Raw genomic sequence first — 141,656 nt, 5'->3', positions numbered from 1 at the left:
CAGAGAGGTCTCTTCAAGGCCAAGAAAAAACAGAGCGTTTCCTAACCTTTTTACAGTAAGGGGTTATACACCCCTTTGAAAATCTGATAAATGCTATTGATTGATACCCCTCGAAATTGCACTGAGAGCATCTTGCTGACCATTTGGGGTGTGACGGCACCAGACCCTTCCCCCCAACCACTGTGGCCTCCTAATTGTCCCAGATAACTCAGAAAAGACAAGACAGCGCTGCTTCTTGGCGACTTGGGATCTCCCTCTACCTCTGAGAAATCGGGGGGCTCTCCTGGGAGCTGGGTGCCATCTGAATGCAGCTCATCTCCAACAGACACTATAACCTGGATTTTTCCAGAACACAGACAGCCCTCATCGAGGGCAGCTTTGCCAGAGGCTCATCTTTGAGACATCTGTGGCCCAAGCTCCTCTGACCAGCCCAGCCTCTTTGGAGCCAAGATGTGCATCTTGTTCTGGAAGGTGCCAAGGTGCCCACACATCCGTAGGCAGCAGAGGGGAGTGGGGCTCTGTCCAGGCTTTGTGGGGAGTGCCCACAAAGGACACAGGGACGTCTTCAAGCAATCAGCCAGACCAACGGAGAGAGCAAAGGGAAGCCTTTGTGCTGAGATCCGGACTTTCTCAAATGACCAGAGGACAAGTGCTCGGTGCCCCCCATGGCTGACCTGGTTTCTTCTCCCTGAGTTGTAGATGGAAGGCTCTAAGCAGCACTGGCCAATAGACCTCTCTGGAAGGCTGGAAAGGTTCTGTCTCACCCTGTCCACTACAGGGGCCACCAACCATATGTGGCTATTTAAATTTAAATTAACTGAGATCAAAGGGAATTAACGACTCATTTCCTTAGCTGCATTAGCCACATTTCAAGTGCTCACCCGTCACACATGGCCAGTGGCTGGCCCATCAGACCACACAGAGCACGACCCCACCATCGCCGAGAGCGCCATGGGACAAGCCAGCTTGAGGGGCCTCAGGCAGGCTGGCGCCTGCTGGATCATACAAGCTGCCTCCAGGCTTTGTGCTAAACCTCCGGCCTTTATCAGTTTCCAACTACTGCTGCAACGAATTACCATAAACTCAGTGGCTTTATTTATTTTTTAAAAGATTTTATTTATTTATTTGCCAGAGAGAGGGGGGGGGGAGAGAACACAAGCGCGGGGCGGGGGGGCGGCAGGGAGAGGGCGAAGCAGAGTCTCTGCTGGTCAAGAAGCCCAGTGCGGCGGCGCCTAGGTGGCTCAGTGGGTTAAAGCCTCTGCCTTCGGCTCAGGTCATGATCCCAGGGCCCCGGAATCGAACCCCGCATCGGGCTCTCTGCTCAGCAGGGAGCCTGCTTCCCTTCCTCTCTCTCTGGCTGCCTCTCTGCCTGCCTGTGGTCTCTGTCTGTCAAAAAAAAAAAAAAATTTAAGAAGCCCAGTGTGGGCCTTGATGCCAGGACCCTGGGATCATGACCTGAGCCGAAGGCAGACGCCGCTCAGTGGTCACTGCTCAGTGGCTTTAAACAATACACATCTCTTATCATAATTCCGAAGGTCAGAAGTCCAACGTGGATCTTACTAGGCTAAAATGAAGCTGTTGGCATGACTGTGCGTCATCTGCCTTCTTGCCTCTTCTAGTGTCAAGGGGCCACCCACGGTCTGGCTCTGGCCCCATCTGGCTTCCCTCCCCAGCCTTTCACTCCCCCTTTCTTAAAAAAGGTTTATTCATTCGCGTTTGAGATCTCCCCCTCCACTCTCCCCACTTCTTTTTTTCTTCTTTTTTTTTTTTCTAGAAACTGTATCTTTTTGTTTGTTTGTTAAAGATTTTATTTATTTATTGGACAGACAGAGATCACAAGTAGGCAGAGAGGCAGGCAGAGAGAGAGGGAAGCAGGCTCCCCGCTGAGCGGATGAGATCCCACAGGACCCGAGTTGAAACCGAAAGTCCGACCCCAATGGGCTATGCCACCCAGGCGCCCCAGGGTCTTCCCTTTTAAAGACTTATGTGATTAGATTAAACGCACCCGCATAACCCAGGAGAATCTCCCCAGCCCTCAATGCCATCATATCTTCAAAGAACCCTTTTCCCCTTTTCCACAGTCGGTAACATATTCACAGGTTCCAGGAATGAGAGCATGGGCATGGTTGGGGACGGGGGACTGGGGCATCATTCTGTCTGTCTCAAGTCCCAAACTGTCATTTTTCAGGTGGGGACCCTGAGATCCAGAAAGGAGACTTTCTGAAGTGGAGCTGCAGATGTCGGTCCCTCTGCCTTCATGTGGGGCGTTTCTGTATCTTCAGACCCAGCCTCCTGCCCCGAGTGGATGCTCGTCCGAGTATTTGTTGACTGACTGACTGTGACCTCGGCCGGCCGGGTGACGTGTGTTCTGACACCCCTGGTTGCAGAGGAGGTGAGTGGGGGTGATAAGGGAGGGAGACCCAGGACACAGCCCCATCCGGAGATGCATTTCTCTAAGGAAAGTCATCCTAGCAGCTCCCCAAACTCCAACAGGCCAGGACTGGGCAGGAAGTGCCGACAGCTGCTTGGATTCGGAGTTAGACGAACGAATGGGAGCTGAGAGTCCCGCCTAATGAATGGCTCCTCTCCCGCACAGATGTCTCTGGTAATCAATTGACCCATCATTAGCCCACGGCAGCAACTGTCACAGCTCCAAATGCAATGCAAATGTCATTGGTTTCCTGAGGCCTAGTGGGGAGGGTCCCGGCAACCTCAGGCTCTCCTCCCGGGCGGTGGGCAGCACCCCTCTGCAGACGGCGGACCCTCAAGACGGAAGAACCAGCCGATGCACCGGGGGGCTGGAGTGGGGCTGGGGGAAAGGAACAGCCCACCCACACTCCGCCAGTGGTTGGGGCAGGGCCCTGACTCCAAGCTGGGAATCTGCAGGGAGGGGAGACCGTGAGGGCAGGAATCCCTATTTGCTGCTGGCAGGGGCAGAGGGGGGGCCTCTGGGTCCTCTGATGCCGAAGGAGCCCGTCCCCTGGCAGGGTCTCACGGAGACCCCAAGTGTCTCACAGAGAAGCCACATGAGACCACGGAGTCTGAGCTCATCTTCTGCCCCACCAGCGACCAGCTGCACCCCTCGGCCCCTCACTCTGTACCATGAAGAGGCACCACCCACCTTGCAGGAAGGCTGCCTGGGGTGCGGGTTGGAGCTGAACAAGGAGACAGGATGGTAACATTACGCATCTGTTAATTGCCCACATGTGCCGGGCCTTGTTCTGTTTTGTGTCTGTCATGTCCTTCCATCTTGACAACGGTACTGTTGTCCCCATTTTGCAGATGAGAAGGTTGAGAGTAATCCAAGGTGGCTTAGCTAGGGAAGGGCAGAGCCAGGATTCAAGCCCCGATGGTCTGTCTACACAGTCCATGCTTGTAATTCTCAGAAGGCTACACTGTCTCTGAACACACATCCTCCCTCTGGCCCTCCGAACTGTCCCTGCTTTCGCTCTTCCTCCCTGAGGACAGCTGGGCAGAAGCCGCCCCCTGAGCGCTCATATCTGGCCACCCACCCCAACCCTGGGAAACAGGTAGGAGCTTCCTGTTTCTGGAGTCTGGTCGGCTGGCCCGGTGCATGGCACAGCCAGAGTTCAGTCCTGGTCAGCTCTGTCTCTCTTCAGCTCTGTGACATTTGACCAGTCACCTAACCTCTCTGACCCCCATTATTTCCAGCTGTGAAATGTCAAACAGTAGCCCCTTCCTGGGAGATGTCCTGAGGGTTCACTGAGATTATGTGATGCAGAGAACCCCTCCCCCCACCCCACAACAGAGCCAGCCCAGGGTCTGCCCACCTGTGGGACTTCCTAAATGTTACTGCAGCCACAGCTCCTACTGTCACGGCTTCCTTGTCTCTTCCTCCTCTGGCGGGCGCCCCCCCTGGTTAACTGGACTTGTCACTGGAGGTGAATGATGTCATGTTTCCAAAATAGTAGCTGTGGGTTGATGGAATTCTCTCTCTGCCCTAAGCCCCTTCAGCTGAGTGCCTTGGTAGGGCAGGGCACAGTGTCAGCGTCTGGTGATTAATTCCAGAGGGTAAAGGTCAGAGCTCCCTGGAACCCCTGGCAATGGGGGTCCCTGATATGGGCTAGGTCCCCGGGGAGGAGGAAGGTGGCTCTGGCTGGCTAGGTAGGTGGTCAAACTGGACAAATCCAATCAAATCCATTTGCTTAGTTGTTTGCTAAGAAACACACACACACACACACACACACACACACACACACACACCCAGAACTGCAGGATCCTGGACCAAAGCCTTCCTGTCTTAAAGACTCACCAAGGGATTGCCTGCTACAGGAAGTCCTCCTTGACTGTCCAAGCTCCTCTCAGCTGTTTGGTTGGTTGGTCGGGTTTTCCCTGACCCGCGCCGCAGTCTGCTTGCCGCCCTGGAGTGGCGCTCCGTTGTGAGTACATTTAAGCAACGTGTCACTAATCATCACTGAAGGACCAACTCCTGTGAGTAATTTGCTTTTTTAAAAAAAGATCAAGCAGAGCGGACTTAATGTTCTCTGCCTAATAAGGTCACTGCCACTCATCCCGGGTGCTTCCTGGCAGGGAAGAAGGCAGGGGCATTCTATCTGGGGAACCGCTTGGCCCCCACGGCTCTCTCATCACCGCGCCCGCCTGCGGGTCAGAAACGGCCAGAGCAATTGCGAGCGATCGTGGGGTGTGGGCACTGTGATCTTACTGCTCCATCCACTGCCTTTTACGTGCTGGAATTTATTAAACTCTGGATGAGCTCGGGTGGGGGGAATTATCGGAGTGCTTCTAATGAGGATGCTTAGGAGCACTTGGCCCCATCCCAGATCCTACATTCAGACGTCCACGAGAACCATGATCTTCTTAATCCTCCCACACGAAGCAGGTGCCATCCATCTACACTGCAGAGAGGAAAACTTGGAGGCTCGGAGACGTTGAGAAACACCCTCAACTCTGCCCAGAAACTTACTCGAGGTCGCAGGGCTGCTGGGTGGCAGAGCAAGGACCCGGACTGAGGTTTTGTCTGAGCCAAAAACTTGCATTTTTAAAACTCTTGAAAACCCGGGGCGCCTGGGTGGCACAGTTTAAGCATTAGACTCTTGGTTTCGGCTCAGGTTGTGATCTTGGGGGCAGAATTTCGGGATTGTGGGATTGAGCCCCAGGTGGGGCTCTGTGCTCGGTGGGGAGTCTGCTTGGGATTCTCTCTCTCACCCTCTGCCTTTCCCGCTCACGCTCTCTCTTTCTCTAATGCTCGCCCCTCACTCTCTCCTACATCATCTAATTTGTCTCTCCACTGGGTCCTTCCCAACACTGTAAAGTATGGCCGTGTTTTTCCCCAGCTTATACTATGCTTTCCTCTTCCTGCCCCCAGCTTTCTCTCTCCCTTTACAGTCAAAGTCCTTGAAAGAGTTGTCTTGCTGTCTCTGATTACTTTCCTCTTTATTTTTTTTTTGAAAGATTTTATTTAGTTATTTGATAGAGATCACAAGTAGGCAGAGAGGCAGGCAGAGAGAGAGGGGGAAGCAGGCTCCCTGCTGAGCAGAGAGTCCGATGCGGGGTTCGATTCCGGGGCCCTGGGATCATGACCTGAGCCAAAGGCAGAGGCTTTAACCCACTGAGCCACCCAGGAGCCCCTGATTACTTTCCTCTTGAATCCACCCAGTAAGGGTCTCACCCCATTGCCCCATCAAAACTATTCTTTCCAAGGTCATCAATGACTTCCTCATTGCTAAACACGGTGGTTGGTTCTTGGTTCTCCTTGTACTTGTCCTGTGCGCTGCCTTGGATGCCGGTGGCTCTCTCCTCTTCCCCAAACCTGTGCTCTTGGCTTCTGGGACACCTCATCTCCTGGCTCTGCTCCTATATGTTCTGGGTGCTTCTTCGTCTCTGCCTCTTTCGCTGGTCTTCCTCATCAGCCTGACCTGCCCCAGAACTCAGTCTTCAGCTTTCTCTGCACATGTCCCTGAGATGTCCTCATCTGAGCCCCGAGCTCCCAGCACCATGCCGAAGCTGATGACCCTAAGTGTCTAGTTTCTGCACCGGGATGTCTGCTCAACTCCAGACTCATCTCCAGCTGTTCACACAATATCTTTGCTTGGAGGATGAAAAGATGTCTCAAAATCAAGTAGCCGATCTTCCCCAAACCCACTCCACCCACTTTTTCAGCACCCCGGGTGACATGAGCTGCATCCTTCCAGCTGCCCAGCCAGGCTGGAACGCCTGCCCTCCCCACGCCTTCCACACCCAGTCCATCATCACATCTTGTCGTCTCTACTTTCCAGAAGTATCCAGGGTCAGGTCGCGTCTTACTGCCTCATACTCCTCTGAGCATCCATCATCTTTCTCCTAGTTTACTATAATAGCTTCTCAACTGGTCTCCCTGCTTTTGCCCTTGACCCCTTGGCGAATTCTTTGCCCAATAGCCAGAAGGATCCTGTTAAAATATAAATCAAATCATGGGACTTTTAAAAACCCTCAAATGGCTTCCCGTCTCGCTCAGAATAAAAACCTAGGTTTTGTTATGACCTGTGAGGCTTCATAGGATCGGACCTCCCCTCTGCTCTCTAACCACATCTCTTTCCACTTGATTGTTGTTTGCCCCACCTCTGCCTCTTTGCTCTTCCTCAAAACCCCTAGGCATGTCCCTGCCCCAGAGCCTTTGCACGGACTGCTCCCACTCCCGATGACGGCCACTGTCTTTCTCCGAAGTCCACAGGGCTCCTTCCATCCCTCTTTTCACTATTTTTACTAAATGATCCTCTTCAGTGAAGCCTTCCCTGGCCTCCTTCTAAAACGTCAGCCTCCACCGCCATTCCCATCTCTCTTCCACGCTCTGTTTTCTTTCCTCAGCACTCACCACTAACACAACATATATGTTATTGACTTGTGAGGTGATTGTCTGTGTCTCCCGCTGGAATGTCCGCGCCACGTGAGCAAGGACTCTGGGGTTGTTTGCTTGTTTTTGACTGCCCTACGCCAAGTCCACGGCACAGAGCGTTTCATAAATATTTGTTTAACAAATGAGCGAGTGAATCCTCTCTCCTGTCCAGTGTGAATGGATCCAGTTATCCACAGCAACCCGTCAGCCCGGGGTGGATGGTGTGGGGGGGGGAGGGCTGAAGAGACCCCCAAGCCAGCAAATGGATTCCAAATACAAGTGGATTTTCCACACTCTCAACGAGAACACAAAAATAGTTTGTTGGGCCAACTTGAATTTATATTTTCCTATGCCACTGGAAAAAGTGGTTAAATATCTACTTATAATATTTAATTTATTAGTTTAATTACATGTGTCTATTTAAAAGCTTGTATCTGAAATCGGGTGTGCTAATTTAGGAAGCTGGATTCTCCACCCAGTGCGTTTCCTGAAATTATTTGACTCAAGCTCCTCTCCAGGGACTCCCCCCATCAAGGGGTGTCACCAGAGCCCCATTCCCAGGTGCCTTGAGAACACAGACATTGCTCCCATCTGGGGTGTCGAGATTTGGCACCTTTGAGTCTCTGGGTGTGGCTGTTCCTAGAAATTTCAGCCGAGCTACAGATACCTATTCTCTTCAGAATAAGAAAATTTCGTTTTTTATTCATCTGCAGGGTGTGCGTTCTACGCCTACCACAACACGGCCAGTGGTCCGTAAACAGGGTGACTGTCCTGGCTTGTCTGGGACTTTCAGTCCTGGGAAAACCAGCCCAAGTGGGTCCCCCCACCAATAAAGGGCTTGTTCACACCCATCTCCCTGGAGTTCCGAGGTCACCCACCTAGGAACAGGGAACACATTTGGGTCAGTTTACTTTCCTACCTTTTATAAAATCTGATTCGCCACCAGGAGAGTCTGTAAGGGTCCCAGGGTAGCTTTTTTTTTTCCCTAAATATTTATTTATTTATTTATTTGACAGAGAGAGCGAGTGAGCAAGCATGCGCTCAAGCACGGGGGGTAGCAGGCAGAGGGAGAAGCAGGCTCCCCAGTAATCAAAGATCCTGGCGTGGGGCTTCATCCCAGGGCCCTGTGACCGTGACCTGAGCTGAAGACAGACACTTAACCGACTGAGCCATCCAGGCAACCCCGTCCCCCTACTCCCAAGATAGCTTTGATTGGGGCCAATGTGTTTTACCCAAGCAGTATGTGTGATCCAAGATAAACAATGGAGAGGAATCCAAAAAGAGGTTTTGTTGGAACCCGGACACAACCCTAAAGCCAGGCCTTCTCAGAGTTGCTGTAAAGCTCCAATAATGGGAGTTCTCCTGTCCCCACCCACCCAATGGAGTCTGGAGTAAGTACATGGCTCACTGCCCCCAACAACCCACCCAAGGGGCCTGATGACAGCTCCTGTGTGCCAGGCTACGTATCTCTAGTCTATCTCTAGTCTATCTCTAGTGTATCTCTAGTGCTTACAATGACTCATCCCCATTTTAGAGTCAGGAAAACTGAGGCTTTGTGAGAGGGAGCCTTGCCTCTATCCCCCTCCCTGCCATGCACATCTGCTGTGGAAGTCCTGTTCAGAGACTGTCCCTAGCCCCTCCCCCCAACCCTTGGCCCTCATGCGGGGGATTTGAGGCTTGCCCAGACTTACCCTCCGGCTGGAACAAAGGATTATCCAGGCATTTGTCCCCCATTCCTGGTACCTGGGCCTGTGACCCAACCCCTCAGACCCTCTGCCTTTGGGACCCAGACCCCGAGCCTCAACTTCCAGAGGCCCACACTGGGGCCAGCATGGAGGAAATATCTCTTCCATACATTGGCCTCCAGGTTCCCTGGGCCCACGACACACAGCATCCATTCCGAGTATAACACAGAAGAGCAAGTTAAATTAGTCTCCATTATCTTAACTGCTTGTGAAGTCATAACTCTGCTCACCCTTCTGCGTCCATAGCTGATCGGCTCCCTTGTGCCCCAGAAGGATGGGGAGCCTCAGACCTGATCCTCTGTCCATGGTCTGCCTCCTGCTTTTCAAGTGCCCCCTCCTCAGGAAGCCCTCCCTGACTGGCTCGGCTTGCAACTCTCCTTTCTGGGGTCTCTACCACACGAGTGAGCAATGAGCCATACATAGATCAGCAACTTCTCCCTGAGGGTAGGGGCCGGGTCTCTTGTTCTCTTTATCCCCAGAATGTCCTCGGTAGAGGGAAAAAACTGAAGGTCAGAGAGGGACAGTAACTTGTCTGAGGTCACACAGCAGGTCAGCAGCAGAACCAGGACTCAAATGCTTGTCTCTAGGGTCCTTTCCCCTCATTTTCATCATATCCAACCTTGACAGAGTATCTTTTTACTGGTCTACGTCTGTACTAAACACCAAGACACATCAGCTCATCTGGCTTGTCAACAGCATTTCAAGAAAGGCATTAATATTACTGTCTCTCCCTCACCCCTTGCAAATGTGCTACGGGGGGGCCTGGAGAAGCTACAGAACTGGGCTAATGATTTTTCCTCATCAATAAATGACGGAGGCAACCTTCCAACATCCCAGCTCAGCCGATGGCCCTCAATTTATGCTTTCCACCACCGTGTCATGTCGCCGATTCCAGGTTCACTGGGGAGCCCAGATAGGCCGTGGGTGCATCCTTTAGGAGGAGAGAACCTAGAGCATTTTTTCCAGATTTCTCGAAAGGGTCTAACCTCCCCCCTGCAAACGAAGGCTCACTGTTTTACGTGACATTCACTAGATGGTTACTTATGAGGTTAGGGATGGATGCAAGCTTAGTGAAGTAAGGAGGTGTGGGGGGCTGGTGAAAGAGACACAGAGGAACGGACAGACAGACGGACACACACGCGCACAGGAGCGCACTGGAGTGGAGGCGCGTGGGCCAGGCTCCTACTCTCTCCACCTTCCTGTCCTGCCCTCCGAGGCTCCCTGCCGACACGCTCTTCCGTGAGAGCAGCCTGTGGATGTCACGGGGCCCGGCCAGGCACACGCGTGCGCTCCCACAAGCAGCAGGCTGGACTCAGCGCCCGCTGCCACGCCATGTTCCATTTCTCTCCTGCCCGTCAGTCGGGCCTCCCCAGGGCCCGATCTCCATGGTTGTTTTATGGAAGGCGTCAGCTCCCTGCTCCACTCTCTGGCCTGATGTAGTTATTAGAACAGCTACAAGAAGAGACAAAACACCAGGCGAGGAGGCGGGGGCGAGGGTCCCCGAGGCAGCTGCCGAGAACGAGAACGTGTAATCCCTCATTCCTCGTGTCACCCAGACAGACTCTCTGCTCCTGCCACATCACTTCCTATTTAGAACTGCATAATAATGAGGATGTGTATTTGGAAACAATTAAAAATAAGCTGCCAGCATGTGGCTAATTCTGCTCAGGCTGCGAGGAGAAAATCAGTGTAGATAAAGGTGGGGGTGCAGAGCCGATGGAAGTCATCAAGACCCAGGTGGCTCTTGGCTCTGCTGCTGGTTTTCCTCTGACGGTCGCTGGCCATGTTGGCCGGGGCCCGGGGCCTGTTGGAGGTGGAGATGGCTGGGGCCAGCAGCCAAGGCCCCCGGTGATCCGTGGGCAGGGCGGCTGCTTTGGAGGAGTCGGCTCTTCTGCTCAGGTCCACATGCCCAGTTCCCTCTTGCCACCCAAGGGCTGAGCCTCGTGTGCCTGGAGGAGATGCTTTCCACCCACCCTTGGCCAGCTCCCCCATGGCTCCTACGGGTCTGACAGGTTCTTGTTGTCACCGGACAGCATGCAGCTATCAACTGTGCTCTGTGAGCGTGGAGGTCTTGGGTTCGAGTCCTGGCCCTGCCTCTTACTGCTGGCACCATCTTGGTCCAACTCCTCGGCTTCCTTTCCTACCTCTCTCCCTCCACTGCTGCTCCAGACACAAGAGGACCTCAGCTTTGGCCCCCGACAGAGCTGGTTCAAATCCTAGCCCTGCCCCTCACCAGTTCTGTGATTTTGAGCAAGCCTCCATGTCTCCCCCTGTGATGCGGGGACGACAGTACCTACATCCTGCAGTTCTTAAGAGGCAGAAAAGAGATGATGCATGAAAAGTACTTAGCAGGAGCCTATCTCGTGGCAAGCGTTCCCGGAACGTGGACTTGATCACGACGCTGTTTGTATGTTCTTCCTTGTCATGGTGGTGTGGCCACTCGTGAGCTGCCCGTCCCCCCCAAACAAGCTACTTGTCTGTAGCTCCCTCTCTGAGCTGTGTCCCGGACAGTGAGCTCGGAGAGGGCGGGGACAGTCCTGGGGCATTTGGTGCCCCCCACAGAGACTGCCCCTGTGCCTTACCCTTGATACTCCAGGCAGACAGAACATGTGTCTGTCCCACGACTGCCTTCCCTCCCTCCCTCCCCTCCCCTCCCCTCCCCTCCCCTCCCCTCTGCACTCAGTAACACAGACTTCAGCCCACATGTCCCCCCTGCTCAGAAGCCTCCCTGGGGTCCTCTTTCCCAGGGAATGCCGGAGCCCTTACTGTGGCCTCCCTAGTAGGTTTTGGGGGCCCCAGTAACAAATTATCACAAATGTGGGGCCTTAGAATGACCACATTTATGCTCTCGTAGTTCTGGAGGCCAGATGTCCAGAATCAAGGTGTTGGCAGCATCCCACTCTCTCTGTAGGGGAGAGGCCTTGCTGCCTCCTCAGCTCCTGGGCTCACGGCCACATGTCTCCCCCTCCACACACACTGCTTCTCCTCTTCTGCCTCATGTAAGGACATTTGTCATTGGGCTTAGGGCCACCCAGATAATCCAGAATGATCTCCTCATATCAATTTATTTATTTAATCACTCACAAAATCCCCTATTCCAAATATGGTCACAGTCACAGGTCCCCGGGATGAGGATGTGGACGAAACTTCTTGGGGGGCCACGGCTGGTCCCACAAGGACATCATGGAGATTCCTCTTCTCTCCCCTCAGCCACACCAGCCTGCATGTTGTCCCTTGGCCTTTCCTGTCTGGGGCCGCCCTCGGCCTTCGCAAAGCTGTTCAGCCCGTGTCCCAGCCCTTCAGCAGGGATGGCCCCACTGCCCCGTTGAGGGTCTGTTGCAAGTCCTCCTGGTTGCCTGCTTTATTTTCCTTCGCAACACATAGTGCCTTTTTTTTTTTTTTGAATTACATTTTTCTTTATTTGATACTTAACAAATAATGTATTTTAAAAAAATTTTTTAAATTTATTTTCAGCGTAACAGTATTCATTGTTTTTGCACCACACCCAGTGCTCCATGCAATCGTGCCCTCCCTGATACCCACCACCTGGTACCCCAACCTCCCACCCCCCCCCCCCGCCCCTTCAAAACCCTCAGATTGTTTTTCAGAGTCCATAGTCTCTCATGGTTCACCTTCCCTTCCAATTTCCCCCAACTCCCTTCTCCTCTCTAACTCCCCATGTCCTCCTCGTAGTGCCTTTAATCCATATGGTTTCCCCAGTTTGGTTTCTGCTTCTTTCCCTCCCTCCCCCGCAAGGAGAACGGACCTTATAAGGGCAGGTGCTTCCTCTGTTCTGTTTGTCGTATATTCCCAACGTCTCAAACAATGCCTAGCGCACGGTTCGTGCTCAACAACCATTTGCGGACTAGGCAAGGTCCTGTGCTGCGCTGGGAATACAAGGCAGCAAGAGAGCCAAAGCCCCAGGCCCCAGGAGCTCGCCATCCGGGACGAGGGGCGGCCCGGGAGCTGGCCTACTTCTGCTCTCCCGCGGGCGAGCTTCGATAGACCACCCCGTGCACCGACCAAGGGCACAGAGGTGGGTTTTCATTGTCTTCAGCCAGGGTGCCGGGAGTCCCTCCTGTTGGCGGCCCTGGGACTGTGGCAGGGTCTTCAGAGGTAAATGAGGTGCCACCCAGGAGGGCAGCCCCCTGCTCTGTCCCACCCACCGCGGTGTCCCTCGTGCCCAGCATCTTGGAGGTCTCGGTGAAAATTTGGCAAATGAACGAACGGCTCGTCTCCGCCCTGAACCCGAGATGGCACAGCGGGGCTCCCCAAGAGGCGGGCTGAGTACTGGCCCATACGGAAGTCTCTGGTCTGGTAAAACCAGCATGTGCCAGTGGGGAAGGCCGGGGGGCTACGGCAAGGCGTCTGCCCTAGGCAGGATGGAGGCAGAAGGCGTGCAGGGGTCTCAGCAGCAAATGCCCCTGAGAGCCAGCCGGTGTCTCCACTGGGGGCAGGGCTGGCCACTGACCAGACCCTCAGGCTTCACAGACTCCTGGGCCGGTTGCCCAGGGCACCGGGGTGGTGGCCCTTCCTATTGCACTGGCCGGCCCACCAGTGTACCCACCCCTGCCAGGAGACCCACCATGGCCTTGGACCTAGTCTGTGCAGGGGATGATACTCCGAGAATGATTGCCAGGCTGTCGAGCCAGGAAAAGCAGACTGAAGGGCACAGCATCCATTAAGGGCCCAACATCTCACCCAGGAATGCACAAATCACCATGTCCTCTGTCACCCCCTCTGCCATCTGCAACTCGAACCTGGCCTGGCTGCACCCGCCCTCCCCAGGGGCCTTCTCCCGTAGCTCATGGAGGCCGATGCTAGGAGCCTGGCTTAGCTCCCTAGGGAGTAGGGAGCAGATGGCTGGGGCAGAGCCATGGTGCTCCCAGTGGCTGCCCACAGAGGGTACTTTCTCCTCCCCTCCCAGGCTCACATCCAACACTGATGCCCAAGGAAACTGAGGCACCCCATCCATCACCTGAAGCCCTGGGCCCAGAGGTCCAGAGCCAAACCACATGCCCACAGTGGGGGACCACAGGACAAGGGACCCTGTACCTCCTTCCTCCTAAGCACCCCCCGGGCTCAGAATCTGTCTCACAAAGTCCCAGATCCATCTGGCTTCTTAGCAGCTGATGGTCTTCCTCTTGGCTGGTGGGGCCTGGGCACTGGGCTTTCCCCCACCCTCGGCCATCCTCTGTCCTGCCTCTGGAAGGGGGCCCGACTCATTGTCTCCCACCGGCAGGATGTGAAGGACAAGCTGCCTTCCCGCCTGCTGCAGCCCGGCAAGCTTGTCAAAGGCAGTAATTGTCGGGAGAAATTTGCCAGCAGAGTGAAATAAAGGGCCTTGAAGGTATAAAAAGTCAGAGACGCCGATAAGAAGCTGTTTTATATAGACTTTCATTCCCCAGATCGGAATGAGAACACAGGGCTTTGGTTTTTTTTTTTTTTTTTAATATGTGAACCAAAGCCTTTTTGCCCCCAAGAAGTCCAGTTTGGGTATAAGAGAGATTAATGGTCGGGGGGGCAGACAGGGGCTGGAGGAGTCTGGCGGCACAAGGCCCCCGCGGTGGCCCAAGGGTTTCCCATCTTTCTGGGCTGCCTCTGGGGGCCCCCTTGGAGTGACCTTGTGGCTCAGCGCCCCCCAGCCGGCAGCAGCGGGCCTGGACCCCTCCCTCCCACTCAGCTCCGGAACCAGGGGGTGGGGGCCGGGGGTGCCCCCAGCAGGACCCGAGGAAGGATGAGTGGGATTCTCTGTTGGTGTCCTGCACTTCTCACTCCTTTTCATCTCCAGGCCCTCTCTCCTTTTATAGAAGTTGGTTTAAGTGACTCGTATCCATGGTAGAATATTGAGAAAAGAAATTGAACACAAAGAGAAACATTTAAATAGCCTGTGAATCTTTTGGCTATTAATCGTGTATTGTGGTTCGCCTGTCCTTTCTTCCTGGACATTTACAAACACGGGCTCTGACGGTACATGTTTCTTTGTACACAGCTTTTCTCCACTGCCTAACAGTATATAACGAGCACATTCCTTGAAGCCTCTTGATTTCAACGCGCAACTGGTCCTCGGGGTCCCACCTGATGTTCCCTGTGCCTTCACGCTCACTGACCGAGAACATTCTATGTGAAAACAAGGAACTATGAATCCAGCCAAGGCACAAATGCATCCTTTATGGACCACAGCAGCATCTCCCTGCCTGTGACAATGGTCTTACGTAGATGGCCAAGGCACATTATTCCTTTACTCTGCAGGCAGTCCGCGAATGTGCGTGTGGACCCCTTGGAACCAACCTGCAGCCCCTGGGGATCCATGGCTGGCTGAGGTCGGGAGGAGCCGGTGGGGGGAGGGCCAGGGAGTGTGTGCTGAGACCCTCTGTCCTGGCCGTTTCCCTCTGTCCAGGATGTTCTTCCCCCAAACTTCCCATGACCACTTTCTTCCCATGATCCAGATTTCTCCTCCAGGTCACCTCCAAGGAGCCTGCCCTGTCCCTCCAAGGCAGAGACCCCACCCATCCCTTTTTCCCATTACTGCCCTACCTTAATGGTATATGGATTCTCGCCCCCAAGGGAGGCGGCCCATTGCGTTTGGGGAAACCGCTGTTGGTCAGAATCAACTATAAATGGCTGGGGAATGCTTCATTTCAGGTACCAGGGCCAACTGCCAGGTAGCAGCTGCCGGGAGCACTGGGTTGAGAAAAGGTTTGAAGTCACGTTCGACCTCAGCAGGAGAGAGGGTCTTAATCAATCAGTGATAATACGCTACGGGCATAATGACAGGAATAGTGACATCTGTGCCATATGTCGGCCACACCTGGATTAGACTAGAAACCCCCTTAAAAGAGGGTAGGGCCTTGTGACTACAGCCCCCTAGCTCCTGGCACATTCTTGGTGCTTGGCCATGACTGCTGTTGCCTGGAATCGCTCAGCTTTGAGGCCCTGGCTCCTAAAGAGATAGGAGAAAACATCTAAGCCAAGGTTTAGGAAAAAAAGGTTTTCCTTTTTTTTTTTTTTTTAAACCTGCAGCGTTCTTTCTTCAAAAGAACATCTTACACGAATCCTGGGATATATTAGCAGACAAAAGCAAAGCTGCTCTGGCTGAATCTGGGTCTGAGGCCCGGGGCCCCCCACTGCCTGCACCTCCACCATCAGAGGCAGCCTGGAGACACCTTTCAAGGAACCCAATGGCTCCACAGAACCCAGTCTGAGAACCCTGGACAAGGAAACCAAGATCCAGAGAGAGCAAGTGACTTACCCAAGGTCACACAGCAACTTAGAACTGAAAACAGGCTACCAGCCAGCCAGGGGACTTGCAGTTCAGTGCTCTTCCTGCCACGTTTCCAGGCTGTCCCACAGGGCAGGTGCCCTCAGTTCTGGGCTGGGTCTTGAGGCCTGGAGAGGACATTTCCCATGTCGTTGGGCTGGATGGACACCTGAACAGCTCCGTCCAGACCCGATGTGGGAGCCTCCACCCTCCCAACACGGTGCCCGGACTGCGGCATCTGCTTTGTTTATCTTGCTCTTGGAGCCCCGGGGTGCAGTGTCGGAAAACAGCTCCCTCTCCCCGACTGTGCTTTATTAATTAAAGCATTTCCCCTCTTTGGTAGCAGCTGCTTCGAAAGAGCTCGGCGAATGTTTAATTCATCGTTTCAGAGCTGGTCCCCCAACTCCCCCCAACACCTCCTTCCTTCAAAGTGCTTTCCCGGGAAACCCTCCCGGCACGAGGGCTGTTTCCCTGCTTTTTTGCCGAGCCGCTGCCAGGCTGCCTCTCGCTGAGCTTCTCTGCGAGCGAAAGGTGATTTGTTATGCAGCAGCAGAAATCTATAAGCGGTGAGCAAGGCTGGGTGCAAGCCCAGGTTCTCCTCCTTGAGATGGTTTAAAAGGCCACGATCTGTCGAATTACATGAGTATTTAATGATCATCTTCCTTGGCTGTTTAGAGGCAAAAAAAAAAAAAAAAATGAGGGCATTGATTACCCAGTGATGCTGATTAGGGGCTGGGTTCCCCAAGGTATGTGTGCGGGGGATAGGCTGCTGGCACAAGACTGTCTCCAGGAGGGGACCTGAGGAAGCAGCACCTGTTGGGGGGGGGGCGTCCCCATCTCCTCACAGCTGTGATCAGTGGAATAGAAGGGTCCCATTGCTCAAGGGGGGCTCATCTCCAGTGATGGGGCTACATGGGGCCAGTGAAGGGCTGACTGTCTCAGGTGGGAGCTCCCAGTCCACGCGCTCTCCCCCTCGGCCCCCAGGACGGGCTGGTCTTCTCACCTGCACGTGCACTGGAGCCCCGCCCCGCCCCAATTTCCTGACCTCTGGAAAAATCCAATTTGAGCTTCGTGGTTGGATGGATGTATACGAGCCCTCTAAAGATGGGGACACATGAGCCCCTTTTTCTCCTGCCTGTAGGCTAGTAGGCTGGGAGAGATGCCTATGGCCCAGTTCAGCCCTTCTCCTCTGTCCCCTCCTGGGGCCCCCTGAGTCACTGTGGCTCCCATGCACGACCCCTTCCAGGAGTCTATCCCTTTGTGTCCATGTTCACTTTCCTTCCCACCCAGGGAAGTACAAGAGAATGTGGTGACATGCAATGGAATTTATAACAAGAAGCAGATGCTGTGCAAACTCAAGAAACTTAGGGTATCAGGAGCAGACCACCTGGTGCACACCTCCCCAGGGACAGAGACCCAAGAAGGGCCTCAAACCCAGGGCTGGGACCCAATGAATCAGCTAGCCCAGCCCATGGCCCTGTGTTCTGCACACAGGGAACTGCACACAGAACACTGGTTGGGCTCCCCAGCCAGTACTTTGGATCTTCCCACTGGCCGGGTCATCACCCCCTGTGGATAGCCCAGCAGGGTCACCCGGTCTTCCTTCCTAGAAACGCTGAGAAATACTTATTAGACATCCGGTGAGTGTTAAGAAGAGCAGCCAGCATTCCCTGAACGCCTGGCGTCTGTAGGCACTTCCTAGACTTGAAGCATTAGCTCACGGATTCCTCACTGAGCTTTGTGGAAATGGCAGGTGCCATTTCACGAATGAGTACACTGAGGCAGGTTGAGGGTCTGTAACTGTGTTATGTAGCAAGTCCAGGTTTGCCCCAGCTCTGTCCGACCCCACAGCCACACACAAATACACAACAGCCAGTTGCAGGATCTAATGGGGGGGGTCAGGTTGCACGGAGAAACTGAGCCTGGTGTGAGCAGATCAGACATCCAGGGAACGAGCGTCGGGGCCAGAGGGAACAGCCCGCTGGAAGTCAGAAGGAGCACGCCTGCTGTTCGAGGAAAAGCAAGGAGGTCGGGTGTGGCTGGGGCAGAGAGAGGGAAGGGCGCAGGAGACCAGGCAGATCAGGCGGGATCACAGGGTTCTCTGGGAGGATTCCGGCTTGACCCTGAGTGGAATGGGGACCGAGAAATCCCAGAGAATGGCCGATCCCAGTGCTAAGCACACACAGTGTCCACTGAATATTATTATTTGATATACCTATAAAATACTTACCGTTTTTTTTTAATGGGGTCAAGTTTGGGTCCCAGTGTGACCTTGGAGAGAAGCTCTCTCTTGTTCCTGGAAACAAACAGCCAAATTGGATGCTGGCACATTTCAAGGGGGGAGCGGGTGGGTTCTTCCCCTGTCCTTGCAATGGAAACCTGTGTCCTGCTTCCTACTGAGAATAAATGGACTTAGCAAAGGGAGGCTCCGGGCACCTCGGGCAGGAGGAGGGTAGCAAGGAGAAGGAGGAGGAATAGAGGAGGAGGGAGGCGGCGAGAGGAGGAGGAGGGAGAGGGAGAAGAGGGGAGAGGAGGAGGAAAAAGAAAGAGGAGGGGGGAGGAAGCCCCGGAGGGGGGAGGGGTCCAAAGGGGGAAGAGGGAGGAGGAGGGAGAGGAGCACCGTGGCAGGGTCAGAATGTCATTCAGCCCCAGCTCTGGGATCCCCACGTGGCTCCCTCCCAGTAGGGCTCTGCCAGAGTCTCAAAGAGGTGGTTATTTTGGGTGGCAGTGTGATTGGGAGCTTGGAAAGCAGGAAATTGAGTGGTGATTAAGGTTGTAATAAGTTGACAACATCAAATATCATTACCCTTAGAACATGCAAATGATCCCGTCTTTACCCAAGATTTGCCATGCAAATACCAATTAACAGAAAAAGTATTTGCCTTGATAAGGGGTGGCTGGTTCGCCTTCCAGTGCTCCCACCCGCACTGTCCCTGAAAGAGGGTAAACAAACAGGAGGGGCTGTGCTTGCATGTCACCAGCAGAAGAGAGTGAGAATCCACAGCAATGACAACTGATCTTGAGAAAAGCGGCCAGAAACCCTGGCCTAGACCTTCCCTGTCACAGGCTTTGCCTTTCACACTGGCCCAGAGACTCCTGGAAGCTTCTCAGAACAGCGGGTGGGGCAACTGGTCCCTGGGCTAGTTGTGTAGCCTTTGCTGTCCAGGCATACTACACGGTCACATTTTCTGTGGCTGGGAGCTCCCCAGCTAACAGTGCCTTGCATAGGAGGGATGTGCAGTGAGACACACAGGGCAGTTTAGAGGCTATGGCCCCAGAGCCATAGCACATAGTGTCTAGGGGATTGACTTCTGGAGGGTGCAGGGCAGATGGCTCAGAGTCCCTGGGTAGGAGCCCCTGGACTTTCCTTCTCTTGGCCAGATATTTACCCCCCACCCCAGATGTACTTGGCAATACCACTCATACTGAGGTACCACCACTCATCCTGAGATGAACGCAGCCCAGTGCCTGCCCTCAAAGAGCTTCTGGTCTCTTTTGGCAGGTAGAAGGAATGAAGGCCAGAGAGAACAGAAGATGAGATGGAAGGTGAGTGGTACCAACAGAGCATCCAGGCCTATTTGCAGAGATCAACTTGCTTTTTTGCCACGATGGCATAAGAAGAAGACACAGAATTTGGGCTGAGCCCTGAAAGAGGAGAAAGAGAAGGGGAGAAGGGGAGGGAAAGAGCTCTTGGTGGGAAGAATGGCAAAGCTGAGATTTGAAGGCTGGAAAACACACGCTGTGTTCTAGGGTCAGTGGATCCGCCATCCATCCTATCCAACTGCCCATTGCCCAGCCCTAAGCCAGCCATCCAACCCACCAAACCAACACCCAACCCACCACCGACCACCTTTCTACACACCATTCAACCAACCAAGTCAATATCCAACCCGTCACCCGCCATCTTCCCAGATGCCTCTCAGCCCTCCAAACCAACCCAGCAAACCTACACCCAACCCATCACCAACCACATTTCCACACACCATTCACATCCACACATCACTATCAAACCAGCCCACTCATTCAGGCCACCAACTTACCCAATCCCGAATCCATCAACTCATCACCCAACCTCCCAACCCATTGTTCAAACCATCAGTCTACCTCACTAACATGAATCAATTCACCCACCGGTCATCTGACACACCAGTCCGGATGAAGATCTAAAACTCCAGAGCCTATGGCCAGGGCTCTTTTAAATGAGGGTGATATGAGAAGTTATGAGAAATCGATGGCCCCTTGCACTAATGCATGTCAAAGTCTTGGTCTGATGTTTGGGATATAGTAAGACACACGGTGGCACTTGCTATTTGTGTTGATGCTAATTATCCCAAAGCCAAAAGGGTCTACTATGCAGGGGAATTCTGGGGCTGAGTTGAGCTGGAAAAAGGTTAACCCACAGAGAGATGTCAGTGGGATAAGAAGAGGCATACCTTGGAGCTGGGTGCCCAGTAGGCCATTTGTCCCGACGTGAAGCTGAATGGGAGGAGATGGATGCTTGGGGTTACTTCCACCACCCTCCATGCTGCCTCGGAGGAAGACCCGCTCAGGAAGCTGGTCACCCCAGAGTTGATCATCAGGGAATTTGTTCTCATTCTCATATCTCACGTCTGAACCCCAGCAAGCTGGCCCAGACGGGACATCAGGGAACAGGCTATAGATCTATAGATCTTGCTGTCCTCTGGAGCCCACCAGGCCCAGTCCCTCTCCTACCCTCCATCTCCAAGCAGGCCCCTGCAAGAGGGCCAGAAAGGCTCCCTGCAGCTCACATCCAGCCAATAGTTTCCAGCGACTTCCATATCTTGGAAGGCCGCCTCTCCAGAAATGCTTTTGATCATCTAAATCCAGGTTGTATTAATTCACCAAATCCCTTAAACCCAAAGGGATTTCTCTCTGATGTCCCTTCCCTGGCTCCTTGGAGCACCCTGTTGCCACTCCGGGCAGAAGAGAGGTGAGGGAACTGGAGAGAAGCTTTACTGGGCAGCTCTCCCTCCCCCGGCACTACTGCACCGTGCCTGGCCTGGCCGTGCGGGGGTTGGGATGCCCACCTCTCAGCTCCTGGGCCGGTCAAGGCTGCCCCAGTGGGTTATTAGCCCCTGGCCTCTGGCTGGCAGAGCTATTACAAGGCACAGTGCAATTTCATGCCCTGTTTCCTCCTTCCTTGGTCTGCAGTTTCTGCTCTATTTGTCCAAAATGAACAGAGATGGAGTGAAATGAATTACAGTCCGTCCTTCCCCCTCTCTGCCCCCTCCCCTCTTTCCCTCTCCTGCCTCCTCGGTATTCCCCAGCCGCACCCCTTCCCCCCGCCACTCCCCCGCACCGGCCATCTCCTCTGCCAGGGTTTTCTCTTCTGCTTCTGCTGTCTTAGGCTTCGCCTCCCCACGCTGTGCCTCATCTGCTTGTTTGGTTCAAATGGGCGACTCTACCCCACCTAGCTATTCATTCATGCAACCATTCAGCAAACGCTCACGGAACACCAGCTGCATACCCGAGAACGTGCCCCATGCCATTTGCCCGGCTCCGGCCCTCCCTTCCTCTGTGCTGTCCTGCCTGGCAGGGAGGTGCCTGGGCTCAAATCAGGCAGTGAGGGTGCTAGATGTCTCCAGGAGCCCCCCAGGAGCCCCATCTACTGCCCTGGAGCAAAGGGGGAAGACCCCACCTCTGATCTGAGCACCACCGCCCTATTTCAGCTCAGGGGTTTACGGCAGGACAGCTGGCCCTATCGTACCCCTTACATGTCAGTATCAACGCCAGCCAAATGTCAAGGTCACTCTCAGTGCTAACAACCCACTGGGGGCTAACTCCAACCTCCAGCCACAGCCTCCCAAGGCCTTGGAGAAAATGCATTTTCAGATGGGTCCAGACCAGCCCTCTTCTCTGAGAAGTACATTGTCTTCTGAACACTAAGCCCTGTGCCCTGTTCCCCCTAGCCACGTGGGTGGACTGGTCCAGGGACTTGGGAGCCAGACAAGGCTGGGCCCCAAGCATCCTCTGTGCAGAGATCTGGAGTGGGGCACCCAGTGATTCTGACGTGTTCAGGGGCAGACACTTGAACCGGATGCGGTGGGAAGTTGGTCTGCATGGAAAAAGGGACAGCTGTGTGCTGGTGGAAAAACCAAGTGGGCATATTGAGAGACACTCAGAGAGAGACAGAAACACACACAGAGATATGGACACAGTGGTCTTGGGAGAAGCAGGGAAGCAGGGAGACACAGAGAAAAAGAAAGGGACAGAGACATAGAAGCAGAAAGAGAGAGCAACGGAGAAGAGTGAAAGGGACACCGAGAAGGGTTGATACCCAGAGAAAGACCCAGAAGCAGCCCCTGAAATCAACCATTTTGCCATCCAGCTCTGCCCCCACTCCTCCTGCCCTTGGGGGCCACAGGGTACCTTTAAGACTGGATAACAAACCCCCTTTTTTGCCCAGGCCAGCAGAGTAGGTGTCTTGATGTGACCTTGGTCCCCTTGGGCCTATATGGGGAACATAGCACAGCCCCCGCTCCCACAGCCCCTCTGGCACTGTCGTCCTGTCCTGCTGCTCCCCCACAGTCCCTCCGTCCACTCCCACCCACACCCCGACTCCCCAGACATCCCCAGCCCTCTCCCCCTTACCCCGGGGCATTCGAGTTCTCACAACACCTTGATTCTGCTAAGTTCGTTTCCTTAGATCCTGTCCAGTGTTTACCGAGCACCTGTACCAAGCGGACTGCTGAGCCTGGGGCTTAATTTATTCCTCCCAACACCCTTGTGAAGTTGGCACCATTTCTCTCCTTCGCCGAATAGGAAAGTGAAGTTGGCACCATTTCTCTCCGTTACCGAGTAGCAAAGCCGGTGCAGGAAGGTTGAGTAACTCGCTGGGCTCACGCAGCGGGTAAGAGGCGGCGCAGGGGGGTTGCCTCGTTTCCAGCCTGGGGTCCAGACCCTTTCTCTACTGCAGTCAGGCACCGTGCACCATGGGCTGGCAGGATGTCTTGCTTAGGAGAGCACGGAATGAGCCCTCCCTGCCCCCCTGCACCCAAGCTTGAGCCTCCTGTTAGCCGCTGCCTCCACCCGGAGGGAAGTGGGGGAAAAAGAGTCAAATAGGCGCGTTTGTCCAGACGGGGAGAAGCCCAACAGGATGCAGGACCCGTCCAAAGACACCCAGCAGCCGCTGCATCCAGGGACCACGGTGCCTGGCTCTCACTCTGGGCTGGAGGTGAGGAGGGTTCAGAGATGTTGGCCGTGGTGGAAAGGCAGGAACCAAACTGCCTGTGAAAACATCCAGCAAGATCCAAGACTCTGGCCTCTGGTGGCAGTCCTAGTGAGGAGGCTTGCCTGCTAGAACAAGATGGGGCTTCCTCCCCCCAACCCCAAGGAGGTCCCTGTGCTGGCAGGACCAAAGAGGGGAGGAGCTACCCCTTCCCCCCCGCACGCCCCTTCTCCTCGATCAACAGCCAGCCCCCACCCCCGCCCCGGGCTCCTGGCTCCTAGTTCTTCGCTCCAACTCTCTTCATTTCTCAACTTTCCAAAATTCTAAACCAGGAGCTGCACATTCAAGTTCCAGCTGGACCCCCACGGGTGAAGCAAACAGGCCAGTGGGCTGGGCTTGGTGGGCGAGACAATGCCCGTCTCCAAGGGACGGGGCCGCCACTCCATCAGCCCGCTGTCCGCATGGGGGATTGTGGTCCAGCACAGCCAAGTTTCTCCATCGCCAAAGAGAAATTCGAGATCTGGGGTTATTTTTATGTTTAAACATCGTGCGGACCAACGTTCAAAAACAGGTTTCCAAGGGCTCCTGGGTGATTTCGTTGGTTAAGAGTCTGACTCTTGACTTCGGCTCATGATCTCAAGGTCATGAGATGGAGCCCCATGTCGGGCTCCGTACTGAGCAGGCAGTCTGCTGCAGAGTCCCTCTCTCCCTCTGTCTCTCTCCAGCCCCGTCCCAAATAAATAAATAAATCTTTAAAAATTAAATAAATAAAAAAATAACAACAGGTATGCAGGCCAGATTTGGCCCTCAGGCTGTCGATTTATATCCACTCTTCTAAATGCCCTGGGTTCTAAATGCTCCAGAATTCTCCAGAATGCCAGACTGTCCCCTATGCACATTGCCATCCAGGATGGATGGGTCCCATTTGCTGGGCTGCAACTGTTTCCAAACTGCTGCCTTCGACAGAAGGGGTAGTAATTACACTCTGACATTAATATTTAAACCACAAACAGTGTTAGCGTGCTAATACCGTCCCCAAAGGCTTCGGACTTGTTTAAGTTTTATCCTTGTGAGACCTAATTATTGTCAGCAATGAATCCTGTAAGACTGCAGGATTAGGGCGGGGGAAGAGGAGCTAGACAGATCCCTGGGGCCTGGGACTTACGAGGCTAAGAGGTATGGGGTAGACTGAGGGCTGGGCTGTGTGCCCACTGGTCACGGTGGCCATCCCAGATGCCTGTGAGGGGACAGATGTCTCCACGGTGTCGTCCTAGCCGTCATGATTAGGGAGCTTGCTCCTAATACTTCCCCCATGAGGACAGGGACATCTGTGCCTCACATTCTGGGAAGTTCACAATAGTCTTTGGCCTTTGACTCCTTGGCCCAACCTTGTGGGAGACCCTCAGCCCACTTAGGAGAGATCTCAGTGGGCAAATTGGAATTATGTGTTTTCTGTGCTTGCCTGGAGAGAAGAAAACGGATCCGTGTAGGGTTGTTAGTTGGGGGCCAAAGGCTGGGGGAGGTGTGAGGTAGGGAGAGGAGGCCAGAGCTGACTTTCCAGAGACTGGTTTCCAGAAGCTTCCACTGCTGGACCAGTAGATCACATTGGACAGGAGAGGTATCTATATTGTTCACTGCCTTGGCACGGGTGAGCTAATGGCCAAGTGGCCATGCCAGCCAGGAGACCCGTGAAGGAACTGTCCAGAAATTTCCCCATCCCTGTCTGAAACCAGCGGGTCCTGGTGGGAAGGAGGGGACGAACGTGCAACCCTACACAGGTAGGACCCGGGTCTCTGCCAGGAAAGCCAGGGTCCTCTCCCGCTGGAGGGTAGGTGCTGAGAGGTCAGCTGTTGAGACAGCGAGGCCCGAGTTAGGATCCTGCCCTGCCCCCACACCAGCTAGTTGACCATGGCGAGTCACTCAGTTTCCCCTGTGGAAAGGGGGATCATTTCTGGGGTTTAGGGTTTTCGGGAGAGTTGAGTGAGAAAAGGCAAACATAAGGCTGGCATGCAGGGGGGGCTTGGGGAGTGGCAGCCGCTAATCTTTTGTTGCTTGAGGGTCTCTCCCTAGGGGCCCATATTCTCTGCTGAGAACCCTCTGCTGGGAGCAGAACAAGTGCATTGGGGCCCTTCCCCTGCTGGTCCCTGTGCCCCATCACAGCACAAGAACCCTCCAACCCAGGTCTCTCCACAGGCTGGTGTCTCGGTGCCTCCCCGCTCCCCAGGCCCTCCCTCCTGGCCCATAACACCTTCCCAACCCAGCTTGCCTGGAGAATGAATGACAGGCTGGGAATTCTCTCATTTTATCTCGGGGAAAGAAAGGCCCGATCTAAAATCCCTTGGACGAATGCCCTACAAGGATGGAGAGGGCTGTGACTCCAGCCAGGCCTCTGTGACAGGGGTGGCAGAGGCTGAGACCCCCCCAGGGCAAACTGGAAAAGGGGCTGTCTCCCTGACATCGTCGTCTGACTCGTGGACAAGAGTCAGCTTCCAGGAGCATTCATGTCTTCAAGGAGGACAGTGGATGGCGAGTCACCACTTGCTCCCCTCGAAGCCCAGGAGAAGCCACTGGAGACCCAGAAGCAAGTTGAGGTCGATCCCTTAGCGTGTTCTCCCACCTAGGAGATGGCACTTCCAGCCCTCAAAGCCGCGTCTGTCCTGGGCGGAGCCATCTCTGGTAAGAGCGATGAGAGGCATCTCTCGGGATTTAAAAATGCACCAGCGCTTGGATCCAGCATCTTCACTCCAAGGAATGCACCTACGGAGACATTCAGCGTGTGTGCCCAGAGCTGCCGGGGGCGGGGTCACTGGGGCCCAGGGAGGGAAGCCACCCATCCCGAGTGGCCCTGCTCTGTAGCCACAACGTTGAACAGGCTCCACGGCCCCCTTCCCCAGACCAGAATGGCTTTTCCTCCACCAGGACAAGGCCCTGCTGAGCAGCGACTGGCTGGGGAGCCGCTGCATGTCGGGCTGAGAAGCGGAAAGCGGATCTTCACCCAGAGGGAGAAGAGGGGCAGGAGCTGGACGTGGCCAGAGGAGTCCCTGGGCTCTGGAGCCCTGCTGGGCTTCATAGTCACTGCCCCTCTCTGAGCCTCCATTTCCCGCCCCTCCCCCCGAAACTGGCACTGAACTGACCCCTACCACTTAGTGTTGGCTGAGACGAAGGTGCAAAGCGGCTGGGGGCGCACCTGCTCACCCCGGGGCTGCTCAGGAGTGGGGGCGGGACGCTACCTGGGACGGGGGGGGGGGGTGGTCTCAGCCAGAAGACCCGGAAGCCTGGGTTTTGAAGGCACATCTGGAGAAAAAGAGAGAACCGAAGGGAAGAGCTAGGTTGGGGTTGGAATGGGACAAGGGCAATGGCAGGCTAGGACGGGCTGGGGGCTGGGCTGGGGAATCTGACTCTGGCCTCAGGAGCAGCCTCTGAGACATGGGCACAAGCCCGTTCTCCTCCTCAGGCGCCTTCCACTGGTCTTCCCACCCACACCTCCGGGCTTCCTGCCCTGCCTTCGGCACACTCCAGTTTGCCTCCTTTCTGGCCTCCATCCACGTGCAGGGCTCCTGCTTAATAGTCCCCAGGAAGGATTTAAATTGGAGCAAGAATTAATTATGAGAGAGAGAGAGAGGCTGCCCCATGGGCTGCAGTTAGGAACCAGAGCCTGAACTAGCAGACAGGCTGACAGCTAAGTGGGGACATTGGGGAGCTTCCTGGGTGCCTGGCTGCCTTTTGTCTCACCTCAGCTACAAGAGAGAGAAAACAGCCCTCCAGAGACCCAAGAACCAGCTCAAGGTGGAGAGGCGGAACCACGGTCCGCCTGAGCCCCGAGCAAAGCCCCTGCAGCACTGGGTGAAGGAAGGAAGAGCGAGCTCTGGGCCGGGGCATCAGACCCATCACCACAAGCCCCTCTCTCACAGACCTCGGTCGCTGGGGACACTGTGTTCGGGGGTTACAGACCCAATTCCTCCTAAAAAAGGGAAGGGCTGGTCTGTGAACTGTTGGTTTCCCCAACATCTCGAACTCTGTTCATGAACTTAAGAAGTGAAGTGAACCTCAGAAAGTTACTGGGGACGGTGTGTCATCCCAGATTTGTACCCGACTCACCCTTGCTGAGCGCGCTCTGTGTGCCTGACCCACGCAGGTGCTCGACGAGGACAATCCTCCCCAGACGTCGGCATCGCAGGCTTGGGTGAGCCCCGGGCACACCTGAGATCAAACAGCAGCTCTGGCACATTCCCTGGACAGGTCGCTTCTCAAGGAGCTGGTGTCTTCATCATCACCACTTTATAGATGGGTAAACTGAGGCTCCGAGAAGCCGAAGGCTGGTCTGAGGATCCGTGGTCGGTGGGGAAGCTTGGACTTGAATCACGGCTGATTGGACTCCAGAACCTCGTCCCTTTGCCTGGTCACATGGGCTGAAGGAAGCTGGTGATATTTTTGTAAGAGCCCAGAAGGGGGGGGGGTCCCTGGTTCCCATTTCTCAACTCCTGCTCTTGAGTCCAGAGCCAATGTCATCGCTGTCCTTAACCACTGTCACCCCTGCCCTGTCCCAGCCCCTAGCCAGTCTTTCTTTCTGTACTTCTCCTGATGTGGAACGAACTTTGATATGGGCAGCAGGCAGGCATCTTGTACTCCAATCCAGGCCGAGACCTTGACCTTGGGTAAGCTGCTTGCTTTTTCCGGCCCCATTTGTGAAGTGGGGATCTGCCCTTGATTCAACCAGTTTGATAAAATTGAGTACTGTGAGAAGGGAGGTGACCCAAAGATACCTACCCCATCACAAGGAGCTGGGCCTCAGGCAGAGACTGTGGGAAGCGGGAGGGGACCCCCACTGGAGCTCCATGGCCTGACAGGTGGCTCTTACCCCACACCCGGGAAGGGGAGCTGCCTTGTGGACCATCCCTGGAGAGCCATTTGGGCTGGGTCCTTTGGTCTGAGCCTCAGGACACATTCTGCCATCACCGTTAACACCTGAGCACCGAAAAGGAGCAGGCTGGGGAGGTCAGCGCGTGCCCATACGGTGTGCTGGGGAGTGGGCCTTAGCAGGCTGGGCGGAAGGGATGGGGACCGGCTCCAGCGTGGCCACACATTCCCTCGACAAGTCCCTTCCGTCTCCACTGTTCTGGGCCTCTGCCAAGGGCTCCCCCTGCTCTTTCCAGCCTGGACACATACCCAGGCATACGGCAGGTAACACACCTGCCTAGCTCTCTGCTGCACCCCTGTACCTGACTCTTGGTGGGGTCTCAGCCTACCTTTGCCTGCTGTGTTCTGCCTCTCCTCACCCCCCTCCGCATCCTATCCCTTGCCGTCCCGTGCTTCCCACCTGACCCACGGCCCGTCCGCATCCCTGTGTGGTCCCAGCAGAGGCCGAGGCACCTGCCTTTTCCAGGACCCCATTCCCTGGCTGGCTGTGCAGGACCGCCGGGTGGTTGGAGCCGCAGGGTGGGGTGAGTGGGGCGGCTGGACAGCGACAGCGGGAGGACTAGACGACCTTACCCAGAGCATCCCAAGCCGCGGAGTTTTAATTTATTTAATCAATTCCGGCCCCCAGGCTGGGGAAGGAAAACGGCAGGATATTAAATCTGTCGCTCTCACCAATCTGTCACAGGGATGTCAGCACACATGGATTCTTCTCCTCCCGCCTTTATTAACTACCTCCTCCAGGGGCCGCTGGCTCTGCCAGTTCGTCCGGACCCTGCCCGGGAGCAGGCAGCAGATTGCAGGTGGAGAGGAGGAGTGCGGGGCCCGCGGGGGGGTGGGGAGGAGAGGGCGGGGGGCGGGCACAGGAACCTTTCAGGGGACAATTATTATAAGAAAATGTTTAGAATTGGGAAGCAAGACTTGGCAATCCAAATCTCTGCTGGAGAGCAGAGGGGTGCTGTTCCAAGCAGGGCGGCCAGTTAGGGGCAAGACGAGAACCGGAATGCAGGACTCCTGACACCCAGGCCAGGGTTCTTTTTGTTCATTGAATCAACATATTTTTCTTGCGTGATGACTAAGCAGTGATAGCATTGATCACTCATTAAGGACTGCGTCTGGTCCCTGGGACTGCTGTAACCACATTCCCAGAGACACAGTGGTTTGAAACAACACAGATGTATTCCCTACAGTCCTGGAGGTCAGATGCCCAAGATGGGTCCCCCGGGGCTAACACCAAGGTGTGGGCCAGGCTGTGTTCCATCCTTCCACGTTCAAAGCCAGCGATGGCTGGTCAAGGCTTTCTCACGCGGGGTCACTTTGACATTGACTTCCTGCTTCCCTCTTGGACGTCAAAGGACTCTTGTGATTACACTGGACCCACGTGGGTAGTCCAGGTTCACGTCCCCATCTCAAGGTCAACTGATCTGTAACCTTAACCTGCCCCCCACCTTGGCCCACAGAGCGACGTGAAAGATCCGTGCTTTAAAAGGGGGCGGGGGGCAGGGACAGGCCCCTCAGCCTTTAGGAGGCACTTTTTGCTCTAAATAATTGAGCATCCTCCCCCCCTTCACTTCCCAGCCCACTCTCCCATCATATGATTTATTTGCTCATAAAATTGAAGGCCTTCTTCTCTGGCACCATTTTCTACTCGGCTTAGACAAATATTTAGCAGCCAGACCTGACCTTAATTTCCTTAAATATCAGGGGCCCTGGAAGACAGAAAGCCTGCCCAGTGGATGAGGATGCGGTGAGTCCGAGGTGGGGAAACTGCTGGCATGTTTCCCCTGGTGAGGACTGCATCTGCCCAACCAAGCAGGTGCACAGCCCCTCCCTCTCCCCCCACTGTCAGGTGTCCCCACTGCTGAGCCTGCAAGAAGAGGCAAGAAGCAGATGACAGGGCTGAAGGGACTCCTGTGCCCGCTGGAGCTGGCATTCTGGGCCAGGGTCTCTCTGCTGGGGGTGATGGGCAGATCTCCCCTGCGGGGTGTGGGCTGGGCTGTACAAAGCGGAAAGAGGAGGCAGGAGTGGCTACAGAGAGTGGAGGTGCTGAGACTGGTGACTCTCTCATTTATTACTTTCCCACACATTGACTCAGTGACTCATTTCACTCATTGATTTATAGAGAAGTATTTCCCATGTTAGGCCCCGGGATCCGAAGTCAAAGCCCAGGGCTGTATACCTGGAGGTTGGCCAGTGAAAGGCTGTGCAGGGAGTTTTGGAGGCATGGGGATGGCGGGGAGGGAGGAAGGCCAGGACTGTCCTCACGGAAGAGGAGCTGGCCGACCTGAGTCCTGGAGAATGAGCCGAACAGGTTTCCTGCAGCGGGCTGGATGCGTGAAGGAGCTCGTCGGGTGTGCAGGAAGCAGGACCTGGGCTGCGGCCAGGAAGACAAATGGTTTGTGCCATCGGCAGCCGATGACCCTTGGGTCCTATCTTCAGATTCTGCCTCTGAAGTCACTCCAAATTCCTTGTTGTCCTGCCTGCCCCTTGCCCCGAGGCTGTCCCTGCCTTCTGTACTCCCGTTTGTGGAAGCGGGGCCACCAGCATCCTCCCAGCTGTCCAAGTGGGACCCACCGCCGCCTCTGATGCATAGTGACAGTACCCGCCACTGCGCTGAACGCTCACGGGCTCACAGCCCTCTCGCAGCCGCCCTGGGAATTCGGTGCTCCTATTTCTGTCTTGTAGAAACGGAGGTCTGTAGAGGTTAGCCCCTGTCCAAGGCCACCCACCAGCATGACGTAAAGTTGGGACTTTGCCAATGGGACCTGGCTGGGGAGAAGGCACCCAGGCGCCGAGGGGAGAGCGTGCAGCCCCTTCGGAGGACAGCAGGTGGCTCTGGCAGTGGGAGAAGCAGGGTGTGCCACAGGGAGGACAGGGAAGTGGCGGACAGGGAAGTGTCCTTAGAGTCAGATCTTGCGTGTCTTAGAGTTAAGTGGTGACAGTTCCCGAAGGCCTTTCCCTTCTAAACCACCTTCACTTCTGTCCTCTTTTGATCTGGCCCAGTTACTGTTGAACTAAGTGGCCCAGAGAGGGGAGGGAGGAGCGCACGTGTATTCAGCGGCTAAGAAGCAGAGCCGGTCCCCAGCCCGGTCACCCTTCCCTGCCCCTCCGCCGGGGCTTCCCTGCCCCTTCTGGGGAACTGGAGTCAGGCTGAGTTCCCATTTCCCAGCAAGAGGGAGGCAGGAGGGGCAGTGGGAGCCAGGGTCTCTGGCCTCTTCTTTTGTGGGGTCTCTCTCCAGGGCACAGAGGCTGGAGCCTGTCACCCCCAGCCCTTAATGCCTTGTGACCTCAGGCCTGTCCTTCCCTCCTCTGGGGCCCAGTCTCCCTGTCTGTAAAATAACACTCTCCAGATCTCTGCTCCTGGGTCACTTCCTCCAGGAAGCCGCCTTGTATCTGTATGTCCATCTGTATCCTATGCCCCAACTGAATGTGCTCAGAGCTCCAGGTACACCTTCCCCCTCACCCCACTGTCACTGCTGTGATGTTCCAACTATGGGGTGACTCTGTGCAACACGTTCCTGGGCCTGGGTCAGGATGGGGGGCCTGCCCCATTTCAGCTACGTGTCTCTGAGCCTCAATTTCCCCCCTCAATAGTCTGGTTTCAAAAGTGGGCCTAGTAATGGGACCGACCTCTTACTTCTGGTGGGAGGACCCAATCAGACAGCTCATGACTGAGTGCCGGGTATCAGATAAGCTGTCGGCAAACGTGAGCTTCCTTGTGGGTTAAACTGTGCCCCTCCCCTCCCCACCAGGAGGTATGTTGAAGTCCTAAGTCCCCGGGACCTGCAAATGGGAACTTATTTAGAAAGAGGATCTTTGCAGGTGCCATTAGGTTGAAATGAAGTCATAGTGGCTGAGGGGGCACCTGACCTGGTGACAGGTGTCCTCATAAGGAGAGGGAAATCTGGCCGTGTGAACACAGAGGGGGAGGTTGAAACAAAGCATCGATGAACACAGGGACACCAAGGTCGGCTCACTGTCTGCAGTTAGGGGAGAGGCAGGGCACAGACGCTCCTTCAGAGCCTCCAGAAGGCACCACTTTTGGCAACACCTTGATTTTGGACTTCCAGCCTCTAGAATGACAAGAGAATACACTTCTGTTGTCCTTGGCCTTCCTCACCCCAACTGCATTCATCCGCTGGGAATCTAAGCCAGCGTTAGGGTACAGCAGCAATCCCCCACACAGGTCTGGGTACCCAGCAGTGCTCACTAGGGTCCGGCCGCCTTTGACCTCCTCCGGGCCACCCTCTGCCTCCACCCTGCCCTCCTCCCCCTCCCGGTGCCTGCGCCCTCCCTCCTCTCGGGCCAGGCCAGTCTGGGCCTGGGTGGTGACCGGGGGCCCCGGGGTTGGTGGCCAGAGCAGGTCCTGGCCCTGCGCCCGGAAGCACAGCCCCTCATTACCAGGCAGAATGTAACGTAATTTCACCCATGGACGGCGCTGAAAGCTGGGCCTTTGCTGGGGTAACGGATGGGCCGGCAGCTGTGCTTGGCGCCTCCCGCCACCCCCCAGCCCTTCGAGAGCCCCGCAAATCTCTGTTGCACTCGCGAAGCTGGCACGCAGTGCGCCGCACAGCTGACGCGCACAGATAACCCTCAGCAGCGCGCCGGGCTCTTGGCCACCCACCCCCCCACACGCCCCCTCCCCGGCCTGTCCTGGAGCAAACGCCAGGAGATGAATGGGTCTCTCTGTGGGCAGCGCCTCTCGGCTGGCCCCTGCTGCCGGCTGGGTGCCTCCCCTCTGTCTGCCCAGCTCCCCTGTCCAGGGCTTTGTTCCCTTCTTCCCTTTGTTTCCTGTTTGCAATAAACATGATTCATGCCAGGGCGGCCGGGCCCCCTCACCCCGCCCGAGGCTGGCTGTATATCTTGGCCAAGAGCTGCTGTGGCCGTGGCCATCGGATGGCAGTGGGCACAGGTGGAGTGAGTCAGACAGGAAGCGGCCCTGTGGGGGCAGGCAGAGGTGAGGTGGGCGCCACCAGGCAGGGAGCAGAAGGCCTGGCCTCTGGGAGGTGTCCCTGTGGACCAGGCGGGGGTGGGGGGGGTGCACGCCTTTGGGATTAACCCTTTCTACCCTGACACATCTGTTAGTGGCTCAGCTCCCGGCTTTGTTCCAGGGGCTGCCGTCACTAGGTATCACAGGCCGGGGGGCGTAAGAAGCTGGGAATGTATGCTCTCACGGTTCTGGAAGCCGGAATCCCAATATTCGGGTGTCAGCTGCGCCATGCTCCATCTGAAGGCTGGAGGGACTGGTCCTACCCTGCCCCCTCCAGCTTCTGCCGGTGGCTGGCTCTCGGGGGCGCTCCACGCCGGCCCCGGCTTCACTCGGCCTTCTTCCCTCACGTGTCTGTCTTTGCCTGGCATTCTCCTCCCGTGTCTCTCTCCTCTTCTTGCAAAGACACCAGTCATGTTAGAGGAAGGGCCCACCCCACTCCAGTGTGACCTCATCTGAACTAACCACATCTGTGATGATCCCGTTCCCAAGTAAAGTCACATTCACAGGTCCTGGGGGTTAAGACTTCAGCACAACTTTTGGAAGATACAACTTTTGGAGCACAACTTTTGGAGGTTCGAGCCATAAGAGCTCCCAAGGCTTCCCGGGGTTCCGGCCTCTCCCTCTTCCTCATCGCTCATCGCTGCTCGGCACACACCCGAGAGCTGGCCGTCCTGGGCTACTTGCCATTCCCTAGACGTGCCGCGTTTTCCCTTTCCTCTGGGCCTCTGTGTGCGCTGTTCCTTCTGCCAGGATGCCTGACTTGTGTCTAATTGTCCACCTGTCCCCCATGATTGTCAGTCTTGGTGAATAACTCTTCTCCCATCAAAATTAAGCTTAGCTACAATGTTTCCTGGGAGCCTTCACTGACTCTATATCTGGGCTCCCTTAGTACCCCGTGGTCGCCTGCACGGCAGCTCACAACCCACGGAGGGGGCCAGAGGGGGTCCTTCTTCTGTCTGCCACTCCTCCTCAGCCTCTTAGCTCGGACGCTTCAAGTGGGCAGGGTCTCTGTCTCAGCTCTGCATCCCCAGGGCAGAGGGGCTGAGTAAATAAATTATTAAATGAAGAATCAACCTGTATTTATTGAGCACTTACTGGGTCCTAAAACCACTCACTGTCCTAAGCCCTTGACTTGAATGAGTTCATTTCATCCCCACAATAATACTATAAGAGAGCTGTATTACCCCCATTTTTCAGATGAACAAACTGAGCTCAGAATGGTTAAGCAACTTGTCCAAGATCTAGTGATTGACAAATTACAGAGGTGGCCATGCGAATCCAGCAGTCTGAACGAGGACCCTAGCCCTGCCTCGAAGGGCCGCGCAGCTGAGCCTCAGGGAGACGATCACATACTTCGGGGTCCGAGGAGAGGCCCTTGGACTAAGGATGAGACACTGTTCTTGCACCTAACCGTGCAAGGGTCCTTCATCCTCTCCCGAGACTGCAGACTCCTTGGGCGCGGGCGAGGTCTGTGGTCTCCCTTGCAGCTCCCCTCCCAGATCCGACAGAGCCCACAGCAGGCAGAGTCTGGCGTCTCCAGGCCTGGGGCTGAACCGGTGGGGTTTCTGGGTCCTCTGTCCCAGCAGAGCAGCCGTCCAGCGAGTGTCAGAGAGAAGCAGCTGAAAAATGCGCCAACTTGCCACCGGAAACGGGAAAGCTCGGTTTTGGGGTTAGACCTATTGGTGCCTCTGTGCCAGTGCTGTGTGACCCCTGCCCAGTCATTTGAGCTCTCTGGGCCCTCCTTTCCTCATGTGTACGCTGTGACAGTCAAGAAGGGAGCATAGCAGGCAGCTGCTGGTAATCACCATGCCTCCCTGCTTCTCCTCCATGGTGCTCCCCACCATCCTCCTTGGGGTGATGGACACAGCCTCCGTTTTCCCGGTATTCAACTCACATCCTTAAATTCTCACCATTTTTTCTTTTAAGAAATGAGGCAAAACACAGATCAACAGCCATTTAGAATCATGCCTCCATAACCCAGGAATTCCCCTTCCGGTGCAATCTGTTCAGCAGTTATTCTGTGCAGTGAAGGGAGAGCATCATGGGTAACCGTAGCACGCCGGTTCCCAGGGGGCAGGTGAGAGCCCGGCTTCTCCAGATTGGTCTTTTCTCACCGGAAATGTTAGCATGTCCCCAGTTTGGAAATCCAATGCCCTGTCCTGGTAAGCTCCAGAGGAGGCGGGTCTCTGCCTGTCAAGGCAGCAGCTAGCAGGGAGTGGGGTGTGGGGCAGCCAAGTCAGGACCAACACTTCTGTTTACTGCCGTGAAAATGGCCAGTGGACATCCTCTGGGCGCTGCTATGCCCACGGACCCACCAACTCGGAGGGGAGACTCGGGGGGAGCCACAGCCTTTGTCCGTGCCCAGCGAGTTCACCCAATGGCCGTGGAAATGCCCAGGCTCATGGTGAAGCTCTGGCTCCATCACTTGCTGGCTGTGTGGCTTTGGGCAGGTCCTTTAGCCTCCCTGCAGCTCAGTTTCCTAGGCTGTAAAATGGGTAGCAGGAGCACTTAACCTGTAGCTGGGTGGCAAGGACTGAGAGGGAGCCTGGTGGTGCCCACGAGGAGGTTTGCCCGTGTGGCTGTCTGGCTGTCCATCATCCCAGCCAGATGAAATGAGGACTGCCTTGACGTGCTGCTGATGGACAGCAGAGAAAAGAGCCCAGAGTTCTACCTAAGAGACCAGGAAACACTTCCCCTAGGAGATGGCCTTTGAGCTGAACCTTGGAAGAGGAGGAGCTGGATTCCTGTAGAGGCGGGAGACCCCAGCACGAAAGCCCATTCCCTGAACTGGCGTAAGGTTTCATTGTGAATGAGGCTCTGCACACAGAGCTTGGCACGTGGTGGGGGCTCCCTCCACGTTCCCCTCTCTCAGGACCCCAGGCCTGGCACCCGGTATGGGCTGAGTACAGAGTCCCTTCACGAGGCTGACACAGAGTGGCTGTTCTATACACACTCCTCTCCCTCAAAGACTGGCAAGGCGCTCAGTGCACGTCGCCCTACACAAGACGCAGCCTCCGGCTGTGTTCATCCTATGCCAGGATCTTTCCCCTCCTTGTCCCCCTTTAAAAGCAGGGACTGTGCCTTCTCCTTGCTGCCCCACTGCGTCTCACCCATCGCTGAACACACAGTAGGCGCTCATAAATGTAGACTGAATGGGCCCTCCTCACTCCTTTTCCCTCCGAGTAGGGTTGAGCGCAGCAGATGGAGCCACACAGGCAAGCTGAGGGAGGGAGCGTCTCCAGGTCCCTGGAACTCGGCTGGGTGTGTGAGCGTGCTTATAGTCCCGGTGCTGCTTTCCCTGCCTCTCTGGGGTCAATGATCTGACTGCAGTCACCGCCCCACTAAGCTGCCCCTTGGTTCCTGGCTGGAGACTGCGGGTTCGACATTGCCGCCTGTCCGCCTGCTTCTCTTCCTCCCTCCCACGTTGTTGGGAGGGTGTCAGGCCAGACAGGCTGTGCAGGACAGCCTGGCAGCTCAGGGTTCTGCACCTCTCAGCCCTGCACCTGGGCAGCAGGAGACTCTGAGTGCCGGAGGATTGGCAAGTGGGAATTTGGCCGATATGCTGGTGGAGGGAGGTGTAAAAGGTACCATTAGCAGGAACGTACCGGGGCCCCTGAGGACAACTTGCCCCTGATACTGGGAATCTGGGTGCCTCGTTCAATCACGTTTGTCTCAAGCATTTATCCCTAGCAAGCCCAGGGCTTAGTGTTAGGGATCCGAATGGGTCCCCGATCTCCAGGAGCCACAGCCCACCAGTGGGGGAGGCAGACTATATTGGAGATGCATGATGGAGATGTAGGCATCTCCCTTCCCTGGTCAAGTCCAGCTGTCCCCACCTGGAGGCACAGGGGACTTCATGGAGAAGGTGTCGTTTGAGTTGGGTCTCCGTGGTACAATAGGATTAAGCCAGAGGAGACATCAGGGCCTGGAGGCGTCTTGTACAAAGTGTGGGGGTGTGGAAGGGTACGAACGTGGGGACAGGTCGCCTGCCCCCTTGACACGTCTTTCTGGCCCATGCGGAAGCACCAGCTTCTCCATCTCTCAGAGTCTGAGGAGAAGGAGAGAAAAAGCACTGGGTGCCAGGGTCCAGGCTCGCACCTGCCACGAACACCGAGGAGGAGCCTCAGAGATCAGCCAGCACCTGGCATGGTAAAGAGACTTAAATTTCAGGGCCAACCCCAGCCACCCCAGAGGACCACACTGCCTGCGGGCATGGGAGGAGTGCTGAGAGAAGTCCGGGGTCTGTCCAGGCGCACTGGGGAGCAGTGCTGTGACAGATGGGCAGTGTGCCAGGGGACTCTATGGAGGATGGCAGCCCCGCTCTGCTGCACCCCTCCCTCATCTACACATGTGGAAACTAAAGCCCAAAGCAGGAGGGTCCCCCCCAAGGACACATAGAGCCAGGAACAGATGCCAGAGCTCCTCTCCTAACCCTGAGCCTGCCCTAGAATCACCGGAAAGACTGCTAAAACATAGATTCCGGGCCCCATCGCCAGTCTCTGATTCAGATGTTTGCATTCCTAATAAGCTCCAGGGTGATGCTGTTGGTCTGGGAACTTGGCTTTGAGAACCACTATTCTACACCAACCTGCTAGGCTGGAAAATTTGGGTAATGCTGGTTCTGAAAGATAGGGACAAGCAGGCCTTCCTGAGCTACCAGGCTTGTAGCGAAGGGCCTATGAGGTCAAGTTTCAGGATGTACTCTGTAAAGTTAAAACCATGGTCCCAGCCTCAGCTGCACATTAGGACCACCCCCTGGACACAAAAAAGTCCTGTTTGAAAAGGGATGATAACTATGTGATGCAATGGAAGTGTTCGCGAATGCTATGGTGGCGTCTGTTTTGCAACGTTAAAGTGTATCAAGTCATCACATTCACACCTTAAACATATACAATGTTACGTGTCAGTTATATCTCAATGGACTCCTGCAGCCCAGGCCACAGCCCAGTCCAATTAAATCAGACTCTCTGGAATAGATCCACGCATTAGGGTTTTCCAAACCTCCCAGGGTGATGCTAATATGCGGCCAGCCTTGGGAAACTGGAGAACCTTTTGGCATTGCAGATTCACATTCAGAAGGTGGGGAAATGGACAGAGTCTGCATTTTTAACAAAAGCCTAAATATTGCATTTGTATAATGCAATAAATGCATCTGCATTTGCGTAACGCAAAAATGCATCTGCATTTTTAACAAATTCCCAGGTATTGCCAATGCTGTTGGTCCGTGGACCACACTTTGACCAGCAAGGTCCAGAGGAGAAAGAGAGCCTGGTGCAGTCACCTCTGAGCCTGGTCCATCCTAGGGGTTCATTCTCATATTTGCAAACCCTCCCTTACCAGAGTTACCAGCAGGGCATCCTGGTTGCATTGGTTCCATCCTCTCTGCAGCCCTGACTGCGGGGATGTGGGGACCATTCCAGAGCCCTGCAGGCCCCCAGCTGCTTTGTCAGGCGGGTGCCAAGCACACCATCCACCATTGCTTGTTTCTTTCAACTCCATTCTAGTCTTTAGCAAACAGCCTCAGATATGATAGATTTTTTGTTTGCAAACCTAGCCTCCAGGCTGGAAATTGATATCTCCTTTCTCCGGATGTATCCTTTACATCCTGCTGTCTTTTTGCCAGTGATTGCTCCTTATCAGTTGCCCATAAGGCAGTTTAGCCAATTCATGCATTGATTGACTACCTACTGTGTGCAGAGGAGAGTACAATTTGCTCTATGCCCTTCCGCAAGTGTGTTACCCACCCCAACTGAGCAGTATGTGGGTCAGGACCTTGTTTTGGTCCCCTTAATGTCCTGAGAAATTAATACAGTGCCTGGCAAGTAGACTGTCCGCAGCTAGTATTTGTTAAATGAGTCTGCTGAATGAATGGCATCAAGGACCCTCTGAGCCTTGGCTTCTTTGCCTGTAGAATGGGAATCCAGGGGCCCCTTTCATAGAAGTGCAGTGAGGTTTATCACTATTGGGGAAGTCTTCGGTTTTCAAGTGGACAAACTGACACCAATATATACAAGTAACAAGTCACCGGAGAAAGTGGAACTGCAACCCAAATTATTATACTCAGGAACCTCCATGCAGGGCAAGAGAGCCATTTGCCTTCTGAGGAAGCGTGGCCAGGCCAGAAGTGAAGCTGGATCCAGGAGCTGTGGCCAGGTGGGAGGCCCTGTGAGCTGGAGGGGAACACGGCCAATGGCAGCCCAGGTCCTGGCAGAGAGACGGGGGCCAGCAGCCAGTGCAGCCATTGGCACCTTTGAAGATTGTCTCAGCAGGTGGGGAAGCCAGAGCGAGGTGTGAGCTTCCATTCCCTTTCCTGAAATATCTGCTCAGAAAGGTCAGCCAGAAAGTGTAGGCACTGATGCCAAGATGGAGGTTGGCACACTGGGCCAGGCACCCTGCCTCAGAGCAGTCCGTTCTGGGGCAGGCTTCTCTGCTCTCCCTCTGAGGCCACCTCTCCCTCTGAGCAATACCGCTGTTTGCAGTAGCCTCTCGCAGCCATACGGCTTGCACTCTCCCAGGCCGGCTCCGACCCCATCTCTTCCCTGGATGAAAGGAGAAGAGGCTGCTATGTAGAAACACAATCACGAAGGGCCGTTGCCAAGACGAGGAAGCTGGGATCATGCATCTCATGGCATGCGGCTCACCCAGGCCAATCTATAGTCTAGTGCTTAGAACTGCAGGAGCTCCTGGTATGGGACAGATGCGCTGGCACCAGTGGGGGGCCATAAAGGCAACTTGGGTCCTCCCTTACTCCACACCCGCAGCTTGGAGGCCCTCCCCCTGTTTCTTTCAGTCCGGCTTAGTCTCTAAGGACTTCATCTCTGAGATTCAACACATTTATTATTCTTTTTTTCAAAGCTTTATTTATCTATTTTAGGGAAAGAGAGTGAGAGAGAGCACGAGCGGGGGGGACAAAGGAAGAGTGAGCGAGAACTCCAAGCAGACTCCACGCTGAGCACAGAGCCTGACACGGGGCTCAATCTCATGACACTGACACCACGACCTGAGCTGAAGCCAAGAATCAGAGGCCCAACCAACTGCCCCACCCAGGCAGCCTCCATATTGATTATCTTAAGCATCCTTGGCATTAGCTTCCCTAAATTCCATGATTATAAAATTCCATGATTATTTAATCAGGACTCCTTCAGTGACAGAAGACCTGTTTTACCTGATCTAATAGCTGTAAAGTCTTGAGGTAGGATTTCAGGCATAGCTTGATCCAGGAGTTTAAGTCAGGTCTCTCTTTGTTCTTCACTTCATGGTGAGGTTGGCACCCTTTATTCTTGGAATCAATCTGGTGCCATGACGGCTATTAATAACACAGAATCTATAGCTTCTCTCCCACAGGAAAACCAGAATCCCTTCCTGGCTTCTTCTCACTCCTCATGTCATGCCCAGAGAGCTGACAAAAGTCCAATTCTGAATTCTCATTGACCTGAATTTGCCAGGGGTCTATTCCTGAATCAGTCGCTGTAGCCAAGGAGACGATGGGATGCTCCGATTGGCTCAGGCCTGGGTCACATGTGCATGCCTCTCATCAAATCTCATGGTCTAAATGAGAAATGGTGGTTTTCCGCTGGCAATTGATGGGTGTGGGTGTGGGCTGCGATAAAAAAAAATGGTGAACTGATGAAAATAGATAAAAATTGCTAAAACGTGTCCCCACACCAAGGTTCTGAAGTTGTGCAGATGTGTGGTCCTATGAGAACTTGACTCAAAGGTCCCTAAATCTCACCTTTCAGATTTGGGACTCTGGGTAGTGCTGGAAGATGGGGGTGAAGACAGATCTCCTCTCTCCGTCCTCCCAAAGTTAAACATACTAAGTGCCGCCTTCCCCTTCCTTTACCTTCAACTCTTGGTGCCCGAGTATTCTCTTCACATTTCTTTTCCATCACTGTTTTGCAATCATCATGGGTATGTTTCAGATGGGGAAGGTGGAGCATCAGCTGAAAGTTCTGTGGGTAGTAGCTGCAGGGAAGGAAGCTGAAGAGACCTGTCTAGTGGCTTGGGGGGCAGTCAGCGACCAATTTGAATCTGTAGGAGGGAAGATGGAGGCATAAACTGAATTATTGGTCTTAATTCTCCAGCCTCCCAGACAGGTATTTTATATTTAAAGCCTTGCCATTGCTACAACGTGAACCGAGTCTCCTTTGTCACCAGCTAACTTTGAGCTCGGCCAGGGAACTTGCTCTTGTCATTGGATGGCAGCAAATACAATGAGAGAAGAGCCTTGAGATGTGTTTAGTCAGTTGTGCTTGCGTTCTACCACAGCCACAAGAGGAGCCTAATCAGGGTAGCTGCAGCCCTTTATGGGACACATGGAGTGGACATGAGCTGGATCACAGCCTGAAGCAGAGTTCTCCAGTCAGGTTCTAGACCTGTGAGCAAAATGCAGGTATTAGTGTTAAATGCTGCTGAGACTTTGAAGTGGTTTGTTACACAGCATCATTATGGCAATAGCTGACTAATAAAAGTAGCAGGGAGGTTTAGAGGGTCTGGGTGACAGACAGAGGGAGTGTGCATCAGCCCAGCTGTACAATGGAGACTTTGGGGGGCCCCACAGGATCAGAAGTCAGGGGCCCACCTTCTATAGCTCCCTAGTGAGGTGCCATGTGATCATGGGGAAGTAACGCCTGACCTCAACTTCTGGAGCAGGTGGTCCTGGAACTCTAGGCTCAGTTGCTGCTTAGGGTCTGCCCTGCATGCCCCCAGCCCTTGCCTGGAAAGTGACCTCCTCTGCAGAGTCTTCATGTCCCCTCACACCTTGTGTGACCTCATGCAATAGAATCTATATAGAAAACAAATCAGACTGTGGCACATGCAGAAATAGATGTGTGAAATTGTTCCAGGAGCAAAGAAGAAGAGAGCTGAGGACTCTGGGGGAAGAGTGGGTGTAGGGCTGGGGGGTGGCTCCATCATGGAAGGGATGAGTTGGGCCTTCAGGATGAGTAATGTTTCAACTGGTAGAAAAGAAAAAGAGCCTTTCAGACAGATGGAGTGATGTGAGAAAGGCTGAGAGGCATGTCTGAGCCATCACGGGTTCTTGGGGGTAGGAGTGCAGTTGAGGCTCCTGAGGTCGGGGAAGGGCTCCAATGACAGGACTGGAGAGAGGCCTCTGAGGAGGAAAGGGCCTTGGGTGCCGTATTGTGTCCTGTGGACAGTGGGGAGGGCAGAGCCATGGAGCACTTGGATCCGCAGACCCTCTATCAGGAGCAGAAGGAGTCTTGGGGGCTTCCTGGATGCCTGGAAGCTCTCCCGGTCTCCCACAGCTCATGCCAGCCCTGGGGTAGAGCAAGGCTGGATTCAGGGTCTCTGCAGGTTCCCATGGCCTGGGAGCCCCTCAGAGTAAACAGGTAGCCAGGGAATCTGTCGGAGTTAAACAGGAGTCTCTTTGAAGCAAATGACTGAATGGGAACGACAAAAGGAAGCAAGAGGGTGGCAGGGGAGCTCATCTGGGTCACAGCATTGGGGGAGCTGGCTGAGCCTCGAAGCCCATTCTGCCCTTCCCTCCCAGACACAGAGCTGCAGTGTGAAACCCGGAAGCCTGGGAATCAGTCAGAACTGGGTTCAAATCCCGACTCTGCCATTTACTAGTTATATGACCTTGGACCAGTGACTTAACCTGTACTGGTTGCTTCTTTTGTAAAACAAAAATGGTAACATCCACTTTCTGAAATTGGTGTACAGATTAAATAATAGTGGGTGACATTTATACCAAGCACTTATCAAGGCTCAGCCCTGATCTCAGGATTTTCCATGTTCCCCTAACTCCTCATCGCAGCTTTAGGAAGTAGGTGCTGCTATAAGCTCCTTTGACAGGACAGTGAGGCAGAGAAAGGTTAAGTGGCTTCCCCAAAGTCACATAGCCAGTATGTGGCAGAGCCAGAATTTGAACACAGGCTCTCTGGCTCTAGAACGTGGGCTCAGTACCAGCACTATTTACATGAGATGATATGACCAATTCACATATCACACATGGGACACATACAAAAATGCTGGCTATGACCACGTTACCTAAAGCCACACACTCCCCCAAAATAGGTGGAAGAGCAGTATCTAGGGAATGAGTATCAGCGGGACCACCTTGGGCTAGAGGACGTATGTTTCTCTAATGCTCTTGACCCAGAATGAGATGGAGAAGGCCATGGCCTGCGGACTGGGTACCAGACACACTACATACACTACCTTATTGATCTTCACACCCCCTCCTCGATGTGAGTGTTGTCTCTGTTCTACAGGCAGCGTGACCACTACCATCTGACCAGTGGCATAGCTATAAATGGACTCAAGACCCTGACTCCAGACCCCATGCCTCTAGCCACCTGCACCGCAGGCCTTCGTTATCCATGGACTGAAACGACCACAGTCAAGGGGCGCCTGGGTGGCTCAGTCAGTGTAGAAACCAACTCTTGATCTCAGCTCAGGTCATGTTCTCGAAGTCGTGGGATCAAGCTCCACGTTGGGCTCACATGCTGGGCCTGGAACCTGCTTGGGATTCTCTCTCCTTCTCCTTTTGTCTGCCCCCTCTTAAAAAAAAAATTTTTTTTTAAAAAGCTTTGAAATGACCATAATCGAAAAGTCCCCAGGGGATGAGGGGAGTCCTCCCTTGCACATTTTCCTGACTTAGCGAGCATGTTGAACAGCTGACTCTGGGCTGGCCATACACACTGTGGGAAGGGAAGGCTCAGAAGGTGCAGAGAACACAGCAATCCAGTGTGCAGGGATGGAATCAGCTTAGAGCTTTAAAGGAAAATCAAAAGACAAAAAGCACATTTACCAGGGGCGCCTGGGTGGCTCAGTGGGTTAAAGCCTCTGCCTTCGGCTCAGGTCATGATCTCAGGGTCCTGGGATCGAGCCCCGCATCAGGCTCTCTGTTCAGCAGGGAGCCTGCTTCCCCTCCCCCCCCCCCCGCCTCTCTCTCTGTCTGCCTCTCTGCCTACTTGTGATCTCTGTCTGTCAAATAAATAAGTACAATCTTAAGAAAAAAAAAACACACACACACACCTACCAAACAATCCATCCAAGACCAAAGAGAATGGATCACACCACCTCCGACCTTTTCCTCCGACCTTCTTGTCCCATATGGGCTTATCTGTAAAAGAGAGATGATTATTCTCCAAGGGCCCGTTGTGAAGATCGAAGAGGATAGTGCAGGAAAAATGCGTGGTACAGAGCCTGTCACACAGTAAGTGCTCAGCAAACATGGACTGCGGCCATTATCAAGGGAAGGAATAAGTGTAAAGGAGGGAAGACGAGGAGTCTGGAGGAGCTTGGGGTATGGGGGCAAAGAGAGGAAGGAAAACAAGGGGGAGGGGGAGGAGCAGTGGAAGGGCAGGGAGAGAGGAGGACAGGGAGGACGAGGAGGAGGAGGAGGGTAAGGGGACATGTCACCAGCCTGGCTCCCCAGGCACAACCAGCACGCAAGCCTGGCCCAGGCTGCTCCACGACGTGGTCATTAAGACTGTTCACATATTCCTCCTGCATCCTGCTGCCACATCTGCCGGATGTGGTCCTGGGTGCCAGTGAGAACAGCTGTCTCCAGATGTACCCAGCTGCAAAATGAGGGCTCAGAGGTGTTGGGAAAGACACAGAAGCCTTGGAGGAATGGTCAAGGGAACAGGGCTGTCAGGAAGCAACCACATCACTGTAGTCACCTGCCCTGGGCCTTCATCTTCTCATAAACGAGAAGTTAGGAGTTGGCCTGGCATTTTGTGTCAGGTGATGGCTATCATGTAATGCATCTACAGCTAGTAGCCCTGGCTCCTGCACCTTGTCCTGGAAGGGAAGAGTATGACCCTTCCCTTCCGGGTCCTGAGAACTATCTTACTATTTTGCAGGATGGCCCTAGTCTCTATGGGAGAATGTTCTCAGACAAAGCAATTCTCAACTTGGAATGTGAGCTCTACCTTAGCACGTTGCCCTTGGTAGACTGGGGCTCAGGGAGAGGCAGTGACTTCCCTAAGGAAGTACAGGGAAATTAGCTTTGTTGTGTTTTAGACCTAGGAAGGGGACTCTGCGAGTGAGCACACAACAGGGACCTAGTTCACTGGGGAGCAGTAGAGTGAACAGATAAATATGGTATCTCCAACATCAGGCAAATCTTGGTTCAAATCCTCTCCATCACTGACTCTTCTGTGACCTTAACCAATTCCCTCACCTCTCTGACTCTCGGTTTCTCCATCTGCAAAAATGGGAATAATAACGTGGTAAAGAATCTGGGCTATAGAATCAAACTGCCTAGAGCTGAGTCTTTACCTGCCGTGTGACCTGAAGCAACTTACTCTCTGAGCCTTAATCTTCTCACCTGGAAATGAGGACAATAAAGGGCTCACCTCCTGGGATGGTTGTGAGTTTAGATGAAGTAACGCGTATATGGGACCCGGCCCTCAACAAACGGTAGCCATTAATTATTAATGACGCTGATGTTGTCAGAAGCACTCCTTCCTGCCTAAAAGGTAATTTAATTGCCTGGGCACTGATGGTCTCTCTACCAGCCCTTCATTCCAGCTCAGGGGCCCTGGCCACAGAGTTCTCTGGCACAGAAGATTCCCCACCCTGCTCACACTGGATGTGCTGGAATAAGAGCTAGCACTGGGGCAGCCCATCAGAGCTGTGCAGATCTCTGACTGGGAAAATGCCAGAAAAGCTCTTTCTTGCAGTCACTGCTGGGGCCCAGATGGGGCCTGGTGGTCAGGGTTAAAGCTGGCTTGGCTTCTGGCGCCAGTGGGCCAGCCAGGCTGAAGCAAAGGGAGGCACTGCCAACTTGTGCCAGGAAACCGAGGCCAGAGGGACAAAGGATCAGGGTAGGGCGGCGTGGGAGTGGGGAGAGATGGGGCTGGAATTCCATGCTGAGTCATGAAAGAGCTCACACACAGGCAGGTGCACCAGGAGCCTTAGATATTCCTGGGGAGGGGCTGGGAGACGGGCCCATACATGACCCTGCTCTGTAACACTTAGGCAATCCCGCTGGGCACTCGGAGACCCCCACCATGGGTAACTGAGTTATTATTAAACATCAGCATCATTACAGCATCTCTGAGGATCCAAATGAATGGCTAAGCCCATGTCTCTCATCCTTTTGCCCTCACCTCAATGGTGGCCCAGAGGTTTGGAGGCTGGCATTTGCCGCTGTTCATGGTCCTGAAACACTCCACCAGTGAGAACTGTGCTGAGGACTTCTACCCAGGCTCTCCCAAATAGTTCTGAACCAGGTGATGATCTTTTTTCCCTGCCTTGATAAAAGGTAATTGGTTTCTTTTACTGATGCAGAACCAACGGATTTGTGACTCTAGGCTTAACTATTTATGTAACTGGTTTCATGTTCTCTTGGCCGTTCTATTACTTTTACTGCTACTGCCATTCACCCCTGAAAAATTGGGGATTCTACACTCCCCATGGCCTCCTACCCATTCTAAACTCATTCCTTCTGCTCACACTCTTCTAAAAAAACTCAGTTAGAGGGGCTCTAGAGCTCACTAGCTTTGTGCCTTCCTTTGTCAGGTCGGAACAAGAGGCCAGACTGGAAAGGACACCAGGACCACAGTGGAAGTTATAGCAAACCTGGGTTCAGCAACCAGACCTCTTAACTCCCTATCTACCTCCTTCCCCATTGCCTCTCACTTCTACTCCCCTGCCAAGGGACAGGGGACCCACAGGTAGCATGGAGCCTCCTGCCAGGGCTCTATCCATATAGAACAAAACACCATTATTTCCAGCTCGCCCCATGCCACCCACTGTATTTCTATGTGCTTCTGCACAGCATTTCTCTGAATATCCCTCCATGAAGAGGTGTGACCACCATCCCCAGTTTACAGATAAGGAAATGAGCTCAGCATCATGAAGGGATTTTCCCAAAGCCACAAAGCTAGTATGTGATTGAACTGATTCGAACCAGAACTTTGGGTGCGTTTCTGATCTCTCCCTTGCCAGGACTAACAATAAGAGCCTCAGGAATCTATTTAAACCTTCAACCTGGAGGTTGTACTCTCTCCTACACAATGGGATAGACTTTGGCTAGTGCCACACAGTGGGCTAGATCTTTGGCAGGAGCTTGTTCCTTCCTGCCAGTGCTTTGACCCTGCTATGTGTAAGGTCTAACCCTTGAGTGACTTCCACTTTTAAAGTCCTCAGAAAAACTTGGTCTTCTCCAGATACTGGGGTCAGAGCAAAGGCCCCTAGGAACATGGATAGGGAGCAGGGTGGTGTTGGGGGAGGATTATGCAGCAGAGTGAATATTGAAAAAGCTGTAATTGGTGGGTTTTTTTTTTTCCAGAGCCTTGGTGTCTGCAGGCCCAGGCACTGGGGCTAATTGTTGGAGGCAATTAATAACTTGGATTGTATTCACTCTGGCGCAGGCTGCCTGCTTCCTTGGAGGAGGCAGGCAAGGCTGGGAAAGGAGTGCTAGGTCTGGCTGCTTGCAGAATTCTGGAGGCAGAAGAGTGCTGCCATCTGTCCAGCCTCCCCCAGGCCCTGTGTTTTAGTGCTCCTATCCCAGTCTGGCCCTATCACCTTTCTCCAGAACTTTCTCTCTTTTCTTGAATATTGACCCCTCTATCCTGTGCTCCCCTTAAACTCACACTCGCCTCCTGAACAGAGCTCCAGGGAGAAGGAGGAAAGATGGTGTCTTGGTAGAAGCTCAAAACTGAACCCAGGGAGGCCTGGGTCCAACCCAACTCTTCCACTAACTTCCTATATCACCTTGAGTCAGAAATTGATTCACCATGAACTTGGGCAAGTTTCCTGAGCTCTTTTGCATCCATTATATCAAAGGAAGTGCAGTCAACCCTGAAAGTCATGGAAAGAGGGATTGATCATTCCACCTATCTCTACATATAACTATAACCACATATAACTATATATATAACTAATTACCAGATAGTTGCCTATAAATCTGTGTTCTGCCTCAGCTGAGAAGATAATTGCAGGAATACTATAGGCACAGATTGTTTTACTCCCATTTTGCCGCTGGGGAAACTGAGTCTCAGAGAAATGAAGTGATTTATCAAAGGTCATAGAGTTAGTAAAAGTCTTCTATATCCAGAACTCTATCCAGAACTCTTTCCAGCACACCCAAGTCCACTTGCCTCTACTCAGTGGTTTCCTGGAGAGGTGAGACGAGTTGCGGCCAAGAGCTCCAAGGTCAGTGTGTTAGCAGACTGAAGAGGGAATTACTTTTAAATGTAATTATTCTATTCCTAGTTGCTGGAATAATGGAACAACTGTCTTACTCTTCCATAGTTTTCAGGATAGACAATTCCTATCCTACCCATATACTCTTCCCTTGAGCTGCTCAACCATCTCGTGAGAGACTTGGTTTGTACACAGCTCATCTCATCGGGGGTGGGTGAAGAAATGAGAAAGGTTATGGTCACCTCCAGCAACACATCTCCAGACCATCTCTTGCTTAGCAAGCCATCCTCCTCCTCCTCCTTGTCACCATCACCACCTAAACATTTACTTAGAGCTTGGTTTATGCCATGCACTGTGCTAACTGCTATTGTACACTGAGATTCATTCATTTAATAAACTCTTCATAACCACTACTATGAGATAAGTACTTCTCCCACCCCCATTTTATAGACAAAATAACTGAGCTCAGCAAGGTGAAATGACTTTCCCAAGGTCACACAGCTGGTAAGGGGTGGAGCAGAAATATGGCTTTACTGGGAGTGGTGGACTCAGAGGTTGGGCTCAGAAGCCCTGCTTCAGACATAGCTGGAGAGAAAATGAAAACAGAAATAAAGGGATGGGAATGAAGGACAAAGCAGCCCTTTATAGCTCAAACCCGTTACAAAAGAAGCTTTTAAATTAGTCGTGAAGACAGAGTATAAGGGAAGCTGCTTATCGGCACCAAGAGGCATTTAAATCAGACCCAGGAAGTACTTCCAGCAGACAGCACTGGAGCAGGGCACGGGCGGGGGGGGGGGGGGTGTTGAGAGCTGGGGGGCGGGGGTGTAGGGAGGTAAGGGGGGAGTATGGACTGTGGGAGATGGAGAATCTCAGTCTCTGCCTCCTTTCTGCAGGACAGATAACTGAGGTAAAGGAGGCTTCAGGGAGGTGCCCTGAGGTTGGGCAGGGATCTCTGAGTCCAACATCCCCAGTTCCCCATAAACACACGTCCTACGGTGCAGAGTGGGGAGTGGAGGGAAGGAAGCCTGAGGATGAGGCCCCGTGAGGAGGCTTCTCATGACTTTCCACACCCGCGCCAGCTCCTGCTGCCACCACCAGTTCCACTTTATGGCAGGCATATTTCAAAGGCCCAGTTCCATTTGCATTTTTAAAACTCTGCTGATGGCCTGGGAAAATTGCATCTTTTCAGTGTTCTTGGGCACCACACTTCCTACCTCCTCCCCCACTCTGTGGGCCTCTGCCTCTGCATCCTCAGTACCCAGAAATCCCCGGACAAGGGCAGAGCAAGCCCATCCCCTACTGGAGACCATCTGGAGACCCCCAGAGGCAGGGAGGGCTTGGAGGAGGGTGTGGTTAAGGTGGCTACAGCTGTGGCTAGCTAAGTGGCATGAAGCTAGGACCCCCGTCCCGCTAAAAGTAGTTCCCAGGGGAGCGGGGGCTGTGTCCCCAGGTGTGGGCTGGGGGTGGCACCGTACTTTGGGGGCTCCCCAGTGGCATTCTCTGTGGATCTGTCAGACTGAGAGCTACAGTCCTGGAGGCTTGGAGAACTTTAAGAAGACTTCTGGAAGCAGCAACTCCAGGAACCAACTGGGAAGAGTAAGCCATTCACCCAGCAAAGAAAACCCTTTGCTCTCAGCTGGGCTTGGGAACACATTTTGTATCTCCCCTATTGCTCCCTTAAAAACCAATCTTTCCCCTGTTCTCCTTCCTCCCACCCTCTCCCATGGCTCCACATTTTCTGGCTTCCCTCTGGGATGTGGCAAGAGAGACTCAAAGTGTGCACGGTGGTGCTAGGTCTGTTCCTTTGTACTCCTATGTCAGCTATGGCCACTGATCTGGGGGGGAAGCAACACACATACTCCCCACTTCTCAGGAGAGACCTCCTGTGTCTGTCCCCCGCCCCTCAAGCTCAGGGTGACACCCTTTGAGTCAGGAGCTGCTTCCAACCCTAAATGTTTTCAAGGCCAGATGAAGCCACTGGGAGTTTCCTAACAGGCTTGGCCAGTCTGGCAATGGCTCCCCTGAGGATCCTGAGCACATGGGGAGTGAGTGCTGGGGCAGGGACACTGGCTCGGGCCATTTGCTTCTGCATAGAGGAGCTCTCAAGGCATCCAGGGTCATAAATACCAATGTGTCTAGTTGGCAGCGAGCCAGCGGGTACAGCTCCCAGGAACTGGACACCACAGAGCAGGAATGACAGGTGAGCCACAGGGCAGGAGCTCCACTCAGCACCCTGGAGTTAGAGGTCCCCTCAACTCAGCTTTCCTCTTTTAAAGAGAAGGGCTGGAGAAACCAGCGGGGTGGGAGCATGGGTTGAGTACCTGTGTGTGAGTGTGGGGCTTAGTGTTTCATTTTAGAATTCTCTCCTGTTCTCATCCTTCCCAGAAGCTGGGAACTTGCTGTAGCCTGAGTGTGTTTCCCCCATCTCTGTACTCCCTGCTCCTCTCTGCACACACGCTGAGGATGTATGATAATCCGGCTCACCCCTCACACAACCGTGGTGGTGGCCTCCCTTCTTCCTGGCTTCCATAAGGAAAACCTCTGCATTCTGCAGCTGGCGCCCTATGGCTACCCCACTTTTGAGGCGACCCCTTCAGCTCTCCCCAGGTGACACCGATGTTTATGCCTTCTGAGTCCTGATGGACAGAAATGGGCCAGGCACTGGCCTTTGCTGCCCAGTCCTTTCTCCTTGTGGCCTTCTGGACGGGGGTGTCAGGCAGACCACGTGCTAACGCTGGAGGGATGCCCGGTCCCAGGAGTTGGCATGGTTCTGGGCTCTGGTGCCAGGAAGGTGAATAAAGGAGGGAAGAGGGGATGGCGCCAGGAGCCCGGGTTTGGCAGCTCCCTCCGGAGAAGACCCGGGATGCCCTCGAGTGTCCGGGCGGTTGGTGATCTGCCAAGGCTGTGCGGAAGGGGAGTCAGGAGCGCAGGCCAGAGAGAGACCTGGGGACCTAGGAAACTTGGGGGCGGGGCAGGAGTCACGGCCTGGGCCGTTTGCAGAGGCGTGCATCGACCCCCAGGGGTCGCTACGCCTCTCGCAGCCCCGCCCGCCGGCACTGGGAGCCCGATTGTACCACCGCGCGGCTCCCGCAGGGGGAGAGGCGGCCACCGCGGCGCCTGGCGGCGGACTCCAGAGACAGCAGTAAGCGGCGGACCGCAGGCCCTCACCGGCCACTGACGCAAGGCCAGGCGGCGCGAAGGCCGGAGGCGCCCGTGGTCTGGGGGCAGTGCAGCGCCAGAGCCTGCCCCGGACACCCCCACACCCCGTGGTAGCAGCCGGGACCCAAACAAAGGCGGGCGGCGAATAAAAGGCGGCGGCGGCGCTGAGTGCTTGGGTTGCGCGCTGGGGACCAGGATCAGCACCAGGCTGTGCGCGGTCTGTGCTCTCTGGAGTGGAGCGGGGAACCCCGGCCTCCTGCAGCCCCGAAGAGCTTCTCACTGAGACTTCCGCGAGGGGACAAGTCCTCCCGGCGGGGTGGCCGCAGCCCCCAGCCCCTCCCGTGCACCTTCTTCCAGCGCCCGCGGCTCAGCCAGCTCAGCTTGGCCAGCCGAGGTGAGTGCGACGGCCGCTGGGCGCCTTCCGGGTCAGGGCTGGGGGATGCATTGCTCGGAGAAAGGTGCAAGCCCTTCGCGCGGCCCCACCCCGGCCTGCACGGGGCTGTGTGTGAAGTTCTCTAGCTCTCCAGCCAGCCCCGGGTGCAGGCCTTGGCGTCCCCAGGAAAGCCAGCTGGCGGTGGGCAGAGCCCGAAGCTTGCCCCCCGCGGCCGGGCCCCAGCTGCGCACCAACTCGTCCCGGGGCTGGAGCAGCTTCGGTCTGCGCGGGTCAGTTTGACATCCACAGTTGGCGAGATTTCCGGTCTCCGGGGAGGCTTTCGACCTCCAGCCCCCTGCTCGTCCTCGCGGGTGGATGACTGGTTCCGTAAAAGTTGAGTGTCAGTCTGGAAGCCGCCTGGGATCCGGATCTCAGCCAGGCTAGAGCAGAGGGAGGAAAAGGTTAATGACCTCCTCTTCATCCACTCCGCACCTTAGCGCACTCGTGCTTTCGACCGGACCTTTCCCGAGTCCTGGAAAGCAATTAACCTGGTTGCAGGTCCTGTCGGGCGCGCGGGAGCTCTGAAGCAGACTGGGCGGGCGGATGAAGCCGAATGCGATAGGGTCCCCGGGCCCTGCGGAGAGGCGAGTGAGGGTGGAGGTGGGCTGAGCAGCGGGGCAGTGGTGGTGCTGAGGCTTGGGGTAAGATTCCTCTTGCGAGTAGCGCGGAGTTCTGTGAGCCAACCTTGCCGCTGGGAGAGAACTTTTCCCAACTCCCCGGGGAGATCTGCAACTGGGACTGAAAAGGCGCCTCCAAGGAAGACTTGGAGACTTCCTTTCCGAGGCCCCTGTCCGGCAGCCCCCCTGAGGCTGGACGCAGGTGCCATTCCCGTCCACGCCCCAGCTCAGCACCGCGGACAGCGCCAGGAGCCTGCCTTGGAGACGCACAACCCCCGCGCACACGCCCACGGACCCAGGGTCCTCGCGCACACTCACACCGACCTACAGACCACCTGCAAACAGTCCCCACACAGATTCACAGTCCACACATGCAAATATATATCCATTCACAGTCCACACACAGAGGGGCGATCCATCCACTCATACGTGGGCAGACTCAGGTCTTCCCACAAACACTACCATCTGTGCGGCCTCTTCTTCCAGGTCCTGCTGTCTCTGGACATCTTACTAAGCCTGACTCCAGAGCTCCTTTCTGGGTGCTCACAGAGATAACCATTGATTCACAGAGCTACTTGGGCTCCCCACACAACACACACACACACACACACACCACACCACACACACACACACACACACACACACACACACACACTTTCTTGCTGAGGGAAAGCAATCCCCCCCCACCCCCAACCCCCAATGCAGACCTAAGCAGGAATCCAGGCATCTGCCAAACAGAAGGAGAAGGCTGTGGCCCACTGGAAGCTATGGGCAGAAACCTGGCCTTACAGAATCTGAATTTTAGGCTCAGAGTCCATTTTGCTCAGCTCACCACTCTCAGACCTGCTCCCCTTCCTCAGACCCTACTCCAGACAAATGTGTACCAGGGTACACGCCACTCTTTCTGCATCATTTTTTGCTTGCACTTTCTCTTTGTTTCCCTGTTCTCTGCTCCTCTCCTGTGTACCTCTCTGTTCCCCCCGACCCCACTGTCTTTCTCGGTTCATGCTCCACCAACTTTCCTTAGCCTGGGTCTGACCCCGTCAGTCAGTCTTTGCTCCAGTATGGACACAGCTGACCTTAGAGGGAGCTGACTCCATTCTCCAGGCAGATCCCCCCCCCCCCACTCCCCTCTCTGTGAAAGTCTGACACCACCTCCCTCCCTGCCCATGGCCTCAGCAGCTTCCGGCCCCTCCCTGGGAACATGTCTAGGGACGGATGTCCCAGAGCCCCAACAGTCTCTCCAAAGGGCCAGGATTCCTCTGTTCTGGAGGGCCCCCATCCCATGGGGATCTTGAAGGCTCTGGTACCCATGTTCTGGCTTGCCCTTTGATACCTCTTCTGCTATTGCCCTTAATATCCAAAACTGTTGGAAAGGGAAGAGTCCCAGTGTGATGTGGTAGAAAGAGCACTGGAGTGGGAGTAAGGAGACCTGCATTTTGTCTCAGTTTGGCCACAGTCTCCCAGTGTGTCTTTGGTCAAGTTACTTCCCTTTGCTGAGCCTCAGGCTTCCCATCTGTGCAAGAACAGGGCTGGCTGAAGTGAACCTCAAGGGTCCCTATTTAATCCTAATAATAATGGGGAACATTAACTCACTCTTGAGTGTGGGTGGGATTGAAAATCAGGGTTCTAACCTCAGAGGCTATAGTACCTTACCTCCCTGCTCAAGGCACACCCCACTGGTGAATTCATCCTGTCCCCTGAATGAGGGATGTTCAGATGACTTCCTTTATAGGAACAGAGATGTCAAGTAATTTTCCTGAGGTCACATTGCCGAAGCACATTCTCTGTTGAGGCAGACATTGATTCTGCAAGAACCCCTGGTTCTGCTGGTGGATGCTTGGTGAATGAATGAATGAATGAATGAATGAATAGTAGAGTAGGAACTTCAGCTGGGATCTCCTGCCCCTCAGAGCCTTAGAATTATGGTTTAAGCCCTTTTCTCTAACAGTTTAAGCACACTTATCTTGTCTCTTCCTCTCCCCTTCACTCCTCTGGTCATCCAAAGGCAGACGGAGTTGTCTGAGTTAAGGTCAACTCCGGGCTGGTTGTAAATGACCACAGAGAAGACACTAGCTGAGAACACCATTAGAGGCCTGCCTGGTGCGTAGGGTCTTGGTAATCAGCCCTAAGACCTGGACCAAGTCAGCGGATCATGGGCAGCTGGCCAAGATCGGAGGCCAGGAGGGAAGACAGTCACTGATGCCGTTTGACTGAGTGGCCACTTCTTACAGCCCCGTGAGCTGAGTTCTGCAAAATCGCCTTTACAGATGAGCACAGTGAGATGCTGATAGACGAGGTGGTTTCCCTAAGGGCAGTCTTCCAGGCCACTGTCAGTCATAAAAACAGGCACCCAAAAGTGGTGGTGGTCGTGGTGACAGCCGTGGTTGATAATAACATTATTGGTATTGATCATGATTAGCCTCTTTGGTTTTTTCCTCCCCACTCTTTGAAATTGTTTCCCCACCTGAACCTCTTCTACTCCTCCCCCCACCCACATATGGAGATCCCGAGGGCTGGACCAGTGAGGCAGGGGTGTCTGATTGTTGGTGGGTCCTAGCTGAGAGAAAGCTTGTCATTTTAAATCCTCTTCCCCCTGCCCACCCACCCCCACCAGAGCATGTCTCCTGCCAGAGGAGCCAGGAGCAGTGTCAAAGTCTGTCAAAAACGCCCCTCTGAGCTGGGTTCCAAAGGCAAAGCCCAGGGAAAATAAATAAATAAAGAGGGCAGTGTCAGCCCGAAATAGAAACATGCACCAACTCCCAAATATGCATGTTTTCTGAAAGTCGCATTTCATGGGCAGACGGTGTGCCTCACACTCCAGCTGCTTGACAAAGGCCAGAGGCGTGGATGCTGCCAGGACAGCCCAGGGAAGGTGGCAGAGCCTCCCCAGCGAGCCAGCTCGCTGCCCGGCCACGGGGAGACCAGACGGCCACTCCTTGCCCCTCACCAGCTGGAAGGCACATGGGTGGGAGGGCTGCGATTCTGTGTGGGCATCAAAGCTCTCTGGAAATGGGCACCGTTCAAGGGTAATGGCCTCAGGTCCTCTGGCTTCCAGGGGGAGAAGCAGGCCGGTAGTAACAGTGCGGATCATGGTGCTGCCATTTGTTGGGTACGTACTAAGCATCTACATCTACTGTTCCATCAACCTTATAACCACCTCGTGGAGTAGGGATCATTATTGCCATTTAATATATAGGAAAACCAAGGTTTGAGAAGTGAAGAGGCTTGCCCAAGGCCATACACTGAGGAGAGGCCAAATGGGGGATTTTTATCAAATAAACCGAAAGTCCCCGTTTTGCCCAGTACTCCGCATTGTTTTCGGCATCCATCCATCCATCCATTCATTCATTGAATGAACAGTTTTGTTGAGAAACCATTTACGTAATGATTTTCAAAAGAATGTGAATTCCTCTGCTGGCCCCACCAAGGGTGATGGGTGAAGGGCAGGGCTGTGTCCCGAGTTCAGCTCTGGCCATCTCTCAGGGACCAGAGATGGGTACCTGTGCTTTCTGGGCTAGCGCTGGGAGTGGGGACTTTGCCTCAGTGTCTTGGACTCTGTCCCCAACCACGGGAGCCCAAACCTGTCTGCCTGTGGATGGGCTCAGGTGGGAGACTCCTTTAAAGCTTGAATTGGGAAAAATGATTTAACTCTGTGAGATGTCAGGGCTTTAAGAGGCCTCTGCAGATGGGGAAGTGACTTCAGAGAGGGTGAGCTGCCCAGCATCATGCAGCAACACATTGGTAGCAGAACCTGAATGCCAGGGAGCCAGGCTGGTGTGTGTGTGTGGGAAGCATCCAGGGGACCCCAGGGAAGGAGCTGAGCCAATGCAGGCGGTCACTGTAATACTTCCTTTCCAAGCACAGGGGTGAAGCGCGGCTGGCTTTCACTGCATGTCACACCAAGTCCTCTCCTCTGCACAGGGCACCCCCAACTCGAGCCTGACCCTGCTCACACACCCAGGTCCCCAACCGTGCATGATCATAACAATACAGAATATTTGTCATGTGCCAGACACTGTGCTAAATGCTTTACACGCATTAATTGATGGAATCCCCACAACAACCCAGAGGCAGGTATTTTTACTCCACTTCACAGCTGAAGGGACGGAGGCTAGAGAGGTTGACTCACTCGCCCAAGGTCACACGGCTAACCAGGAGGTAGGTGGAGCCCACAGAGCCCCCCACTGGCAAGTTTTTTCTGTGGGTAGGAAGGGGGAGAATCTGGAACCAAAGCCAAAGGGAAGGAGGAGCTGATGGGCAGCAGCAAGCTATTTATACTATACCTCTAGGTCTTGTCACGCTTGCTGGCATTTGTGCCAGGAAGAACTGTGTCTCTGCCAAAACCTGGAAGGAAGAAGCCTGGCTCAGGGTCCTGGGACCATTCCCTGGGGGACTTTACTGAAGTGTCAGGTCTGGGTATGTTTTCCCTGAACTCAGAGGGAAACCCACTGGGCAGGCGGAACCCCTACAGCGTGCCCTTGCTTCTAGCATCCTGTTTCCTTCCTTTGTTCCTCCCTCTGAGGGAACCAGACTGGGAACCTGGGAAATTCAGAAAAAGCCATCATGTGGCAGATCTAGGGTCTTGCTTTATGCAGTGAACGTGACCCCTGGAAAAGAGGAGGTGGCGGGGACAATGAGAAGGAGTGGCTTGGATTCTGATGCCAGCAGGTGCCATCTAGGTGCCATCTCTTATAGGGGTGCTCCTTGAACCAGGGAGTGATGTCCTGGGAGACAGTGTCCAGAGGCTTAAACCTCTACCAGAAACAGTCTTCTCCTTAGTCCCCCATCCCACACGTGTCTGCCCAGGCAGCCCCACTGTGTGCCAGACACTGGGCGCAGAAGTGGAAAAGCCTGTCTCTGTCCTTGTAGGGCTCACCAGAGTCTCCCATCCCCAGCCAGCATCTCCTACTTGGAGCAGAAGTGATAGATGAAAACGATGGCTCCTGTAGGTCCCCTGCCAGAAGTAGAAGAGAGACCCAGGTGTCCTCTGGGGCTCAGAGGACATGATCCAATCAAGTAGTCATTCCAGGGTCAGAAGAAAAGCCTCCCACGGGCGGTGCCTGCAGCATGCTTGGGTGACCTTCCCAGCTTGATGTCTTGGTGGGAGATGGGGTGTGGTGGGGAAGGCTCATCCCCGCCCAGCCATCTGCCCAGGCACCCGATGCATATCCTGGCACCTGGACAGTGCCAAACCTTCTCAATAGGGGAGACAGTACTCCTAGCTGGACACCACTCCTTTTACGGACGAGAATGTGGGGATCTTCTTGTCTCTGGGAAAGGCAGCTTAGATGGGGCTGAGTTGGGCAAAGGGTTTGGCGAACTGGTGTTCCTGGAATGTTTGGGGAGGGGCATGTGTCCCTCTCCCCCATTTTGGCCTTTGTATTCTCCGGAGGATTTCGCATCCTCTTGGCTGGGAGGGCTCTGCCAGGTGACGCCTCCGATGATGACGATGATGCTAAGAACAGCCAACAGATTTGGAGTGTTTCTACCTGCCAGGCACTGGCTTAGAGCTTATAGGTGTTACAACTCCATCTTCATAGCAGCCTATGAGGACATCACTATTATTAGTCCACTTTGAGGATCAGGAATGTGAAACGCAGAGAGACGAAGCAGCTTGCCGGTGAGCCGTGGGACGCGGGCAGGCTGGACTCAGGTGTTGTAAGAGCAGCCACCATACGATGACCAAAGCTTCAGCCTTTGTAGTAACTTGATTTGGGTCTCTTAAGATTGCAGCCAAAGTGCCTTTGGACCCTTCAGTAATCTGAGCAATTTGTAGGTACGGGGCTGTGTCCTAGTTGACAGGGCGACATGGGTAGACCATTTGCTTCTTGACTGCCAAGCAGCCACACAGATCATGTTTCAGATGTCCAGATGTGTGCAACATCTGGCAGACTGGCAGGCCTTGTCTGGCTTTCCTCCAGATGTTTCCCCCTTTTCATTCCATGTAGACACAGCTGGGACTTGGATCCCTCTGGACATGACCGCATGTATGAAATCCCTGGTTGAAAAGTATTTGCTGGCTTTGAAGCATCATCCTGTGACTTCCCGAAGGCAGGATGTTGGTTTCAGTTCCTCTCTGCCCTCCAGGACTGAGACGCATTAGGGTAGGCTAGAGAGAAGTCAGGCTTTGGAACAGTGTCGGTGATCAGAGGAGGAGACCCCGCCTTCCCTTCTTCCAGCAGAGAAGCTGGAGAAGCATTGCGGGAAGTAGGTGCTGCGTGCTCTTTGTAAGGGTTCCCGGCTTTCTGACCCAGTCTTCCAGAGGCTTTGAGCAGATGGTTCCAGAGTAACAGAACCAGGAGTTTGTGATGGACAGGGATGTGTTAGCCGAGGCATTCATGGGCACGGATGAGCACTAGAGGCATTTGTAGGCATGGATGAGCACTAGAACAGGTCTGGGCTGGGAAGCTTGAGAGAGACTTCTGGGGAAAAGGAGTTCAAGTAAAGATGATTTAACAGCAAGTCTTTATCTTATAGAGCGAGCACCAATGAGTGAATGAAGGAAGACAGTGAATGAATGAATTAGGGGATGAGTGAATGAATGAAGTGGGCTTTGCCAGGGCTTTGCCAGGCCCTGGATCTGACAGAGCCTGATGCCAAGTGCTGACAAAGGGAAGGGACCTGTTCTTGTCCCCAGGGCACCCGTCAGCACAGGATCAGGGAGATTGAGCCTGAGTCCTTGAACCTTGTCCTCTCACTTCTACCGCCGCCCCCATTCTGCTGGACCCTCTGGTCACAGGGCCCCTCTGGCTCTGGTCATGGCACGGATTGGAACCAGGTTGCCGCAAAGCTGATAGAGGTGACAGTCCCAGCACCCTGAGAAATCTGCGATGCTCTTCACTTTCCTAGCTGCTTCCTGAGCCCTAAGCCACCCCATTTTCTCTCTTGTCCTACTTCTGTGTCCTGGCCCTTTGTGGACTCCAGATGACAACTGGGCGGTGTATCTGAAAGCTCCTTGAGTCCAGCCTCCCATTTGACAAAGGGAAGGAAGACGAGCCTGAGAGCCCAAGCAGATAGGAGACAGAGCCCCACGATTGTGACAGGATTGGGGGAGAGTTCCCACTGACTCGGATAACACTGCACCATTGAGCAGGATGGGGGTGGGGCAGAGAGCGACTGAGATTCTTGAACCCAGGTGGCTTCACTGGGGTCTCTCCTGGCCTCTGGGGCTGGGAGCAGCTGTTAGTTCCCCAGGGGCCTGAATCTCCCAAGCATTTTATGGGAAAGGTAATAGAGTTGAGGAGGGAGGGTACTTGGAGATCTGCTCTCCATCCCCGGCCCTCTGCTCCGACCCTCAATTCCTGTCTCCGTAGGTAGCCACACCTTCACGGAGTGTGGGCTGAGGCGAAGAGCCAGTGTCAGACTCCCCACCCTGGAAGGGGCCTCTGTGCTGGCCTCATGTATGCAGGGGTACAAGGTACCCCTCCTAGACTGATCCCTCGACCCCCACTATAGGCACCCGAGCTGCCCATCATCAGGGTAACCAGGAAGCCCTTCCCCGGAGCCACTGACTTGTGTGGGCACCGGAGCTGCGTTTCCACCCAGACTCCCAAGTTGATGAACTTGCTTGTTAGTCCCTGAGGCTTGCTTCCTCCCTTCCCTGGGGCCAGAGCTGAGCCTAGACCGCGGCCAGAAAACTCTGGGGGCAGACACTGAGAGAGAGACACGAAGAGAGCAAGAAGGAGCTCACAGGTGTGCACACCAGTGGGGACCAGGAGGATTGCGTTTTCAAACAGGTGAGACTCAAATAAAATCGACTATAGTGAGACATATCAGGCTTATCAGAAATCTGCTTCAAACAAATCCCTTTACTTCTTTTAGCCTCCTTTTTCTCGTTTGCAAATTAGAAATGATTCCTAAGCCTTGGAAACCCCTGTGAAAATGATCTACAAGTTGTAAGTTGCTGCATAGACACAAGACCCATTCGGTCTCCCTGGGTGGGAGGGGGAGGGGCCGGGAGAGTGGTGGCTCTGGCCTGGGGACACAAGGAGCCTCCAGCATCTCTGTGCTGCACTTCTCTCATCCGGTGCTGGCCCCCTTGTCCCTCTGCAAGCCCCAAACCTGGCAGCAGGGGCTGGGGGAGCCCTGAGGGTTCAGAGGGGACATTTGCCCTGAGGTTTCACCCTTCCCGTGCCCCTCCCCCCCAGCCCTGGGCAGTCAGGCTGTCGTCCAGCCTTCTTAGAGCTCCATCCCAGGCCACTTGTTGTGACCTCTCTGTGGATCTGAGCACTTTGCATTATGCGCTGTGCATCTTTTAGCTTCCCGTTTACTCCCAAGCTTGTCTTTTGTGGTGAGGGGCTGAGAAGGGTCTTGCCATGTGCCTGGACCCACAGATGTGGTCTGGGTGTGCTGGGGGGAGGGGAGAGATAGAGTCTCCAAAGTCACCCTGGAGCTAAGAACTGACAGGTGGCCACCTGCTGTGTTTCAGCGAAGCTGATGGCACCGGGCACACTCCGCTTAGCTGGTGTCACAGCAGGACCCTCCCTGCATGTCCCCAGGGCCCCCCAGTTGTACAACAGCTTCTGAATGGGATGAAAGGGAGCCCTCTCCTTAGCCTTTGTCTCTGTGTCTTACAGCAGAGGCTGAGAATCCAAAGAGGGAGGGTTTGAGAGCATCTCTGCCTGGATGGGGGACTGTTCAGGGGTTGTAAGCAACTTGCTCTCAGTCACACAGCCAGTAGCAGGGGGCATCCCTAATCCCAGCCCCCGGGGCCGCATTTACTGCCCCAGATGGCAATCCTTGCTTCTGCCTCCTTCCTTGTCCCTGAGCTTTGAGCTGCCAGGAGAGCTGGCTGGAACCAGAGATGACAGGGGAATTGTTTTACATATTTGTTAATCAGGTCTCAGAGAGAGAGAGAGAAGGACCCCAAGCTCATCATCTACGAAGGAATCCAATTTGGCTTTTATGGCCGTGGTTATTGGTCGTATTTTGTGGGGATCTTTTTATTATTATATTTTTTAATTCACCTAGCGGTCCAGGGGCTGGGTTGCTGACTGGCTACCGGGCCCAGTGGGTCCTTCGGGCTCACACTGAAGTCCGGACAATGGCCAGGGACGGGGGGTGGGGAGGAGATGGTGGGAGGGGGACATGTTGCCCAAGGCATATAGTGAGGGTTTTTAGGAACCTTCTGACCCCTCAGGCAAGGGGGCACCCAGGGGCCTGGCTGTATTTTATGGGCTCTATAAGTGTTACTCATTTTATTAAGCTTTCATTGCCTTTTCTTCAGAGAAGCCAAGGCTTCTTGGCGGGCTCCAGGAGCCAGGACTGATGGGTCTGGGCCGTGAGGCCTGAACTCTTAGGCGGCAAGAGGTGGGGGGGAAAGGGGGGAGGCAGGCAAAAGTGGGTCAGTCTGGGTATAACACCCCATAGCAGTAGAACACAGAGGCTAAAATGATGGGGCTCTGACATTACCCTGCAGAGGCCCAGACCGCAGCCACCCCCCAACCCGTGCACCCTGCCTCCTAGAGACGCGGCTGGATCAGGGATGACACAGAGAAGTCAAGTGACCAGCGCTGGGCACATGGCAGTGCTCGGTTCAATCAGAGCTCCCTGCCCAAGCCCCTCGCACAGCTTCTGCCAGACAGTAAGCCCCTTGGCCTTCTATTTCCTTTCACTGCTCGTTGAAGAGCTGGTTGGCAGATCTGGGCAGTCTGTCTGGGTCCCTCTCCCTGGACATAGAATCCTGTTCCTGGCCCAGAGGCTGTCATTTCGTCCTTCTCCACCGCTGGTGGAAGAGGCGCTTGGAGGAGTAAGCCCTGGCCAGAGACCCAGGAGCCTGAGTCCATCCTCAGGACCAGGGGTATGGCAAGCCTGCAGAGAGGCAAGTGTAAGGCCCTGGCCAGGGAAACGTCGATGGTTAGACCACCTCCTTGAAGAAGTCACTGGGGACTGGGGAGGGGACCAGGGTAGCAGGGTCTTTCAAAGGATCCTGGACCACCTGCTGCGGAATCACCCAGGGAGATGGTATGACTATAGGTTCCTGGGCCTCACCCCACCCCGTCCCCAGAGAGTCTGATTGACTGGACCTGGTGTCTGCCCTAGAAATCTGCATTTGAACAGGTGCACCCGGTGCCTGACCCATGTTAAAGTCTGAGGGTTAAGGTGGTAGAGAATAAGAGTTGGCTCTGGCCAACTTCCACCCTTGCTCATGGGCAGGGCCCAGATTTGGGGCTCTCCCTATCTCTGAAGCTCATCACGATCTTACTGGCAGCTGTGACTCGGCAAGCAGGGTGTCACCATTGCCATTGTACAGATGAAGAAACTGAGACCCCAGGCCCCCAGCGGGTGGCAGAGGTTTGAACCCAGGTTTATCCGACTGCAAAGTCCGTGCTTAGTTCCCTACCGCCACCCCCCAGAATCAGGCCCCAGTGCTCTCAGTACCCCATAATCTTCTTAGTGATGGGGGGATGCGTTTGGTCCCCCGAGCCCACTAGAGAGAACACAGAACGGGAGAGGGTTGCGGTGCTCTTGTAACCATCAATACTGGATTCCTCTGGTGCTGGCTGGGACGTTTCCCCGGGTGATATATTGACCAGAGCAAAGCTTGTTTGCCGGATATATATTGAGCTGTTGGGCTTACGAGTCAGTGCCCAGTTTCCTCACCAGCTGTCAACCCGGGGAGAGCAGCTGTCCTTCATGAGCCCCATCGCAGCAGCCCGCCCTGCTCTGGGAAATGAGAGGCTAGACAGGCTCACCGCAGAGCCCCTGCGACTCCCTCTCCCACTCCTCCTGACTCCCGGTAAATAAGCCCAGATTTTCTTTGCGGGAAGTGGCCACGTGCATCCCTCTAAACTTCCTGCCCTCTGCTGGCACATTTAGTTAATGAGGCTGGTGTTTCTTGGGGGGCAGGAGGTCTGAGGGGTGTAGGTGCAGGTGCTTGCTTCAGCGACAGCTGCAAAGCCAGGTTTCTCTCAAGCCTGGGGCAGGGAGGGTAGGGGTGGGGGATTTCGTGTCCTTTTGCTAGAGAAGGGCTCAGACGTATCCTGAGAGCCACCTAGCTACGCCCCCCTGTCTACGGATTTGGAGGTCATTCCCTGGTTCTTTAACCATTTTCATTTGAGATGCTGGGTAAGACGTGGGGCTTTTGGAGAGAAGACGCTAGGAGACACCTAAGATCTAGCTGCTGAGCTGGGGCTCCCTGCATGACCCCCACTTTGCCTCAAGGGAAATTGTATTAGAAAGAAACAGAACCAATGTGATGTGGATGGATGGATGGATGGATAGATTAGAGATAAGATAGATGGATGGATGGATGGATAGATAGATGGATAGATTATAGATAAAATAATTGGCTCAGGTAAGTATGGAGACTAAGAGGTCCCACGGTCTACAATGGGCCACCTGAACACCCAGGAGAGCCAATGGTGTAAATTCCTGCCCGAAACCCAGCAGGCTTGAGACCCAGAAGAGCCGATGTTTTAGGCAGAGTTTGAGGGCTGGAAAAGACCGAAGCCCCAGCCCCAGCAGCCGACAGAAGTGCCCTCTCACTCAGCCTTTTTGTTCTCTTCAGGTCTTCCATTGATTGGATGAAGCCCGCGTTAAGGAGGGTCTTTTGCTTTAATCAGTCTCCACAGCCACACATTGGTCCGATGTCTGGGTGTGCGTCCCCTTGCCCAGCCACAGAAAATTAACCATCAACCCATGTTCCCACCGAAGGGAAGACCAGGTTTCTGAGACTGGTGGGGACTTCCTTTAAGTCATGCCTTGAGCTGTCATGTACCGGAAACAGAACTGATGACACCTGAGTGATCTGGGGTCTTGTGGGGCCGGTGTAGGCTTGCTAAAGAGCTGTAGGTTTCCTCCATGGGTATTGACATCTCAGCTCTCAAGGAACTTAAGGGCTACCTGGAGTGGAGAAAAAGATCATGGGCGCCAGAATCTGAAGCTCTGAGGTTCAAACTCGAGTTTCACCCCTTATTTGCTGTGTGACCACAAGGAGTCACTTAACCTGTTTACTGGCTGTCCTACGGGGATACTTGTAATGCCTCCCTCGCAGGGCTGATGTGAGTACCAGAGAGAGTGGATAGAGCACCTGCTCTTGGTAGACAAGCAGTGGATTATTAGACTATGATGATCTTCATGGGTGGCAGTTCCCGCATTGAGCACCTTGGGCTCTTGTCTTCCCCCCGTCTGTGTGATGTGGCCCCAGTTTCACCACCTTGTCTCTAATAGTTCTGCTGTCTCCTGGCCTGAGATGGAGTGCCCCAGTCTTGGAGAAAGGCTTGGGATTCAGGATGGCTGGCACAGAGCTGGGGCCTCTGGCGGGGGTGGAAGGGGGTTGCAGATTCTCAAAAGATAGGGCATGAGGACTTAGGACATGACTGCCCAGGAGGGACCTCCCTTCTCTGCCTCAGATGAGCTGAATTCGCAAAAGGACCAGACCCAGAATCAGGAAGCAGAGAAGGACATAATGTCCCCGCTGCGGCGTCAGGGGAAAATGGAGCTGTTCAACACAAACTATCTCATTTTGAACTTGCGCTCAAATTGCTCAGCCGAAAGGAAGGAGAATCAAAGACCCCAAGATGTTTCCAAGGACCAGTGCTGCTGCATGCACCAGGGAGGCAAAACACCCCGAGACAGGAAGAAAAAGCTGATTAGCTCCTAATTGCCGTTAAATTATATATACATATACGTATTTTAAGTCAAATCTGCATGTCTAATGTGATCTTTTTTATTACATTTTAATAGTCTGGCTGGGATAAGGGAATGAAGAAGGAAGGTTTCTGTCACTCGTTGCGGGGAGGAGGGAAGTTATAATCAGGGTTGCAGGCAGTCTCTGGCGTGGGGTCTCATCCCTGGGAGCCGCTCTACAGGAGAGCAAGGAGGGGGTTGGGGGTGTCTTTGAGGCAACACTGCCTCCCATCAAAGTCCCATTCTATCCAGGTGGGGGAGTCCATCTGGCTTGGGACTTGAAGAATGTTTCTTTCCTTAGACCTTAAAAATAGCTTCCTCATTTGGCTCTTTGGGTGCACATGCCTGGTTGTTCCCGGGGACTGCCAACCCCCCCTCCCCCGAATCTGACGATGGGGCGGACTGAGCATTCCAAGCCAAGAGTCCCTCTGCCACTGAAATAAGACCTTGGGTAAGTCCCTTCTCTTCACTGGGTCTCAAGGAGTTGGACTGGCTGTGCTCTGATGTCCCTTCTGGGGCCAGGGAGCTATGGTCTACTCCCTGCTCATTTTCAAGACCTTTCTGTTCATCTCGGGGGAGCAGGAGATTTCCATACTCACTCACTCATCGGGCACTGGCCAGTACCTTCTGCTGTCTAACCAGGGTCTCTCCTGCTGCAACTCAGTCACCCGCTCCTCATTTTCTCTCCTTGGTGGACAGAACCCTCCTCCCAGGCTGATTATAGTAACTCCTCAAAGAGTTGAAGGCTGTTACCAAAATCTCTTCCATATACACAGACACACAGACACACAGACACACACACACACACACATTCTATTTTTAAATAACACTGATTCCTCACTCTGAAAGTAAGGCTGCACCTGATCACTGCAGAAAAATTGGAAATAGACAAGTATAAAAAAGAAAATAAAAATCACCCATAATCCTCCCAGACTGAGATAACCACTATAAATTTTTTTTAATGCGTCTACATGCGGAATTTTTTTCTGTTATAAAATTAAGGTTATACTTCAAATGTGGCTTTGGGTTGCTCCACACTTGGCCCTTAAAACTGGGCCACATCTTCTTCCTCCCCAGGCCCCAAGGGTCTGCCATTCCTTGCAGGCAGCTGCCCCTCTCGCTTCTCCCAAGAGGAGGGAGAGCTTGTTCTGTGGATGTGTGCCCGCCTTGGCTCACGGGCTCCTGGGAGGCCCAGAGTTTAATTCTGGCCACCTCTGTGAGTGAGCGTGTGTGTGTGTGTGTGTGTGTGTGTGAGGGAGAGAGAGAGAGAGAGAGAGTGCGGAAGAGAGAGGACATTAGTTACTGAGCAGAAGCACCCCCCCAAGAGCCAACCCTAATGGGAGACCATAAAGGCACGACAGCATTCAGCTCATGATGGGCACTGTGGAGCAGTCCTTAGCTCCTTTCCATGGAGCAGCTGGAGCTTCTTGCTAAGCTAATCAATTCCCATCATTTGAGAAAGGAAAATAAGTGTGCAGTTTGCTGTCCGCCCTGTAGAAGGGCCCAGGGAGGTGGTTGCCCACTGAGGCATTGCTGTCAACCCCCTACCTGCCAGCTGGGCCTCCCTGGGCTTGAGGGGGTGTCTCTCAGATCTCGCCCCCCCCCTTATTGGGCTAGGACTGAGACTTCTCAGCAATTTGTAGGGATGTCACACTTAGCAGGACCTGGATCTTCACCATCCCAGGACCAGATGGGCGAGACAGGGCCCCAAGAAGGGAGGGACATGCCCAGGGCCACACAGAAAGTTGGTGGCTGAGCCAGGTCTGAAGCCAGTGTGGCCGACCACCAATCTTGTATCATTCCCTACGTGACAGCTTTTCTTTTCAGGGGTGGACTGAGAAGGTGGGCATGGAGGGGGCAGGGGCGCCATAGACAACTCACTGAGTCTAATTCTTGCTTGTCTGTTTCATCCTCCTCAAGATCCTCCCCCCTCCCCGCCCCCCCGCCCAAGGAAGAAGTCACCACACTCTCAGCCATGTGTTTGTATTGTTGAGTGACTATCCTCTGTGCAGGGGGAGGTCCTATCTAATGTCTAACTCAGATTCTCCAGAGATTTGGTTGCCTTCTTTCATTCAACAGTATCTGCTATGCACTGATCACTACCCCCCGCCCCCCAACCAAGTACTTTAGGCCACATGGAACCCAGCAGGGAACATAGCAGCCAAGTCCCTGCTCTCTTGGAGTTCATGTCCACCCAGCTGTGGTGCTCTCACCGGGAGGCAGAATGGCTGTGCCCAATTTTCTGGTCATTTAAATCCAGCAAATGTTGTCTGCAGGGCATGGAGTCACACGTAGGGGACAGGGCTCCATTTCAATTGTCCCAGTTGCTATGTCAGCAGTCCTCTCCAAGCTTAGGGATGTATGACAACCAATGCATTTTGCTCATGGACTCTGTGGGTCAGGACAGGGGGCAGGAGAGGGTGGCTTAGCTCTCCTTTATGGTACCTGGGTCTCTGCTGGGAAGACGTGAAGGCTTGGGTTACTCCTTGACCGGAGGTGTTTTTCCCGTGTGTCCGGTGGTTGATGCTGTTAGCAGGAGCTCCTCCTTGTCGTCTCTCCTCCTGGGCTAGTCTGGGCTTCCTCCTAGCATGGCAACTGGGTTCCAAGGACAAAGTGTCCCAAGAGAGCCCAGGGGGAGCTGCCTTTCCCTTTGTCTCAGACGTCTCAGAGCACCACTTCTGCTGTGGTCTCCACACCCCCACCACCCCCCGCCACACTCCCGGATTCAAGGGGAAGGAATGCAGACACTACTTGCAGATGGGAGAAGTCTCAGTCATACCATGAGAAAACACATGAGATGAGAGAGATTGCTGTGGCCATCTGTGGCAGACGCAAAGGGCCATGTAGGTCTTGCAGGAGTTCACAGCCTTTGGGAAGAAGCAGGGCATAAGAGAAAAGTAGCAGTCTTTTCCCAGGCACTGTGGTCACCCTGCCATATACATCGTTCGAACACGATATTGTTAGCCCCGTTTTGCAGATGGGAAACCCGAGGCTCAGGACAGCTACACTGCCTGCCCTAAGTCATACAGCTGAGGTCGGCACCCAGGTTTGTCTGCCTCCAAAGCCATAGTTCTTGATATTCTGCCTCTCCCTCCTTGTCCCTAAGTGCTTTTTACCCCCCAGGTGTGGTGACAAGCTTAGGCAGGCAGCTGGGGGCTTCAGATCTGGGAAGGCTTCTTATCAGAGGTGACACTTGAGCAAGACCTTGAAAGATGCCTTAGACTCGGACACCTGGGGAAGGGAGTGGCATTCCTGGTGCAGCAGCAGTGGGTTAGAGGATCCCCCAGATCTCTCAAAGAATGAAGCTGTGACCCAGAATCCTGGCCTTGGACCACTACCACCCCACATCAATATATTATAAACTGTATACCCTGAAAGCTGGGGACAGGGTGGGTAGACCCCAGAAAAAAGGCAAAAGTGACCCCAGTTCCTCCACCATACGCCATCGGCATCCTCTTTCCAAGGCTGGGAGTGGGGCCAAGGCTCCCACCTGCCCCCACCTCCAAAGGTCAACTTAGTTCTGCCTTTTGGAGGTAGGGAGAGTCTGAGCTGCCTCTGGTTCATACTCAGGAGTTTCTGCTAATACAAATTGGGCCCCGGAGCAGATAGCATCCCCTCGGCAGGCTTGCTTTAGGGCATGGCAAATGGAAAGTTTGATTATCTCATCACAGGACTCTTGCATATTACACGAGCTGTTCCCACCCCTTCTAGGCCTCTCTCCCTTTCAAGTCTTCTGCTTTGCCCTCCTCCTCTGCCACCTACCCTCGCCCCACTCTGTTTCTCTCTCCCCTTGTTTCCTTATTCCCATCTCTGCCTGCCCGCCCCCACCCAATTCCACTCTCCTCTCCGTCTTCTTTCCAACTGTCTCTCATCTCTCCCGTTTCCTGTCTCTCTGTCTCTGCTTCCCTCCTTCCCCTCACCCTCTCTTCCTCACTTTCTTTGGGCTGTCGGCAGCCCCCTCTCTTCCTGGACAGACCGTCTAATTGAAATGGAGCACTCTAGAGAATGTTAATAGGAAAAGCAGCATTAATTAGCCAGCTCTGGCATAATTAGCTTCCTCTTCTCAATGCCTGGCGTCTAACTTGATAATGAGTCTCTCTCCGTCCAAACAGAGGACAGGAGGGACAAGGGGGACAGGCCATGCCCGGGGATGCTGGAAGGCCTCCTGCCTTCGGGCCACCCTGCTGGAGTCCTCAGGCTGCCCAGCCTGCCCTCTCCTGCCAGGCCCTCCTGCTGCTTGTGCCCAAGTCTTGGGGAGACAGATGCCTGGCCCCGGCTCATGCCCAAAGGTTTGACGTTGCTGGAGCTGCATGTTAAGTGGTCTGAGTCTGACAAACAGTGGCTGCAGCTGCAGCATCTCAAAGAGGGGGTGGGGAGCCATGGAGAGTTCTTGAGGAGCGCCGTGACAGGCATCTAGCTCTGGCAGAGCCCCATGGCAATAACTGAGCACATGACGGCCCCCAGAGGGGAGCAAAGAAATCCGTTTATGTGACACATAATGAGTAATACACTGCACAGACTGCAGTGCGCTCCAACCCTTGACCTACCTTGCAACAGTGTAGGGCAGGGATGGCCACCTCTGTTTTATAGACAAGGACTCTGTGATTCGGAGGGATTTTCCCTGCTGCCAAGGTTCAAATGACTAGGACCCAAATTCGGGTCCATCTGATTCCAAAGATCGTGTTCTTTCCCTTTTACCCTGATACTTCTGCAAGGTACTTCAGAGTTGCTGATTAAATAAAAGTGATTATAATGGAGTAACACTTCACATTGGCCATGAGTTCTGAAATCAGAGCATGAAGCAAAAGCTGGGAAATCATGTGCAGTAAAAGTTCCCTTCGAAGAGCCCTTACATGGGAAAAGATGTCTCTTCCGTTTGCAACTGGGTTGTGATTCTCCCTTTTCTGTGACCTTGAAAGTCAAGATCTAGATGGGGGAGGTGAGGGACAAATAACTTTTTTTTTTTTTGCTTTCTGTGTTGTGTATGAGTGATTGGATTCAGTTGAGTTAAATGCCTGCTTGATTTGTAATTCCATCGTAGTATTCGTGGACAGGGTCAATCCCCAGGGCTGGGCAACTGCAGCCACGGGGTACCATCCTCTCCATCTCTCCAGCTTGCTGACCCTCTCCGTCTCCTGTAGGCTATGGACTCGGAGGATGACCCTTTGCTGCAGGATGTGTGGCCAGAGGAGGAGCAGGAAGAGGAGGAGGAAGCAACAGATGAGGCCTTGAGGAGGGCCCAGAAGCCAGGGCCGCAAGCTGGGGGAGCAGGGCAGTGTTGCTGGCGGCGTTGGACCTTGCCTTCCCGGCCCCCGGCCTCGGGCTTCTGGAGTACCCTGGGCTGGGCTTTCACAAACCCGTGCTGTGCGGGGCTGGTGCTCTTCCTGGGCTGCAGCATCCCCATGGCCCTGTCAGCCTTCATGTTCCTCTACTACCCGCCACTGGACATTGACATCTCCTACAACGCCTTTGAGATCCGCAACCACGAGGCCTCCCAGCGCTTTGACGCCCTCGCGCTGGCGCTCAAGTCCCAGTTTGGGTCCTGGGGGCGCAACCGGCGCGACTTGGCCGACTTCACTTCTGAGACGCTCCAGCGCCTTATCTCAGAGCAGTTGCAGCAGCTGCATCTGGGAAACCGCTCCCGGCCGGCCCCCAGGCCCCCACGGGCAGTCCTTGAGGCCCCAAGGCGCCGCCGCCCAGGCCTGTCCCCCGACACTTCTGCGGACCAGAAGCCAGAAGCCAATCGGAGTGGGCGTCTTCGGCGCGAGGCCCCACCCCCGGCGGACCTGGCAGCCAACCAGAGTGAAGGCCCAATGAACCAGAGGCTGGAGAAGAATGGGCAGTGCCAACCCAGTGCCCCGCCCCCTGCTGTGGCTGCGGCCAATCAGAGCCGAGCCCGCCGAGGCGCCTCGCGCTGGGACTACTCCCGCTCCTATGTGAGTGCCAACACCCAGACGCATGCGCACTGGCGCATCGAGCTCATTTTCCTGGCCCGCGGCGACGCAGAGCGAAACATTTTCACCAGTGAGAGGCTGGTCACAATCCACGAGATTGAGCGCAAGATCATGGACCACCCGGGCTTCCGGGAGTTCTGCTGGAAGCCCCACGAGGTGCTCAAAGACCTTCCACTAGGGTCCTACTCCTACTGCTCCCCACCCAGCTCGCTCATGACCTATTTCTTCCCCACCGAGAGAGGCGGCAAGATCTACTATGATGGCATGGGCCAGGACTTGGCTGACATCCGGGGTGAGCAGACCTGTGTGTGGCTGGTGGTGGGGCTGGATGGGGAGGGGCGCATCAGGGACAGGGCCTCCGCGAGGCTGGGGGTTGGGTTTTCCTGGGGTTGAGACAAGGTGCTTTAGAGGCGCATGGGAAACCGGGCCTTGAACTCACAGCTGAAGGAGGGCAGGGTGGGACTTGGCCGTGGGGCGGAGTCAGGCTGGAGCTGCCTGCTGGGCGTGACCTGAAGGTGACAGGTTGAAGGGCTGGGAGCAGGGTTGGGTGTGAGATGGGATTCCAGGGAGGCAAAGAAGGAGGTTTGGACGCATACCGGGGTTGAGGGAAATTGGGAGTTAGAGAAAGCATGGGCTGGGGTTGGGCCTATGAGGCTGGTTAGAGGGAAGCCTGGGAGTGGTGGCAGAGGACTGGGCATCTAACCAGGGGAAGAGACTGGGGTTGAAGGGAGACCAAGGTGGGGTTAGTTCCAGGTAATTTGGGGATGAGACTTGAAGAGGGTTAGAGAATGGTCGAGGGGCTTGGGGGCTTAGGTGTGCCTTTTAAGGGACACATGGACAGGGTTCTAGGGAGAGGAAGGGGGACTGCAGTGGGAAGGTGGAGTTCTAGGACTGCAAAGACTGAGCCTTGGTATCAGGCGAAGTTCACATGCAAATAAAATGTGAATTTATTGGGGGCTGCCTGAGCAGGTCTCGGGGGCTGCCGCTCGTGGTTAGTGAGTTCTTTAAACCCTCTCTCTGTCCTGTTAGGGACAGTTGGAGGCAGTCTGAGGGGGAGATGCCTACCTCCTTAGACAGGAGTCAGATGGTGAGGAGGGCAGGGTGATGTTGATGGAGGGCTGGGGGGTGTTGACCCTCTGAGTTCCTTGGGCCCCCGCCCCTGCAGGCTCCCTAGAGCTGGCCATGACTCACCCTGAGTTCTACTGGTATGTGGACGAGGGCCTCTCCGCAGAAAACCTCAAGAGCTCCCTCCTGCGCAGCGAGATCCTGTTTGGAGCACCCCTGCCCAACTACTACTCGGTGGACGATCGCTGGGAGGAGCAGCGGGCCAAGTTTCAGAGCTTTGTGGTCACCTACGTGGCCATGCTGGCCAAGCAGTCTACTAGGTAGGAGGTCCAAATGCACCAGTGTGTATTTGCCCTTGTGTATACCAGGAAAGGGCTGTGTTCGGGCAAGAAACTATCTTCCCCGGCTTCTTTTTCCTAAACCCCAGATAACAGCTCTCAACCTTCTCCCTAGGAAGTCTCTCTTCCCGAATCAGGGGCAGAGCCAGGTGCATCCTCGCTGTCACTCTGACAGCTGATAAACCCTTTTCTTGATCAGTGCTCATGGGTACTGAACATCACAGCTTTGGCAGAGGCAGGGAGTCCCGAAGCCCTTGCCCCCGGAGGTGTGGAATACTGCTTTTCTCCTGAGATGGTGCTAGAGGGCTTTCTGGAAAGACTCTTGACCAGGGAGTATTGGCTTCTCTGCATCTACTACCCAGGGAGATAGTTGGTGAGTCGCTCTTCTCTAGGCCACAGTTTCCCTACTTGTAAAATAGGAATGGTAAGTCCTGATACCCTTCTGGAGGCATTAGGAGGAGATGAGCCAAGAGATGCGAAGGTGCTCTCAGGCAGTGAGTGCTCTGGTTGTCTTTCAGACGTTGGGGTATGTGTCTACGAATACAACGAGGCCCATCCTCACCCAGAAAGGGAATTAGCTAGTTCATCTGTCAGTCCTGATGGACAACTGGAATGCTTCTCAGTCCTTTGCCCTGACAGGCCAGCCCCATACATAGGAGGAAATATTCTGCCTGAAATACCCTTGTTCCCTCCATTACCCATCCATTAGTTTGCGCAACTACATTGAACAATGACTGTGAAAATCAGCTAACATTTATGTGGCACAGAGCAGGCAAAAGCCCCTTCTACACATCTCATTTAATCTTCACACCGACCCAGCGAGGTAGGTGCCATTCTGATTATCTCCATTTTATAGTTGAGGAAATTGAGGCACAGCACAGTTAAGGAAGTTGTCCAAAATGATAAATGGTGGAATGACATGAAAATCCAGGCTTTCTGGGGTGCCTGGGTGGTTCAGTCAGTTAAGCATCCGACTCTTGATTTCCACTCAGGTCATGATCTCAAGATCCTGAGATGAGCTCCGCACTGGGTGTGGATCCTGCTTAAGATTCTCTTCCTTCTGGGGCGCCTGGGTGGTTCAGTGGGTTAAAGCCTCTGCCTTTGGCTCAGGTCATGATCCCTGTGTCCTGGGATCGAGCCCTGCACGGGGCTTTCTGCTCGCTGGGGAGCCTGCTTCCCTTCCTCTCTCTCTGCCTGCCTCTCTTCCCTACTTGTTTTCTCTCTCTGTCAAATAAATAAATAAAATCTTAAAAAAAAAAATCTCTGCATATGATCTCTCTCAAAAATAAACAAACAAACAAAAAACAAAACAAAACAAAACCCAGACTTTCTAATCTGGACTCCTTACCCTTTGTGTTTTTATGCCATTTGCTGCACTAAGAACCTTCTCCCAGTCATGTTTCTTTGCCAAGGAACCCCCTGTTCATCCATTAGGATAAAGCCTGGGCAGATCAAAAGCCCACTCGTCCCCTTCACCATGCCCTTCCTTCTCCCTACAGGAGGCAGGAAAGAGCATACACTGAGGTAGACATATCTGGGGTCACATAACAGTGACTTCGCTTAGCTGTGGTAGTCCCAGTGAGTTCTTGCACCTCTCTGAGCTCCAGTTCCATCATGGCTCTTGACAGTCTGTAGTTTAGTTGTTTAATTCCTTGTTTCTGAAAGGGCAGCCCTCAGATCAGCAGCGTCAGCATCACCCGGGGCTTGTTATAAATGCAGACTCTCCAGGCCTTTCCTTGACCTGCAGGATTCCCAGGAGACTTGTTTGCACATTAAAGTTTAAGGAAGTCTAGTGTCATTACGTTTCAGTAGACTGCGAGTCTGTTGAGACTGGGATTGTTCCTGTCTCACTTCTACAGGCCTAGCCCCTGTGCCAGGAACCCCGTAGAGGGATTTGTCTTGGGAATGAGTGAGTGGATGGGTGGATGGATGAATAAATGGGAGGGTTCCTGAGAAAGGTGCTTTGCTGGGTTGGGAAGCTGGGAGGGGCTGGCTGAGGAGGGTTTCAGATACGGACAGTTCCTTCTGGGTAATATGTTCAGCTGCTGAGTCAAAACCTCCACCTGCGTAGAAAAGCCTCTCGCCCCCCTTCCCATCCCCTTAGAGCTTCATAGGTTTGGTGACAAGCAGAATCCCTGTAGACTTGACTTCAGTATCTTCTTGTAGAATAATCAGATCCTTTTATTATTCTATTATTGGTTATCCAAGAGATGGCAACATGTACCTTAACTTATTGCAAAATAGTACACATAATCTCTTTTACTACTTCCTTGATAATACTAGAATCTTAGAACATGTTCACTGCACTTATATCCCTTCAGCCTTTGAATTTTGTTGCATGCATTTTAATTCTATATACATTTAAGCCCCGCAAGACATTACATTATTACTTTACTGAGTCAGTACTCATTTATATTTACTCACATATTTACTTTCCCTGTTGCTTTTCATTACTTTCTACAACTTCATGTTTCCCTCTGTAATTGTTTTGCTTGTATCTGAAGAAGTCTCTTTAGTAGGGTTTTTTGCTTGTTTGTTTGTTTGTTTGTTTGTGTTTTTTGGTGCAGGTTTGCTGGTGATAAATTGTGTTGTTTGCCTAGAAAACATCTTTAATTTACTTTCATTTCTGAAGCATATCTCTGCTTGTATAGAATTATAAATGGGTAGTTTTCTTTTATTGCTTTAAAGTTGTTAGTCCATTGTGTTCTGAATTCCATCATTTCTGTGGAAAAGTCAGCTGTAAATATTTTTGTTGCCCCTTTGAAACGTATCTTTTTTCTCTGGCTGCATTTAAGATTTCTTTTTGGCTTTGGTTTCAGTAAGACTGGGAAAACTATGATTTATGTTGGTATAGTTTTCTTTGTATTTGTTCTGCTTGGGGTGCACAGAACTTCTTCAATCTGTAGGTTTATAACTGTCATCTGTTTTAAGGGTTTCCTGGGTATTTCCTATTCAAATATTGCTTTTACCTTTTAGAAGTCCTTTTTAGAGTTCTAATTACACAAATGTTAGATCTTTTCACGGAGTTCCATGTATTTTCAATGCTTTTCCCAAGGTTTTAATTTTTTTTTCTATGTTCTGGTATATGTTTACTTTCTGTGTTTAATTTCCTTCTGTGTTTTAGATATTCCAGTTCACTGTTATACTCCAGTCTTCTGTTATATCTAATCTGCTAATTAATGTCTATTGAGATTTGAAGGTTAATGTTACATTTTTCTGTGGAGAATTTCCATTTGATCCTTTGTTATTGATCTAAATCTTTGGCAAAATTCTTCAGTTTTATTTACTTTGTCTATATTATCCTTTCTCTCCTTAAACCTATTAATTATCATTATTTTAAAGTCCTTATCCATTGACTTTTGATATAGGGATAACTTGTGGATTTGTTTCTGTAATCTGTTCTTCACTTGGTTTTTGGTCATGTGGTCCTGTCTATGAGTATGCCTGGTAATTTTTCTAAAAGATTTTATTTATTTAATTGACAGAGAGAGAGCTCGGGAGAGAACACAAGCAGGGGGAGTGGGAGAGGGAGAAGCAGGCTTCCCGATGAGCAGGGAGACCAATGCAGGGCTCGATCCCAGGACCCTGGGATCATGACCTGAGCTGAAGGCAAATTCTTAACGACTGAGCCACCCAATGCCTAGTAATTTTTATTGAGTGATGAACATTGTGTATAAAAAACAAAGAAGTCCGGATGATATTTTTTTCATGCACAGAAAGTTTATCCTTCTCTCCACTAGGCAGAGTTGTAACTGATTACCTTAAGTAGCCAACCATTTCACTGAGTCAAGGCTATTTTGCAGCCCTGCAAAGTCTCAGTCTGCCTCTTGTTTGCTCTTGATTCTCTAGAATTTTCAACTGGGAACCTGGTGTATTCTGCACAACTCTTTCCCCTGACAGGTTACAAACTCTAATATTTGTTTCTCAAAACTACAAAAACAAAAACAAAGCTCCATGTCACCTTTTCAGATGTTTTCTGCATAGACTTTTAGCCTAATGCTTCCTGCAGCTCCAGTACTCAGTACAAGTACTGAGAAAGAAACTGACATTTTACTCTGCTGGTCTACAGGTTTCTGCCCAAAACTCTGCTAATTCATCTGACTCCCAGACTTAATTTTTAGCCTTCAGCCTGTGTTCAGAATCAGCAGATGCCTCCAGGATGAAAACAGCCACAGAAGGACAATTTACCTTTCCTAAGTTCTCTTTCCAGAATCTTTCTGGAGTTCCTTTCCTCATTATTCTCATATACTCTCTACTGTCCTCAGATTATTTTTTTTATTTTATCTGACTTTTTGTAGTTCTTGGCAAGAATATTTTTTTCCATGAGCTATTCCTTTATACCTGAGAGTACAAATTTGGGCCTGTGTCTTTTTATAGCCAGCAACTAAGATAGGACCTAGAGCTTCAAAGGCACTCTATAAATGCTATACAAATGAATGAATGAATTAATTAATAACTAAGGAGTTGCTTGATCTTTCAGTGTTCTACTCTAATGAAAGATCCATTAACCTATTTAGTTCAACAAAGTAGATAATCCAAAGGTCTTTTCTACTTGGCTTTTAAATGTTCCATTTGGTTTTTTAAACAGCTTTATTGAGATATAATTGACATACAACCCAGCTGCATATGCTTAAAAATTACAGCTTGATTAGTTTTGGTACATGAATACACCATAAAACCTTTACCATAATCAAGATGGTGAACATATCCACCTTCCCAAAAGTTTCCTCTGTACCCTGGCTAATGACTCCATCCTCCCCCTTCTTGTCTGTCCACCCCTATCTCAGGCACCACTTTCCATTTCCTATTACTGTATACTGGTTTTCGTTTTCCAGAATTTTTTATTCTTGGAATGATACAGTATGCACTCATTTAGTTGACCTCTTTCAGCCTAATTATTTTAAGTTATATCCATGTTGTTATAGGTATCAATAGTTTGTTATTTTTAGATGCTGAGCAGTAACCAGTGTGTGGAGATGCCACATATTTCTATACAGGTATCTAATTGTTCCAACATTGTCTATTGAAAATATCATCCCTTTAACAAAGATTGCCTTTGCACCTAGGACAAAAATCTATTATCCTTATATATGTGGGTTTATTTATGGTCTCAGTGTTCTATTTCATCAATCTATTTCTTTATTTGCATATTTAAAAAATACACACACACACACAGGGCTATTTCAACTTTAAAAAAATTCATTTAAGAAATATACATAGGGATAGTAATGTTTTCTATTTCTTCTTGGATGAGCTGTGGTAGTTTTGAGTCTTTCATGAAATTTGTCCATTTCATTTAAATTGTCAAATTTCTTGGTATAAAGTGGCTCATAATATTCCCTTATTATCTTTTAAATATCTATAGGAACTAGAGATGTCACCTTTTTCATGTGTATCTTCTCTCTTTTTTCATGATTAGTCTGGCTAGAGGTTTATCGATTTTACTATTCTTTTCAAAAAACTAGCTTTAGGGTTCTTTGATTTTTTTTTCTATTCATTTTGTTGTTTTTCATTAACTTTTCTGATCTTCATTATTTCCTTTCATCTGTCTACTTTACATGTAATTTTCTCTTATACTTTTTGAAGTAGAAGCTGAGATCATTAATTTGAAACCTTTCTTCTTTTCCAATATAGGCATTTATTGCTATAAAATTCCTTTTCAGTATAGTTTTAGCACATCCCATGAATTTTCATATGTTGTGTTTTTATTTTCATTCAACCCAAATAGTTTTTTAAAAAAGATTTAATTTATTTGAGTCAGAGAGAAAAAACACAAGCAGGGGGGTGGGGCAGAGGGAGAGGAAAAACTAGAAGCAGACTCCCCACTGAGAAGGGAGCCTGATGCGGTCTTGATCCCAGGACCCTGGGATCATAACCTGAGTCAAAGGCACTTAATTTACTGAGCCATACAGGTGCACCTCAAAATATTTTCTATTTTCCTTTCTGATCTCTCTCTCTCTCTCTCTCTCTTTTGACACATGGGTTACTTAAAAGTATGTTATTTAGTTTCCAAATATTTGGTGATTTTCCAGATAACATTTTGTAGTTGATTTTTAATTTAATTCTTTTGTGGTCAGAGAACATATTTTGTATGACTTCGGTCCTTTTAAATTTATTGGGTCTTGTTTTATGGTCCAGATTGTGGTCTGTCTTGTTAAATATTCCCTTGTGTCCTTAAGAAGAACACATATTTTGCTATTGTTGGGTGGGGTATTTAATAAATATCAATTAGGTCAAATTGGTTGATTGTGTTATCTGGATGAATTGAACCTTTTATCATTTTGAAATTGTCTTCTTTATCCCTAGTAATATTCTTTGCTCTAAAATTTACTTCATTTGTTATTAACATAGCTATTTCCACTTTCTTTTGACTTAACATGGCACATCTTTTTCTATCCTTTTGATTTTAACCTGTTTGTGTCTACATTTAAAGTGGGTTTCAGAGGAGCATGCAACTCTTAATCTCAGGGTCATGAGCTAGAGACCCATGTTGGGTGTAGAGATTACTTAAATTTAAAAAAATCTTCAAAAAATCATAAAATGCATTTCTTGTAGCAGCTTGGTCTTAATTTTTTAAAGTTAGTGTGACTGTATCTGCCTTTTAATTGGGGTATTTAGACCATTATAGTTAATGCAGTTATTAATATGGTAAGACTTAAATCTCTCTTATTTTATTCTACTTAGCATATATTCTTTGTTTCCCTTTTCCTCTCTTTTGCCTTCTTTTGGACTAATTCCTTATTTTTCATTATTGCATTTTATTTCCTTTGCTAGCCTTTTAGCTATAACTTTTTATTTATTTTGGTGCTTGCGTCAGTGCATAGAGTATGCAACCTTAGATTATCACAGCATACCTTCAGATGATGTTACACATATTGTATATTGTGTGAGAGCCTTACAGTGGTATACTACCATTTCTTTCCTCCTGGCCTTTATGTTATTTTTGTCATGTGTTTTATTTTCATGCATGTTATAAATACCACACTGCATTATTATTTTTGCTTAAATGATCAATTATCTTATAAAGAGACTTAAGTAATAGGAAAGTTTTACATATTTGTTCATGCCTTTGCTATTTCCAGTTCTTTTCATTCCTTTGTGTAGATCCATGTTTCCATCTGTTATCCTTCCCTTTGTACCTAAAGGACTTCTTTTGACATCTCTTGTAGTCCAGATGTCCTGGACTTTTGTGTATTTGGAAAAAGTCTTCATTTTGCCTTTGCTTCTGAAATATAGTTTTGCTGGGTATAAAATTCTGGGTCAGCTGTTTTCCTGGTAGGTAAAAGGTACTATTCCATTGTCCTCTCATGTGCATGGTTTCTGATAAGAAGTCATCCTTAGTTTTGTTCTTCTGTATGTAATGGGTCTTTCTCCTCAGGTTGCTTTTAAGACTTTCTTTTGATTACTGGTTTTGAGCAATTTGATTATGATGGGCATTGTTGTCATTTCATGGTTTTGGGGGTTTTTTTGTGGGTTTTCTTTTCTTTCTTTCTTTCTTTCTTTCTTTCTTTCTTTTTTTTTTTTTTTTACTTGGAGTTAGTTGCTTGAGCTTCTTGAATCAGCAGGCTTATAGTTTCCATCAAGTTTGGGGAAGTTTCACTCTCCTTTGGGTGGATGAGATATATAACCCATTATGCTGCAGGGAGCCCAGCAACTCTTAAGGTGATAAGTGAAGATAAGCACAGGATCCATTTTGCTTCTCATCTCTCAGATATCATCATCCTGTGTTGTCTTGTGTCCAGAATCTTGTTTTATATATTCTTTCTTTTTTGTTGTTGTTGTTAATTTTAGGGGGAGGGTAAATCTAGATTTCATCTTATCACTCCATCATGGCCAGAGGCAGATGTCCCTACTGTTTGTATTTTAAAACTCAATGTGATCAGCTGGTTATCTTTTTGTTATTATTAAGAATAGCTTGTATTCTCCACACATGGAATAGCTGTGTGGAAGCTGGTTTGAATTTAGGGTTTTGCAGTGAATATTGAGGATTGGGAGATGACAAAGGATTCGACAGTGATTGACTATTATCTGTGTCAAGCAGGGTCTCAACATTGGCCATACATTTGAATCACCTGGGATTAAACACTGATGACTCAACCCCACCCCAGAAATTCGGGTTTAATTTGTCTAGTGTCCAGCCTGGACATCAGGATTTTTGGAAGTCCCCAGGTGATTCAACATAGCCACTATGGAGGTGGATAGCTCCTGTGCCTCTAAGTGTCAACAGCCATCTGCAACCCACTTCTGTGTTTCCTCTCCACCCCTCCAGCAAAGTCCAGGTTCTATACGGGGGGACGGACCTCTTTGATTATGAGGTGCGCAGGACCTTCAACAATGACATGCTCCTGGCCTTCATCAGCAGCAGCTGCATCGCAGCCCTCGTCTACATTCTCACCTCCTGCTCTGGTAGGCCTCCTCAGAAGGCCCAGCAAGAGCCAGCTCCCCCCACCCTTCCCCGTGTGCTCCTGTCCCACCAAAGCCTGCCTTCTCCAGAATGCCACGTCTTGAATCCACTGTGTCAGAGCTGGTGGAGCGGGGTGCTCAGAGATCACCTTCCAACCCCAGGCAGGTGGACTGTAGTCCAGACTCAGCTCGGGCCATACCTGAGGGCCCCTGCTCCCAGGACCCTGCATGCTTAACCTTGTACCCTTTGACCATTGTTTCCTTGCTAAAAAAATTTGTTTTGGGGGTCTGGAATATTGGGCCCTCCTTTATGGATTATTCCATTGCATGTTTTATAGTCTCAGGTCAGCTGCCCTTTTGTCCCTTAGTTCACCTTAACACTACCTTCCCACATATCCTGGCTGCTTCTTACTGTGTATACAGTAGGTACTCTCTATTGCCCAAGCAAATGGCAGGTTCATCATACCTTCACAAATGGAAAAGATATCCTTTCATTCATATAACAAATACAAATTCAGCACTGACTATGTGTCGGGTGCCCTGAGGCACCAGAGATCCAGTAATGAACATCACAGACACATTTACTAGCCCCATGGAACCTCTAGTCTGTTGGGGTGACAGATGTGAAATATATAATAATTCCCTACCAGCAACTGAGGTCAGTTCTACGAAGGTGAGGGCCTGTGAACCACCCACTCAGATGGCTCCCTCTGCCACTCTGGCCTCCTGCCTGGACCCTTCTCTCTGGGCATGAGAACTGTTCAGGGCATACCCGGGCAGTGGAGGGCACTCTGTGGGGACACAGGGTATGAGGCAGGACCCAGTTGTGTGCCCAAAGGGTGTGTGGTCTGTTTGACCCTCCCACTCTAACCCATGTACCTCTCGCCCTGCCCAGTGTTCCTGTCTTTTTTCGGGATTGCCAGCATTGGCCTCAGCTGCCTGGTGGCACTCTTCCTGTACCATGTGGTGTTCGGCATCCAGTACCTGGGCATCCTCAATGGGGTGGCTGCCTTCGTGATAGTGGGCATCGGTGAGTTGCCTCTGTGGCATGGCAGGAAGGGTGGAAAGGAGGTGAAGATTTGGAATAAGGGCCCTCATTCGGGGGAAGCATGGAGGGTGGGACTTGGATTCTGGGGCGGGGGGGTTGCCAAGTCAGATGGGTCTTTCCAAACTCCAGGCTGAGAAGTAGGACTGTCTGGGAGCCTGACCTCTTGGGGGGCCACTCAGGGTTGCTGCAGGCCCAGCGTGGGTCTGATTCTGGAGAGAGCAACGTGATCCTGAGCCTGCCCCTGCTGGCCTGGGGCTCCCGCCCATAGGTGTGGACGATGTCTTTGTGTTCGTCAACACCTACCGCCAGGCCAGCCACCTGGAGGACCCACAGCTGCGGATGATCCACACCATCCAGACGGCCGGCAAGGCCACGTTCTTCACTTCCCTGACCACAGCTGCTGCCTACGCAGCTAATGTTTTTTCCCAGGTGAGAGATGGCCTTTGTCCCGGGCTCAGCCTCCCCCTTATGCCCATAGACCCTGGGCTCGCTCCTCCCACTCACCCCTTCTCTTGCAGCCACACAGCCTTGGCCTCGAGGCTCCTGCCATGTCCCTAGACTCCGTTCCTGCTCCTGGATGATTGCCAGAAATTAACAAATGGAGAAATTACAAAAATACAAATCGTATTTATTATTAATGCTCATTAATAGTAATCCAACCTCTGCCCTGAAGGGTATGTGACAATTTGCAAAGCTCCTCCACGTTTAGTTTTTAAGACATATGAGAAAGGTACAATTACATCCCTTTTTTCCTAATACTGAAACTGAGGCCCAGAGAGGTAACGTGATTTCCTCAAGGTCATATAGCTGGTGAGTGGTGAGCCTGACCGAGTCCACAGACCCGCAGTCCAGAGCTCTTCCCACCCAGCAGCTTTACCCTGCATTGTCCTCCTTCTCATCAGTGTCCCTCTCATTGGCCCCATGCTCCTTCAGGCCCCTGAGTTGGGCTCAGGAGAAGGATCTGAGTTACTGAATTTGGGCCAGGTCCTTGGTGCTGACAGAACCCGAAAAGCAGTGAGCCCACCCGAGCCTTCAAAACATTTAAGGACCTAGGCCAAGTATCCCATCTAGAAACCACTAGATGCTTTGGGAGTGTCCAGGTTTCGCTAGAGAACTGTGTCCCGAAAACAGGCAGAGCTGGGTTCTAGGTTCCTTTGGTGACTGGCTGTGTGACCTTAGGACCTCCAGGCCTCACTCACCTCCTCCGTGGATTATTCAGGGACTGAAACAGGCTGGTTGTCCAAGTTTTTCACAAGCAGCAAAGGCTTGCACGCTGCTGGTTAGTTTCTCTCTGACCGCCACATCCCTGTGTGTGTCCCTGGGACACCCCATTGCTCCGCAGCCCCGGGAGCACCTGTGAGCACTCTCTCCCTTTCCCTCACTCACTTGTGGCCTGCTCTAACAGGCTGTCTTCCTCTGAGCCCCAGTCACTCGGGTAACGTCCGTTAGCGAGCGCTTACTCCGTGCCAGATATCACTGTGGGCAGCAAGGCGCAGTGTGGACCTGAGCTTCCCCCAGTCCCTTGCCTTCTGAGGTCCTCCTGGCAGCCTCGGCCTCCTCATTCCCCCCGCCCTGCATTCTGGGAGTGGTCTGGGGTCCATAGTGCCTTTGGCTGCAGGGATGCAGGCTCCCTGGATGCCAGACCCGAGCAGCCTCACAGCCCACCTGTACCTCTCCATTGCCAGATCCCAGCCGTCCATGACTTTGGCCTGTTCATGTCTCTCATCGTGTCCTGCTGCTGGTTGGCTGTGCTGTTCACCATGCCGGCTGCCCTGGGCATCTGGAGCCTTTACATGGCACCGCTAGAGAGCGCCTGCCAGACCAGGTGAGTGGCCATAGAGCTGGAGGGACCGTGCCCTCCTCCCACTGAATGTCCATAACAGGTCCTCCAGGAACGCCTGCCACTCCCCCCTTCTACAAGCTTTCTGATCCTTTATGGAGCAACTTCTGTGTGCCCAGTTCTCTGCTGGGCACTCCTGCAGGCACGAGGAGGGAGAAGAGGATCCTGCCAGGTAGTTTCCATTTGGGAACACCTTCTCCATGCCAGGAAGTGGGCCAAGTGCTTTTATATAAGACCTTATTCCCCCCAGGACCCTTGGAGCTAGGTTCCCTTGTTTCTCCCTGTTTACCGATGAGAAAGCAAGGGCTGGGGGAGGGTGGGCGACATTCTCAAGGTTGCCCCTTCAGTAGGCAGCAGAGGCAAGATTTCAACCCAGTGGGTCTGAATGGCCCCCATGCCAGCCTCCATGTTAAATGCTTCTCGCATTCTCGCCTTGGAGTAAAATTTAGACATAGTGCACTGTGTGCAAAGTGGGATGGGTCAGCCCCCAGTTGCTGCCAGAAGGTGCAGCGCGGGGGTCTTGCAGGCTGAGTGATCTGGGAAGGTAAGAGAGGAAAGGAGGGAGGGCGGGAGGCCCCAGGGAGTCGGGCCCGGGTGGCTGGCTGGGCTTGGGTACTAGGGAGGACAGGCGCTCTGGGATTGGGGCAGGCAGCACCAGGGCAGGAGACCCTCTCCCTGGATCATGGCTGCCGTCACCCTTTGTCTCCCTAGAGGAAGTGTGGTGGCACCGGAGCTCTGGGTGGAGGGTGTGGGAGAGGGACCCAGAAAGAGATCAGGCAATGGGCTCCTGGGAGTCCGTGCTGAATGTCCCCCAGGAGACGTCCACAGCAGCCTGTTGGGGCTCAGGATGGTAGCTGGGGCCTTGCCCACCTGAGTCCTCGGGGCTCAACCAGCCCCCCCCCCACTGTCTCCGCAGCTGCCACCAGAAGTGTGGCCGCAAGAGCTCCCTGCACTTTCCTGGGGACGTTTTCGCCGCCCCGCAGCGGGCTGGGGACAGCCCTGCCCAGGGACCCATGCCCTACCTGGACGATGACATTCCCTTGCTGAATGTTGAAGAAGAGCCAGGTGAGTGTGGCCTCAACCTGCCCTGCTGACCCCGGCAGGAGCTGAGCCTGCCTCTGTCAGGGAGGTCACTTTTGCCGAGACGGTGTGAGGACAGGCTGGTGCTCACGGTTTCGGGCATCCTCATCAAGCATTTAGGCTTCCCTAGAGAGGATGGGGACCAGGGTGGCCTTTGACCTCTGAGGGGCTGCTGCTCTGTCCTGGCAGTGTCATTGGAGCTAGGAGATGTGGCCCTGGTGTCTGTGCCCCCCGAGAGCCTCCAGCCAGCCCCCGACCAGGGCAGCCGTGGCCAGCTTATTGCCCAGCTACAGGAGCTGCTGCACCACTGGGCGCTGTGGTCCGCTGTGAAGAGCCGCTGGGTGATCGTGGGTAAGTGGGGTCTCTGCCCTCCTTCCCCTCAGACAGGCAGCTTTTCCCCAGTGCCTAAGGCATGGGGGACAGACTCCCCCAAAAGACGCATTGGTGGTGGGAGTCCAGCACCCCTCCTGCAAATGACCCTGGGTTGGCGTCTCGCATCTCCCCTTCCCGTGTGGAATGGAGCTGGTCCCCCATAATTGTTGCTGATGGAGCATCCGCTGTGTGCCAGTCATCACACCGGGCTGTGAAGCAGATTCTTGGGCTCTGGAGTCAGACCAGCTTGGCCAGGTTGGAATCCTAATTCTACCATATACTGGCTGGGTAACCTGGAGTATGTCAGTCAGTCTGAGCCTCAGTTTCCTCACCTGTTCCTGAGGATAAGAATAGTATCTATCTACTAGGGCAGACGGAGGGCAAACCACGGTCCAAGGAAAGAACTCGGCCCAGGGTGTGGCACGCAATAAGTGCCCAATAAAGGCTCAGTGCTGTTATTATTCTAATCACGAGGTGCCTCGTTAGCGCAGTAGGTAGCGCATCAGTCTCATATTATTCTAATCACGGACTGTATTTAGGGCTGTGTATAATTAAGCAGACGTGTGGGCTCTTTAGAAACTGTTAGGTACTCTCTTGCCCAAGAGTGCAACCTTGCAGCTTCTCATCTGCCTCCCCAAGTGACACAAATAACATCCAGCCCCGAACCCCAGAGGACCAGTCCCTGACCAGCTTCACCCACAAGCTGCCGTGCCACACCTCTGCTAGCTCCCTGGGGACCCTGCCCCCCCCACACTGCTCCCCCATAAAGGGAGCAGCTCTTCCCCAGGGCTGTGAAGGCCCCTCCCTAGCCTCCCGGGCCCGCCTAGCGTGCCTCCTCTCCTGGCAGGGCTCTTCATCTCTGTCCTCATCCTGTCCCTGGTCTTCGTCAGCCGGCTCCGCCCCGCCAGCCGGGCCCCCCTGCTCTTCCGGCCCGACACCAACATCCAGGTGCTACTGGACCTCAAGTACAACCTGAGTGCCGAGGGCATATCCTGTATCACCTGCTCAGGTGAGAGTTCAGTGGGGTTTTCCCCCCGGCTCCCTGCTCTCTTTGGAGTTCAGGTCTCAAAGACTGTCAGCCTGTGAGATGCAAGGTCCAGGCTCCTATCACTGCGCGACCTCAGCAAATCATTTCACGTCTGAGCCTCAGTGTTTCCCCATTTCTTGAAACAGGTATTTACCGAGTGCTGGGGAAACTGTCGTGGGCCAGACAGGCTTCCTGAGCTCTGGGAGTCCATTTGCCTGCTAGGGGCCGGCATTGGAATAGTAGGTAGCTGTGATGGAGGGAGAACGGGGAGCCTGGCGAGCTCAGCATCACAGAGGGCTTCCTGGAGGAGGCAGTGTCTAAGCCGAGGCTCGAAGAAAGGGAAAGACTTAGCCAGGCTGAGAGAGAAGAGAAGAGGTCTTGGCAGAGGGAAGCCCCAGCGATGGGCAAGGCCGAGGCCAAGTGTGAGAGAGTCAGTCACACGAGCTAAGGCAAGGCAGGTGGGCCGGGCCAGGGACTGGAGGGCTGGAAGGTCTTGGCAGAGGGAAGCCCCAGCGATGGGCAAGGCCGAGGCCAAGTGTGAGAGAGTCAGTCACACGAGCTAAGGCAAGGCAGGTGGGCCGGGCCAGGGACTGGAGGGCTGGAGTCTGCATCTGATTCTAACAGTCAGGCGAGCTCCTGGAGGATTTTAGGCAGAGAAGAGCCATGATTCAGTGTCCTGGGCACCGTGTGGATGTGGATGGGAGGGTGAGGGTGGGAGCTGGCTGGGAGACCAGGCAGGAGGCTGGTGCCCTCATCTGACCCCGAGACAGCGGGCCTGGGGCCAGCGTGCTCACGGTGGCCGTGGAGTCAAGAGGTTTCGAGGAGGTGAAATCCATCGAAACAGTGATGAGGTGTGGGCGTCAGGAATGAGCAAGGAGGTGAGTTGAAGATGTCGCCTTGCTTTAGAGGTTCTCTGATCCAGGCCCTCATTTCACAGGGGGGAGCCGGAGGTTGGGGTTGGGGCCAGGGGAGGCTGGCGCAAGGTCATACAGCTTTGCCAGGTCCGTTAGAATCAAACGAGAGGATGCTGGGCTTGTCCTTCCAGCTCCTAGGAGAAGATGTGTCGACTGCTGTAATTGCCTTCATTTAATTAGGGCGGTGTTCGCATTAACCTGGCCTTCCCCTCGGTAATGGCATTAGCCAAATGCGCGCTAATCGACTGCAGCTCAGAGAGGTGCCTGAAGAGCGCCTCCGAAATTGGAGCCGGCCCCGGCCGCATCCCCAACTCTTCTCCCGCCCGTGCGTACGCATCGGACTTCATGACCGCTGCTGCTTGGAGGCCACCTGCTGTCCCTCGGGGCTCAGAGTCAAAAAGCCAGTCCCTGTTTCCTAGCTAGGTGAAACCCAGGATGGTGCTGAAGCTCCTAAAATTGTCCAGAGAAGGGCCAGGACGCTGGCCCAAGTCCAGCCCCCAGGCACTTGGCCCTCTTGGCTCCCCGAACCGCCCTTTGGGAGGCCTGTTGGGTTTGTGGCAGAAAGGGCTTTCAGGGCCACCAAGACAGGATCCAAAAGAGGCTCTTCCTGTCACTTCCTCCGCAGGTCACAGAACCTCCCCGAACCTCTCTGCTTTCTCCTCTGTCATATGGGGTTAATGATAGTGACCTCCGAGAATTACTGTGAAGATTGCATCTTTGAGGGTGTAAAATTCTTCTTATGAAACAACAACAAAGGAAACCAGAAAATTCATCCCCAGTTGTTGAGGCCAAACAGGACAGTCCTGTCACCTCAGCTGGTGGATGGCGTCCCATTTCTACTTGTTCCTGCTTGTGGAGCATTTATCAGCTACATGCGTGAGAGGCAGTGTCCTGTTTGGTCCTGCCGCCCACCCTCTGGAGGTTCAGCATCACCCATTTGACAGAGGAGGGGCGTGAGGCGCGGCGAGGGTGAGGAGGGAAAGTGTCAGTGTCTTTCTCCGATGGAGCAGACAGGTGCCTTCCTTTTGCCTTAAGATTCCTGCAAATTCAATATTTGGCATTTTTTGTTCAGTTTAATCCAGTTTCTTTCAGATCCCTGTCATCTGTCCCCCAAGCCCCGAGGCCCATGTCCCTAGGGTGGCCAGCTCTCTCAGTCTCTGCCTTCCCCTGCCGGGCTCAGCCAGGGAGGCCCGGCTGTCCCTAACGAGCTGCGGGGGTAGGTCTGTTCCAGGAGAAGCCCCACAGCCTGCAGAACAACATCCGGACGTCTCTGGAGAAGAAGAAGCGGGGCTCGGGGGTTTCCTGGGCCGGCCGGCCTGAGGCCACCCCACAGGGTTAGTGGGGAGTGTGGTCTGGCTGGTGGGGGAGGGGGGTGGCTTTGGGAGATCCTGCCTTAGTACTAGGGTGTTCCTGATGAGAACAAGGGTCTGTGCTTTGGGGACACTGAGGTAGGGTTGGGTTGGGAGGTGAACTCGGGCCCTTGCCCCCTATCCTACTAGCTCTCCTCAGTCGGAACAGTGGTATCCCCTCCTGACACCACCCCAGCCAGGCCTTTGGCTTCCCATGGACCTGCTGCGTGTGCCAGATCCTTCCTCAGTGTCTAGGGACGGGCAGGAGTGTCCTGAGCCTCAAAGAGTGACTTATCCCTGCCCAGATCCCCATCAGAGCTGGGACACTGGGCCCGTGTGAGAATTAGCTCCCCCATGGGGCACTTCTGTGTGTCCTTGTCACCCCATGGCTGTCGTCACCCATCTGCACTGCCTGTCATTGTCATTCGCAGCTCTGGCCCTGCCCTTCACCACCCCCCCCCCCAATCACAGGCAGCAGGGCAGCTACCCTAGCCCAGACGGCACATCTTCCCACGACTTGTAACGTCGTTGCCAATGTGGCCACCTACTGTGCCACCCCATCCCCGTGACCATGACCACCTCCCACTTCCTCTGTGCCCGCCACCCCATCCCCACGTCCACCACCAGCATCCCCCATCATGGCCATGGGTTGGGTCCAGTAGAGAGGACCAGAGCCCGCATTTAGAGAGGAGCCCAAGTCAGGGCTTAGCTCCTCGGGCCACAGAACAGAGAGTGGGCTGCTCCAAGTCCAGGGAAGCCAGGCAAGGTGACTGTCTGCCCCTTCTCCACCCTTCATTTGTCTCCCAGACTCCCCAGGCACCGTGTATGTCTCCAAGGTGAAGAGTAAAGGCCACCCGGCTGTGTACAGGTTCTCGCTCAACGCCAGCCTACCGGCCCCTTGGCAGATCGTGTCCCCTGGGGACGGGGAGGTGCCCTCCTTCCAGGTAAGCCTGGGCTGCAGTGACGTGGACTGCCAGTATGGGGGAGGGGCCCTCAGAACCACACTGGTGGACCCTGGCCACATCGGGAGGGCGAGGCAGGGTCTGTGAGGCAGACGAGGACCCTCTCCCAGCCAGGTCGGTGGTACCTACAGAGTAGTGACGGCACGGGCTTCTAGGTCAGGCAGACCTGGGTTCGAGTCCTGGCGCTGCCATTTATAATCTGTGTGTCTTGGGGCAGATTGCTTAATCTCTCTGAGCCTCAGTCTCCTCATCTGTGAAATGGGGTGTGTAAATGACAGCCAGGGTTGGAGGTACATGAGGTAAGGGTAGGTAGTGCTTAAGGCACAGGAAGTGCTTGGTAGCTGGTAGCTAGGTGACTATTCTTGGCAGCTGCTCCGGCACCCCAGAACAGGGCCTCTAAGGGCCACCCCAGTCCTCCAGTTTCTCCCTCTCAGGAATCATCTGTGTTTCTTGGACAAGTTACGCCCTGGGTCAACTCATTTGTTCAGGGTTTCTGTTTCCATCTGAATGGTGCGGTGTCTGCGGCATTTCCTGACTCTGAGACTTTGCATTGCTGTTCCCGCTGCCTCGAAAGCTTTCCTTCCAGCGGAACGCATGGCAGGCCCCTCGTTGAGGCCTCCGCATAAATGTCACCCCCTCATACAGCCCTGCACTGACCCACTTCTTGGTATGCCCTCCTCCTCCCCTGCCCATGTATCCCCGGTCTTAGCATCCGAGCACATTCATAGCCCCCAGTAGAACCTAAAGCTGTCGTGCCTGGGGGCTCCCTGGAGGCAGGGGCCAAGCCCATCTTTCTCGCTGCTGACGCTCACTGCCCACCTCAGGCCCCGGGCAGAGTAGGTGCCCCGCTGTGGGGAGGACCGAGGCTCAGACAGGGAGAGAAGGACGTGCTCCATCTTCACACTCGAACCCAGGCCTCCTGAGCCTCTGCCCAGGGCTCTGCCCTGGCCCTCTGCGGGTACTGGGACAGGGTCGGGGAGCTGCCCAGGAGGGAGGGAGGGGCCAGAGCCTGAGGCTGGGCCCAGGCCGAGGCAACCCCCCGGAGTCACCTGTCTTGTCTCTGTCGATCCACTGCTTAGGTGTATAGAGCGCCTTTGGGTAACTTCACCAAGAAGCTCACCGCTTGTATGTCTACAGTAGGGCTGCTCCAGCCGGCGAGCCCCTCCCGCAAGTGGATGGTGACGACCTTGGCCTGCGACACCAAGCGGGGCTGGAAGTTTGACTTCAGCTTCTACGCGGCCGCCAAGGAACAGCAGCACACGCGGTAACAGCCTCGTGGATAAGCCCCTTTTCGCCAGCAGGACCACCCCCTCCACCGAGAGATGTCAGCAGGCACCTTTAGGTGCCTTTAGGCACCTGTCCACGTGCACACGTGTGTTCAACTAGTTCCCAGCCCAGGGCTGGGGAGCGGGGGACGCCGGCGCAGAGGATGGGCCGGGGACCCGCTCCCCTGTCTGCCCCCTGCCCCGCGCTGGCTCCGCCCCTCCCTGCAGTAGCAGGCACGTCTCAGGCCTTTTGCACTTGGGGCTCCCTCTGCCTCAAATGTTCTTTCCTAGCTCCTCAGGTGTGATGACTTTTCTCCGGGATTCAGGTGTCCACTCCAGGGTCCCCTCTTGGGAGAGGCTGTCCCTGACGGGAACTCCCTCCCCGACCAGAAGAACCAAGCGTTTCCCCCTGCTCCCTATCCAGCCCCCATCACCACCTGGAATCACTCTGACCTGTTTATAACCTGTCTCCTCGGGAGCATCCTTGACCGTTTCTGTCGCTGTGTCGCCAGCGTCGGGCCTGGCACCCGGGGGGTTCTCGGTGAACACTGGCCAAATGAGTGGATGTGGGCGCTTTTTACCTCCTCTCCAAGGCACTGTTCACTCTCTACATATAATTAATTCAGTAAATATTTAATAAATGCCACCCCCCACACCACTCCTTCCCCCTACCCCCGTTCCGCCAGACCGTAAGGAGACAAGAGAAGAGACTGTCTGTTATATTTACTTTCTGTATACTTGGGCCCTGCCTAGTGCCTGGCACGTGAAGGTGCCCCAGAGTGCTTAATGGGTGACAGCATTCCGTTCCTGGGGAGGCGGGGGGCTCCGAGTGGCTGGGGGCACCTGTATTCAGACCAGGGCCCCACATTCATGTGTCCACTGAGACTGTATTTCATTGCTCACTGAACAAACGTGGGGCACCGAGTGTGTGCCGGCACCCTGCTGGTGCTGGGGCGTCAGTGGTGAACAGGACAGATGTGGCTCCTGCCCTTAGGCTGGCGAGCGGGAGATAACAGCTAACAAGTCAACCAGTGTCGTTGCTAATGCTGGCATGTGCTCTGCTCTGGAAGGGGGAGCAGTGCTGGGCCTGGACAGCGATAGTGCGGACCCTGCCCTGGGGACACATGGGGCTCTGGTCTCTGACCGAGCCTGACCTTCTGGCTCTGGGCACCCACAGAGGCTGGAAGCCCCTTGGGGCAGAGGGCAGTGGCATGGAGGTGGGGGAAGGTGACCAAGACGGGCTCACTGGGCCCTTCTAGTCCAGGGTACCTGGGCTCAGGGGGTAGGGGTCCCTCTGCCCATCCTCCCCTGAGCCCAGGACTGGGCTTGCTTTGCATATATACAATAGCAAATGGGATCAGGCTGCCTGGAGGAGCTTAGAACTTTCTAGAAAGAACCTTGAGCTATGTCAGGTCCAGTGGTAAACAAGCTAACCATGGAACACTTGCTTCACGCAAAATCTTGAGGCTCAGTAACTGTTCCCATTAAAGCAGGGATGCTCCGGAGCAGGGAACTGCCAGGCTGGCCCGGGGCCCCTCTGCGAACTCTTGCACCCCCTGGAGGATGGTTTGGAAACTCCTGGTCTCCACTCTCCTTGCCAGGGGTGGGGAGACCCACACAGAGCAGGAGGCTGCTGAGCAGGAGCCCCTGGCAGGGGCGGGACCAGGAGTGACCTCCACATCCCAGCCCCCAACCTGAGACTACATCCTCATGCTGGGGGGGGGGGACCCGAATCCGTCCCCACATTCTTCCTGTCCTTGTGCATAGTCACACACGGCTTGCTGGCCTCACCTCCCAGGCACCTCCTGGCCTTCCCCGCCTCAGCCAGGCTCCTTTGCCTCCGCAGGAAAGTGTACTTTGCTCAGTCCCACAAGCCTCCTTTCCACGGGCGCGTGTGTGTGGCGCCTCCTGGCTGCCTGCTCAGCTCCAGCCCCGATGGCCCGACCAAAGGCTTCTTCTACGTGCCCAGTGAGAAAGGTACATGTGGGGAGGCTTGTGGGGCCTTGGGAGGCTGGGCCCCGCCTTCGCATACAGATGTGACTCCCTCTGCAGTGCCCAAGGCCCGCCTCTCAGCCACCTTCGGCTTCAACCCCTGCGTGAACACGGGCTGCGGGAAGCCAGCTGTGCGGCCGCTGGTGGACACAGGGGCCATGGTCTTCGTGGTCTTTGGCATTATTGGCATCAACCGCACACGGCAGGTGGACAACCACGTCATCGGAGACCCGGTACATGGGCCTACTTTGGGCAGACGTCAAGGGGCCAGACCGCACCAGATGTGCAAACAAACGCCAGCCCGGGTGGCCACTGGCCCAGCTCCCCACACATCCTCTTGCTCCTCTGACCGCTCCTGAGGCCCTGACAGGACCACCACAGGCCCTCAGGGGTGGTTTCTCTTGAGGAGTGAACAGGGCGGGGCTCTCAGAATCACCCAGGAATCTGGGTACATTGTGGGCCTGGGCTGGTTGCCCTTCACCGTGAGGGGTTAGAACGGAGCTAAGGGAGATGCAGGTGTGTAAACTGCCCCCCACCTCCCTGCAGGAGGCCGCTCCCTGTACCCACAGCCCCTGCTCTGTGCCTGACTGCAGGGCCCTCCCCTCTGTGTAGGCTCCTCCCCCTGTAGATGTCTGTGCCCTGCGCTGGGCTCTTGGGCTTTGGAAGGGAGAGAAACTGCTGGAGCCGTGGGGTCTGTGTGACATGGATGGGTGCTGAGTGTGTGTGGGAAGGACCGTGTGTGTGACAAGGTCAGAGCTCCTGCTTTGAGAAGTCAGTCTGGCTGGGTAGACAGGATTTCAGACCCGAAGTAGTTCGGGAGCCAGGATAGTCCGGATCCGTGTGCTCTGTCCCGACCGCGAGTCCCCCAGGTGTTCAGAGGAGGGTGGGAGGCGGGGAGGACACAAAGCAGTTGAGGGAGGACGGAGATTTGGCTGTGCGGAGCAGCGAGAGACAGGAGGAAGCCCAGGGTAAGAGCTTGTGAGTCAAAGCAGGGCTGAGCCTAGGGGTCTGTGCTGGGAGCAGAAGGTGCTGGTCGGAGCAGGACAGAGCGGTCTCGGGCAGGGGGCTCAGGCAACCATGCAGAGACTCCAGTCTGATGTCTGTGATGGTGGCCGGTGGCTGGGGAGGTTCTTCCCCTGGGGGTGGGGCTCAGGACCGAGTTCCCAACTCATTGAGCGGCCCGTGCCCACTTGTGTCTCCTTGGGAAAGGGCAGTGTCGTCTATGACAGCAGCTTTGATCTCTTCAAAGAAATTGGGCACCTGTGTCGCCTCTGCAAGGCCATCGCGGGGAACTCGGAGCTGGTGAAGCCAGGCGGGGCCCAGTGTCTGCCCTCAGGTGTGTGGGAGAGCCATTTGCCAGAGGGAGGACACACCGGGGAGGCCGTGCTGCCACTCCCAGGGTGGACCGCCACGAGGACCTCCGTGCCTGGCAGGAGTCCGGCAGACACACAACCTTGCTTGAGTTTGTGTCCCTACTGGGGCGAGGGGCAGGGGGTGAGACTTCTAGAGCCACATCGTGCCCCGACACGGATTGGTGTGGAGGTACATGAGTGTGCAGGATGTGTGCCGTGTGTGGGGGCACACCTGCCAGAGTGGCTTTTCCCAACCAGGGCTGGAGTGGACGCCACTAACCCGGGCGAGGTCATGCCAGGGCTCTGCTGAAGGAGACCCGAGGTTCCTTTTCCATCCCAAATGACTGTTGTAGGTCACCTAACCGCCCACTGCCCCTGGTGACCGACACGTGTTAAGGCCAGGGGGTTGGGGGGAGGGCAGGGCCCCTCCTACGTGCCCTCCCAGCAGGTGCACACATGCCCCGGGTGGGACGGGGTGGGGAGGGGAAGGGACGTGCTCCCAGGGTCCCCAGCCCCACCGCCTCTCCCCCCCTTCCTCCCTACAGGCTACAGCACCTCGGCCTTCCTGCAGATGCTGCATCCTGAGTGCAAGGAGCTACCCGAGCCCAACCTGCTCCCGGGGCAGCTGTCTCACGGGGCGGTGGGCGTCAAGGAGGGCCGGGTGCAGTGGATCTCCATGGCCTTCGAGTCGGTGAGCTCCCCGTGGCCTCGCCAGGCCCAGGGCTCTTCTCTCAGCGCCCGGCCCAGATCTGAGAGGCAGCTCTATGGAGGGCGGATACTGCAGCCCAGAGAGCTGAAGTGACTCCCCTTGGCTCCCACGGTTATGGGTGTCAACATCAAGTGTGAAGCCAGCCGTCTGACCACAGGGCACTGCCCTTCCTACCATGCAGACTGCTCCCCCCATGCCAGGGCCTGTGTTGCTTTGTCGCCTCTGGGGAGGAGAGCCCTGGCGAAAGTTCAGAACGCTCCCCTCTGCTGCTCTGGGACGCTGGGCGCTAGGCCACAGTCCTGGGTGCTGGGCCGCCTCCAAGAAGCTTGGAAGCCAGGGGACCCGCCATCCGCACCCCTCACTGCCTCCTCCCTCATACTGACACTGCCTGGACTCGGCCCAAGGAGGGAGGCCCACATGCGCACGCGCGCGCACATGCACACACACACACACACACACACAAGCACGCCTGACCTGGGCCTCTGCGGGCCCCATGGCCATGGTGCTTGGCTCCAGAGGCTTGCCGAGCCTGCCGCTACTGCCCGTGTGCTGAGACCCGGGGTCCAGTCCCAACCCTGATGCTGGAGCACTCTGTGTCTTCTTGTGCCAATCACGGCTCCCCACCGGCCTCCAAGGCCTCCTCTGAAGCTCAGGGTGGGATGTCCCTCCCCGCTGTCTGGCAGGCCCGGGAAGCAGCAGGGCCGTCACCTAGAGATGCGGGGAATGAAAACCAGGCCTCGTGCTCTGGCCTGGGGCCCTGCTTTCCTTGCCGCCATCTGCCACTCGCTGCACCCAGCCCCAGAGCCCCTCCCAATCCTCCTCCACGGGAGCCCCAGGCTCATGTAGACACCACTTCAAAGCCCCAGGCAGTTTTAAAAATTGTGGTAAAATATGCATTGTAAAATTGACCATCTTAACCATTTTGGAAGAACGGTTCAGTAACGCTTAGGATATTTACACTGTGATGCAACGAGTTCCACCATCCGCCTCTGGAATTCTGTCCCGAGGGACACCAGCTCCCTCCCGCCCCTCCCCCAGCCCTTGCACCCATTGTTCTAAGAAGTGTCTCTGGGAACCTGGCTTTTCTGCGCCCCCGAGGTAACCGGAATGGACAGCACTGATCTTTCTGTGTCTGGCTTATCTCATTCAGCGTAACGGTCCCCAAGTTCACCCACGTCTGACCTATGTCAGAATCCTCTGCCTTTCAGAGGCTGAGGCCCTAGACAGTTTGAGAGAGGACAGAACTCCTCTTGGGCTTGGCCATACCACAGAGTGTCGCTTCCAAGCAGACCCCACCAACGCTCAGACACACACATGTGCACGGACACACTGTAACGTGGTGTGCTTGGGGAGATCAGAAGTGGGTGTGGGAGCAGGCGAAGGTCCAGGAGAAGGCTGAGTGCCTGTCCTCCCGCGGAACAGCTCTGCGGAGCTCGGGGCTAGAGACGGGCAGGATGCTGGGCCGTGACAACAGCTCTGATGGGGAAGCACCGAGGCCTGGCAGAGCCCAGCAGAGGCCTGTCTCAGGGCTTCCAAGAAGGCTTCCTGGAGGAGACAGAGCCCATGAGAGGCTTGAAGGATGTTGGGAGTTGGCTGTGCAGGCAGAAGGAACTGTGTGCACAAGCTGGGGCGTGAGAGCTTGGGGGCTCTGGGAGCTGCCACTGGTTCTGTTAGGAAGGGACGGGGACTTTGGTGGCATCAGAACTTGCTGCCCTTGTAAGGCTCACACATGCACCCAGAGACTGGTGCGAGATAATCCCGGACTGGGGCACTGTCCGTGTGCAGGTGCCCAAGGGCCGGCTGCACCTGCCACAGGGCGGACCAGCCATTACATGGGAAGTGTGAGTGTACACTGCCCCCTACCCATCTCACTGGCTCATGTGTCCCACAGACCACGTACAAGGGCAAGTCCTCCTTCCAGACGTACTCGGACTACCTGCGCTGGGAGAGCTTCCTGCAGCAGCAGCTACAGACCTTCCCCGAGGGCTCAGCCCTGCGCCGAGGATTCCAGACGTGTGAGCACTGGAAACAGATCTTCATGGAGATCATAGGCAAGCGGCAGCCCAGCCCCTCACCCCCTAACTGCCCAGGTCTGAAGCAGCGGCGGATGGTAGCAGGTTACCTGGGGCAGGGAGGGCCGGGTGTGGCCTGTCTGAATTGCGCACTTGTCATCTTCTCCAGCCTGGCCAAGAGCCCCAGGGCAACTGGAATGGCCCAGTGGCCAGGAGCCCCAATCAGAGGCTGGAGTGTGGGTCTCCTGCTCAGGGGCATCTAGCCGCATTCTTTTCTCCTAAATTTGGTCACCTGAACAGTGACAATGATCACCATTGTGGCGGCTCTCTGGTCCCTTCCCGGGACCACATCCTGTGCCAAGGGCCTGACCGTGTTCTTTAAACCCCAGAGGAGGCCTGTGGGGTGTACTTCTGTCGCTCGGTGTTACAGATGAGGCTCAGGGAGGTCCTGTGGCTTACCCAGAGTGACATGACCAGCTCTGATGGTGGCCATCTCTGGGATCCCAGCAACCTCTGAACCATGGAGGGGCAGTGGGGTTACTTATAGGTGCCCCCCATGAAGCCCAGCTGAGGACCCTCTTCTCTTGCCCTCCAGGGGTGCAGAGTGCCCTGTACGGCTTGGCCCTGTCCTTGCTCATCTGCGTGGCTGCAGTGGCCGTGTTCACCACCCACGTGCTCCTCCTTCTGCCCGTGCTCCTGAGCATCCTGGGTATGTGGGCCGGGGGGATGGGGGAAGCTAATAGGCAGGCATCAGGCTCTTGGGGCCAGGAGTGGGCAGGAGTCCCGAAGGTGGCCTCAGGCCAGCAGGTTCCTCTCCATCCTGAACTGTCACATGTCCTTAATTGAAGGTTTCCCAGCCACCCCTACATCCACTCCAGGCAGAAAGACCCCGTGCTATGGTCGCTCCCAGGACTGTCCCGGACCAGCCTGTGTGCTTCCGGAAGGGACCTGGATGTTGCCAGGCTGTAGCTCTTGGCCCAGTGACCTGTTGCTGCACCTGTCCCTCCCCCAGAACCCCCACTTCTCTCTGACCCTGGCCCTCCTGGTCCCTCCTGTCACCAGAGGTGGGGGCTCCACTCTAGGCTCTGCCGCCTCCCGCTGGGTCCAAGCCGCCTGCCCACCGTCCCCTGCCCCCTGCAGGCATCGTCTGCCTCGTGGTGACCATCATGTACTGGAGCGGCTGGGAGATGGGGGCCGTGGAAGCCATCTCCCTGTCCATCCTCGTCGGCTCGTCCGTGGACTACTGCGTCCATCTGGTGGAGGGCTACTTGCTGGCCGGAGAGAACTTGCCCCCCCACCAGGCTGAGGTGAGCGCCCTGCCGGCCTGACCCCAGGGCGTCCCCCGAGGCCAGCTGGACACCCCTGTGCCCAACTCCCAACCAGCCTGTTCCACTAATGAGCACAGGGCCTCCCTGCTTCCCTCAGTCCAAGTCTCCTTCTCCAGCCTGGGGAACGGGGTGGCCCGTTCTAGTCGTGACTCTGAAGCCACCCACCACCCCCCACACGTCTGTGGCTTAGTGAGAACGCGCTCATCTACTCAGCACCAGCTCCGGGTCTTTTCAAGGGCTTTGTTTTCTCCTAATTTGGAGTTGTGGTGGTGTGGAAATGTTCATAAATACATACATTAAGTCAGTTATGTTTTTAGCTGCTTTGGGTCCAAAGAAAGAAATCCGTTCCCCTCAGGGCCGTTTCTGAGGACCTACTACACACCCCAGCAGCAGCCCGGTCGTCCCAGCAACCGCTAAGCACCTGCCTGTACGCCCTCGTCAGGGAACCAGGTCATCTTCCCACCAAGCCCGGGGAGCAGGGGCCGTCCCTGGGCCCGTCTCTGGAAGCAGAGCTGGGGCCGTCCAGAAACAGGCTGGCCCCAAGCAGGGAGGGACCCCCGGGCGCGTCGGGTCCCTGGCCCCAGCCTTTGCCCTCTCTTTGCACCCAGGACGCCCACTCGCAGCGCCAGTGGCGGACCCTGGAGGCCGTGCGGCACGTGGGAGTAGCCATCGTGTCCAGCGCCCTGACCACGGTCATCGCCACGGTGCCCCTCTTCTTCTGCATCATCGCCCCATTTGCCAAGTTCGGCAAGATCGTCGCGCTCAACACGGGGGTGTCCATCCTCTACACGCTCACGGTCAGCACGGCCCTGCTCGGCATCATGGCACCCGGCTCCTTCACCCGGACCAGGACTTCCTTCCTCAAAGCCCTGGGCGCCGTGCTCCTGGCAGGGGCCCTGGGGCTGGCTGCCTGCCTCGTGCTCCTCCGGAGCGGCTATAAGATCCCCCTGCCCGCCGGGGCCTCCCTATAGCCCTGGCACTTGGGTCCTGACCAGCGCACCTTTTGTCTGGTGGGTGTGGAACAAGGTACTTGTTCTGACCCCAGAGGCACGTTATTTCCCGGCTCGGCTCTAACTAGTTCTGTTCCCAGGCCTGGGCCGGGAAAGGCACCCCATCGCTCAGTGTGGGAGTGGACACCTGCCCGCGTGGCCCGCACTGCCTTCATGACGGCACCCGGCCAGAGCTGGGTGGGAAGCCGGCCGCCACCCCCCTCGTGCTGGGCAGCCCGCAGCTGTGTCAGGTACCCCCTGACAGCCCAAGAGCCCAGCCCCCCTCCGTGCCGGCTCACCACAGGGACTTCCCCCTTGTACTGCCTCAGTGCTGACGACAGCTCTCCCACGGGGCTGTTACAGGGCCTCCATTCTACAGATGTGAACACTGAGGCTCCAGGAGACAAATTGATTGACATGTAGAAGGCTCGGTGGCAGAGCCCAACTGCCTCCTGAGCCCTGTGCCTTGGTCGGAGAATTTGCAGGAAGAGCACAGTGGGTTCGAGGGCAGGGGCCTTGCACCCCTCTCCCCCTTTTTCCCCTCCCCCCCAGCTTCGTGGAGGCCAATGCCGGGTGGTCCTGTGGTCCCTCCCAGGCCTTTTGGTCCTGGCCAGAGAGCACAAGAGACTGGCCTGGGTTCTGCATGTCCTACCCCTGGCCCGGCCTCAAGGGGCTCCTTCTCCCCAGGGGTGCTGTGGGGCCCCCAACACAGCCTTCCTCACTGATCCAAGCCCCCACCTCCCCGACTCGACTCTGGGGGTTGGAATTGGGGGAGGCAGTCCCTGGGTCGGGGGCTGGCTGTGCCTGCCACCAGCTCACAGCAGATGGTTCCTATTCAAGTGAAATGGCACTGCGGACGGCCGCCATTAACACGAGCATCGTAAACGTCACGGGCTGCGCATTCTTCCCGTTGTAGTAACGAGTGCTCACAGGCTGCGCGGCCAGAGCCCAGCACGGGGGTGGGGGGTGCCAGACTCCCCAGGGACCGAGGCCCCACAGTGCTCTGCAGGCCCAGGTTGAGGTCGGGGGCCTCAGTAGCACTGTGGGAATGGGGCTCCGTAGATGAACCTTCTTTTTTTTTTTTTTTTTAAGATTTCATTTATTTATTAGACAGAAATCACAGGCAGAGAGGGGGGCCAGGCTCCCTGCTGAGCAGAGAGCCCGATGCAGGGCTTGATCCCAGGATGCTGGGATCATGACCTGAGCCAAAGGCAGACGCTTAACCCACTGAGCCATTCAGGCGCCCCAGTGAACCTTCTTTTAAGGAGCTTGTCTGGCTTGTCAGTTGGGGCTCTTTTTTTTTAAGATTTTATTTATTTGAGAGAGAGAGGAGTGGGGGAAGGGGCAGCGGGAGAAGCAGGCTCCCCACTGTGCAGGGAGCCTGATGCGGACTCGATCCCGGGACCCCAGGATCATGACCTGAGCCAAAGGCAGACACTTAAATGACTGAGCCATCCAGGCACCCCAGCCGGGGCATTTCGGGGCACTTCTGGTGTACCAGGCACTGTCCTTCCTTGGGGCACATGTTGCCCCTTGAGTGTTAGGAAGCCGGACACAAACAGTTGGAACTGAGCCCTGAGTCCTGAGTGACCTTTGGGTTAGCTCATCTGGTCATCTGGAAATATTATCTGGGGGCTGGGTCTACAAGGCAGAGGTGTAACAGCGTGTCCCCACCCAGTGCCTGCCTGGGACCAAGTGGGACTCAGTATTTGTCTGGGGAATAGCCGACTTTGGAGCCACCATCTATGGTGAAGCCAGACCCCAAGTAATTCATGGTTCTACTTACTGTGCCAGATGTTCTTCTCAGGATTTGTACCTGTCTGCTGGGGCTGCCAGAACTAAAATGCCACCACTAGGGAGGGTCGGGGGCTGCTTAAACAACAGATTTATTCTCTCCGTTCTGGAAGCTGGACGTCCAAACTCAAGGTGTTGGCTGGGTGGTTCCTCCTGGAGGTTCTGAAGGAGAATCAGTTCCAGGCATTTCTCTTGGTTCCTGCTGGTTGCGGGCAGTTCTTGGTGTTTCTGGGCTTGTGGAAACACGTTACTTTCATCTCCATCTTCACGTGGCCATCTTTTCTCTGTGATGTTCACGTCCCCTTCCCTCTACAAGAATTGGTGGTATCAGGTCAGGGTCTACCTCATTGGCTCCACTCGATCACCTGCAAAGACCCTGTCTCCTAGTAAGCTCACATTCATGGGTACCAGGGTTAGGACCTCAGTGTATCTCTGGGGGGACACATTTCAGCCCTGAACCAGTAGGGGTCAACATGTGTCAGCTCATTTCGTGAGCCCTACAGAGCGTGTGCTATCATACCCATTTTACAGATGGGGAAGCCAAGGCTCTCTAAGAGATTGACTTGGCTGGGCCACACAGCTGGTAGCGGTGGAGCCAGACTTTGACCCTAGCCAATCTGCCCTAAGGTGTACTCAGCCTTTAAAGATATACAACCTGGGGAGAATTGTAGCAAAGCCTGACGATGGGGACATTCAAGGTTGGTGGTTAAATCAAGAGGCCTGTTCTTAGAAAAGCTGGGATGGAAACCCTTGAATGTGTATAATACTTCACCCTTAAGTACTCTCCCATCAACCATCGGTGAAACCCGAGCCCTCGGAAGCCCAACAAAGAGCAGAGGATCGGGCAGGTGGAGCTCGGGACCACACAGCCCTGAAGGGGCTTCTCAGGGGTTCAGGCCGGTGATCCCAGGGCTCCTTCCAGTGATTGGTGCTGTGGGAGGAACAGGCAAGCTTGTGGGAGGAGTTCAGGTGGGAGGGGTGACAGGGAGGCAGCTGGCAAGGTGACAAGGCATCCCAGAGGCTCTCGGAGAAGGGACTGTCCTGGCCAATAACCTCTCCAACAACCTAGTTTTCATGGGGATGCAGAGTCGTTTGCATCTCATTTGCACACAGTCCAAATAATGCCCATTTGTAAAGAATACCTCACTTAGCCCACTTCCTTTTAAGAAGCTGCTCCACTTCCTTCCCCTTGACCTTTGCTTTCTTCCAGAGTGTTGGGGAGGGTGGTGAGCAGGTAGGCCTTGGTGTCACTGTCACCTCCCCCCAGGTGACTAGGGCTGCCCGGCCCACGTACAACTCTGGTGCCCCTCACAGCTCTCCGCAGAGCTGGGTTCCCATCTCAGATGAGCTCCCGGGGCCCCGAGAGGGGAAGGCAGCTTTGGGCAGTACCAGGCTGCTGCCCCACCCCGCCCCCTGAGGGTGACATTCTCAACTTTGGATCTTAATTTCCTCGTCAAAACTGACCAGTCCCGGTCCTTCAGGCCCTGCGTCTGTCCAGCTCCCAGGATGTGATGTTCTTCCTCCCAGGGGCTGGGGGAAGGACTGGGGTGACTCTTTGGGGCCACACCCTCGGCTGTCTACTTGCCTACAGATAAATCCCCCTTTCTCTTGTTTGTGAATATTGACCCTGAGTCCCAGAAGCACGAACTCCCATGAGAAGAAACTTGACCTTCCTTTGCTACTGATGCACAGTTCACGGTCTTACTGGGCTTTTGCTGAGCGTTCATGAGAAGCCCTTCATTAGCTTGGGCACAGCAGTTAGCCTGGGGTCTGTGAGGAGGTGCAGGCATTCAGCAGGCCAAGGAGGGCCACAGGATACAAGGGGAGCCCAGGGGAGAGAGACCCCTCTCCCCTCCAAAGTTCCCCAAGCCCCTGCTTCTCTCCCTCCTTCTCTTGGAGGCCAGGAGGTACGAATGAGAGCCAGCTTTTTTGGAGCACCTGCTGTGTCCTGGGTCCTATCCATGCATTTTTGGGAATCCTCGCTGCATTCCTCAGAAGGGAATGTTTCTGTTTCTATCACTGCTAAGGGAAATTGAGGCTCAGAGACACGAAGTAACTGGCCCGAGCTCACACAGCTTGCGAGAGTCAGAGCCAGGCTTCCCATCCAGGGCTGTTGACTCCTGAGTACATGCTCTGTGTCCCCTACAGCCTCCCAGCATGCACCACATTTGACTCCAGGGACAGCTGGCCAGCTTCCAACAGCTGCTTGCCCACCTGTGTGCTGCCCTGAGAGAAGGGAGCACCCGATCTGGAGTTGAGAGTCCAGTGTCCAAGTCTTAGCTCCAGCCCTACCCAGGTAACCTTGAACAAGCCACTGAACATTTATTTAATCTGGGAAATGGGGCAGGGGACAGAATGACACCCAGAGCTCTGATCTGTTCTCTGCTATGCTGGCAGAATTTGAGTCTCCTGAAATCAAGCTGCCCTGTGCCCACCACCGGGGACCGTCCCCTGAGTCTTGTTCTCATCGTTGTTCACATCTCATAAGCAGAAGAATCCGCATTGCAGCTGTGTGTCCATGTGTTCCACAACTTGGTTACTGAGCACCTACTATGTGCCAGGCAGCGTTCCAGGCCTCAGTGATACAGGGAATGCAAACACAGACCCAGACCCCGATCTCATTGACCTTACTGTTGAGGTGGGGAAAAGAACTTTCATAGAAGAACCCCTCAAACATAAAAACACAAACCCGAGGGCAGTGAGGGAGAGGAGTCAGGCATAGGGGCACAAAGCCATGAAGTCGGGGCTGGCAGAGGGGTCCCTGGAGAAGGATGAGGACCACTTTCCTTGCCTCTGGGGCGCTGATCCCACCAGACACAGGCCTTCTGGAGCCAAAAGGACAGCTTACTGCAGGCTGATGTGAAGGCATAAAAGAAGGGATTCATTGGACCTTCGAGGGACTAAGGCCAGAGCCTTCTTGGGGCACCAGACACAAAAGGGACCACACACTGGCCCAGGAGAGAACATCTGGTTCAAAAGGACACATACAACCCACCAGCTGAATCGGAAGAGAGCCGAGCAAAGCACATGGAGTGTCCTGTGCACAGGGCTCTCCGGCCAGTCTCCCTTCCTACAGAGAAAGTTGCTCAAGAAGAACCAAGTCTCCTTTGGCTCTTGAGGCCTCTAGAGGAGTTTGGGGTGGTAGTCACACCCATTCCAGCAGGCTAAATACCATTGCCTTTGGCATTCAAGGCCCAGTGGAGTCCTGTGAAATGCTGGCCGCTCTGAACAGATGTACAACAGGAGCCCAGCCTCTGGGGGCCATGGGTCCCTAGGGGTCAGGCTGGCATGGGGCCTGATGTCCTTTCTCGGCCCCGCCCTCCAAGGCTGCCTGGATTTGCCTTAGAGATAAGGTCTGCGTCCTGAGACCAGGAGGGTAGAGTGCGCTCCCAGCCACAGAGAGGCGCTCAGCCCCCCACACCACAGCTCCAACAGAGGAGCTCCAGCGGGGCTTCCTCCAGTTCCTCATCCTCTTCCCAGCCTTGACTGTTTCCTCCTTGGTTTCCCCACCTTTAATCAGTCTCTCATACAAACCCATTCTTCCCTCTTCTGGTCACTGCACTTTAATCTTTTTTCTTTGAGGCTCTCTCCCTGTCCCAGACCTGTGGTGCAGGTGAAGTAGAGGCCACCCTCCCTCACATACCCTCCCCCAGTTACCCCCTTACATTACCACCCAACCAGGTGTGCATGGCATGTAACCCAGGCCTGGCCAATCAGTGCATTCCATCTTCTGGTCATAGTGATAGGTTGAGGGATGGACTGACCCAAGCCAGTTCAATGAATGTCTTCCTGCGGACTTGCTGGAATTATGGCAAAGGTAGACTCTCCTTTGACCAATATTTCTAGGTGTGGGAGGAAAGTCTGGAGCCTACCTAGGAGTTAGGCCAAAACAGAGGAAAGAGACCAAAGGGTAAAAGTCAAATTTCTGATAATATCACTTAAGCCCCTGGATCCAGCCATGCCTGAAGCTAAATGTGCCTAGCTTTCTTTCTTAAGCCAATAAATCCCCTTTTCCTTAAGTCACTTTGAGTAATGTTCTCTTTCACTTTAAATCAAGAGTCATAACTAAAGAGTCTCCCCCAAAGGCTTCAAGTATTTCTACCATTTACTGGTTTAAGCCCCAACTCTTACACAAGACATTCAAGGTCCATCATGATCTGGCCTCAACCCTGGCTTCAGGCTCATCTCCTTCAAGGTCCTCCAGCCATCCAAGACATTCTGCCCCAGACATTCCCCATCTCCATTCTGGACTACGCACCCATGTCTCCCTCTCTTTTCCCCATTAACGCTTGTCAGACTCTGACCTGTCCCTCAAGGCTCAGTTCAGATGCTACCTTCTCCACGAAGGCTTCCTCTTCTCTCTCATGGCTCCTTGTTGGAACGCCAAGCTCCATGCTATCACGAGTTGTGTCCACATCTACCTTTCTGGCTGACAGTAAGCCCTTGAGAAAGGAAAAAGCTGTGCTCACCACCAGGACTGCCCAAGGAAGCTAGACTCTATCCTAAGGAAATGGGAATAAAATGAAGGGTTTCTTTAAGCAGGAGACCATTTGGGGTTTATCCAGTTGATAAAATTCTAAACGTTTGATAACAACCTCTGTTGGCAAGGCTATAGGGAGACAGGTTCTCTTACGCATTGCTGGTAGGAGTGTAAACAGCCATTATGAAGGGTAATTCGGCAATAACTCTCAAAATCACAGCTGCACGATCCTTTTGATTCGGCAAACCCACTTCTGAGAATTTATCCTGAAGATAAACTTACACCAGTCAAATGTAGAAATTAATCACTGAAAACTTGTCTGGTATAGCAAAGGACTGGGGGTTTCTAAATGTCCATCAGCACAGGAACCAATGAAATAAAGTTGTCTCTTCAGACAATAGGATACTCTGTAGCTATAAAGAAAGAACGAGGAAGCTAAGTGCTAGCGTGTGAAACATCACCCAGCTGTCAAATAGGGCGATGTTGCAAAACAGTGTATAAAATGTGCTAGTTTATGTTTTTTAAAAGGGGGGCAGGTGAGAGGATATATACTCATTTTTGCTTGTGTATGCATCTGAAGGAAGCACAAGAAAAGCTAAAACACTGGTTACCTGTGGGTATGGCGTGGGGGGCCGGTACCAGGCATATGGCAGACAACAACTGAAGGAAGATTTTTTATAAATCTTCTCACATTCTAGATTCTTTTGACTGCAGGAATGTAGTACCTAGATGATTCTTTTTTTTTTTTTTCTTCTTCTTCTTCTTCTTTCTAAGGAGAGGAGAGATGTGGCTTTCATTTGCTCCTTAGAGAGCTCACTCTGGTTGCAGGGCAGAGGGTGGGCTGGAGGAAGGCAGAGTGAGACAGGAAGAGCAGTGAGGAAGAAGAGGAGGGGTGTACCTCCCCACTCAGAAAAGACATCAACAAACATTAGCTGAGATTATCTGAACCCAGGCACTGCTGGGAACTAGTGTGGCCAGCGGCTCCCTCGCTTCCTCCTTCTCGAAGCAGAAACATGGGGCAGTCACCTGCTCTGTAGCCAAAGAGTTTAATCAGAGCCTTGGAAGTGATTGGGAGTGTGGCATTGCCTGATGCCTCTCCCTCTCCCCCTTGGAGGTGAGCAATGCAGAAGGAATGCTTGGGAGAGGCAGCACAGGGTGATAGGAAAAGGCTGGGTCTGGGCTCTGTGACCGTGTCAGTGTGCAGTCCTAGAACTTCAGGTTTGTGTCCTCATTCTGCCTCCATTAACTGTGTGAATTTGAGCAAGTCATTTGCTCTATCTTAACCTGTTTGCTCATCCATTAAATAGAATAATCCATGGTGCATGGTTGTTGCATTTTGAATGAGGTAATATAATGCCAAGGGCTTGGTCATAGCGATACCTGCTAAACCATCATCACGACCATCAGCATTGTTATAAAATAGATTTCTCCCAACTCAGGGTAGCATTTATGTATTTAGAGATGCAAAGCACTTCAATAAACAGGAACTATTTGCTCCCCAATTAGTCTTTCTCCAACTGTGGGCGGAATGTGTTTTCTTGTCCCATTGATGCTGGGTCTAGCCATATGCCTTTGAATTGTCGATTGGGATGCTGGCAGGAGTGAAGCAAGCAAAGACTTGAAATATGTCTGTCCGAAGGGACTTGCCCTCTGACCTTCTGCTTCTCTAAGGGAAAGACATGCCCCAGAGAGCCCACTAGCTCCAGCAGGCTGAGAGATATGTGGAGTAGACTCGAAAGGTGGAGTAGACTCGACACAAGCTGTAGTCTGGAGCCAAACAAAGCCGGTCCCAGCATAGATCACCTGACTCTCAACTGACACTGGTGGCTGTTATTTTAAGCCACTGAGTTTGGGGAAATTTGTTTTGCAGCATTATTGCAACAGTAGCTGACTGAAGCATTGGTCATCACTTTCAGAATAAAGCTGAAGGTTCTTCAAGTTCTTTTAGGATCTCGCTGACAGTTTCCCCACTTTTATCTCACACTACTGCCTCCACTTTGCACCTCAGATCTCAGCCGAACCAAACTTTCAGTCCTGATGCGTGTGGTGCTGTGGCTCACCTCCAGCCTCCACTCAGACTGTCCTTCTTGCCTGGAACGTTCCTCCCCTACTGCATGCATCTTCATAGCTCCTCTCTATCCTTCAGACTCAGCTTCCACCAGGAAGCCCTCATTAGTGCACCAAGGCTGGGCTGGTCATCTTGGGATGTGACCCCATAGCACTTTGGATTGCTTCTGCCCTGTATTTTTAGTGATCTTCTACTTGTCTCTCTCTTCCCACAAGGGCATACTCCGTGAAGACGAAAGGCTGAAAATCCCCAGCTCCTGGCACAGGGCATGCTCGCTGTAAATATTTATTGACTGAATTAATTTCTTGCCCCTTCAAGCCTCCATCTGCCTACCTATAAAATGGGAACCATCTCATCAGAACCGGGGCAGAGTGAAGTCCAGGCTGTGCTTCTCTGCAAGGGGATTAATTAACAGCTTTTACTCTCCAGCAACCCTGCATCCCTCCTTGCCTTCACCTCCTCCCCGACCTCTTGTCAAAAGGACTCAAGGTGAAGGACATGTTTTCTCAGCAGATCAGTGGAGCCTTTGTTCTACACAAGCCTGCCTGACAGAGATGCTGCTTGTACTTCTCTGGCCTGTGTGGGGAGAAGAGATGGGCTTCTGACCAGGCTGTCCACGAACAGTCACTACACTCTGCCTGTCAGAGTGCCTTCAGGGCAGATCTGCCTTGCCTTGGTGAGAACAGGTAGAATTCTGCAGGGCAGGCGAGAGGGGGAGGGGTGGAGAGAAGCAGACATATAGCCAAGTCCCTTCCACATGCCTTGAAATCACTTCTTCCCTACCACCCTCCCTGAAAGGAGGATTGTATCCCCGTTTTTCAAAGAAAACAGTGACTCACCCGTCTTCACCCAGTGGTGGGATTCTAACCCAGGCTGTCTGACTCCAAGGTCAGTTTCTCCCACACGCAACTGCCTCCACACGGAGCAGTGATGTGGTGTGCCTCAGTGGTGCAGGTAGGATCAAAGGGGACAGAGAGAATCAATGACTTTATTACAATAAAAAGAGAGATGCCCTAAAACGTGTACAGCACTATGCAATTCACAAGCCTCCATCTCACCAGTTTCTCCTAACTTTGCCAAGCAGACCTATTACCACCTATTTTACAGAGGAGAAAACTGAGGCTCGGCAAGGTGAAGTGATTTCTCCCAAGGTATCATAGCAAATAACGAAGCTGAGGTAAGACTCTTCCCACCCTGTCCCCTGGATCACTGAATTCCGGAGGTCACACTCAGGGACTCTGGGACCCTTGCCCAGGGGGACTTTGGGACACATCCTTTCCCCATAGTGTGGTAACCAGACCATCACCTATAGCTGTGCAACCTTATGAAAGCCGCATGAGCTCTCTGAGTCTCAATATACCAGTTATCTATTGCTGCCTAATAAGCCATTTCAGAAACTAGTGGCTTAAAACAGCAGCCATTTATTTAGCTCATGATTCTGTAAACTAATTAAATTAAGCTGGGCTTATCTGGGTGGTTTTTCCAATCCTAAAGGCTCCCTCCTGCATCTGCAGTCAGCTGCAGGTTAGCTGAGTGGTTTTGCTTTGGGGGCTTTGCTGACTGTCAGGCTGGAGGAATGGGGGTCATGGGGCCATACGTCACTCACCAGACTCGTTCACAGGGCAGTGTGTTCCTGGAGAATGAGTGGGAGCACATAAGGCCTCCTATTATGGCTTGAGTTGTGTTCAACCCTCCTGTTATAGGTTGAATCCCAGAAGATAGATTATCAAGCTTTGTTTTAGAAAAAGAGAAGAAGCATGGGTGGAGGGGAGAGAAAGGACACATACATTTACAAACCCCAAAATGCAATTTATAAAATGAAAATCTGGTGTGACATTCAACTAAATTAACAATTTATAGATAATTCACTATGCTTAAGCCATTAAGCAAATGCACTTTAAATTGATTTCAAATTAGTGGGCTAATGATTTCCCCCAGGTCCATTCTCTGCCAGCCCCCCAGTGCAGTGTTTTTAATAAGAGGTAGGTGTGCAATAACGGCCTCTTTATTCCATAATTGAAGTCATAATTGAACTTGAGGTCATATCCAAGGGCCCTATTGATCTACATAGAGAGGGAAAGTGCTGACAGTGACCATCTTCAGGCCAGAGGGATGGGATGGGCCAGAGGAGAATCCTGCAGTCATGGCAGATTTGGAGATCACTTTTTGTATGACCTGCAGATAGACTTGATGGCTGATAAAGAAGTTAAATAACCTTGATATAGGCAAAACTCTTAATCCTAGTCTTGCAGCGACTCCCTAAAGGCATGTCAAGAACCCATGAGACCCTCCAAGATTCCCAGGGTCTTAGGGTGAACACTGCATCCTCTCTTGTCCCACCATGCCTATCTGACCCCGAATTCCCTAAGCCAAAAGGATCCAAGTCAAGGTATACCAAAAACGTGTTCTACTATCCTTCTTCATCCTAAGTTTCAAGTCCTTTAACTCTCAGCTCAGCCAAGAGCTTCTCCAACCTCAACTCAGAAAGGCAGGGTGGAAGTTCTTGGGTTCTTCTGGCATAGCTCCGATTGCTTCCATTTCATAAAGCACAAACCATTACCCACCTCTATTGCTACCTCTAAAGGGGCTGTAAGAAACTTTAGCTCCATCTCAAGAGAACGTTGGAGTCTCATTTTATCCTTCACCAGCCTTTTTGGCTGTTCTGAACCCAGAGATCTTTTTTCCAAAGGGTATGCCAGACCAAAGGAGTGGGAGGAGTAGCAGAGAGGGAAAAGCGAGAAGTCCAGAGGAAAGGATTGAGAAGAATGACAGAGACCTAGTGTTTAAGAAGGAGAGCATAGAGCAACTGAGAGAGAGAAATTTTACAGAGGAGTAAATGTGTAATGGAACATCTCATGACCCTAAGGTCAGGGAGAATGATCAGGGAGGTGAAGCAGACTGTGAGCACTTGGTCTCCTAATGAATGGATCAATGTTTAGGACAATTTGTAAAATAATCCTTGTGTGCCCTTGAGATTGTTGAGCTGTCTATAATACGGTCTGATTTTGAATCTTAAAATTATCTAAACATTGTATACTAGCAGTAGATACAGTGCTCCCAAATCTCATAAAATCTACAGAAAAGACAAGAATGGGAAAGAACAAAGGAGGAAGCACTTGCTATTTCCCCTGCTGCCTATCCCCATCCCATTCTTGGAACATAAAACTGCTTGCAGATTTTTAACTGGGCTTTAAGTGTATGGAACTCCCAAGATTCCTCCATTGCACTAGGGGGAGGGGGGCTAATACCATGCTCTTAGCTCTTCTTGACCAGATTCTTCTCTCAGACATGTCATACCTGGGGTGTGGAGGAACAAGGAGAGGTTATTCATTCTAAGCTCTGCATCACTTCATTCGCATTCCATATCAGGGGTCATTCAAGGCGATAACCAAAGACAAGAAAGGTCTGAGAGAAGAATGTCTCTGGTTTCTAGGAAGAGATTAATATGGAATAGTCATTGAATCAATATTGATCAATAAAATGTTCCAGAAAAAAACTAAACCCACATTATTTAAACAGAGTCTTCTCTAGAACATCTTCTCTGTTGATTAAAAGAATGAAGAAAGGCAAAATCAGAAAGGAGAAATCCTTTTTTTCCCCCAAAACATTACTGTGACTTGATGGAACCATTTTAGAAACATATGTATATTCCATGATCAACAGTTTCACTCCTGGGCATAAACCCAACATGTGTGCTTTGTCCATCATAAGGCATGCACAAGAATGTTCATAACTTTATTCATAACAGCCTCAAACTTGAAACAACCCAAATGTCCATCAACATTCAAATGGATCAATAAACTGTGGTTTATTCACACAAAAGAGTATTACACAGAAAAAAAAAAGAACGAACTGCTGATATGCAGTGACATGGATTAATCTCAAGACATAATGATGAATGAAAGAAGTCAGACACAGAAGAGTAAATACATTTATGTGAAGTTCAAGAACAAGAAAAACTAATCAATGGTGACAGATGTCAGAAAAAGGGTTACCCTAGGCGGGAGGCAGCACAAGGAGAAGGTACCAAAAAATGGATGGTGGTTACACACACACACACACACACACACACACACACACACACACACACAAGCTGTATACTGAAGATCTGTGTGCTTTATACAAGCTACTCCTCAAAATGACTAATAAGTATTTTTAAATGGTCACTCCACTCCACTACATAAGCCCCAAATTTAAATCATCACCTGTCATTCACTTCTCAAGGACCATGAAATTCAGAAAACTTGTGCTTTATTCTCCATCTTGAGGGAAATGGAAACATACTTCCCCACTGTGCAAATGAGGATAATGAGGCATGGGATCTTCGGGCAGAGGCTCTGCTTCAGACCACGCAGTGTAAGGCTGAACTGACAGATGTCATCGTGAGTACAGCTGTGAACCGCGATCTGTGGCACCTCTGTCCTTCCTCATGACATTATTGATGTGGCTGACAACGCCTGAGGCTGGACATGCCCCTTGGAGCTGCCAAATTTCTTATCGTCCCATAGCCCTGCTACCCTCCCTACAACAGAATAGGATGGCTGTCGCAGACGTTCCTGGATTAACTTCAAGAGATGCCAAATTAGAATTGAATTATATTTCAGCCTTATGGTTTCCAACAGTTATCACTGCAGTGACCCAACCTTGGCCGGGCTTGGTGACTGCATGCCACTGGTAGCTCTCAGAGGCTACTTCGGCACCTCGGATAGAGGTGCCCCTGCCCCCGCTGGTGAACACTAGGTGCCCTTGATTCTATTGTTTCAGCACTGGGGACAGCGACTCATGCATTAACCTGCTGCGGATACACTGGTCTGGCAAAACGTATTTGCAGAGAGCAATCTTCCCACAGTTTGCTATTTACACACAACGCTACTGCTTCCAGTTTTGTATAACAAATTAAATTCTGACAGCATTAAAGATGTATGTGTGATGAGAAGATTGGTTTGGAAAACACCCAACATTTACCTCCCTTCTACCTCCACCTCCTTCCTCCAATGCAGGTGTTTCCCAAGGGACCCATGCTTCAGGGAATGCCCAGGTAAATGGGGTTTCTCATATGTAGAATTGTCAGTGGAATGCATGGGTAGAAGGACAGAGCCCATGGGACCCAACTTATTTTCCTTCTGAAACCTAGATGCAAGAATACATTCCTCTCTGAGAGATTGAAAAGCAAGGTCATTTAGAATCTTTCCTTTAACATTTGTGCACAATCAATTCATTCATTCATTCAATTAATATTTATTGAGAGCCTAGTGTGCCAGGCCTTGTGCTAAGTCCTGGAGAAATAATGGTGAGCCAAATATATCAATAACAAGGGTAATTTCCATTCATTGTATTTCTCTGAAGAAAATAAGTAGAGGAAACGGGCTATGTGGTGACAGTGAGAACTGTTCTAACTAGGAGAGGAAGTAGGAAGGAATCTGACAACATGGGCTTTGTGGGTCATATAAGACATTTGGATCATAAGCATGGGAGGAATCTGATTTGTGTTTAAAACAACCTACTTTTTTGACTATGTGAAGAATGGACTGGGTAGGTAGGGGAGGAAGCTAGCAGACCAAGTTAGGCTGTTGCAATGGTTCACTGGGAGACAATGGTGTTGATAACCCCTTCTCACCTCCCACCATATGCAATTTAATCTCCAAGATTAAGGATGCACTTCTCTGAGCTATCCATACTCCCTTTCTCCAGTCCCTCTTGTAACCAGTGCCATACACTAGATATTGTGAGATATTATGAGAGAATATGCACAGGATCACATATTATGGTTTATTTGCCATTGAAAGAATGAATAAATGGTGGCTTCAGAGCTCCTTGTCTCATCTAGGAATAGAATCTATTACCTCTTTGATACCAGTTTTTCTCACTCTTTCAATTCATGAGTTACCACTTGGGGAGGAAGGATATGCAGAGCACTTAATCCACTCCTCATGGCTCGTCATCTGAGAAACAGCCTCATCAAGCCAGTGGGAATTGTAGGCTCATGCTGATGGGATGCCAGTGGGGGAGACTATACACTATTAATTATGTAGTGAATAAAAACATCAACATATATGATATTTAGAGCATTAATATAACAGGGATATTAATTCCCAGACCAGCCGGAGGACCCAGGGAGACTACAAATGCATAGTGCACAAGCCCATGCTCTACCCAATCTTGCCAGGCATAAGAGCCTTAGGAATTGACATCCAACATGACCACCGGGAAGGGAGCAAACTGAGCAATGAGGGGAAAAACTAAAGATTACTTGACTTAGTTAGCATCAGGACCTCTGGCACTTGGTCTCATCTCATTCATGAATGCACTTGAGAATGTCAGGCAGATCCTTTCCCTTCCCTGTGCCTCATTTTTCTCAACTGTAAAGTAGGGGGTTTGTTTGAACCTCATGATTTTCTAGCTCAAAAAGTCTCTGAATCTGTAATGGCCCTAGGACCTTAATTTTCCATGTTCTTTTGAATCTCCTTTTGTCCTCTCCAAATCCCAAAAAAGTATGGAAAGCATGTAATATTATGTCCATTTTTCAGGATGGGAAAACTGAGGACTTGAGGTCACAAGCACTAGTCACAAATTTACCAACTGAATGAGAGAGGGCTTAAATGCTATAACAGCTCGCTCAGGTAAATCTTAACTCTTCCAGAAGGAACGGACAGCAGTGCATTCTGCGAGCCTTACTCACCTCATTCCAGACATTCCCTTCCCCTTTTGCCAGGCCCTTCAAGTGCCTGCTGGGCCCTGGCTATCCTGAAACCTTTCTGGTCATACCCAGGAGGAGTACACAGGCACAAAGATGCCTGTGCTCCATGCAGTCTCTGGGTATGCATTGCTACTTCAGTTTCAAGGCCACTGGCAAATTCCATCATGGCCAGGCCTTTCCACTGGGTTCATAATTGGAATAGATCAGCTCATTAGCATGGGGAAAGGGAGGAAGACAATCTGGGCTTTATTCACCCATTCTGATTTAGTAGGTGTTCCCTATGCAGCTCCTGGACCTTGGAGGAAGGAATATGTGCCCCGCCCGAGTGTGTCTGTGTTTGTTATGGAAATTACCACGCGCCCATACATATAAATCTGTAAGAGAGCCTCTTGTCATTTCTAATAGTTCCACAGGCTGCACTGAGAGAAGGCTGGGCAGAGCCGAGGCTATCTGAGAGGGGAGGAAACTCCTCTGTGCTAACACCTCTTTGTGTCAACATTAGAGGAAACCAGACCACCCAAAGAGCTCATGTAATAGGTTCCAGTCATGAAGAGCTTGCAGTGTGCCCAGGACTGTGCTCAGGGTTTCCCATGTGTCACCCCATTTAAACTTCCCAAAACCCTATGATCTCCACATTTTAGATGAGACTGTTGAGGTGAGGAGAGATTTAAGTGACTTGCTCAGTGTCACAGGAATGGAAAGCGGCTACCTTTAATTGCCCAACTTCTAGGTTATCTCCATGATTCTTGGATTCTTTGGGGGATAAATTCATGGGGAGAGGAGAGGAAGAAATGGGGGTGATATTCCATCTCCATGCGAGATGGAAACTCCCCAGAGCAGTCTCCCACTATTTCTCTCCTGGAAGGTGTTCTGCCTCCTTCTGGAGGAAGTTTTTCCCCCACAGAATGAGACTTGGGCCCCAAATCTTGGTCCTTACACTACCTTTGTGTTACATTCATCTCTGTCTCCCTTGCTTTATTGTTAAGAATTCTTTCAGTTGTGCCAGAAACGTGAAAATCCTGGAGAAGACCTGGATGGGCGCGTGACTCTACCCAGAGGATCAAGCAATGTTGATAGAACTCTGTCTCTTTCCAACTCTCAGCTCTGCATGTGTCAGCTTAGAATCATTCTACCAGTAGCCAAGAGGGTCACTATAGGTCCAAAATATCATACTCCAGGACTAGAAGAACACCATTATTGACAACCACACTAAGTATATGTAGGTTGTATTTTTCCATTCATGGCTCCCACAATATGTCTCATCCTCCATGTTCTCTTAAAGTGTAACATTGACTCTCTTTCCATCTCACGGGCAAGTGTATGTCCCCTCCCCTGAATCTGGGCACTTTGTGGCTACTTTGACCACTAGAATATGGCAAAAGTAACGTTTTCCCCAATTCCAGGTCCAGCCCTTAGAAACTGGCAGCTTCCAGGACAGCTGGGCAGCTCAGTCAGTTAGACATCTGCCTTGGGCTCAGGTCATGATCTCAGGGTCCCGGGATCGAGTCCCACATCGGGCTTCCTGCTCAATGGAGAATCTGTTTCTCCCTCTTCCTTTGCCTCTTCCCTGGCTTGTGTGAGCTCTCTCTCTCTCTCTCTCTCAAATGAATAAATAAAATCTTTAAAAAAAAAAAAAAAAGGAAGAAAGAAACTGGCAGCTTTTTTTTTTTTTTAACCTCTTGAGACACTCATCTCTGAAGCTCTGGGCCCCCATTTAAGAAGTTCAAGGCCACCATGTTGTGAAGAAGCCCAGGGCACTTAGGGAGGTCAAGGGCAGGTGTTCTGACTGAGAGGGGAGGTCAAAGCGGACAAGCAACACCACTACCAGACATGTGAGTGACATTGCCTCAAGAAGATTCCTGCCCCTGGAGTCAGTCCTACTTTGTAAAGCCCCATATATCATATACACAAAGACAAGCCACCCCTGCTGCATGTTTCCCCAATTCCTGACCCACAGAATCCAGAATCATAATAAAATGGTTGTTTTAAGCAACTAAATCTAGGTATATTGGGTTAGGTAGTGAAAGATCACTAGAAGTGTGTGCGTGTGTGTGTGAGGGGGTGGTGTTGGAGAGGTCGTTTCCCATAGGAATTAGAAGGCAGATGGCTAAGCACATCCGACAAACAAGTACTATAGCTAACACCTGAAGAACTGCCCCCGGGGCCCACCATTTCTAAATGTACCAGCTTTCATTACTGGCCGGAGTGACTGTGTGGAAAAGGCGATGTACAAGTTGGTCTGTTTCAGGTTTTGGGCCTCAGTTATTGCCCAATTAGCCTGGCAGAGTGTCAGAGCACTTAGTGAGCTCTCCTGTTTATTCCCTTTTCTTCTACCCAGTGTGTTGGCTGCTCCTCTAAACAAAGTGTCTCGAAGCAGGGTCTCTAAACTGCCCAAGTCCAGGGTTTACCACTCACTTCTTTTTCCTTATAAATGGTGCCCACCACTCCATTGTACTATGTCAGTGCATCGATCTCGAGGTCCCTGTCCTTTTCACCCACCAAACCCAGGCAAGTCCCTCTCAGAGCCCCTCTAGCCCCTTCCTGAGCCCCTCTCACTCCCCTGCTCCCCCTACAGTCTCCTGGATTCTGACTCAGGAACACTCTCTAAATTCTGCTCCTTTTTGTTTGTTTGTTTCTGTGCTTATTCCTTCCCTCCAGGCTCTGCAAAACTGCCCTGTCTCTCAGGTCTTCCTCTCCCTTTCTCTGAATGCTTAGATACTCAAGAAGTCCCCAGTTTCTTCATCTTCTACTTTCCAGAATCATCTCAAACCACAGGACAAAGTAGAACTGCCTTCCTCCAGGTACACAGCATTCAGTCTAAGACTGTGGTCTCTAAGCCAGCCTGACTCTAACTCCTGGCTCTACCACCTGCCAGCTGTGTGTTCCCCGGCACCTTAGTCTCACTGTGTCTCATTGTCCCGTCTGTGAAAGAGAGATGAAATAGCGCCCACCTAATGGAGTAGCTGTGAAGATTAAATAAGATAATCCAGGTAAAAACTCTGCACTCTGTTCCTATTAATTGAAATGAGACAAGGTTCTCTCAAACTCCCTGTTTAAATTTGAATTCCAACAGTGTTGGGTTTGATCATGCTTTTTCATGCAGAAGAGACAGTGCTCATCTCCTCCTTTGGTTTTACAAAGACAACTCACAAGTATTTATGCCTTCCAGAAAACAGAAATATCCACTTATATATTATCACCAGGGTAATAAATTATTAAGTAAGACAATCAATCAGAATTACGGGGGATTCTTTAAGAGTGAGAACTGTTTACTAAGGAGTATTGTAACCATCTGTGAAGTCAGGGTGCCATATAAAACTCTTTTGTTCGAAATAACATTTGCAAGGATGGATATTTCATGCAGACTAGAATCTGCTTTCCTATAGCTGCAGGGAAATGGAGACTTTTTTTTTTTTTTTTACCTCTTATCTTGCTGAGATTTCTTTCACCAGCAGTTATAACGACCTACAGCTTCAAGACCCGATATTGGAATTCCATTAGTCAGCACAGAAGGGAAAAAAAGCAGTCCTGAGGAGGTCAAAACTTGCAATGTAAAAGAGAAAAAAGCAGAATAGTGTTGTTAAATGAAATGTGGGCTATTTGATAATTCTTATTCATACATCGTACATAGTAACCCTCAGGAGATGGTAGGTGTTATTTCTTGTCTTTGTTCTTACGACATGAAACCCTACGAAAACCACCACCCAATGGTCAGTGGCCCCATGGCGATGGCACACAGTCTAGCAGACAAAAAGTTATTTAAAATTATTTCCGTTCTTCAGATCCGTATCTCAGACCTTTTGAAGGGGACACAGAGTCAGAAAAATGTCCCAGTGTCCTTGTCTTTGTCACCTCTCTCCATACAGTATTTGGCTCCCCTGGTGCTTCCTTCCTGCCAAATCCCCAGCCCTAACTCCTACTCCTGAGCTACAGATTTTCCAGATCTTCCCCCCTATCTTCCCTGATCCTGTATCCCAACAGCCAAAGAGCTGGTCTGATAACATGAGGGCCCTCCCTGGAGTGGGGAGGGGGACCAACAAGGGTGGAAAGATCCCGGGAGACAACACCAGAACCCCCTTTATCGAGTGGGGTAGGAACAGGCTGGGGACACCCCAGGTTAATCCTTTCTGTCTCAGGTTAATCCTTTCTGTCCTGTCACACCCTCATGAGCACAAGAACTCTCCGTGGCTAATATCCCTCTTCTTCCCAGGAGCATCAGCATTCCCTATTTGACATTTATGATACATCGTTCCAACTCTTATTCACCGGAGATTGTAGCAAAACAGAGTTGGGGCTGCTGCCGTGGGAGAAAGTTTTGCTTCTCTCCCCCTAGCTGTTCATAGCAACCAGCCCAGAACAATGGGAAACAACCTGGTGATACTTTTCATCTCAATCCAGAGCCAGGGTACTGGCCCTATTACCAAATCCCACTGCAAATTGGAATGACCCCTGGGATCTCACCTGCCTGCCCAGCCTAGCCTAGCCTAGACCGATGGGATGCGCAAACAAGGCAACACTTTGGAAGACCCCCTTCCCCTTTCTTCAACAAGAGATTTCCTTTCCGCGCACCTACCACCACTTCCAACACACCGACCATTCAGCTTAATTCTTCAGCTTCGGAAATTGCCTCTAAAACATTCCCTGAGAGCAGGGACCCTTTGGCGCTAAGGTGTGAGCTTCTCGACCACAGGCACTTTGTCTAACACATAGTAGGTGCTCAGTAAATAGGGATTGAATGAATAAATGAGTGTCCACTAATATAAGAGCATAGATTTAAATTAGATCGTGTTACTCACTGGTATCTGGCTGAGAGCAAGTTTTTGAAGGGTCTGGGTACTGAGATGATTTGTTCATACACTTGGCAAATACTAGTTGAACCTACAGTCACTGTGCTGGGCACTGAAATGCAGGTGATCGGGGCAGAGACTTTCCCTGTGCTTGTGGGGATGGAAAAAACTGCCCTGGTTTGACATGAGGATACTTCTGCCCTGCCTTGGACGGAGCAGGACTTCCTCGGCCCCTGGGGCCTCTTTTCCAGAGAACCAGCTCTCTCCAGACCCCCATCTCTACCCCTTCCTCCCCACCTAAGAAATTCACAAAATGTGAGACCAGAGGTGAGGGAGTGAGTGTCCCTGAAAATGGCCATTATCAGATTAGACAAACCCCATGGCCTCCAGCCAGCACCGCCCACAGCTCCAGCTACCAATTTACTGGGATGAAAAAGGCTCATCCATATTTCATCTCAGGCACTCAGCATTCTCAGCTGCTGTCCCTTCCTTCAGTGGGCCCATTTCATGCCTCCCTGCCTCAGAGATGGCCCTGGACCAAAGGGGACACGCAAGCCCTGAGATGACAGCTCATTTGCCCAAAGTCTGCCGCCATCCCCTGCAACAGGCACATTCTGTGATGGACTCAGGCCCCTCTCTGAGCCCAGTCCCCACCTTCTGTCCATTCCCAAGGGCCAAAAGAGGATCTCTTCACCCCCCTTACCAGGGAAGGCACCCCTGCTCCTTCATGCCCCCACCCCGGTGTCCCCACCCCACCCCCAAGGGACCTGGTGCTTGCCACACAGCACAAATCAGCACAGGGGTGGGGGAGTCCATCTCGAGTCCCTGCAGGCGGATCTAGGACAAGATCAGGGATTTTCAAGCGTGAAGAGGACCTCAGAGAGAAGGGAGCTGCTGTTCATTTTCTCCGTCCCCAGCACAGTGATGGGCATTTGCCTTTTTTCTCCCTCCTCGCAGAACCAACTAGAGAAACTACAGCAGCCAGAAGGCTCGGCAGGACCCGACAACCTATGGGAACTGCAGGATTTTAGTAGCTTGGCTACCGAGGACCGGGGGCCTGAAGAGTCAGCTCAACAGGACAAGAGGCGGGCAGGAGCAGGGGGACTGCTCTGTCCTCATCCTCAAATGCAGCCAAACAAGATTTGGAGAATTGAGGAAGTGGAGGGGAGCCCTGAGCCTCCAGGGCCTCAGGGCCATGAGTTAGGGGGTGGGGGAGGTGTGTTCTTGGTCACCTCCCTTACGGTGACCTTGGATGAGTCCCTTCCTGTCCCCGGAATTAGTTCACTCAGTTATAAAATGAAGAAACTGAATCAGGCCAGTGATTTTAAAGACAGAGCTTAAAGGACACACCCCTCCCAGAGCAGAGTGATGTGGGGACCCCTCCTTACTAGAACAAGCAGCGCCAAGCTCAGAATGAGGAGGGAGTTTCTGAGCACTCCTGGCAAGAGGTGGTAGGTTTCAGCCTAAGCCAGGGGTTTCCCACAGCGACTTGATAATCTAATCTAGTGGGGGGCCCCACATGACCCACTGGATCCCCATCTTTAAGATGGCGAACCCAGCCATCGGCATTTTCCAGAAGCTCTCCTAGCAAGACTAGTCACAGACCAGATTCCGAAATAGCTGGGCTGGAGGGGTGGGAGGGAAGGGAGGTGGGGTGGGGACCCTCTGAGGCTTCCGGAGCAACAGGCAGAGGAGCGTGAGGGCCAAGGCTATCTGGGGAGCACCTCCGCTGTCCACCCACACGCAGAGCACGTGCAGGAGACACTCGCTGTCCAGCACCTCCCCCCGCCCCCCCAAGAGGAGCTAGTGCAGGGCTGGGCGTTATCTGTCTCCCTGAAGCCTTCTTTACTGTACAGCTGCAAGCTGGGAGCTCCTTCGAGGGCTCCCCTGGAGCACTGGAGTGTCTGTTTACAGTTCATTAGCTACTTGACAGAGAGGCTCCAAGAGCGAGAGACATAAAGAGGAAGTGTCAGGGCCGGGCCCAGCGCAGATCCGTCAGAAATGAAGATAAAGCTGCCCGCAGATGAAGAGGTCTGACAGTAGCTCCCGCAGCTCGGGCTGGGCGCCTGGCCTCGCAGGTGGTCGGTGAGCACCGCTCAGCTGACCTGAGAACACGACCGGTGTCCCCAGCTCGCCCGTGGCCCAGTCTGCCGGCTCCCTTGGCGACTCACATCCCAGAAACCAGCAAGAAGTCCGGCAAGAGGGGTTAGTCGGAGAAATGACTGCACAGCCCCTCCAGGGCATACTATGGGGCCATCAAGAATTATATTTACAAGGACTGTGTCACTATATGGGAAACGACTTCTATGCTGTAAGAGGAGGTGGGGGGGAAGCAAGATGTGAAATTGTATGAACAACATCAACCCAGTGGAATGAAAATTACACATGGGGGGGGGGGGGGAAAGAAACCTAGAAGGAAATACTCCAAAAAGTAATGGTGCTGGACCCTGGGTGTTGAATGGTCTTTCTCTACTCCCCTCTGGTCTCCATTTCCCACATTTCCCATGCTGAGCACGATTGCTTTTATAATGGCAAAAACAAACTTCACTTTTAAAATAAAAAGATTTTTTAGAAAGATTTTATTTATTTTTATTTGAGAGAGAAAGAGAGAGCGCGCATGAGCAGCTGGGAGGGGCAGAGGGAGATAAAGAAGCAGGCTCCCCGCTGAGCAGGGAGCCTGATGCAGGACTTGATTCCAGGACCCTGGGATCATGACCTGAGCCGAAGGCAGATGCTTAACCCACTGAGCCACCCAGGTGCCCGAAATAAAAAGATTTTAAGTCTTCTCACCATCTGAACTTACTCTATCCTGCCATTCACAGGGTGAGGACAGGTCCCCACTTCCCCACCTCCTTAGGACCCAAACCATGTCTCCTGACTTGAGCTGCATCCCTGAGCCCATTACTCTCCCTGGAAGCTCAAGGCAGACGTCCCAGTAACTGTTTCTGCAGCCACCCCTCCAGCTACATTTTGGGGCCGGGGGGCTCCCTGGGAGTTGGCAGCCCCTCCCAGCCCGCCCCCTTCACACCCAAGGACAAGGTGCCTCTACCATGCTCACCAGTGGAGTCATTGTCAGTGGGTAATTGAAGGTAATTGAGTATCTATGATTCTTTACCCCCAAGACCCGGAGAAGGAAAGACAAACGGAACTCGGGGGTGCGTTTTCAGGGAGGGAGGTGGGGGCGGTGGGGTGGGGCGGGCTGGAGGAGCTGCTGTGGAGATTCTCAGCAAACCCTTGGTCATGACAGTAACAAGCAACAGTACTGAGACCTTTCCATGGACCGAAGTGGGTTGAATGGGGAGTCCCCCGAAAGACTGCTCACCTAGAATGGATGGATGTGGATTCATTTGGAAAGGGGGTCTTTGCGGATGCAATTAAATTAAGAATCTGGAGAGGAGATCACCCTAGGTCCATCCAATGGCACCTTTCCTTGTAAGAGACAGAAGAGAGACACACAGACACACAGAGGTGAAGGTGATGGGCAGACCAGGGCCGAGGTCCAAGTGATGCGTCCTCGAGCTCAAGGAAGGCAGGCCCCGGCAAGAAGCTGAACCTCCAGAAGGAACCAAGCCTGCCAACATCTTGATTTCGGACTTCTGGCCTCCAGAACTATGAGACAGGAAATTTTTTACTCTTTAAACCCCGTCCCCCCAAGTTAGTGGTCATTTGGGCAGCCTTGGACAAGTAACACATGGTGAGGCCCTTTATGCCCATCATTTGTCTCGTGAGATAGGCTCCTCTGTCATCCACATCTTGCTGATAGGGAAAAACGAGGTTCAGAGTGGTTATGCAACTGACCTAAGGTTGCACAGCGGTGAGCAGGAATGGACTGGGGCCCAGGTCTGTCATCCTCCCAAGTCCCTGACAGTGCCGGGGACTGTGCTAAAGCTTCATACCCATGGTCTGCAGCTCTAGACTCGGGCTCTAGCTCCATCATTCACGGGCTGTGTGACCCCCACACAAGTTACTTAATATCTCTGAGCTTCAGCTCCGCATCAGCAAACTAGAGAGACTACTACGGGCTATCCCTGGGGCTGTAATAAGGATTTAAAAACTACCGTGAAGCTCTGAGCTAGAGGACCCCTCCCCGTCAGCGATATCCTCTGTACCCCGTCTGCTCCCAAGGATCTCCCCGACTCCCACCACGGCCAAGCCACGAGCCCAGCCTCCCTCCGTTTACATGCTCCAGACCCAGCTCCCAGCAAGCCGGAGCAGCACCAGCTCTAATGGCAACAGCAAATTATGCTCATAAATTAGGGTTCAGCTAATTGTGACTTTATAGACCAGTAGTAGACATTCCTTTTAAAACCCTGTCTGTAAACACACAGGAGCCCCGCTGAGCAAGTGCCGAGCTGTATAAAAACTCTTTTAGGCAGAAATATATGGGCTGTGGTAGCTGACTCTCCAGGACAGCACCTCATTCATTATGTTTCCTTCTGCTCCCTGCGCTGAACAGCTCTGCGCCGAGCTGATCCGCCGCACCGCTCCCTCTCTTCACCTCATAAATCCCTGGATTGCAGCGGCCCCTGGGCACCGACACCTGCCAACGGCAGGACAACACAGTGGCGACTGGGTGGAGGCTGCCCCTTGCAAGGTCCCCACCTCTCAAAAAAAGCCTGTGAGGTCCCGCCCTCCTGAACCCGTCACTTGGAGCAGGGAGCCGGGAGCAGTGGGAGCACGGGGGAGGAGGAGGAGGAGCTCTGGCCGGGAGAGCAAGAGCCCTGATGCTTCGTATTACAAAGCCACCCCACTCCCATGCTCCATCCTCACCAGGAGAAATGGGGCTGAGCTGGAAGGTCCAGGGCAGCATATAGAGTTTGCATGAATTGCATGGGGGTCCGGGGTGGAGAGTCGCTGAGAGCAGGTCCCCAGGGGAGGAGAGGCTGAGGGGAGTGATCCGGAGGCTGGGGGTGAGTCTCCCACTGTGTTCCCGCTGTCCCCTACCTCTCTCAGGAGCCAGTGACCTGGAGGTCTCCCCAAGACCAGCCAGGGGCTTCTTCATAGGGGTGGAGAGAGGAAGAAGGATGCTGCCCCGTTCTCCCTGCAGGAGAAAATGCTCTGCCTTTGCAGTCCGTCTATCCTGGGCTCAGATCCACTCTTGTAGAGCACCGGCTGCGAGCCAGCACCTTGCTTGCCTTGCTTGTTGCCTCTTCACCTGATCCTCTGTGGTAGCTATGTATGGACACCTTCCCATTCTGCAGAGAAGGAAACTGAGGCACACAGACTCTATGAAATTTGCTGGGGTCAGCAGAAAAACGGAGGAAACAGGATTTATCCACCCTAACCTTTCCTTGGTTAGACCCCAAGGCGGCAAGTTGGTCGCGCTGAGCACTCATGCCTCATTTTGTTTTTGTAAATGAACTTTTACTAGAACATGGTCACGCTTGTTTACACCTGCCTATGGCTGCTTTCTTGCTACAACGGCAGGTTGGGCGGAGACTCTACGTCCTCAAAGCCTAAACTATTTACCATCTGGCTTTTTGCAGAAAACGTTCGCTGACCTGAGCCTGGGTTTTCTGGTCTCTTCAACCACAGCTGAAATGAAATCATCTGCACACAGACCCTGAACACAGCCAGGCTCGGCAGAGGTCACTCCCTGTCTTCTCCCGCTTCTCTCCGTCTTCATTCCTGCCTATGCACCCTCCACCGCCACCATCTGCTCACCACACCGGGCACTGGATCTCCATCCCCTCCCCCACCCTGACAAGGGCGAGGGGCTCCTGGGCCCCAGGTAGGATTCCAAGTCATTAGTAAATCAAAACAAAATTTCCTCCCATCCCCCTTCTTTTCCACACTACTCCAGCGCACCAATTATGCTGAGCCCCAGCCTAAGCTCAGCAGAAAATGTTTCACTTTAAGAATGAAAAGTATGTTTTAAAAGAACGTTGTTATTCTATGGAAACTGAATCCCCAAATAAATCTCCAACCCTGCGGCCACACACAATGGAGAAAAGTCGCTAAATAAACAGTCACTAATTTGCACAGGAGCCAGCCCTGACCCACTTCTGGGTCTTGCCTTTCTAAACAGCCTCTTTATGGTTATCTATTCATCACCGACCCAGTTTTCTTCCCTGTGTTCCAAAGGTTGGATTCTCTTCAGCCTTAAGCAGATACTCGGTTTGTTATTTAAATTATTTAGGTTGCATATTTGAGCATTTTGAATTACATTTTATTTACAACTGTGGTCAGTTAACAAATATTTGGTGCACTGAGGTTGGCATGTACAGTTGTGCAGGCTGTGCACTGTGCAAATCTAGGAGACACTGCTCACCCTTCATGCTCTTAGATTTGTATATGGATGAGGATATAAGTCATCCATCAGATGTAAGTCAACTCCCTTAAGGAAAGGGCTTTTTTTTTTTTTCAATTTGCACTAAGCACCTTGGGCTGTGTTCTGAGTAAATAGCTGTCACTAGCAGTCACTGTCCTCATGGAGCTCACAGTCTAGTAAGAAGGGAAGGACAACGGTGACAGTAAAAGGAAAGGCATATGAGGGTGCTCTGGAGAATCTGGTTGGAGGGAGTGGGGTGAGTGGGAACCAGCTAGGTGGCAGGGAAGGGCAGGGGAGGGGAGGGTCACATCCTGTGAAAGGTCTGGAAGCAGCAGGCAGCAAGGACTTCTCTCTAAAGGAAGATCCTTGCTGACTCACTTCCTGAGCCCCAGTGTGTTTCCTGAGCCCCAGCAAGTTTCCTGCCTCTTCAAAGGAGCACCGTGTACTTTCCCCTGAACATCCCTGGGAGAAGAAGCTGTGTTCATGCCCTGATGGAAGGAGAGGGAGAACATTCGGCTCGTTCTGTGGCAATGACCTGCGTGGTGGAACAGGGCCAGTTGGTAAGTACACTCGGTGCTTCAGGCTCAATCACAGGTGCCCATGACCCACGCGCAGTGTCTGGAAGAATGGATATGGGAAGCGAGTGTGGCTCAGCAGGAGCTCAGCCTTGCAAGGAGAAGCAGCACCACCCCTTCCCCCAAGCACGGATCCTGGCTTCAGCCAGCTGCTGCCCTGCACCAGAGGCCAGGCAGGAGTGCCGAGGTTCAGCCCCACATCCTCCCAGCCTCTTCCCAGCTGGGCAGGGCAACAGGACTGGTGAGGCTAGGTCATGAGAAGCTGCCTGTGTTTAGATCTGACCTCTGCCATGTCTGATCTGTGTGACCCTAGGCAAGTTACTAAGCCTCTCTGAGCCTCTGCTTTCTCATCTATCAAACGGCATAACAAGAGTGCCCACTTCGGAGGGTGCTTCCTTCATTCAAGAGTTATTAATGGAGTGCTTCCTGCTTGCAAGATCACAGGACCGCTGATGATCCTGAATTCTCTTTCGGGTGTTTTGGGTGTCTTGTGAAAATCCAGCATGCAAATCACACTTGGTTTGCGCCCCAAAGCCGGGCTTCCCGGAGGCCTCATGATGATCGTGGTGAGCCTTTTCCTCTTCTATCAGTTTGCTGCTCAGCCAAAGGCAGGGTGGCCAGTGTCAGCAGAAAGGAAGTTCCAACGGATCATGGCCGTGAGCACAGAGCCCGGGGCTGTCCGGTGCCAAGTGCCTGCGGGTCCATGGGGAGGGCTGAGACACTTCAGAGCCTCACCTCCCGATGGGGGTGAAGACAGTGCACTGCTTCCTTCACCATCGGGGTGGCAGGACCCTGTACTGGGGCGCTGAGCCTGCGTCACACACACACACACACACACACACACACACACACACCCCACATAGGCGGACTTAATTTTCCCTTGGGTAGCATGGGTGGTGGGTTTACAGAGGACACAGAAGCCCTCATACTTTGGGGGAGGCCTACAGCCCTCTAAAGAGAGGAGCCAGGGCTTTGGAGCCCAAAAGGGAGAGGAATGAGTGAGACTTGCCCAGAGGGGAAGAAGTGGAGGCTCCTCCAAGACTACTCTCTCCCACACACGCAGCACGTGCACCCTGAAAAGAACCCCCACATACCTGGAACCAGAGGTGCAGCCCAGGACCCTGGATCACAGGATCCAGGCTGGCTGATCGGTTCATTCTATCCTCTTGGCCACTGTGGTCCAGAAGGGTGTCAGCTGCACAACTGGTGCCTGGGAGGGCCTATGGCTGAAGCTGCTGGCAGCCACGTTGTCACCAAGGGGGGAAGCCTGTTCAAAGTCAAAAAGTAAATAGAGAACTGGGCATGGCTGGATTGAGCTGGATTTTCTCTCCCTTGTTGGCAGTGGCCTTCTGAAACACAGTATTGGGGAGGACAACGGGGTGTGCCTGGGCCAGTGAGGACGGTCAGGACAGATTTCTGGGCCTACCACACATGTCTAAAGGACAAAACAGGAGCATGCATGTCACACGTGGGCGAAGGTACCAGGCGGAGGCAGCACATACCGCAGCGGCGCAGGTCAGGGAGAGGCTGAGGAGGCTGGAGGTGATTCTCCCGGCAGTGGGGTGCTGACTCTGTAGGGTCCGATCCCAGGTGAGCTGCTGTGGAACCCTAGGTAATTCACTGCCTATCCCGCCTCCGTTTACCCAGATATAGAATGGGGATGAAGAGAAGCACCAAGCTCAGGGTTTTGGAAAGGAACTCCCAGGTGTTTTCAGCAAGTGCTAAATTCATGCACGTTGGAGTCATACAGTCAGTGTGAGTTGTCTATTTAGGATATAAAAGCCCGATTCTCTCCCTCACAAATGCGCTCTCTCTCTCTCTCTCTCTCTCTCTCACACACACACACACACACACACACACACACACACACACACCCTCTTCCTGATCTCCTTTTCAGACACAGTGGAGAACTGGCTGGAGCTGGGGGTGGCAGACCAACCCGGAGCTGACATGGCCCTGGCCACCAAGCTTCTAGCAGTGATTGTAGAATCACGCTGGGAGCTCCTGAGGGCACCATTCATCCAATCCAGGAGGACACCATAGAGACCACGTTTGCCCAGAAGCTGAAGTCAGGGCCACGCAGAAGCAAAAAAATCGTTTGAAAGAGCCCACCTGCAATGCAGGTTAATGGAGTGGCTTTGGTTCCCATGGCCAGAAGAGGAAATTACAAGCTTGAAAAGATTCAGAGGCTGAGGAGGGGCCATAGGGGAGCTTTTTTCTAGAAGCCCTGGAGCTAAGCTTCTCTGCTGCTGTGCTGGGAAGATCTGGCCAAGGCTGAGCTTCCTCCCACCCCTGCCACCTCCAATTTGGGACTTTTTCATGTCAAGGGACCAGGGGTCTCTGAACCTATCTGGACTCGAAATGCTCTAGATGTTCCGTTGGGCATGACTTATAATTACAAAGCAAGTCAATTGCTCCATTAGCATAAGGTCATGGGGTTAACAGTTTTTTCTCTATCTTCATCATTTTTCTCAGTTGTTTGTGTTACTTTGAAGATAATCCTAGCTAATAGTGATACAGCCCTTTCCGTGTGCCAGGCACTGTAAAATGACAAATATTGACCCTCACAACAGATCTCTGTGGGAACAGAGCAGGGAAGGGAGCTGAGGCTCAGAGATGCTGAACAACTTGCTGGGGACCAACCAGCTGGGAAGTGACAGAGACTGGCGGTGGCGTCCATGTCCCAGACCACTGCCCCACACTGCCTCACAATGTGTTGCCTGTCTTTGGGCTTGCAAGTGATCGATCCCTGCTTTTGGCCACCTGCCCACTTACTCCATCTGAAGAGACAGGGAGAAGACAACCATCTCCAAGCCAAGGAGAGAGGTCTCAGAAAGAACCAACATGGCCAATACGTTGATTTTGGATTTCCAGCCTCCAAGCTGTGAGAGAAAAAATTTCTGTTGTGTAGAAATTCTGGACCTGCCTGTGGTCCTTTGTTATGGCAGCCCTGGGATGCAACGCTGGGCCACAGCCCTGGGGATAAGCTTCCTGCCTCATAGCCCCGATGGTGGGTTCGTGGTCAGAGTCAACACCAGTACAGACCCCTTATATTTCCTCCTTTGCCCTCCCCACCACCTGCCCTGTGGGAAGAGATTCCCCTTATTCAGCCCCCAAAGCTGGGTTGCTTAAAAACAAAAGTCCTCCCCAAGTGAGGCATTTAATAGACACACAATCTGTATCTAAACACTTTCTTACAGAGAATCGTCAACTTTGTGGGCCTGGTCACATCTGGATTCTTCCCTCACCTCACCCCCACCCCCGTCTCTTATTTCCCCTGCAGTGAGCCCTGGGCCCCAGCTCCTCGCAGGAGTGAGTCAGGCTCTGACCCTTACAACCTGGCCTTCACGGGCTTGGTGTCTCTGCTGGTGTCTGGGGCTCTGAGGTGCGGAGAGAGCTCAGGAATCAGAGCCTACAAGGCGAGCTCAGAAAGGGGTGGGGGGAAACTGCTTGGCTGGGATTCTTTCTTTTCCTTTCATTTTGCTAAAGTTTTTATAGAAGTTTAAAATGCGTATGAAAAAGTGTACGTTCTAAGTGTTCAGCTCAGTGAATTGTCTCAAGGCCAGACCCAGGCAAATAGTGCCCAGTCAAAATACAGAAAGCTAGCAAGACCCCAGAGGTCCCCCCTCATGCCCTTTTCTAGCTACCAGCCCCCAGGGAGAACCTAGCAGTATTACCCTCCGTCCCAGGCTAAGGTCCCGTGCGTTGGGGGCCTCACACTTTGGAAGACTTCCCTTGAAATTCTTTAGTCCCCCTCTGGTGGCTGAGACAGCCAGAGCAAACAATGCTTTCTGGACAAAGCACCCCAAACCCAGTCCAAGGTCTGTAAAGGCCTGGGTCTCTATTTCTCCTCTAGTGTTCTTTCCAGCCCCCTACCCTGTACATAGGACCAAGCAGATGCCCCCATGGGGCTCTGGGACTCACACCTATGGTTTGTCCTGGCGTCCGGCATTGAGTCTCTGGTTCTGGGATGGTGGGCTGGTGTGCCGAGCACTTTTGCTGGCCAGCATATATTTCTTCTGTGAGATTGTGCAAGATCGGGCCACTAGAGTGGCGCTGACATGCTGATTTGGAACAACTCACTCACTCTGGACACAGGACGAGCTCAGGGCTCCGGGCTCCCGTGGGGCCACTGCTACCCTCCGGCTGGAGCTAGGTGTCACCTCTTGCCCATCTGCTTTCTGGCTATAGTGACACCTCTGGTCTGCAGGATTGAGGACAGCAGGGCTGGTGGCAAGTGTCCCCAACACTGTGTCCTTCTGGCTCCCAGGCCAGTGACCCATCCTCCTCTCCAGGACCCCACCTGTCAGGCGGTCTGGGAGGTGGCCGTGTCCCTACCTTCCAAGGGCTTCTGAGACCATTGCTCCCTGAGGCCCACAGGCCCATCTTGCTGGTGTCTTCTCATTTTCTACCAGTGTGGGATGTTGTGCTCTATCGTCTTAAGTCATGCCAGACAAAGGACGAACACTCCTTGCATGAAAGGGACCTCTCTCTTCTTGCTCAGGCCTTGTCCCCCTACCCTTCTCCCTGTGGATGCTCGTGCGGAAGGCAGGTGTACGGCCAACATGGAAAGACATTGCATTCTGGGAAGGCCATGATTACAGCCCAAAAACCCAAAAAAAGGGTTGGCTGTTCCATGTGTATGTTATAAATGCTCGAACAGCAGACCTACCATTTCCGGAACATGCGTTCCCTCACGCACGCTGGTAAGATTTGCATCTGCGGTCATTGTCACCAAAGGTCAGTAACCGCCTCTGAGAGAGTCGTGAGAAGTGAGGACACAGCGGTGGCCCGGTGCAGGCGGCAGCATCATGAGCGTGGCTCCGGCAGCGCTGGGTTGATGCATCAGGGAACGGCAGAGATAAGAAGATCTATACTATTTCTGTAACAACAGGTTCCAGAGAACCACAGCCCTGTGAATCGTAATGGCACTGTTACCTTCTCCTCCTGGTGGGAGAAATGAAATTAGCCAGGAAAGGCACGTCTGACGACAAAGGACACGAAGCCAGGGCTTCTGGATCTAAATGGGAGAGACGGTGTCTGGACACTAACAGGAAACGCCACCAGCCATAAAGAAACAGACCATACGATACACAAATACGTAAGTAACTCACTCTCTGTCCACTGTTCTAAATCTTCATCAGTAAATCACCAGGTCTCATGTGGACCCATGAGCTTTGTGAAGTATTTTCAGCAAAACTGTTTGTCTAGATAAGGGTCCTGCAGAAACAACACTTGCCCTGAGCCTTGCAGACCACAAGGATGGCATGTCACCCACGGGTATAGTTGCCGGATCATGTAGGTTCGGTTGCGGGAGGCTTGGCCCATTGCCCGAAGAAGTTTTGCCAATTTACACTCCTACCAGCGACGTCCCAGGGCTCCTGTTGTCGCCAACCCCCCCCATCCCTGCCAGTGCCTGGTACTTCCTTTTCACTGGTTCATCCGGGTACTGGGAATAGTGGGATCCCATTATGGTCTTAATTTGCTCTTCCCTGATCATTAATGAAATGGAGAACCTTGTCACATTTTCCTGGGCCATTCTGGGGGCCTCTCTCTTGCTGTTGCTGGAGGGGTCCTCTGTCTCATTCTGGATGTAAGTCTCTGCTCAGGTACATGTATCACAGATATCCTGCCCCGTCCCGTGGCTTCTAGCTGGGACTTTCAAGTGCTCCGGGGTTGTCCCTTACGCGGCCCATTTGGACCTTTTTAAGAATGGGAGCTCTCACCACTGCTGAGGGCTCCCGGCAGCAGGCGTGGAAGAGAGAGCGAACAGGAGTGAGGGGTGGAGAGTTGGGGAGACACCCAGTGCTTCTGAGGTTGGAGGCAGCCTCCATGAGGCTCAGCACCCAGCCCCTGCGGTCCGGCAGAGCGGGGTCAAGTCCTGGTTACCCAGGATTTCAGCTACGTGGCCTTGGGTGGCTGTCTTGATCTACGCTGCTGGTTCTTCTGCATCTGAGTCACCTGGAAGGCTCCTTAGAACATCGGGCCCCACCCCAGATGAGAATTTACATTTCTAACAAGAGATGTTGATGGTCCTGGTCCGGACACCCCACTTTTGGCACCACTGCTATAAACCTGATGCCCTGTAGGTCACTGTCTCAGAGCCAGGAAGGGAAATGGAAACCGAAGTGTTTGCACACCCGCTTACCCCCGGGTCTGACCCAGTGGGAGGTGTGGGCAGGTGTTCTTCCATCGCAGGGCCCAGCTCTGTAAGGTGTCTGGGTCTCAGGGCTCCCACAGACCCCACTGAGACCCCACTGTAAGCCAGCAGACCCTGCAGTCAGCCAGATCCTGGCACCTCCCTCACTCATGGGTGACCCGGGGCAAGCGGCTTACCTTCGGTACCCTCCTCCCCTGTAGAACAGCCATCAGGACAGGAGTTTCAGGGAGGCACGAGGGAGGTGACACAGACACAGAGCTCAGCATGCGACTGGCACTAAGGAACCCCTCCATTCATGGTGGACAGTCATTCTTCTTCTTATTAATCATATAATAATAATTCACTCCTATTATTAATTCTGGAGTTCCGGCTCTGCAGGAAAAGAAGGAGAACTGCAAAATGGAATCGTCAGATGGTGATCTTTCTCTAGCAAATAGCAATGCCTGGTGGAATAGAGCGGGGAACCCCATGTTCAAAGCTGTCCCTGCCACCTGCTGCTCTCTCCAGGGTGCACATGCACCCACAGACAGACAGACACATATGGACACACAGACATGCACTGGCGTGTACACCCACACACACACACCCACACACACACACACACACCTGCTGCCTCAACGTACATCTGAGACCTTTTGCTAGTTGCCCTTTAAATGGTCCGACTCCCTTTCTCTTTGTAGGCTAAGTATGACGTGGGGTGGCACCGACACACCTACAGGGGGAGGCCTGAGCCACACGGCTGTCCCCTTAGCTGCGGCGGGCAACCACGCACGCACACTCCTGCTGACCACCCCTGCGCAGCCTCCAGCCTCCCCCTTACCTCCTGCCTCTGCCCACACTCTCCTCACCAGTCCAAGCTTCGTCGGAGATGTGAGAACTTGTGGAAAGAGGACTGAGGGTGTCAGAAGGGACTAGAACAGAGAAAAAGGGCTTTGCTTGGGCCCTCAGCGTGCTCCATCCATTGTCTCTCACCCCATGCCGAAGGCAAGGAGGGAAGGAGGAAAGGGGGTGGTTTCTGGAGCCCGTTGTCTGGGTCTGACACTCACTTGCTGTGTGTCTTTGGGAAAGCTACTTAACCTCTCTGTGTCTCGATTTCCTACTCTGTAAAGTGAGGATGATAATTATACCTCCCCCTAAGATTGCTAGGAAGCGTTAGTGAGTTAAGGTTCATAAAGTGCTTAGCAGAGCGTCTGGCACACAGTAGGCCCGTGATAGCTGTGAGTGGTCATTATTATCCCCATGATAAGTCCCACAGAGGAGATGAGGAGCTGGGCTCCGAGAGCGCCACATGCGGTGAAACTGGCAGATGGGGACTGGGACCAGGCTCCCTGAGGACTCGCCAGAAGTTATGCCCGCTCCACAGAGGCAGTCCCCCTTCTCCCCAAACCGACAGCTTCCCCAGCCTGTTCCACATCAGTCCACTCCCTCCTTCCCGGTGACCAGACCCAAAACCTTGTTGCCACTCTACCTTAGCTCTCTCACACAGCCTCAACGGATCCAGGTCCAGCGGCGAGCCCCAGGGGCTCCACCTTCAAATGCACAGAGAGTCCGCTGGCTCCCCACCCCCACTGCCCTGCAGGCCCCAGCTGGTCCCCCCTCAGGTCCCCCGCAGCTCCCCTCCAGGAACAACAGCTAGAGGGACCCAGCATGCCCCCTCTCTGCTTCAAACCTCCAAGGGCTCCCATCTTGCTCAGACCACAGCCAGAGTCCTTATGGTGGCCCCAAGTTCCGGCATCCCCGACACCCAGTCCCTCTGTCGCCTGACCTTCAGCCCTCACTCACTCTGCTCCAGCCCCCCTGGATTCCTGATGTCCCTCCAACACCTCCCTCCTCACCTCTTCCCCTGGGAGTGCTTTCCCCCACAGATCCACATGGCTCACACCGACCCTTACTTCAGGCCCTTGCTCATAGACCGAGGCCATAGTGCTCACGGACCACTCAGCTTCAAATCGCAAACCAGCCCCCAACCAGCCCCACCTCCTGCTGACTTTGTCAGTCTCACAAACTGTTATTATTTCCCATTTCCTGATTTATCTTACTCTATTTTCTTTTTTGTCCACTAGAATCTAGGCTCCAGGAAGGCAGGAAGACTGGCCTGCACCATACCCAGGGCTTAAAACTGTGCCTGGAACATAGCTCAGTGAATGTTTGTTGAATGAACAAATGACCCGACAGAGCTTGGAGGGAAAGAAGCTGCACTTGGCCCCGTCCCTCCTCCCTTCTCAGCCTGGGCGGGTTTCCCTGTGTGCCCACAGCAGGAGCTCGGTAAGTGGGCACACCATCTAGGTCTCCCTGCCTTTGATTTTCTGGCTGGTTAGATTTTTAGAACGTTTTTTCTGAGCCATTCACGTGTAGATTTTCACGGAGTAACTGTCAACTGGTAGAGAGAGAAACACAGTCTCCAAGCAGAGCAGCGGTAGGGCTGGGGGCTTGGGGAGCAGCTCCGTGCCACCGCCGGGGCTAGTGAAACGGTGTTCACGTCCAAGACAAGTCATTGATGGAAGGGAGACAGCCAGGAGAGAGAACAGAAAGAGAAGATAAATGCCTTTGTTACTTATTTTTCTGTGCACCTCCACTGGAACAAGAATAATGGAAATCAGAATAGAAGGGGGAAAAAAATTACCCATGGTCCTGACATCCTTCACAAATCACGCCGTGACATATTTATTTGTGAAGAGAGGCTCTGGGCAGAAGCCGTGGGCAGTGGGGGCAGGGCCATAGAGCGGGGAACCAGGTTCCAGAGCCGCCCCTAGAATTCCCAGCCTCACTGCCAATGTGCCAGAGAAGCCGGAGCAGAAGAGGGGGGCAGCTTCCACTGAGGTCCCATCTGGAAAATGGGACAGAGGAACAGAGTCCGCAGAACACAGGGGCATCACATTTGGGATGAGAGGGAGGCTGGGGTGGGTGAGAGGGAACCCAGGCAGGCAGGAGTGGGAACCCGGGGCTTCAGCACTTGGACCATCAGGAGTCGTTCTCAGCTCCAGCCTCTAGGCTGCGCGCTCTGAGCTTGGTGATCTGGAACAACTTCACCTCTCCAAGCCTCAGTTTTACCTTCTGCAAAATGGGGTGTGTATCTCACAAGGTTATTGAGATGAAATAATACAATATTTATATAGTTAGATACAAGAGTAACCATACACATCTATGTACAATCTATACACAATTTAGCACACATGGAAAGCATTTTACAGACGTACTAAATCCTCCTTCTGTGACAGCTACTGTTACTACTACTTCTATTAAAGGGAAGAGCAGAGTAAACAAGTGAAAGAAATCAGAATAAAAATACCCCTCTTCTCACTGCTCACAGGGTTTTGAACCCAGTAGACGGAGGAAGAAACTCCTTTAGAACATATCATTCAAAACACAAGAAACTGGCTGTTTTCCAGCCAAGGAAAAAAAAAGAACACCGGAACGTATCACACACGCACACATATCTTCTTTCATCGGAATCAAGCTGAGGCAATTACCAAGTCTCAGAGCGCTGCCCCGAGTCACGTCCCCTCAAAAGGAATTTGTGAGCATGACTCCTACTTCAGAGTCTAAAATCCTGCCAAGTGGGGGAACTGACAGCTCAGAAAATTGCAAGAACCCTGTGATGTCAGGAAACACACAGCGTGGGCCCTAACCAAGCTCCTGAATTCCATCTGCTTCCTGTTTCCTCAGCAGGTGCCATCCTGGAAGGAGGGGCCTGGCTGGGAGGAACACAGTCGTGTGACGGGAGGCAGGAGGTGTGGAGTGGGCTCCGCGGGCTCTGCGGTCCGAAGCTGGCTCACCTCCTGGGCATGTGTGAGCCTGAGCCAGTCCTTTGGCATTTCCAAGACTTGGTTTCTCCATCTGTAGGTGGTCTTCTTGAGTCTCTACTTCCAGGGAGATGGCGGGAGCTATCAAACAGCGCAATGCCTGATGCCTGAGATGCTCTCGCAGTGAAAGCTGTGGGTGACCCTCCAGTCCCGCTGGCATGCACCCTTCCTGCCAAAGCCAACAGCTTCCTACAAACAGGCCTCTGTAGGTCCTTCCCTAGACCCTTTACTTACTGCCTGGACCCTTGCAGGGATGACAGTCTAGAGTTGGCAGAGGGACATCTGGGGGGCTCAGTCAGTTAAGCATCTGACTCTTGATTTCAGCTCAGGTCATGATCTCAGGATCGTGCGATCAGAGCCCCATGTTGAGCTCTGCACTCAGCACGGAGGCTTGAGGATTCCCTCTCTGTCCCTCCCCCTGTTCTTTCCCTCTCTCTTCTCTCAAATAAATAAATAAGTCTTTAGGAAAAAAAAAAAAAAGAGAGTTGGCAGAGAACCCCCCAGCTTCTTTACCCCTCACCAGGCAACTCTGCTCTAAGAAGGCTCCCCGAGGTCCCCAGAAGCGAGTCTGTTTGCCCACAGCGGTCACCTGCTCATTAACACCCGTTGCGTCGGCTTCCTTCCCTTCCCTTTTCCAACTTTGCTTCTCCCAATCAGTGATCCCTGAGCCTGCCTCTAGGGAAACTCAGCCTAAGACAGAGCTCAATAAAAGTCAGCTATTAAAATAGTAAGAAGGGGGTACCTGGCTGGCTTGGTGGGTGGAGCGTGTGACTCATGACCTTGGAGTTGTAAGTTTGAGCCCTACATTGGGTGTAGAGATTACTTACAAGTAAAGTTGTTTAAAAATAGTAAGAAGAAGAGGGGCCAATAACATGGCAGCATCTTGAGTCTGAGGTCCCAGCAGAACATCGAGTTAGCGTCCCATCTAAGGCTCAGGAGAAATGACTAGAGAAGACCACTGGAGATCATCCACAGAGAAGAGATGGGGGGGCGGTTGTTATTGTTTGGTTTCGATTTTCCAAAGATGCATAGAAACAGAAATAAGTCGGTCAGACCCTGGTTGGGGGTAGAAACAAAACTTGTTTTAGATTGAACCAAAGCACATCCCCAAAAATATTGTTTGCAGGAGATCTTTAAAATGAGATCTGTAGTGAACTTTTCCTCCTCTTCTGGGGAATGTGGTTCCTAAGAACTACCACCTCGTTCTGTTCCAAATCGGTCTTGTGCTCCCGGGAAGCTGCAGGAAGTTACTTGAAAGCTGATTCTTTAAAATACGGCTTTCTATTTTGTTCTTACTGCTACAATCTTGACTGTACTGAGCATGAACAATTTTGCCTTGAGGTCACTGGGATTTCAACAAGTCCCAGGGATGGCCCCTCCACTTTTGGTTGCAAGTTCTCTCTTCAAGGGTTCTTTCTCATGCACTCATTCATCACACATTTATTTGTCGACATAGATGGGATAGACACGGTGCTGGTGGGTTTTGGGGTGCGTGTGAGCCAGAGAAAGTTTGCAGTGGTTGGTTTTGCTCAAATTTACAAGGGAATGTGGAGGAATAAAAGAAAGTGGTTAGACAAAGAGCTGCAGGGCAGACATTTGTAGGACAAGACGGGAAATGGGAGAGATGCAGACAGGACCACCGGTAAAGCCAGAGGAAGAAAAGCTCAAAGAAGTGGGGCAGGGTGGGGAGATTTTTCACTATTAGATTAGAAAAAATATTAATGGTAATATACAGTGTTGTTGAAGACATAGAGAAACAAGCACTCTCCAACGTGATCTGTGGTTATAACTTGATATAATTTTTCTAGAGGACATGTAGTAATGTGTACCCAAGAGCAATTTTTCTCATTCATTTATCATTAGATTTTGCTTCTGAAATGTTCTTCCTAATTTTGTTTTAATAGGGGGAAATCGGGATCCCTCTGCATTTACTCTAAAAAGTCCAGAACAATAGGCATTTGGTTCAATAAATTGTGGTTTTACCCAGACTGAAATATTGGGAGCTGTTTAAATGGATGGTGTGAATGTTTACTGGCGTGAGAGAAGATTTGACAATATGGCAAATGGGAAAACAATTCATGCCAAGAATGATCTCAATATTTTCTTCTGGTTGTTAATAGCTATTGATTAAAATATACAAGAATCAGGGCTCCTGACCAGCTCTGTGGGTATAGCATGCAACTCTTGATCTCGGGGTTGTGAGTTCAAGTTGGGTGCAGAGATTACTTAAAGATAAAAATATTAAAAAAAAAATAAAGAGGGGTGCCTTGGTGGCTCAGTGGGTTAAGCATCCAGCTCTTGATTTCAATTTAGGTCATGATCTCAGGGTTGTAATATTGAACACTCGTTGGGCTCCACACTCAGTGTGGAGCCTGCTTGGGATTCTCCCCACCCTCCTTCCCTCTGAACCCCTCCCAAAAAGTACCATAAATAAATAAATAAATAAATAAGAACTGTAACACCGTGTCAATAGGGGTTCTTCTTGGTGATGGATAGTGAGGGTGTCTGTGGTGGGACATCAGCTCCTTGTGGTCCATTAGGACCTTCAGGTAGTGTCTGTTTCAATGATGCCAGAACCACCTCAACCCCTTTCTAACATGCCTTCCCTTCTGCCAATGTCGGAATTGCCCCCTCCCCTCTGCCAAAACCCCACTGTATTCCGAAGGCTCCCTTGCAGCTCAGTCACCTCAGGGAGCTTACAGCTTTTAAATACTCCCACAGAATAAATTGCATCCATCGGAAATTCATACATAGAAGCCCCTACCCTCAGTGTGATGGTATTTGAAGGTGGCCCCTTTGGGAAGTGATTAGCCAAGGTCATGAGGGCAGGGCCCCTTAGAAAAGGAGACACCAAACAACTTGATTCCCCACCCCCACCCTCTCCGTCTCCCTCTCCAGCTGTCTCCCTCTCCCTCTCGCCACCATGTGAGGACACTGGAGGAAGGCAGCCTTCTGCAAGCCAGGAAGAGAGTCCTCGCCAGGAAATGGATCAGCCAGCTTGCTCTTAGACTTCTCAGCCTCTAGAACTATGAGGAACATGTGTCTGTTGTTTAAGCCCGCCACTGTGTGCTATTTAGTTAGCAGTAGCCTGAACTAGTACAAATACCATTTCCATCTTTTAGGTGGCAAGCCAGGATTCTGAAATCAGATTCCCTTCCACATCTTTTTTTTTTTTAACTTGTATTTATTTATTTTTGAGAGAGAGAGAGAGACCACGAGCAGGGGGAGGGCAGAGGGAGAAGCAGGCTCCCCACTGAGCAGAGAGCCTGATGCAGGGCTCAATCCCAGGACCCAGGGATCACGACCTGAGCTGAAGGCAGATGACTGAGCCACCCAGGCACCCTTCCTTCCACCTCTTAAATGTAAACCTCTCTTCTTTTCTAAACACTGGCCTCCATGGGACTTGACTGCTTTGGCTATATCTGTCTGGTGACTATAGCTCCACTTCTGGGGAGTTCCAGTGCCCTGAAATCAGTGACCTGGCAGATCTCAGGACCCCAGTGTTGCTGGTGTGGACAGTGGCAGCTGCATCCTGATTCAGCAGCTGGGTCCGGGTGGCAGTGGTGTCAATCTGGAACCGGCCGCCAGAAGAGCAGCACTTCCCCCTCCCACAAACTCCACAAGAAGTTTCCTGAATGTGAAAGTGACAACCTCCCCATTGGTGGCCCAGCTCTGCTGTGTGATTATAGAAGTCAATGCTGAAACCTCAAACTGGAGCCTGGGTCTTCAGGCCCTGATGATTCTACAGACCACTGAGGACCCTGAGAAATGTCCCCATTTCGTTCTGCAACTAGCTGAGTGGCCTTGCCTCGTTACACCAGGCAGAGGATCTGAGTATGTCCCTTCTCCATCATTCTGCTCATTTTCATAGCACAAACTCCAAACCCAACTTCCCTTGGGACCTTCCCTTTGATTCTCAACACAACTCAACAGTGACTATTCTTGTGCTCTTGCCATAATTAAACCTAAGACAAGGTGATTCCTCTGCCTGAACAGGACAGCTTGTCTCCTAAGACCTGATTTTGAAAATTTAGGGGCACCTGGGTGGCTCAGTCGGTGAAGCAGTTGCCTTCAGCTCAGGTCGTGATCCCAGGGTCCTGGGATCGAGGTCCACGTTAGGCTCCCTGCTCAGTGGAGAGCCTATTTATCCCTCTCCTCCTGGTTGTGCTCTCTCCCACTATCTCTCTCTGTGTGTCAAATAAATAAATAAAATCTTTAAGAAAAATCTAGATCACCATCTCTGGTTGTTTCTGATATTTACTATCATGTGTTACTAACATCATAAAGGAAGTTTCAGAAATAAAGATGTCCACCCAAAACCATAAGATACCTAGGAATAAACCTAACCAAAGAGGCAAAGAATCTGTACCTAGAAAACTATAAAGTACTTATGAAAGAAATTGAGGGAGACACAAAGAAATGGAAAAATGTTCCATACTCTTGGATTGGAAGAACAAATATTGTGAAAATGTCTATGCTACCTAAAGAAATCTACACATTTAATGCAATACCTATCAAAATACTATCAATTTTTCTCAAAGAAATGGAACAAATAATCCTAAAATTTATATGGAACCAGAAAAGACCCCAGTCGCCAGAAGAATGTTGAAAAAGAAAGCCAAAGTTGGTGACTTCACAATTCCAGACTTCAAGCTCTATTACAAAGCTGTAATCATCAAGACAGTATGATATTGGCACAAAAATAGACACATAGATCAATGGAACAGAATAGAGAGCCCAGAAATAGACCCTCAACTCTATGGTCAACTAATCTTCAACAAAGCAGGAAAGAATGTCCAAGGGAAAAAAGACAGTTTCTTCAACAAATGGTGTTGGGAAAATTGGACAGCCACATGCAGAAGAATGGAACTGGACCATTTCCTTACACCACACACAAAAATAGACTCAAAATGGATGAAGGTTCTCAATGTGCGAAAGGAATCCATCAAAATCCTTGTGGAGAACACAGGCAGCAACCTTTTTGACCTCAGCCACAGCAACTTCTTCCTAGAAACATCGCCAAAGGCAAGGGAAGCAAGGGCAAAAATGAACTATTGGGACTTTATCAAGATCAAAAGCTTTTGCACAGCAAAGGAAATAGTCAACAAAACCAAAAGACAACTGACAGAATGGGAGAAGATATTTGCAAATGACATATCAGATAAAGGGCTAGTATCCAAAATCTATAAAGAGCTTAGCAAACTCAACACCCAAAGAACAAATAATCCAATCAAGAAATGGGCAGAAGACATGAACAGACATATCTGCAAAGAAGACATACAGATGGCCAATAGACACATGAAAAAGTGCTCCACATCACTCAGCATCAGGGAAACGCAAATCAAAACCACAATGAGATACCACCTCACACCAGTCAGAATGGCTAAAATTAATAAGTCAGGAAACGACAGATGTTGGCGAGGATATGGAAAAAGGGGAACCCTCCTACACTGTTGGTGGGAATGCAAACTGCTGCAGCTACTCTAGAAAACAGCATGGACGTTCCTCGAAAAGTTGAAAATAGAGCTACCCTCTGACCCAGCACTTGCACTACTGGGTATTTACCCTAAAGATACAAATGTAGTGATCCTAAGGGGCACATGCACCTGAATGTTTATAGCAGCAATGTCCACAATAGCAAAACCATGGAAAGAACCTAGATGTCCATCAACAGATGAATGGATCAAGAAGCTGTGGTGTATATATGTACAATGGAATACTATGCAGCCCTCAAAAACTGAAATCTTGCCATTTGTGCAACGACAAGGATGGAACTAGAGGGTATTGTGCTGAGGAAAATAAGTCAATCAGAGAAAGACAATTATCATACGATCTCTCTGATATGAAGAATTTGAGAGACAGAGTAGGAGGTTGTAGGGGGCAGGGAAGGAAAAAATGAAACAAGATGGGATCGGGAGGGAGACAAACCATAAGAGACTCTTAATCTCACGAAACAAGCTGAGGGTTGCTGGGGGGAGGTGGGATAGGGTGGCTGGGTTACGGACATTGGGGAGGGTATGTGCTATGGTGAGTGCTGTGAAATGTGTAAGCCTGACGATTCACAGACCTGTACCCCTGGGGCAAATAATACATTATAAGTAC

At 52.7% G+C, this 141,656-nt stretch overlaps 1 protein-coding gene, 1 long non-coding RNA gene and 1 pseudogene across 3 annotated transcripts; 2 read left to right on the top strand and 1 right to left on the bottom strand.

The window, feature by feature from the left end:
* Positions 1-51,204: 51,204 nt before the first annotated feature.
* On the top strand, positions 51,205-99,809 carry DISP3 (dispatched RND transporter family member 3). 2 transcript variants are annotated; one of them, XM_032302936.1, is made up of 22 exons: positions 51,205-51,631; positions 70,062-71,166; positions 72,040-72,259; positions 80,547-80,683; positions 81,576-81,710; positions 81,997-82,157; positions 83,414-83,553; positions 84,485-84,633; positions 84,838-84,999; positions 85,868-86,029; positions 88,182-88,295; positions 89,118-89,254; positions 90,352-90,536; positions 92,384-92,514; positions 92,590-92,762; positions 93,739-93,865; positions 94,427-94,572; positions 96,482-96,641; positions 97,198-97,311; positions 97,451-97,666; positions 97,743-97,909; positions 98,539-99,809. In XM_032302936.1, the coding sequence occupies exons 2-22, from the start codon at positions 70,065-70,067 to the stop codon at positions 98,899-98,901; spliced, it is 4,401 nt and encodes a 1,466-aa protein (XP_032158827.1). In that variant the 5' UTR covers positions 51,205-51,631; positions 70,062-70,064; the 3' UTR covers positions 98,902-99,809. The 2 variants fall into 2 exon arrangements, with proteins under 2 accessions (XP_032158827.1, XP_032158828.1); XM_032302937.1 differs by lacking the exon at positions 97,451-97,666 and having other exon boundaries at positions 51,206-51,631.
* A 25,623-nt stretch (positions 99,810-125,432) lies between these two features.
* LOC116567912 lies at positions 125,433-135,884 on the top strand. The gene is made up of 4 exons (XR_004276422.1): positions 125,433-125,576; positions 130,486-130,692; positions 133,815-134,016; positions 135,418-135,884. It is a non-coding gene; the product is annotated as an uncharacterized LOC116567912 (long non-coding RNA).
* Positions 135,885-138,987: 3,103 nt separating this feature from the next.
* LOC116568245 overlaps positions 138,988-141,656 on the bottom strand; it is a 5,450-nt pseudogene continuing 2,781 nt past the window's right edge.

The sequence above is a fragment of the Mustela erminea genome, chromosome 10, assembly GCF_009829155.1.
Source record: "Mustela erminea isolate mMusErm1 chromosome 10, mMusErm1.Pri, whole genome shotgun sequence".
Classification (NCBI taxonomy): domain Eukaryota; kingdom Metazoa; phylum Chordata; class Mammalia; order Carnivora; family Mustelidae; genus Mustela; species Mustela erminea.
Note: the sequence above shows the minus strand (reverse complement) of the source record. Positions and strands in the feature narration are given on the sequence as shown.

What these genes read in the sequence shown, in the direction of transcription:
- DISP3 (XM_032302936.1), top strand. Translation starts at nt 70,065, where the DNA reads ATGGACTCGGAGGATGACCCTTTGCTGCAGGATGTGTGGCCAGAGGAG. An exon ending in GCCTGAGGCCACCCCACAGG is followed by an intron (nt 88,296 to 89,117) that starts GTTAGTGGGGAG and finishes TTTGTCTCCCAG; the next exon opens with ACTCCCCAGGCACCGTGTAT. An exon ending in TCTCCATGGCCTTCGAGTCG is followed by an intron (nt 94,573 to 96,481) that starts GTGAGCTCCCCG and finishes TGTGTCCCACAG; the next exon opens with ACCACGTACAAGGGCAAGTC.